Source organism: Manis javanica, chromosome 13, assembly GCF_040802235.1.
Source record: "Manis javanica isolate MJ-LG chromosome 13, MJ_LKY, whole genome shotgun sequence".
Lineage (NCBI taxonomy): Eukaryota > Metazoa > Chordata > Mammalia > Pholidota > Manidae > Manis > Manis javanica.
The window spans coordinates 2,388,703-2,506,256 of NC_133168.1; the positions used below are offsets into that span (position 1 = coordinate 2,388,703).

General features: G+C 51.4%; 1 protein-coding gene across 5 annotated transcripts; it reads left to right on the forward strand.

Moving 5' to 3' along the window:
- The first annotated feature begins 9,480 nt into the window (after positions 1-9,480).
- SCML4 (Scm polycomb group protein like 4) lies at positions 9,481-88,401 on the forward strand. Of its 5 annotated transcripts, XM_037012227.2 has the most exons (10): positions 9,481-9,639; positions 10,388-10,495; positions 12,976-13,100; positions 48,377-48,590; positions 53,535-53,664; positions 55,805-56,005; positions 58,690-58,881; positions 76,295-76,585; positions 84,814-84,959; positions 87,253-88,401. In XM_037012227.2, exons 4-10 carry the CDS (start codon positions 48,435-48,437, stop codon positions 87,376-87,378), a joined length of 1,242 nt encoding a protein of 413 aa, XP_036868122.1. In that variant the 5' UTR covers positions 9,481-9,639; positions 10,388-10,495; positions 12,976-13,100; positions 48,377-48,434; the 3' UTR covers positions 87,379-88,401. The 5 variants fall into 5 exon arrangements, with proteins under 5 accessions (XP_036868122.1, XP_036868123.1, XP_036868120.1 ...); XM_037012228.2 differs by lacking the exons at positions 9,481-9,639; positions 10,388-10,495; positions 12,976-13,100 and adding an exon at positions 23,716-24,238 and having other exon boundaries at positions 84,814-84,963; XM_037012225.2 differs by lacking the exons at positions 9,481-9,639; positions 10,388-10,495; positions 12,976-13,100 and adding an exon at positions 23,741-24,238.
- The last annotated feature ends 29,153 nt before the right edge of the window (positions 88,402-117,554 follow it).

Genomic DNA, 117,554 nt, shown 5'->3' on the forward strand with positions numbered 1-117,554 from the left:
AGGCTGCCGCTTCCATGCAGAACGACCACTGGTATTTTGTTACAGCAATAGTTGGAAATTGAAAAGTTACCAAAAATGTGGATTTTTTTTTAGTTCTAAATTTAGGATGTAATAGTTCCCTTAATATGGTCAAAGCAGTGTTTCCAGTCGGACCCCCATCACTTGCTTTTCTTCATAAAGGTGTTGGTGAGACCTGTCCTTGCAGGCAAGCGTGCTGCCGGGGTTCACTTTACGGGTGGAGGGCAGGTTTCGCCGGGAGGCTGCGTGGTCGCTGAGGCAGCTCGCGGGCGAGGCGCAGGGACGGGGCGGCCTGCGGCTTCAGCGCGAGGGGGGACAGGGAATGTGCAGAGGCTAGGGGCCGGTGGCTGGGGTGTGGGCACGTGGCCTGGGCTTTAGAGAAAGACGTTTCTCAAGACGCATTTCTTTTCTAGCAACAATGTCCTAAAGAGGCTTTTATAAGCTCAAACAACTGGATTGTTTCTGTTTTAACTAGAGAGGGTTTCACAACCAGTAACTCAACCACAGTGCTTAAATAAGCAGCATCGCCTCCACCTAAGAACATCCACCAGTCTGTTTCCCTTTGACTTCGGGTGACTTACACGTACTCCAAAGCAAAGGAGTACACTTCCCCTGTGACTGCCAACCCCCGACTTCCTATTGCAGGACTGAAGGAACTTTCTCCAGCAAGTCTGGGGCTTTGCAGCTGTTCTCCTGATTGAGATTTAACAACAAATTAGTCTTAGTTTGCGCATAATAACCTAGTGGAAACTCTTAGTGGAGTTTCAGTTTTGTTCCCATTAAGACAGAATGACATTTTGTGAGCAGAATAGGAACACATATAGATGAAAGCATTCCGTGTGTGTGCACAAAGTCAGACTGGCTATTTACGGAAGTTACATTTATGTAATATTTTTCTCTTTAAATCGGTGCAGTACATATTAAAGTGACTCTTCCAAGAAGAGACCATGATTGAAAGGCTAGCAATTGTAAGTTTTAATTATGTTATAAAACAATCACATTTGAGGCCCCATGGTGTTTTCCATGTCCATATCTCAGTCTCAGAGTTAGATGTTCATGTCCTTTTTGTAGAAGTGTTCAAATTTTCATGGTTCTTTTTTGTTGTTTTTAATCCAGGGGCACACTGAGTAAGCTCCGTAGAACACTCCTGTGTCCTCCGGCTCGCACCGAGGGTAGAGAAGGAGCCCGGGCCGCCGTAAGTCCCGCTGTGCGGTGGGAGTTCAGGCCCTGGGGGGAGGCAGAGGGTGGGTACCACAGGAGGGATGTGGGAAAGGCAGGGAAGTGCTGAGGGACCCGTGAGGCCCGCTGAGCAGGGTATTCATGGCCAGGTTGATCCAGTTACTGGCTTCAGCCAATCAAAACCTCATACGGAGTATTCTTCAGCAGCCACTTTTATTTCTGTGTAAGTCAGCACTTTACGCAGTTTTTGAGGAGTTGTTCATCACCTGTCATGTGTTTACCGAGTTACTGTGTGCCTGAGTCTGTGACTGGCACACTGGGGCTACAAGGATCAAAGAACTTTGTGTTCTTGAGGACGCACGGCTGTCCGCTTAGATCCGCTCGTACTGGCTACTCGCCATCGTTCAGAATGACTTTTTTTTAAGTCTTCACTGTAGGCAGATGAATAATTTTTTTAGGTGCTAGCTGTTTCTTGATTTTTTTTTTTAAATAAGGAAATCCTCATCCTTTATTTTTGCTTCTTTAAAGCATTTTTTTCTCCTCAATTTTCTTGCTGACCTCCAGGAATTCCTTTCTAAGTCTGCCTTAAAGCAAAACAGCTATTAGCCATGACACGACACTTTACCAGCTGTGTGGTGGTCAGTCCAAGTGTGTCTGAAGAAGTGAGTGTCAGGCATCTTCTCACACTTAAACTTGATGCGAGGGCTGTTTGGCAAGACTTAAAAAGAAACAGTGAAGCTGTGATCTTGCACATTTTTCTGTAGCCCGAGTTAAGAATCCAGATAGACCCTCATTGGCATTAGGGTGTGGCCTCTGGTGGGGCCACACACGTCCCAGGGGTATGCAGATGACCAGTCCGTTGGGAAAATGTTAAAATGATTATTTGTATCTAATCTTAGCCTTTAAAATTTCTATTTTTGTGTGTTTTATAATATACATAATATATTGTACAATTGTACACTTCTATAATTTATAAATAAATAATACACTTACTGGTGCATTATATATATTTTTCCTGATTTAAGTGCGTGATCAAAACATTTGGGTGTGCTGCTTCGAGGGATTGATAGGGTGACATTTAAGCTGAAATGAGTAAGTTTGGACTTGTGTCCCTCACCCTTCGAGTCCTCGAGCTGCTGTCACTCTGCTGGGGTCAGAGGGTTGGCGTTCACTGTCCGGCTCCCCCGTGGCCCCAGGAACAAAGTGGTGTCTCGAGATGGAACCGAGTAGATTCGGTGATGGGCTTACCAGACGAGGGAGGGAACTAAGCAGCTCCTGTGCTGGTATGGAAGCGGGGCGGCCGGAGCCAAGCGGAGGGGCCGCCTGCTGGGACTTCCAGCAAAGGCTGCAGTTTGCCCAGATGGCCAAGGGCTGGATCAGTGACTGCTGCAAATTCCAGGTGCCTGTGGGGCGGGCTGCCCCCACCCTCCAGGCGGTCCAGCATTAACCTGTCAGGCTGCCGCAAAGGGAGCTGTCTTCCTCACCTTCCCGCTCACCTGAAGTTCACACTTTTAAAGTCTGGATAATGGCAGCAGCCGAGGGGACCAGCCACAAAGATGTGAGCAGATTCTACCGACAGCAATGTCACACTGTCTCCTTGCAGTTTCCTGCCTGGGTCTGGTAGAGGGCGGTAGGGCTGTAACTTACTTGAGCAAAAACCAGTGTAGTCTGTGGGACTAAGAGCCAAAATTAAAGACATGCTTAGTAATTTATTTCTATCTCCACCTTCTAGGATTACCTTCTTCCCCATTAGTCTTTTTTACATGTGTCCTTTTAAAACATTAAATTTACTTCTCAGTTTTTGGGCTGGAAACATTAAGTCCCTTTGCAAAAAAAATCCAGAAGACAATACATTATACATTGTGCTAGAATTGTAGGAGCTTCTTTGCTTGAGAGGGGTGGGAAGTCAGGACAAAATCCTTTTATTCTATCAAATGTTAATGTTGGGGGTGGTTGGTATCCAGAACTGTGAAAGGTCTGAGATTTTTACTCCACGTGCAAGCTAACAACCTGCCACAATGTCACGGACGCCGGTAGAGACTCGAGGTTCCCAGATCAGACGCACTGCAGGCTGTGTGGACTACGTGTTCCGCCTCTGGGCGCCCCCAGGTCCACGGCGGTGACGAGCAGCCCGGCTGATGCTGAACGTGAAGAGTGTGTGTTCTTCTCACAGCTGAAGAATTTTGAGCTCGATCTTTCAAAGGTATGTGAGCAAAGCTGTCCAAGAGGGAAATACCCTCTTGCAAGGCTGTTCCCTATACAAACATAAAAGTCTAGAATGAAAGCTGTGTGCCTCTGCTCCAAGGTGTGCAGAAACGTGACATACCCACAGAAAACCGTCTCTCACAAGCTGGAATTCGAAATACATAGAAACTATTTACAAACAGGTACGGAGTACTTTCAAAGGGAAGGGGTTATATTGAGTGAAAATTAGGACCAGTGAGATCATCTTCCTTGAGAATAAAGTGTATTTAAGCCTCTTGCGGGTGTTTGTCAAGATAGTTTTTTGTTCCACCTGAAGGTAGTTCACTTAACCTGTGTAACAAGTAGCAAACACCCAGATTTTTCTAAGTTGAATCCAACCCAGTGGGACAAGGGGTGTCTGAAAAATGAACGCTGCATCTATTGGGCACTATGTAACCATAAAAGATTTTGACTGTTGCCCTCTGCCGCCCTCCCCTTACCTCAACCCAAACCTGTCCCTCTGTCGATAAAACAAGCCCACACTCTTCTCAATGCACTGAATGTTTGCCTGCAAGTGAGCCTCAGTCCCTGTAGAATGTGGCCACTCCCTTAGTGGGGGCCCCTTCCCCGAGATGCTGCCTGAACCCAGGGAGACTTTGGACCTTCTTTGGTTGACATAACTGAGGACCATCTCACTCACTCTCCTGAACAGTCACACTGGCACCTACCTGATTGTCCTTCGAGGTTTTGTTTTTGACCGAAAAGTCATTTAGAGATGATGCAGATGAAGAGGGAGGGAAATCAAATTTGCTGGTAGATATTTTGATAAAAAATTAGGCATGTGAATACAATTCAATGAGAGACATTTTCACAAATGACAAAAAGTCTAGAGATGGAGAGACCTCTGAAATAAATGGGTTTACTGAGGCTTTGCAGATGCAGCCGGAAAAGGACCGAGTCCTGAGACGGGGAGTTTCTGCTTTCCCAGAGGCAAGGCCAGTTGCAACTTGTCTGCCAGACCCAAGGAAAGTAACATTTATGAGGGGTCTCAAGGACCGAAAGTTCTCTAAATTCACATGGGCTTCAGATAAGGAAGGTGGGCTGACTCACAGTGGGGAAAGTCTGGGGTGAGGGGGTTGGTCTGTAGTGAAGGCTCGCGGAGGGGCTATTGATGGCCGGACACCGGTCACGTGCAGGGGGATGCGCTGGTCCTGGGGACCTTCTAGATGATTGGTGAAATGACTAGATCCAGGAACACGGACTTCCCGGTTAGCTACCGCCTGCAGCTACCTTCCCCAGTCCCTCTCCCTCCCTCTGCCGCCCTTAGGTCACTTGATTTGAAACATTTCAGGATTTTTGCCTTATCACAATCACCATCTTTAAGCGGCATCTGAGGATTCCTAAGGAGGCAGCCAGTAATACTACAGGGATAACTGTATTCTCCCTCACTTATATTCATGAATCTGCATCTATATATAAAATTGGTCTACTTGATAAGCATATCCAAAGTCTCTCCAGCTTTTTTATTTCTTGATTCTCTGCCACATTACTGGGACTCCAGTCACCAGCTACTACACACATTACTTCCCAAATTTCCCCAAGAGCCCATAGTTCCCAGTCTTGACATGATGACAGGTGGGGGAGAGGGGAGGGATGGAAAAGGGTCCCCAGGAGAGGCGCCTTTGAGATGAAGGAAGGCAGAGCACCTCCTTGGAGTGCGTGTCTGGGAGCCGCAGCACCTGCTGCTTCAGAACTCTGCTATCACCCCACCTACTGCACCCCAACCCACAAAACGCTGATCTGGGCCTGTTATCATGGCAATTATAAGGATTAGTGCGATTTTCAGTAAAGTTCAATAACGCTTTAGAGAATGGGAGATGAAACTGCAGTGTTATGATTCACAGCCCTGTTTCTTCCTACACTGAAACCCCCCACATGGTTCAGGTCTGCTGACTTGATGACAGGGCACCCCGATAAGTCAGGATTCAGGAACAACACATTTCACATGGGATTGAACACAATTAAGTTCTGGGTAGAATTGTGAATGTTCCAGCGTGTTACAAAAAGTAACTTCTAAAGGGAAGAAAAAAACATCTTGAAAAAAAAAAATTCCTCCATCCCACTCAGTGTGAATTTGCAGTTTCCCTGTGTTAGGAGCGGAGCCTGAGCGCAGGGGTGGTAGCCGTGCTCCCCGGATTTCAGTGTTGTGGTGCCGTGGGGTGGCCCTTGCAGGGAAACTGGCGACAGCCGGGGTGTGTAGGTGCTGGGACGGGGGGTGCCTTCTCCGCGGCTTTGGTTCAAATCACCTGCGCTCTGCTGGCACCCATGGATGTGAGGTGAGGGAGAGACAGAAACGAAGACCCCGAGAGTGACCGGCCACAGCTGGTGACAGGACCGGAGCTGGGCCACCGTGCCTCCCCGACCGGGCGCGGCCACCTTCCACCACCTGTGGCTGTGCTGTGGGGAGGTGCCGGGGACAGGGCCGCTGCAGGCCGGTGCTCACTGTTGTAGGAGACGGGTGCAAGGAGCTCAAACCAAAGAAAAAGCAGGTGAATGCCTGCATTCCGGAAGGGGGAAAGGTGGCGAACAGCAAGCACCCTGGATGAGTAACTCGAATAGTGCATTTGAAGGTGGTGAGCGTGATGGAGAAAAGAGGGAAGGTGAGGAAGGCCGCGGAGGGCAGGTCTCTGCTCCAGACGGGTCAACACCTGGGCCAACCCCCAGGCCGCGCCCCCGTGGAAAGCATGGGGAACCCCGCTGACAGGGCCAGGGGCCCACAGGGAAGCCCTCCCGCCCGCCGCGCCCCCTTCACTGCAGCCCGCAGCCCTGAGGGAGGCCGCCCTGCCACAGCCACCTGCCCAGCAGGGTGAGGCTTCCGCCCCTGCTGCCCTGCAGCCCAGCCAGCAGGAGGCCAGGGTACCCCGGCTCCCGGCTCGCCGGGGGTGAGCAGATGCCCCGGGCAGGGCCTCGCAGGCTCTTGAGCCTTGGGCCGCTGCAGGGTCTCGAGCAGAGGCAGCCTGGGATCCGCGTCCGGCCTAAAGGGTCCCTCTTGCCGTTGAGTTGAAAACACAGAGGACGGCAGGGCTGAAGCAGGGCATCGATTAGAGGGTGGGTGCAGACACCCCCCTGGAGTTTTTCCGCGTGTTGTGAGGTCCTGGGTGCTCCGTGGCCTCGGGGCTCGGATGGGGTGGCAGCCGCGGAGGTGGGGTGCAGCATGGGCATTCGGGCCCTGCTTATTTTGCGGGTAAACAGACCCAACAGGATTTCCTGGTAAACTGGACACGCTGATGTCAGGAGGGGGGTAAGGACGCGCCTAACTAAGGCTTAGCGCCTGGACGTCCAGAGGGTGAAGGGGGGGCTGCCGTCAGCCCGGACGGTGAAGGCGGGTGTGGAACAGACCTGGGGCAAAGGTGGGAAGTTTGGGATTCCGCAATGGAAAAACCAGGGAGGCAGGTGGGGGAGTGTGGAGGCTGAGAACGAGGTCCAGCTGGCAATAGAAATCTGGGGTTAAAATGGCATTTGCATGCTGAATGGGCTCATCAAAGGGATGGGCAAGGAGTGGTCTGAGTCTTGAGGGTAACGAGATCAGCCTGGGGAGAGAGGGAGGAGACGGCCGTGGGCCAAGGGGCACAGCCGCTGGGGGGAAAGCCGGGGGCCTGTGTCCTGGAGGCCCTGGAAGGAGGGGGTGTGGCTGGAGTCACCCGCTGTGGAAGAGGCCAGATGACAGGACGGACGGCGGGGTCCAGCCCGGAGGAGGCGATGCTCACCTTCCCAAGGGCAGCCTCAGCGCGCACAGCTGGAGACCAAGACGCCACCCAAGGGGGCGGAAAGAATGGCAGGTATGGTGGTGTGGTGCCGGGACAGAGGCAGACAGAGAGGCCAGTGAGCAGAATGGGGATCCAGAAGCAGGCCTGCTACGTGTGGACAGATCCACACGCTTGAACCATGTGACAAGTCGGTGCTGCCGAACAGTGGCAGAAAGGCATTTCAAAATATGGGGCTGTGACATAGGCCATCCGTTTAGGAAAGAAAGGACGCGTGGCCCCTGTCTATGCCTTAGGCGACAATCCCAGGTGGTTTGTAAAACTAAATTTGAAAGGCAAAACAATAAAAGCTTTTAGAATACGGGAGAATATATTCATGAGCTTAGGGTAGGATATAAAGAGCAAGTCTTTAAAAAGGCAAAAAAATTTGAGAAATTGAATTACATCCAAATGAAGGACTTCTGTGTTTCAAAGACACAATAAAGAAATGAAAAAGTCGATCCACGGAGCGGCAGAAGATACTTGCCACACGTGCACTGACAAAGGACTTGAATCCATACTACACACAAGGCTCCAACTCAATAGGAAAATGGGTGATAGGCTTACAGAGACTTGGGGTCTCAGGGTTCTTCAGAAGCAGGACCATGAGGAGGAGTTTGTGATGCAAGATGTTTATTAAGAACCAAGATATTTATTGTGAACGAAATGGGGAGGAAGCAGGATCGGGCAGAGAAAGGAGGTGAACTTCAACGCAGGCCTAGTAAAGCCTGGGCCAGCCTGGCGGGGACTCAGGGGTGATGCCCAGGAGGGTGTCCCACGTCAGGCTGAGATGGCTGTGCCTGCGTGGCCCCGCCTGCCTCCGTCCGAGAGCGGGCCCCCCAGAGACCAGGAGGCTGCTGTGGCCCAGGGTGGCCCTGCAGGGGCGGCTGGCCGGAGGCTGTTGGCCACTCTCACTGCCTCTGGGCAGCAGATCCTTTCTTGCAGGAGGAGCTCAGTGCCCCGTCTCCGTGTCCACCACTCGTCCCCACCGGAAGGGCAGAGGGGGACGGGACCAGCAGCACCGGGGTGCCGAGGACCCGCAGCGCAGGCCTCACCGGCATCTGGCAGGAGCGGAAGCTGCGGCTCCCTTGGCGCCCGTTTGCCGGGAGTCGCTGATGCTGAGATCACCTGCGGGCAGCGACCTAGCAAGTGCACGCCTAGGTATTTACCGGATGTAAATGCGCGGTACGCGGCGCAGACCCTTCCTAGAAGCTCTGTTTGGAACAGCCAGCCCCAAACTAGAAACATTCCATATGTGGACGGATAATTGAGTAGAGAAATACGTTTTTCTGTTTATCCAAAGGCTGTGGGAGGCAGCCTCCGAGGTGGCCCCGGTGACCCCCTCTGGTGCTCGCACCCTTGGGCGGCCCCCAGCACAGTGGGCCGGGTGGTCTCTGTGACCCACGCACACAACAGCAGTGACCGCCCTCCGCTTTTGAGATTAGGTTACAGAGGGCACTGCAGCTGCCGTATCAGGAACCCTCACCCACGTGTTTGCTCTTGGACTGCTTGCTACGGGGAGATCTATGCCTGAGCAGACTCTGCAGAGGCCCCCGCGCCGAGGGACAGGGACTGGCCTTTGTTCCGTCTGTGAAGGGGGCGGGAGGTCCAGCTCCAGTTGAGGCTCAGAAACTGCAGTGTTAGGCGACAGAGGGACTGCGGCCCCGTGGGAGACCCCGTGCTGGAACACCCAGCTAAGCCATGCAAGAGTCCTCTCAGAACGTGGGGGACACCATAAATGTTAGTGTTAAGTCATTAAGTTTCGGGATCATTTGTTCCGTGGCAATTGGTAACTAATGCAATAGGATTCTAAAAGTGATGGAAATAAATGAAATGCAGTTACGTATGTCAACATGGGTGAATTTTGCCAACACAATGTTGAGGGCAAGAAGCCAGCCACTGAAGACATTTTTTAATTATCTTATGATTTAAGATAAAACTAAAGTATAGTGTTTAGGAATATGTGCCTGGATAGTAAAAGAATAAAATAAACCGAGAGAGTGATTATCATAAAAGTCAGGGTGGTTGTTACCTTTGAAGGCAGACAGGGGTCGGGGGCCGCCAAGAGGGCGTCAGGGCTGTCAGTAATGTGCAGTTTCTCGGATGGTCAAGGGTATTGGTTTTGGGTAAATCATCAAGCTGTATGCTTCTGTTTACCTCCCCTGCCCCTTTTTTGTATATGTGCTGTATTTCACAATCAAAGGCTCGCAAAGAGAATGGGAGGAGTGGCCTTGGGGCAGAGGGCAGAGGGCAGAGGCTGCTCTCCAGGGGCATGCGGCAGAGAAGGGGCCGACGGCGGAGGAAGAGCTGAAAGAACTGAAATCTATTGTTTTTTAAGATGAGAGAAACAACAGTATGTTGTATTTACATAGAAGGAAACCATCTGCCTGAGAGGAGAAACTAACAGGACAGAAGAGGGCATTTCTGGAGCCCAGATCTGGAGCAGGTGGGAGGGGTGAGTCCACGCTGTGTGGTTACGGGGCCCTGGGGATCCTGAATTAGGCAGGGTTCTCCGACAAACCCAACCAGTGGGACGTGTCTATGGCTGTGCATCCTGTTAGTAAGCCCCTATCTGTATGTCTATTTTTATCTCTCTCTATATATATATATCATGTATGTATGTGTATGTGTATCTATCTTTATCTATCATCTATCATCATCTATCTATCCATCCATCATCTATCATCTATCTATCTATCTAATCTATCTATCATCTATCATCTATCTATCTATCATCATCTATCATCAATCTATCTATCTATCTATCTATCTATCTATCTATCTATCTATATCTATCTATCAATCATCTATCTATCTATCTATATCTGTCTATCATCTATCTATCATCATCTGTCTATCATCTATCTATCTATCATCTATCTATCTAAAAAACAAGACAGAAACCTAGAGAGGCAGACAGACAGACTCACTTTAAGGAACTGGCTCGCATGGTTTGGAGGATGGCAAGTTCAGATTTCCAGGCTGGGCCGGCAGGCTGGAGACCCAGGGAAGAGCCGATACAGTGAATTCAGAGGCAGTCTGGAGGGTCTTCACTTCCTGGGGAAAGTCAGTTTTTGACCTCTGGAGGCCTTCAGCTGACTAGATGAGGCCCACCCATTGTACGGAAAGGGACGCACCTGCTTTACTCAAAGTCCACTGATGTGAACATCTGTCTCATCTAAAAACTACCTTCACAACGTCAGACCAGTGTGAGGACCAGAGAACCTCGGCCCAGGCACGTGGACCTGTGCCGTTAGCCATCGTGAAGACTTGGCTGTCTGTCACCGGAGGTGGAAACCGGAGGGTTCGCGGTGAGTGTGATGTTACGACGCCCTTGCGTTGGTTTCCGCCTGGCCGTCTGCCCTCCATTCCGCCATCAGCCGGGAGAAGTCCCCCCAGCAGGGTGGGAAGGGGCGGAGGATGGAGTCATCGCGCGGATAATGTAAAACAAGACCCAAGCCCTGGATCTGTTTATTTTGAGCGCGCAGCAGAACCCCAGGAGGATTCTGAGTGGGGGTGATGTCTACTTGTATTTTCTTGCAACCTGGCAAATCTTATTTATATTGAGGGGTGGGGTCGCACGAACTCCGGGTGGTGTAACTGGAGCGGCCAGCAAGGCCTGAACCGAACACCTGCAGGAGACACGCGCCGAGACGCTGTCAGGACGCGGGGGACCTTCCCTGGGGTCATTCCGCCGGGGGATCAGTGCTGCCCCCAGAGCAGGGCGGCCCGGCCGATGCCGCGGAGGACTCCAGCTGATTCCCTCGTCCGTGAAGACACTGGAAGAGGCGGCTCGGGCGGAAGCGGGCGCCCTCTTCGTCCCTGCGCCGGCGAGCACCAGCTCCCGGAGGACTGGCCCGCAGCCCGGCTCAGCCCCCGAGTCCCTCCGGATCTCCCCGGGCCGCGCGGCGGACGGCGGCGCCTCCAGCGGTGGCCGCCAGGGGGCGCGCGGCGGGGCGGAGCCGCTCCCGAGTCCGACCGCCCCTTGGCCGTCCGGGCCGCGGGGTGCTCCTCGGCCTCGGCCCCTGGGGAGCCCTGTGGCTGGGCGCGCGGCCCGGGGGGGTCCCCGCCGTCCGGGTCCACAGCGGCCTGCGCCCGAGCCTGGGGACCACGGGGCCGTCGGGGCCTCGCTAGCGGGGGAGATGCAGCCGCGCCGCGGGGTTCATCCTGGGGACACGCACCCCCCACCGGAGCTGTCGGGGCTGTGGCCTCGGGCCGGGGGCAGGGTGACCAGGGTGGCGCACACGCAGAAGGGTGGCCGGGCTAGTGTCTGTGCACACTTACAGCGAAATATGTGCATTGAAAAAATATGAAGTATTAATCTATTAAATAGAGCATGTTTAATATATAATATCAACAATATAATTATAACCTGATATATTAATAGTATTTATTAATAACTACTATATTAACTTTATGTTATATATTTGGGACAATACTTATACCAAATATGTATTTTCCTTATTTATATTTACTATAACATATTTATATGTATTTCATATGTGTATATATATGTGTATATATACACATTTATATATCTTATATAAGCCCAAGTACAACCTTGTCTGTGACTTTTCCCCCCAAGTCTCAGCTTTCTGTCAGATTTTAAAAAGAACTGGGCATTTAATTATGGCATTAAGCTAAAACTGCTGCCCTTTGTGTCTATGGAACCTTTCTTTCGGCGGAGCTTTATTTTTATATCAATTTATTTTTATGGCCAAATCTCCCTTTTGCTATTTTAGCAGAGAGGTTTACCTCTGACTAGAACCCGCGTGAACGGGAGCTGTCCTATGGGGCAGAAATACGGGCCGGGACGTGATAGCACCTGCACAGGGCCTGTGGGAGCCGCCTGGGAGCCACTTCACACCCAGGGTCCTATGGGACACACACACACACACACACACACACGCATGCACACGCACACACACACATGCACACACGCAGTCTGGGTGTCCATTACATTTAGCTTTGGGGTCAGGGGACTCAGTCCCTCAGAAGGGTTAGTCTTAGAATCCTCGTGACACTGCTTGGCCCTGTTCCCCTCACTCCGCCATGGGATCCCCCCCAGATAGGGCTGACCCAGGTGTAGACACACTCCCCCTTGGGCCCTGGGTTACAGGAAGCCAAGGTAGCAGGTTCCAGTGTCGCCTAAACAACAGACGGGTGGTCTGGCAGCTGGAGGCTGGGCGGCCCTCATCAGGTGTCCGCAGGGCTGCCTCCTGGGGGCCGGGAGTGAGGCGCTGCCCCAGGGGCTCTCCCCGGCTGGTAGAGGGCCTCCTTCCCCTTTGTCCCCTCACATTGTCTTCCCTCTGTGCACGGCTGTCGCTATGCCCAAGCGTCTCCATTTGTAAGGACACTGGTCACCCTGAATCAGAGCCACGCTAATGACCTCGCCCTACCCTGGTCACCTCTTAATCTCAAATAAGGTCATGTTTGAGGTACTGAAGGTTAGGATTTCAACCTCTCTTTTTGGGGGAACACAACTCAGCCCGTAAGACCAAGGGAACCCTGAGGAGTGGAGGTGAAACTCGTCGGTGCCTGAGAGGCACCTCTCTGAGGGGTCCCCTCAGCAGCAGGGCCCTGGCTACCGGGCTGGTGGTTCTCGGGAGCTTCCAGGACCCCAGGTGGTGCTGGTTCCGTGGGGAAGCTCCCTGGTCCAGTGGGACACCTGGGCCTGGTTTGGGGGCCGCTGCGCTGCCGCCAGGAGAGGCGCTTCCCTGTCTGCAGGGGGCCTTCCTGCGGGGGACGGGGTGGGGGTGCTCGCCTGACGGAGGCTGCTCCCTCCCTGCAGGTGGTGGCGGGACCTTGAGCACAGCGTTCTCCACAGATTGGCCCGACGCGTGTGGCGTCCAAGTTCAGTGGAGAGCTGGTAATTGGTCCAGGAAAGAACAAGGGCAGGCGATTGGAGGATTTGAGGTAAAAATTTAATTGCATATGTAGTGGCTGCTCATAGTACTTTGGGTCTCCTGCCTTCCCACTGTGTCCTCTGACTTGGGCCACGAAAGCCCAGTGCAACTGTGCGTTTTGTCACACGATCGAAATCCAAGGATTCAAGACAATACTTTGCTTATTTCTTTCTAAGGGAGCAAAGTCACTGACGAGTTTCAAACTCAGACTTTCATCACCTTATTGTCCTCCTAAGAATTTAATGTTCTGATTAGGAACAGGAAATATCACAAGTGAGAAAAATCCCAGTTGCTCCCCTGGCTGATGGAGAAGCCCAATGTCGGCCCATCCCTCCATGACTTCCCCAGGACCACCGCCTTTCTGGCCGCTGCCGAGTCCCGTGTGCAAACAAGCTGATGGCCTGTGCCACTGCCCTCCATGGCCGGGCCCCCTGGGCAGTCCCCAGGCTCCTGCGAGGCTAACTAGGTGTCAGGGCTGCCAAGACCTGTTGTGTTAGGACAGGGTTCTGATCCATGAGCCTAATTCCAGGTGGTCCTTGTTGCCTAAGGGAGATGCTTTGTCGCTATGCTTGGGGATATGGTTTTTCAGTCTCCCCAAATCCACAGTGTGTTAGCAGTGCAAGATTTGGCCTGTGGACCGAGGGGGTGGAGGGCTAAATGCAGGGAGGGAGCACCCCTGCTGTGCCTGCCCGTGCAATTTGGGCTCCAGAGGTAGTTGTTCGGAAAACGAAGTGGATTCTGTCCTTAAAAATAAAGCTCCTTGACCAGGTGAGGAAGCCTGCGTGCAGCGGGGAGCCACAGGAGGAGCTGGGGGCTTAACACCCTTCTGCACACCTTTAAGGACGTTTGAGGCCTGTGGCTGCTAGTCGGTACCCACGGACCATTTAAGCCATCAGCTCCTGGGTACATGTGAGCACATTACTGATTTCTCCTTAGTACATTTAAGGTGAAAGGAAACTGGGGGCAGAGATATTTGGTTTAATCGCCTGGACGCATGCGCGCCACCACTCTGGTCCTGCCTCCCGTCTTTGGGGCCCACCCTCCAGGATGCACATCCCATCATGCTTTTGGGCGCCAAGCCCCCTCCATAAGCCCCACTCGCCCTCCCTCGGCCCCACGTGCTTCCTTTCTGCCAGTCTCTTCCTCCTGTTCTCTCCTCACACACATTCTCATCTGTTTCCCATCATCTAGTTGTTCTGTGTCATGGTTTGCATTTCATTTGTCAGTTTACCTCTGTCTCCCATGTACATCTAGCTTTTCATTAGCAAACACATATTCATTGCATTTTGATACTGTGTCCTTGATAGTTTCCCCTGCTCAAGGAATTTGCTATTTTCTTCTTATTTTTTTTTTTCTCTTGCTCTGGTTTTAGTCTTCTCTCTCAGGGGCAGGGAAACCAGGGTGCAGGTGCCAAGGCTGGTCAACGGGGAAGTGCCAGCAGGCCCTGGGGCCGTACCTGCCAGTCTTGAATTCTGGTGAAAGCAGGGAATGGTGAAGGCTACTTCCCACCCCTCCAGCCTGTGTTGAGAGGTTTGGGTGGGTAACACCGCCAGGGAACATGACCAGTCTCCTTCCTGCCCAGAGCGGAGCATGCCTAGAGTCTGCTGCTCTTCTGCAAAGCCCATTGCCAGGCCTGTGTGGGTAACCGTACAAGAGTCACAAGCAAAGTCTGCAAGCAGAGCAGGCAGGTTGATGATGACGTTGGTGAGAGACGGAAGTGCATTTGTGTTGGGGGAGCCGTTTTCCTGGATTGCCTTGGGTAGAGCGCCGCCTGTGTTCTGGAATATCTATCTGGAGGTCAAAGGGCAAGTCTCTGAAAGTTTCATGGTCACTGCCAACCAGGTCACCACACGCTTGGAGAAGTCAATTATAGATTTGTGTGTTTTTTAGATTTTAGACAGACGGCCTTCTCTAGGGGCCCTGGAATGAGGCTCCTGATGCTGAGAGTCTCCTGCCTTCCCCAGAGAATGTGATCCGCCTTTTTTCTCTGGCCGCCTTCAAGATTTCCTTGTTGCCTTTTCTTTTCAGCAGTTTAGAAATGACATACTTTACGTGTGATGTTTTCATTTGTTTTCTGCCTGGTGTTTCAGAGCTTCTTGGATTTGTGGTTCGGTGTCTGTAATGAATTTTGGAAAATTCTCAGTGATCAGTTCTTCCAGTATTTCTTCTGCGCCATTCTCTTCTCTTCCTCTGGAATCCCAACTGCATATATACTAGACCACTTGGTATGTCTCACGGTCAAAAAAACATAGATATGAATAAAAGGGTGAAGAATAAATACCATGAAAACACTAAAGAAAGCTGGAGTGGCTATGTTCTATTAATATCTGAGAAAGCAGCCTTCAGAATAAGGACTGTTATCAGGGACAAACAGTGACATTTCATAGTGATAAAGGGGTTAATACTCCAGAAGATGTATCAGTCCTAAATGTGTACGTGCCTAGCAAAAACTGCTAGAACTGAAAGGAGAGACAGATCCACTGTCATAGGTGGAGATGTCAATGACTGATAGAAAAAGTAGACAGAAAATCAGTAGACAGAGAAGACGGAATTATGTAATTAGCCAACTAGACCTAACTGATATTTATAGACCATTCTGTTCAACCACAGCAGAAGACACATTCTTTTCAATTGCACACAGAATATTCACCAAGACAGACCCTGTGCTGGCTTCTCTGCCAACATGCAGCGGGCGAGGGGTCCAACAGGGCAGGCCGATCGCCGCTCACCCGCTTTCCACTGTGCATTGCAGATGAGTTGCTGAGGCTCAGCCGGCCCCTCTCCCCTCGCCGCCTTCAGGTAGCCACACACTTCACCTTCAGGGGACTTTCTGGTGCTCTCGTTAATCACAGTTCCCTTCCACAGCGCTGACGCTCTGTATCTTCCTTCTCTGCTTAAATGTTTCTCCTTAGTACTCATCACCATGTAACATGTACATATTTTACTTATTTATTTTGCTTATTGTCTGCCTCCCCTTAGTAGAAGGTAGGCTCCATGAGGGTAGAGATTTTGGTCTGTTTGTTCGTGGAGCCTGAAACAGTGGTTGGCACAGAGAAGGCATTTGCTACATAGTTAGTGAATCAATGAAGGAGTGAAGATTCCCTGCTGTTCACCTACTGTAAGTCAGGAGGACATTTAGGACTCCGTGAGCATCTGATATGTTAGCTCATAAAATGCCTTATTTATTACAAAACTCCTGTCTATGATAGGTGTGTGCTAGGCACATAGTGGGTCACATGATCCCAAGCAGGACCTGATAATTGATCTGGTACAGTCTCTGCTTTCAAGGGACACCCCCACTCATTCAGGGTTCTTGGAAATCTATGACATTAGTTGTTCACCAGTGTTTAATGAATTAGTATTTCTCACTCACTCATCTACCAATTAAGTAGCATTTGTTGAGTGCCTGCTGCATGGTGGCCCTGTTCTTCATTGGACCTCTCCAAGAAAAAGAATTCCACTATCCAACTGCACAGTGACGGCTAGGTGTTTTTATAAAGAATCTGTATTAACATGGTCGTTTTTCACTATGGGTCAAAAAGCAGTGAAACCAAGCTTAAATTTAAAAAACTTTGTTTTGAAGTTTTTATTTTAATTTATGATCGACTTTCATTGCATGTTGGAGAAGTTACAACTCTGAGGTGAGATGAAATCATGCTCATAATTTTTGTGAGCTCCTCCACTCTCAGAGGTAGACGGCCCGTGATGTTCTTTATTTTCTGTTAATGACCATGCTTAACGCTTTTTATTTCGTGCTTTTTGCAATCAAAGTTGTGTACCTATCTATCTATTGAGAAAGAGATTAAAAGGCAAATAATTCTATAAGGTTTATATCAGAAATAGTTGTTCCTGTTCCCGTTCCCCACTCTCCAATGACAATCAAGTTTTTTGCTGTTACTCCTAAATTTCTTATTAACCTGCATATCTTGCCATTTCTTGATTCATTTGTGTTTTAGACATAGTGAGACCCCATCCTGAAGACCCCACCCTACTTTTTCTCCCCCCAATCCTCCCAATAAAATCAGAGCATAATTTTTAGTGAAATCAACACTTACTGATAATATTGTTTACAAATATATCTGTTACTGAGAACTGAGCCTCCCAGTGTACCAAGCGCCTGCTCCCCCTTCCCCCCCTCCCTCCGTCTTCCTCAGAGCCGACCCTCTCCATCTCCGTCTCCTGTGTTTGCTTGGATCACCAAATCACAGACTTCTCCCCAGATTATCCACTGGCGCTCTACCACTTTCTTCATGTCCAAGCATTGCTTTGTCTCCTGTTTTTATTTTTCCCCTCGGAGACATCACTCCAGGATAGCAACTCACTGGTCTCTCGCCAGAGACCCCCCCAAGCTCTCTGGGTCTCGACCTTCATCCAAAGGGGCTGCTCCCCGCCTTCAGCACTGGGGGTTAGTAAAGGGCCCATTTTCAGATGGTACTGCTGTATCCTCCTGCTGCCCAAGCAGGTGGTCCCTGCGGCCCCTGAGCCCTGAGCCGTATGGCACCTGCTCCCAGTAACTCCAGTTCCCACCTGGCCATTTCCCCAAGGCTGGGCTCTTAACTCCCGCGCCACATAACACACGTAGCCTCGAGGCAGACGGCACGGCCAGGTCGAGGCACTCTCAGCGCCCACGATACTGCTGTTGACGTGTAATTTGTTTTGTCTTAAGAATGCATCTGGTGAGTCCTAGTTCCAGGCAAGTCCTCCTCTCCAGAAGATCCCGCCCCTTTATCAGGGGGTGCAGTGCAGCCAGGCGCACCCTTGACGTCTGCGGCTCTGGCCCCTTTGTCAGCTGGCTGCCTTTTTGTGCCTTGAATCCCTGATCTTCACATTCTCCGGGGAGGCCCAGGGTCTATGTGAAAGGCTGCCCAGTCGCCCAGGCCTAACGCTTTCTGCTTCCCTTCTGTCCTGGCCCCTGGCTTCTCATGTGCTATCTTGGTTTCACCTGCGTAGACGCAGGATGCAAAACTCAGCCTCTCGTTCCATGTCTACAAGAAGCTCAACCACATCAGGCGCTTTCAGTTTCTGCGGTCTGTCCTGCAGACGGTGTGTGAGAGTGCCTTAGGGGCGAGGGTCACGCGCACAGCGCCCAGCTCCCCACCACACCCCCTTCCCCTGCCCTTCTCCCCCCGTGTCTCTGCGCCCCACCCTCTCTGAGTTAGTTGTTTTTTGCAGATTTTGGTCCTTTAGCACCCAGTCCTCTTCCTTTTTGCTAAGAGCATTGTGATTGTTGAGATATCTGCCCCTCGCCAGGTAGCTCTGTGGTGGGGGTAAAGCAGAGACCCCCTTTCCCTTCAAAGGCAGGCCCAGCTGGTCAGCAGCTCCGGGTAGCAGTCGCTGGTGCAGGCTGGGCTGGGGCCCGCTTCCAGCCAGTGAGATGGAGGGATGCTGGCAGGAGGCTCCAGGGAAGAAGCCCCCTCGCTCCTCCGTGGAGGGTGCCCGGAAGGCTCTCCTTGGCGCTTGATGTCAGTGGGGAAGTATGTGGCCTGGAAGCAGCTGGCAGCCATGTTGTGACCAGGGGGAAGCCGGGCACAGGGGGACTCAGACCAGACCTGTGGTGGTCAGCCTCCCCTGAAGCTCGCCGTTCTCCCTGCCAATGAGTGTTTAGGTCAGTTTGAGCTGTTTTTTTTTTACTGTTACCTGCAACCTTACTTCCTTCTCGGCCCCAGGACCAGTTTTCTGCGTTCAGCTTTGACCGTAAGTGAGCTTATCAAAGACACTGAAGTCAGCTGCCCTTAAGGGGAATTCATCAGCCAGCTGCTTTTTATTCCCCAACCACTGCCTTTTTATTAAAGAGAGAAAAATTTCAGACTGTGTTATCTGCATTCAGACTCAAGTTGCATTTCACGGACAACGGTTGTATTCTTGTCTTGTAACTAAGGGGCCCGTCTTGGACATCTTCTCCCAAATAAAGGCGGGTGGAGTGTCAGGCAATCAAGACTATAACCTAGAAAATGAATGTGCAGGCAACTCCCCACAGGCTATTTTCTAAACGAGATTTAGAAAAATGTGGAGTCTCTCTTAGCTGGGCCCTCTGTTATATCCTTCCTATGTTACACACACACACACACACACACACTCTTATACACTTTCCTATAGTAACTGGGCCCAGAGCAGTAACTGTTTTCAGAGAAATTGCATGTACTCTTCATCTTATTTAAAGTCTCCTCTCCTGTCTCTCCTGAGTGCATGTGCAGGTCTGGCTGAGGCCCGCTCTCTCCGGTTCTAGGAGTTTCTTGGCACTCAAGATCAGTTTCTCATGTTTGACTTGAGGGAAATATTTTAGGAGGAAAAGGACAACCTAGCAAACAGCCAGAAGTGCTTGGAGATCACTGTCTGAAGTCTTAATAAAAGTTCATTAGTTTCAAACAAACATGGCTCAAAGTTGAAGTCATCCCAAAGAGATAACATTTCGAGAGCATAAAGGAGGAGGGGGATAAGAACTAGAAATCGTCCTATCAATTTTAACAAACCAGGAATGCCACCCAGCCTAAAAGCCTAAGCTAATGTTGGTTAAGATCGGGTCACCTCCTCCACCCCTAGTTTCTATTATCCATTTGGCAGTAGCTCTGTTCATTTCCTCCTATGGGCCGGACACTGCATTACATGCTGGGAGACAGCGGAGGGCAAGAGCCCTTGGGATTTACAGCCGGGTAACTGAGGGAGGCCGCTGCCGGTGAGCCCCTCGGCTCTCCGGGCCGTCAGCTCAGGCCTGACCGCACCAACCCTGCTACTAGGCCCCATCCCCGGAGGGAGCTTCTCTGGACCTGCTACCCCCGGAACCACCAGGCCTGGAAATGAACGTTCCCACTAGGCCGATCCCTGAATATCAGCCAGGGCCACAGGCCCAGGGCCTCAAGGAGAGGCGGCCCCATCCGGAAGGAGCCATGTTCTAGACCCAGGCCCCTTCCCTCAGATGGGAGGCATTTTCATTTCCTTCGATCACCTTCTCGGCTCACCTCCTGCGTCTTCAGCACAGGGCTTTACTAATGCAGGGCTGTGACTGGCTCTAAGAGGACCCCACAGATGGTGGGGAAGGGTAGGGAGCCCGCTGGGCTGTGCTGAGCACCCTGCGTGGGCTCAAAGAGTTCGGGTGATGGGGAAGCCCAGCGGGAAGGACGGCAGGAGGGCCTGTGCCAGCTGGGGGCCGTCTTCAGGCCTCGAGCACCAGGTGAGGCCATGGCAGAGCATAGCCTGCAGCCAGTGCACAAAGGTTTTATTTTTATTTCATGGATGGAAAGGAAATTTGAGACTTAAGATTTATGAGAATTATAAGCAAGTCTGTCTGTAGGTGTGGTAACAAAAAATTCTGTTAGTCAATTCACATAGCTTTTTATTGTCACAGAAAGTAGGTCTTCTTTTGTAGAAAATAAAAAAAATAAAGATTAAGAAGATAAAAATCATTCATAATCCTATCACCAAGGGATCATTACTGTGGACACATCTCCAGCATTTTTCAAATCATTTTTTTTCAAAATAGGTTCTGTTCTGCATATGATTTTGTAACCTGCGATTATTTAGCAGCTATATACTGAGAACATCTTGTCATGTCTCTTGTGGTCTCTGGTGACATCTCTTTGGTAGTTACACTGTATCTTCTCTGCTGTGGACACAGTACAGTCGTTCACCATGATCTCTCTCTGTGGGACTTCGAGGTTGTTTCTTGCTCGTCTTCATTAGAAAAAACTGTCTACTTTTAATCTGCGAAGTCCCTGCTTGTGTACTTCAAACTAAGACCTGGCCCCACGGAGGGCAGAGCTTCTGGATGAAGAAGAGGCCGTTTGCGGGAGCCGGGGGTCTGGCACCCACTCTTTGTTCTGCCTTTCCTGTCTGACTGATCAGCTGAACCATTTCTGCCTCAGTTTCTGCTCTGGGAAAGCGGCGATCATAGCCTCAGACCTTCCATGACCCCTCCTCCGACTTTCAGGAGCCCACAGGGAGAGGGTGGCTGAGCGACGCGGAAGCAAAGTCCCGGGGAGCCTCAGGGTGGAGGGCTGGTCCCCCTCTGCTGCGCAGGCAGCGGCCTTTACAGCTTCCCTGTTCTTTCTCCACGCCCTCTGGCCCTGCTTCCGCCGGAATTGGGAGTCCAAAGCACTGGCTCACCAGGTCTTATTTTATTGAGAGAGGGTGCTTCTTGCCCCTTAGTAACCCTGGCCACAGCCACAACCACAGCTCGGTTTTCCTCCACCCCGAGACCCCGGTTTGTCCCAGCCCAGAAGATAAAGTGACCGACTGCAGTGTCGGATGCCGGAGCCACAAGGACTGTAAAGGTGGTTGGTCCCCTGCCCTTCCCCCTGTGTCATAGAAGGACAGAGATCTGACTAATGTCATTGGGTTCGCCGCAGAGCAGGACAACACCCAGTGCCAGGAGGCCATGTGGTCAGGTGATTCATCACTGTGTTTTTGGGGACAGGCTGCCTGGATGGATGGCCCCGCATTCCACCCTTTGGAGCTGTGTGACCTCGGGCAATTTCCTTAACATCCCTGTTCTAGTTTCCTTATCGAAATGAGGATGGTTCTTATCATGCTCACTTCACGGGGTTGTTGTCAATGAGATAACACATGAAATGGGCCTGTACATTGGGTTTCCCCAGGGACACGAGCGAGTTTAGTGTGATAACAAAGGTGGTTTTTGTTGGGGCATCACCCCGTCCACCTGCTGCTTGTGCTGTAACCCCAGCCCTTCACCAGCAGCTGACACTGGGATTACTCTGCAAATGGACTCGACTCTAAGTAGCTTTGCATCTGGGATGCCCACAAATTAACCTGCTCCCTCCACCGCCTCCTGCTAACCGCCAACCCAACAGCGTTGGTGTGGAGAGAGCGGAACGCGCTGCCTGTGGTCTGAGGTGGAAATGTAGCCACAGCGCCAGTGAAAATGAGCAGGGTGGTACAACCTGAGGGTCCCAGCGGGGCACAAGGTTTAGAGGGACATTAGCACAGACGGGCCCCTTTTCTTCTTAACAGATCCCTCAGCTTATATGCAGCCATCCCACCAAATTTCTTTTCTCGCACATGTTTAACTTAAATTTTTCCCAGAATTAAAAATATTTAGGACTTTTAAAAACATGGATTTAATTTCTTAAGGCCTGTAATCCTGATTGCATAAAGAGAGAAATCCCAGTAAGATTATCCATCTATCATCCATCTATCTATCTATCTATCCATGCATCTATCTTTCATCGTCATCTAACTATATTTTTTAAATCATGCCAGCTCGAGTTAATGTCCATTTTCAGCCTCACTGTGTGGCTGACCCATGATGCCAGACACACGTGACGTCAGGACAGGCTGGCGGCGCAGGCGGGGAGGTGGCACATGCAGCCCACAAGCACCAGCGTCCTGGACTCTCACCGAGTCGGGCAGCAGGGCTGCTTTTCGGGGACCAGTTTTCACTTTTCCTTTTTCAGCCACGCCTTTTACTTATTTTATAAGATTTGGGGGATATTTTTCATGACTCAAGGAGATCTATTTTATTTATCTGAAGGGACATTTTAAAGGGAAGGCTGGTCTGGCATCTCGGACCGCTCAAGGCGCTCAGCCGAGCGGGATGCGGATGCAGGATGGCGCCCGAGGCCCGGGCTGACCATAGCTGTAGCTGAGGCAGTGGCAGAGACGCCCGCCGACCGCGGTCGTCCCCGGGGCCCCGACCCATCCTCCTCCTCCTTTAATGAAACCAGTGTAGATTAAATGGACAAATAAAAAATGACCAAACTCGATCTTTCCTACGCAAAGCAAAACAGCCCATAAATTAGACGATTAAATGAACAAAAGTAGTGAATTTACTTCTTGCTCAGCAGGTACAATGTTTTGACTTCAAAAAATTTTAATTTTTTCCTATGTTTGTAAATCCAAGAGAGAGATTTCTTATGTCTTTTGAATGTGACACTGCCTATATATATTAAGAAAAACCTGAAGCTGTAATTTCAATTTTTTCACTCTTGGTAACTGTCCGAATTGTGGCATAAGCCTCGATCAGCCCTGGGTGGTGTTTAGTCCCGGCAGAGTTTGCTTGCTGCTCATCCCCAGGGGGGAGCCTGTGGGTGGCCACATATTTGTTCAGTGGGTGTTTCATCTTGTTAGAAATACTTGGGAACAATACGCCAGGGTGGGTTGAATGGAACCGCCAATGGCAGTCTTGTTCCACTTCACAAAAACAAGGAGAAGAAAAAGTCCCTTTAACAGAGTAAATTGATTTGCTACAGAGAACACGCTGGGGTGTGGGGGGTGAATAGGGGCGCTTTTCCTGCGTGAGCGCATTCCACCCCATGCAGCCCCGGCCATGTTCACATGTGCGGAAATGTTTCTGCACTTAACACACAGATGTGGAGCCCAAGTCGGGGCCCCGTGTCGGTGAACTGACCACATGTGTGGTATGCAGCATGGCGTGAATGTGCCCGAGCATGGTGTGTCCGCCTGTGTAGGCACACGCCTCTGGCAAACACAGAGTCGCTCCCGAACAGTGATGTCATTGGAATACTTTACTTCTTTCTGTTTTATTTGTCCAAAGTCAGGCATTCACTCCTTCAGATTAGCGGTATCTTAGCAGCTGGGTGCTGGCCCCCGCTGCTGCAGGACTGGGACAAAGAGATGCTGTTCCAGCCTGGTCGCTATGGCAACAGAGGAGGGGTAATGAACACCGAAATGTTGGCAACACGCATCCTGACAATTGCGACATAATTCAGGTTATTACAAGGATGCAACTATCAAAGCAGCAGAAGCGTCATTACCTGCAGCTCATGTCGGCAGAAGGCTACGCTGCACATTTCTCTTGGCTGGGCTGCTGGGAGGAAGGAAACATGAGACACACACACACATGCCTCGCTTTCTGCATGTAAAATGTGTGTGTGGTTTAAAAGCCAGTGGTTGGCTGGTTTTCCGGACATGATGTGGTTGAAGCTGTCACCGTAATGGAAATTCATCGCTGTAGCTATGTAAATCGGGTTTTCTGCCCGTGCTGAATGCATTAGTCCTCCTGAGATGTTTGCAGCCGGAGAGCAGGGCTGCTGCAGACTAACTGTGAGCTGCTAACACACGGGTGGAAGATTAGCTTTTGTAATACTCGGGTTGCATGCACCGAAAGTCATCCATCTTCTGAGTCAACATTCTCGGCCTGGTAAAGCACCTGAGCAGGGCTCCGAACCAGCATAGGTAAGGGAGACGCACAACGGGAAGGGTGTGCGCGTGAGTGACACAGGACCCTTCTCCTTCTCCTGTCAGCACGACAGGCTACCTGGGTCCGGCTTTCTGGCTTGCACGCCCACCTTTGTGGCAATGCGCGGGTGTCCTGTCTGAAAACCGCTGAGGCCGGTGGGTGACTTCAGTGCCTTCTCCTGGAAATGCAGTGTGTGATTTCTTAACCTGATCTCAGAGGGGAAGATGTAGCATAGAATTATATAGTTTATAAATTTGGGGTACATACATGTCCACTACTCTTTAACTCTGCATTGACACATGTAGAAAGTTGTTTCTTTTTCTCAAATGTGAACTCAAGGAATGAGTCAGCTTTTTCCCTTTTGTCTTGCATGATCATTTCTTTGTTTTGTTTTTTAGTTAAAAAAAACAACAACAACATTGTCATATGGTCTTGGGATAAAAATATTTACCTAAAATTTACTTATTAAAACTGATGCCTTATGAACACACAAGAGTAGTTTTTTAAATTGAATTTTATTTTTTATATCCCAGAAGGAATATTTTATGTCTTTGTGCTGGTTTTTCCCAATTTCCCGGGGCAGCTGAGAATACTGTTTTTAGTAGTTGCTGATGCTGGTTTTGGGAAAAAAACCCGGTGACTGTGGAGTGCCAGGAGGCATTTTTCCAAGTTCCATTACAGTCGCTGTCTTCCCATGTGGGGCGTGTGACTTGAACGGGGCAGCGGGAAGCTTCGCCTCCAGGGTGCCTGCTGAGCGGGCCAGGATGGGAGGGGTGAGGGACAGACCACACGTGAGTCATTGGACCGATAGTTGAGGTGCTAAGTCAAAGTTCTTCCTCCACCTGTAAGTAAACGGGAGGTGCCGCGTGGTCTTGTGCCTCAATTCTGCGCCCTGCCCGGAGGGCTAGACAGCAGCTTTCTGAGGAAGTGGCTTTTTGGACGGCCTCAGACTGTGGTGCCTGAGAAAGTGAAGCAGGCGCTGCGGCCGGGGGATGTTTGTTGTGTGTCTTCTGGGCTCTTCTTCCAACCAGAGGAAACATTTCTGGAGAGTGAGAGACATAGTTGCTTTTTTTTCCTGTAACACTTAAAAAATAAAAAGAACATTTGGGCTGAAAGCATAAAAATAACTACAAGGAATTTACAGTGTGACAAAGTAAACTACCTAGGGGTACAGTATTTGTGAGGAGCATTTTTTGTGTGGCTTGGTGGAAACTAGCCTGAAAAAGTGGGGGGTATTTGAGCAGCAGCAGCTGGGTGAAGATTACCTAAAAAGCAGGAGCGATCATCTCCCCTCAAATCAAGTGTTAATGTAGAATCTTCGATTTTAGGGAAGTTGTTTGGTGGCTTCAGAACCTTCCCCTTGAAACATATTTGTAACAAATGTTTAAGGAGATTTGAACGTGATTTCTTTAGCTCTTTCAATTGTGTATGTGGAGAGACTCTGATATTTTGGTATATTTATCAGGCTGCTTGATTTGCAGGATATTAAGAAAAGTGCAAATCCTGTGAAAATCCAGTTATTTTATGTTTAACATGCATTTCTTCCGTGTGCCACCAAAATTACTTTTATTTTTCTGCACAAAACAAAACAAAACAAAATGAATGAATAATAATAGAAATAAAAGAAGACAATAAAAGAAACAGGAGCAAGAGGCTTTCGGTCATTGACTTGCTTCTGGTGCCGGGTTTTCGAGGCAAACAGAACCAGCAGACGCAGTTTCACTTTCTGGCTCTTGGCTTCTGGGCTGGGGTCTCAGGTGTGGCCGCGGGCAAGGCAAGCCGGCCAGCTGCCGGAAACAAGCCAGCCTCAAGGACTGTCCCCCCACATCAGAACTTAAACTGAAAGTTCAAAACAGCAGTGACTTTCAAAATGTTAAGTCATATTTGCATATTGTAGAAATTGAAGCGATGCCCCAAAGTACAAAGATAGACTTTTTTAAGTGTTTACACCTTAAAAGATGTGAAAATCACAAGCAAATAACGGTCTCCTAAGGTGGTGGCTTTATTTATATTTTCATCTCAAATTTGGATCTCAAATAGTTCAACAAATTTAAGGAACCCTCTTGAAGTTCCCTAAAGTCACAAGGAATGCTCGGAGAGAATAACCTTTATGTATATTCGGGGAGCTGGATTTTAGAGTGTTTTGAAGGTCTGTTTACAAACCTAAATAGGTTTGGCATGGCTGGAGATCACATCACCCACATACTCGCCCTCCTGGCACCTTAGAAGGGACACAGGTTCAGGCTTGGCACTTGCTTCTTGCAGGGCGCTGTCTGCCCGAGTCTGTGCCCCTGGGGCCCTCAGTGTAGCACTGCACCAGGTGGCCGGGTCTTGCTCACCGCAATCCACACGTCCTCGGGAAAGCAGGAGGCGACGCTGACCCTGGTCGGGGTGGAGGCCTCAGACCCCGTGCGCCTGCAGTTTCGTCCCATGCCACCTCTCTTGCACCCAGCCTCCCCCTTCGTCTGGGGGTGGTGTGGGACAGAAGAGGAAAGGCCTTCTTCCCCTCCAATTAGCCAAGAACGTGAACTTCGGTGTAACGTTCTGGAGATGACGTCTGCGGAGGCAGTCTTTCCTGGTGTGGGCACACGTGTTCTTAATTTTGGTGGGCAAACTGGACATTTCTGGGAAGGAGGCAGCTCTGTTTGCCTCCTTGGACATCTTACTTCTTAACCCAGAGATCTCCCAAAAGGCTAGTTTGAGATTTATATCATGTTTTTAATGTTTTTATTGCCTTCAAAGGCAGACAGGTGGGGAGAGATGAGGGGGATTAGAAACAGCCCCTGGGAGAAAAATCAAATGGTTTGACACATATATAATGTAACAGAAGCCCCTACTGTGCCTAGTAAATTACTCTAAATTTTAATTAATGAGTCACAAAAGCCACACCATAAGCTTTAAAAATTACCCCTTTACCAATAAGGTGATAATTAACTCTCACAGGAATTAGCAATTCTCTTAGCCCAGGGCAATATGCAACCTCCTAAATTCTCTGGAATGCTGCCAACGTTAAACAATTGGTCTTTTGGCAAACCTACTGGATTTTCACTCGAACATCTATTGTGACATTTTCCAACACAGTTCAAGACCGTCGACATCGCCCGAATCGTGGCAGAATCTCCAGAGGGAAAGAGGCTGAGAGTGTTCGGATCACATTCGAATCTGTCGGCTCCTTTCTTCATTCTCCTTTTCTACCTTTCCCCGCAAACCTCTGCGCTCCCAGAGCGCCAGACCCTGGTCTCTGCTGCAAGTCTGCCGCAGATCGCCGCGGCGCGTCCTGCGTGTGCCCGGGTGCCTATGCCGAGCGCGAGCCTGGCCCTACACCCACGGTGCTCTAAGGGCTTTTCATGCCTGCATTCTGCTCAGTTTCAGTTCTGACCGGGGTTCTTCCTTCATATTTCTGCAAATTCTCACCCAAGGCTTGTCAGATGCAGAGATTTAGATTAAGAACTCAAAGCAGAGGAGTCACTGGCAGAAGGGCCATTTTGGGTGCATTTACAGCTGCTTGAAGTTTGCCTTATTCTGACCTCTGTGCACCGCTCGCTCAGAAGGCAGGCCTCTCTTCCCTCTAGGGCCTTCAGAGGTTGGCACTGGGGGCTCTGCTGCTCCTCGCCCTGAGGCCCAGGATGCTGGGGACGTGGCCCCCTGCTGGGTGACGCTGGCCGTTCTGACACAGTCGGGAACATCCCTGCCTTAGGGGCCCACAGAGGCAAGTGGCCGGCAGGCAGGGCCTGTGCGCTCTGCAGTCACTCGGCTCGTCTCAGGCACTTGGCTGCCACCGAGGGGACCAAACCCCCCCTGCTCGTCGCAGTGATTACTTTGTGGACTCATATTTTAGGACAGAAAGGGATTTATTCCCCAGTGGCAGTCCTCACTTGGTATTAAGCTGAAAAGTGAGCCCGCCGAGTCTGTGTGACTCCCTCGATCAACAGGAATACATCAGATCCACAGCGCAGGCTCTGGGACGGCGTGGTCACCGTCTGACAGCTTCCACGGACGGCCAGCCTGGCGCACGGCCCGTGGGACCTTCCCTTCCCTCTGCCCACCAGCTCCGACGTGTCGCACTGAGTTTCTATTTGCGAGGCGGCCGCGTGCACTTCTTTTTCAGCAGCTGCATTTATCGAGGAGGTGAGCGGAACCTGGTCCCCGTGACCCGTGTGACCGAGTTTTGGGAATGAGGGCACCTGTAGGCAGGGGCTGGGCCAAGGCGCAGTGGCCTTCCCACCAGACAGAAGCAGAGAGTGGAAGTGGCTGTTCTGAGGAAATTAATCACCAGGGAAAAACAGGGTCCACGCCGTGCTTTGAAAGGTGGTGATGTTTCCCCGAGACTGAGGACTCACCTTTTGGGAGCTGAATATCTGGTAACAAAAGACCGTTGCGCTTTCCTCTCTCTTGGCTGAACATTCCAGAGCAGCAACCCTCCTTCTTCCGAAACAGAACCATCTGGCTGGAAAGTAACCCTAGAGAAACACGCAGCCCTCCCTGAGGATGGGCACCGTTGGGAGCGAACGCTGAGCCCGCCGTCCCAGCCTGGCCAGAAGAGGTGGTCCCGAACAAAGAGGTACTGGGCCGAAACCCAGCGGAGAGAGCCTGTTCCGTGCCCCTTCGGAGGAGGGCTTGGCCGTCCCTCTCCCTCCGCATCCCGGTGCCGTTCAGAGAGGAGTGGTGGCATCTGGTCCTCTATGGCCTTCAGAAAAGAGGCTGATCCCTTTCCTTCCCAGCCCTGGAGGAGTCAGCACCCTCACCACTGGGGAACCACAGGGACGTCAGGGCTTCATCAGACAATTAGCTGTGAAGATAAGCTGCTCATCCCAGAGAGAATAACTGGAAAGTGTTGTGTGGGGCACTGGGCTTAGTGATAAGTAAAGAACTCCAGTGAGCGAATATATTCCTGCCATTTTTCAGTCCTGAGGAGCCAGTGGTCCTTGGTTTCTGATGTTGGCATCGCAGCCTGTGCCCGGGGACATGGCTGTGACATTCGGGGGCCAACCCAGCAGTCATCTGTGCCTTTCCTCTTATACTGGGAATTCTCCTTTTCAGGTGCCAAAAGATGCTCAAGCGTATTTGATCCTATCCCTTTTAAGAGCTGGTTTGCAGAAGTGGTTCCAGTGGAAAGTTGCAGGTAGCTTTACGTCCTGGCGCACAAATCACAAACAAGACATGGAAATGGGAAAAAAATCCAACTGGTTCTAACGTCTGAAACCAGCACCTACAGTGTGAAAATGAAACTCTTGTTTGGGGTGTTTGTGACATAACTCATGTTAAGTACTTAACATAAATAATGAGGGTGGACTGTAAGGCAGGGTCAAGTTGCTGCGTGATGTGGAAATGGTTAACTGGTCCCACAGTGAAAGCTGTGCAGCTGTGTGTTGTTTTTATGTGACCAGGAGAATAGAAAGGCAAGTATAAACTCTCAACAGGGGATCGAAGTTGGAAACTCGAGCTGGGGTGTGATGTGTGTGACAAAGCGGGGGGCCAACGACATGTGAAGCTATGGAGGCTGGCCTTTTCTTTCTCCTGCCTGCCCTTGCAGTTAGAAGTCATTTGGCATGAACCCAGAGGGGACAGGGGAGCTGAAATTATCCGACAGCGGAGTAAGGAACAGGGGCATTCAGAAAACTCCGTCTCACTCATGTTTCCCTGGACTCAGCCCAAATCTCATCCCAAATCTCTGCTAAAGTCAAGTGCTGAGAAGCCAAGTCCTCACTAATTGGCTGCAGACCAGAGTAATGTGGAATAAACTATAAGTGTAATTATTTAAAAAATATGTATTTCTGGGCACATATTAGACCACCATTTTTAGGATGTGTTTGACATTTTCATGCCTGAAGAGAAATTTCCATGGGACCAAAGACTTCCCTGGCCCTCTGGATTTTTCCAGCAGTGGCCAGTGTGGGTTACACGGCTCCCTGGACCAAGGTAAGCAAACCCAGGGGGCCCTCTGGCCAAGATTTCCTGTATTCCACGTGTGCACGTGGTAGACTGACCGTCAGTCCCAGGGCACTTGCTGTCTCATTCCTGCGGGCACAGGATAAGACAGCTTTAGAACAGGATAAGAATTTACACTGGACCGTGGAGGCTCTGAAGCCCCAGACCATGTTCCAGCCAGTTCACCCCTCAGCAGAAGCTGAGAGGTTAAAATAAGGCCAAATAATGAACCAGGGGGAAACCACCTGATGTTTGTGTTTTGAATACGTATTCCATTCATTGAGCATCATGGGCTCAGGGATGCTGGGGGAAGCACTAAACGTGCTTTATCTTATTTTTCTGACTTAGTCCATATAGGAGGTCACCATGGGAGGGGCTATTTTTATCTCCATTTCACAGATAGGGAAACTGAGGCTTATATTAAATGACTTGTCAAGGATCCCAGGCTGTATGAAGTATGCTGATTCCATTTCCAAAAAAGAAGTCTTGCCTTCCGGTTTGAAAGGCAAAGGGGCGTCGGTGACTCTTCGCCTGTGAGGGCTGAAGAGAGGAGCTCCTTCATGCGCCAGAGCCAGCTGCCCCTGCGTGGCCTGGCTGGGATGTCCGCAGGTCCAGCAGGTTCCAGAAAGGAAATGATCCCCTGGTGTTTCCACTTGGAAAGGCATTTTAGCCACGGCAAACTTTTAAAGCAATAGGCTCTCAGTCCTGTAAGACGCAGCTCTCACATTTACTGCAAATATCTTCTGATGCCCTGTTTACTTGCAGTGAACTTTCCACGTAGTATAACCCACCCGTACCCATAATTTAAGAAGACTCAGTCGAATGCCATAACTGCAATACAAAGAGGACCAGAGGAGAAGTGATTTCTAGTTACTTCCAGAGAAGACGCTGCTCTGCATGTTAGTGGGGTGGTTGGTGCCTGACATCTGCTCCCTCCAGGGCAGCCTGGAGACAGGCAGGCGGCAGTGGGGACTCGGATAAGACTAGCTGGAGCTCCTGCCAGAGGCACGATTTCCCAAAACTGGGAACAACTGGGAACTCTGAACAGGAGAACAGTCTTCTCTCAACTCCTTCCTGGAAGATAAAGTGTTTGTTACAGCTGAGTAGAAACACATCATGTTTATACAGAAATTAAGTTAGTTCTGGGTTCAGAAAAACTGTGTTTTCCCTTAGGGGACTATATGCTGAGACTGCTCCCCATTATGTGGGGCAGCTCCGTGCGTCCGGCATCCCCGGGCTCTGCCCCCTCAGTGCACACACGCACCTGCCCCCGTGTGTTTATAGGATGAGAACACCAGCGATCCATTTCTCGTACTAAAGAAGAAAAGGTCCACAGGGCCCTCGTCAGCTGGCTCAGCCTGCCGTAAGGAAGCGCTGGAGGGTGGGGGCCACACGGCGGAAGTGTGTTTCCTCACAGTCTGGAGGCTGGAGGTGCGAGGTCAGCACATCAGCTGTCTGGCTGCCCCCGCCCGCCTCTCCTCTGCTCGCCAGCGCCCGTGCCACCATGTCCTCGGGTTGCTCTTCCTCTGCGTGCGCCCTGGCTCTCTCTCCCTCTACTTGTGAGGACACTGATTCTGCTGGACAGGGCCCCACCCTTATAACCTCACTTAACCTGAATTACCTCTGAGAGGCCCCATCTCAAGTACTGTCACACTGGGGATTCAACGTTCAACATATGCATTTTGGGGTTACACTATATTCAGTGCATAATAGTGTTTATTGAAGATTTAATTGAACAGTTTTCATCTATTTCCCTGCAAACTATCAATGGTAAATGTGCCTCATAATGGTCTCTTATGATTAGCAAAAACTACATTTGAATTTCAGATCAGTCACATTTTTGCCATGCCCACCCCAGAGGGCCAAGGGATGCACTTCTTGAATGTTCTGACTCTTTGCCCACGGCAGAGAACGTGGTCTGATGTCTCCAAACTCTTTTTTTTTTAATTTTTTATATAGGTATTATTGATATACACTCTTATGAAGGTTTCACATGAAAAAACAATGTGGTTACTACATTTACCCATATTATTAAGTCCCCACCCACACCCCAGTGCAGTCACTGTCCATCAGTGCCTCCAAACCCTTTTGAAGCGGCGACTGGAATCTCCCTGTGTCACTGTCACGGCTCCCCCGCTGGGCATGTTCCCCAAGCCCAGAGAACTGGTGGGGCTCAGCAGGGAGGGGCGGGCTGATGGGGGTTCGCCTCACTCGCCACCCAGCTCCCACTGTGCGACCTATGTCTCCGGGGGGGGGGCAGGAGATCCCCCAGCCCCTGCTGAGGGCAGGAGAGGCCTAAGCTGCTTTGCCATTAGTGGGGAGGGGGATCTTAATGAAAATAATTGATCTTACTTTCAGCCCTTTACCTAGATTTTCCTGAACTCTCCAATCTGAGATATTCCTCTAATTCTTGAGAGATTAACCTGTTGAAAATGAGTGATAATTATCGCAGCCTGTATTTTAAAACTGATGCTCAGATGCCTTGTGCTGCTGCCCCGGAGGCGCTGAGCAGCTTTGTTGCCGGGACACTGAGGCCCCACCAGTTAAGTGTCTTGCTTCAGGACCAATGACAAGAGCAGGACGAGGACAAAATCTTGCATATTGAATCCTAAGCTGGAGGCATTGCCAACGGGCCAGGGAAGTTCTCCTAGAATCCCTGATGTGAGAATGGGCCACACAGGCTGTCTGGGTGTGAAATCTGAAAACCCATGCTTATCAATGTGACTCAGAGGCTCTCCCGACTCCCATCTGGTGGCGTGAACGGAGTGGGGCCTGCGGAGCTGTGGGTGATGCGGGGGCTCCGGGAGGAAGCCCAGCAGGCGCTTTGCCTCGGGGCCGGGGGCTCTCTGGGGGCCTCTAACGTTGACTTTCCTCACATACATCGGTGCCCCCTCCCCCCTGAAGGTTTCCGGTGGATTCTGGCTCTGACGTGGCAGGCGGCATGGGGAGGGCCGCCTCAGAGGAGGGAATGAGAGCCCTGGGCTTCGGGCTCCTGCCCTGGCAGTGACGGCAGCAGGGCTGTGCCCAGCCTCCGGGACAGAGGCCAGCCCTGGAACGGCCTGAGCCAGGGCTCAGCCTGCCGGCCCGGGAGGGCCTCTGCTTGCAACTGTCCCTGCCCACCGACCACGTGAGGGTGGGGCCTGGCATAGAGAGGGGCTGCACGTGTTTTCTGGCTGGATGGAGGATTTTTGGGCAGGAAGGACATGGATGGTTACACGAGGGGGTCGAGCACCCACAGACTTGCCTGGCTGCCTCCTGAGTTCCACGCTGGCATTGCAGCTGACAGGTGCCCTAGACTCGGCATTTCCCGACCCGGACTCGTCATCTGTCCCCGTCCCTACATCTTCTATCCCATGAAAGCTCCCACTGCCTCCTCAGCTACCCGCAGTAACAGTCTCAGAATCCCGAACTCTCTTCACCCCATGCCTCCGACCCGGACACCAAGTCCTGATTGGCACTACTTCCCAAAGACTTCCCTGTGCCCCCAACCTGCCTGCTTCCCCCTGTCACCCTTGCTCAGATCCTCATCAGCGCCGGGACCCGCTCTGCCCTGCGCCCACCTCACGCGTTCACCAAGGTCTTTGCGGGACACCCATGGGCTCTGGTGACTCGACTGCTTAAAAACTTCGGGCAGATTCCGTTGCCTGCATCATGCAGCCCATTATAAATAATTCCTTGCACGCACATCCGCAATAAATAACATATCCTAGTTTATACACATATTAACGCATTATGCATATTATAAAACATATGCAAAAAATCAAAACGGAAAAGCCCATGTGAGCCTTTTGCCCTCCCCCATGCAGTCCCAAAGCCTCGGGTCTTCTCGCTTTCTGTTCCCGTGTCCTGGAATTCTCTTCCCGCACTTCTCCAGGTGACGAGACTCTCTGTGTCCTTCAGGACATGGCTTACGTGTCACTCCCCCGGCTCCAAATCCCCCACAGACTTCCTCTGTGCCTTCTTTACACAGAGTTTCTAGACCCTGACCTCCTCCTGCCACGGGACTTGAGGAGGTTTTTCTGGTGGGCGAGGTGGGAGAAGGAAGGTGTGGGGATGCGGCCCCTTTGCTGCTGAGGATGAAGTTCCTATGGTAACGTGTGTCTCCTTCCTTGTTAGGCATCCCATGGAAGTGTTATTTTGTCCCCCCAACCCCATTTCAGCTCTCCTAGGGCTGCAGGTAGAATGTGTCCCCTCCAGGCGAGCACAGAGGCAGCAGCAAGCCGGGCCCCCAGTGGATGGGGGTCCCTGAGGCCACTGGACCCCAGCGCCCAGCGTGAGGCAGGTGAGGCAGGAGCCGGTGGGATGTGCGCCCCTCAGGGGAACTGGGTCCTGGAAGTGCCTTCAGCGGTTAGATTTCCCTAGCAGGATAACAGAGCAAGCACTTCTTTGAAACGAGTGGTGGGACCAGCCTGGGTGTTTCATAGTCGCGGGAACGGCAGATCACCTGCTGCAGAGACGGTCCCCAGCCCGGGCGGGAGCAGCCGGTGTGTCCTGGGATGGGGCTGGGCCGGGCTGACCCGGGTGCCGGGGCGCGGCAAGGAGCTCCACCTCTGGCCAAGGAGATGCTCAGCTCACCCAGCCCGTGTCCTGTGGGGACCTGTGCTAATAACTACAACAGTGACGTTGTAACGGGCCCGAAAGGCGGACGCAGCCCTTCCTTACTTCGTGCTCAGCATTAGCCGGGAGCTTTGCGACCCCGGGGCCCTGGAGCAGGGGCACATGATTGACGGGAGGCATTTTAAGTAGAGGCCTTGGGAACGTCTCTGTGCTGTGGCAGCTCAGGGGGACCTGGCCCCTCACGGCTACCCAGCCGCGCCTGCCCCTAGCCCTCAGCAGCCATTAAAAGGTCTTACTGACGGCAGGGGCAGGGGGTGGGGAGGACAAGGTGCCTAAGAAGGGAAGGACTCCTGCAGGCCGGTGTCCAGCGCCGGTTAGCTGCTCGGTGGTCAGCACCCAGAGCCCTTGTTTTAACAAAGTGGTGGCAATGATCGACAGGGATGGCTCAACCCCATGATGGGTCCCGGGGCATTTTTAAAAGGCTCTTTTTAGTCTGGCCACCTTTTCATAATTTGGCTTAAATACAATGCAAGAATAATGGCATAAATAAAAAGCTGTTAGCACATATGGCCCCTGAAATTTATGGGTATTAGGCAGAAAAAGCTTAGGAACATTTCACCAGATAATTCTCCAGTCCCCTAAGGCTCATTTACACACCTCTCCTCTCCCTCCCCCATTGCTGATGTACATTTGCTGGCTGACCCCTGAGTCCCAGGCTGGGGGGGCCACCTCTGCCCTCAGACAGTCAGGCTGATTCTTATGCGGTGGGCATCAAAGCTCTGCCCAGCTGCGGGCTCCCCATGGGCCAAGAGGCAAGAACCAAGAGAAAGGCATGGCACCCGCCTTCAGGTCAGCAATGTGGCCTTGGAACCGGCAGTCTCCCTCCGACTGGGCCTCTGTCCCCACCTCTTTCAGCTTTAGCCCTGGGGCTGGAGGGTGGAGAGCTTTGCTGGGAGATGGTGGGACTAGGTGGCCCTAAGGGGCCAGGATGGGACTTAATACTCAAAGCCAGCTGCTTTGGTTCAGGGCTGGGACGCAGTGCTGAGTCCTGGAAGGCAAGGTTCAGGGCAGTGGCCCCCCCAGAGGTGGGCATTAAGGAGCAGAACCACCCAGTTATGCCCCAGGGGCTGGTGACCGGGTCTTGCTATGTTAGTGGAGAAGCAGAAACCAATTGGTGGTGGTAACATTTGTCAGGTAATTAGTGAATGTGACAAATAGTGACTGAGGCGCTCTGACAGGTGAGGCACATGGAGTACTTACTCTGGCCGTGCAGGTAGACAGTCAGGTGAGTGCCCACAAGGGCCAGAAGGGGGGCTCCTGCCCTTCAAGGATCGCCTCCTCCGGGAAGCCTCCCTGCCTTCCTGCAGCCCTTGAACTTACTCTTCGGAGGGCCTTTGAGGTCTGTGTTGGGGTTTAACTATTCCATATGTGTGTGTGTGCATGTATGTGTGCTGTGTCTTCTCACCTCGGGCAAACTGAAGATGGCTCCCGCCTCGCACAGGAAGCTCTGTGGGGCAGTGTAGATGCCTGGGAATCCCGGGGTTTGAAACCCAGCCCTGCCGCTGCCTGAGTGGTGAGACAGCCTCTTTTCATCTCTCTGAGCCTCAGCTTTCCCAGCCTGAGAACGGAGACCCCAACAACCGCTTGCTATGAGAAGCGAGTGAGCTTAAATGTGCCTAACATTTAGGATGTTGCCTGGCTCACAGGGATAGGCTGTAAACTGAAGCCAATAAGACTCTGTCATGGAGCACACAGGGACTGTCACCCGAGCCTCTGTTTGTCATGTTAGGAAGAAAATGTCCTTGTGACTTTCTGTCCTTGAGTCGGTAAGGGGCCATCGAAATTGACAGCTGCCTCAAGTAGAGAAAAACAGGAGGCGCAGGATTCTCCATGGGGGCACCTGGCCTGTTACAAATCCTTTGTATTCAGTGAGGAAAGAGAAGGAACAAGGCCCACGTCGGACCTGCTGAGGCCGGCGGGCGCATGCAGGTGGGGCTCTCCTGGCCGTGGCTTCTCCACGGGGACCCCGGGCTCGTGCTGTCCGGTCCCCACAGGCCCTGGGTCTCCCCGGAGGTGATGTCTGTCCATGTCAGCGCCATTGTTCTTGTTAGAGCTGCAACCTTACATTTCAGAAGCAGGCTGATTCTCATCAGGCCTCATTGCCAAGATGACAGCCGCCTGTGCCCTCAGATCCGTGGCCTGTAAACAGCTCAGCACGTATGTGAGACTCTGTGTCACTCTTCGCTGGGCTAAGCTGGAACATTACAGTTGAGGAGAACATGGGGTCAAATTGAAAACGGGGCTTTGGCTGGGTCTGGGCACAACTGGGGTTTTCAGGCAGCTTTCTTCTAACAGAAGCATCAGGGTCCATCAAGCAGTCCAGTGCCAGAGTTTCAAGGTGCTGCGTTAAATATTCCTGCAGCGCCTCCGTCCATCACCTTTTTTAAGATGAGGGTATAAAATGGTAGGAAGCGCTCCTTTAAAAAGGCCGCAGCCGCAGCCTTCCTCACGATAGGAACTACGCTGTTGAAAAAGCTGGTGTCTGATGTTTTCTCATTCATTCGTATTATCTCAGTGTCCACTGCCACCCCTGTATTTTAGGTACTGTCCTGGAATAAATGGAAAGTAAGGCGTGGCCCCGGCCTCTGTGGACCTGGTGGTGTACTAGAGGGGTGGGCAAACTTTTTCTGTAAAGGGACAAATAGCAACTATTTTAGGTTTGGGGGCCCCGTGGTTTGGATTGCAGCACTCCCAAGGATTCCACGCCTCCTCCACACCCTCAGCTGTGCGGTCCTTCCTAAGCCTGCCGAGCCCTCTCTGCCGTCCCTGCACCCACTATCCCCTCGCCTCCGAGACAGGCGCTAACTCCAGCGGCACCGGCCAGTCGCGAGGCGAACCGAGTGGACGTGTGCAGAGCCCTTGCTCCGGCTCCAGCTGCCGCTCAAAAATATGAACCCCTCCTTTCCTTCCAGATGGATCTGAGAAAGTGAAACCCCTCCCAGTCTTCCAGGCTTACCCGGGAGCCCCAGCTCCAGCCCAGCGTCTCCCCCAAGTCCTTCATCCTCTGAGCCCTTTCTCTGGACACCCAGCCTCTCTATCTTGTTACACTTTGCTTGCAAACATGCTTAGGTCTCCAGCACCCGGAGGGATTTAAGAGAGGGACTTGAAGAATAAGAATGAGAGGGGGTAGGAGGGGAAGGAGAGCCTCTGTCTGACCTCACGGCTCCCCCAGCGCCACACGTTTTCCCTTTTGTCCAGATGGTCTCCGACTGTCCCACACTCTCTGTTCGTTTCAGTTCCTTCCCTACGTCTTTCCTTCCGAGCACCCTGGGCTGTGGAAAGGAGGGCGTTAGGGCCATGCACACGTCTCCACATTAACACTTGTAGGGTCACAGACCCTGGGCAACTCACACAGCTCCAAGCTCCTCACCCACACAGTGGGAACAGTGAGGTCGCCCTCAGGAGGGGATGGCATGTGGCAGGTACCACTCAATAAATCCCTGTCCTTTTTCTCCTCCACGAGCTCCGTAAGGAAGGGTAGGGGCCTTTCCTTGGGGAGTTTGGAGCAGAGGGTGGGCATGGGCTGGTTATCATCCCAAAAAGTACCCGACACAGCTCTCTGAGTTGGCAAAACGTGCCTAGACCTTTTCTTTTCTTTTTTTCTTCATCTTTGTTAAAACTTGCAAAAAAAACAAGATGGGATTCTAGTCATGTAAAGACAGAAAGGTTGATTTAATTGATCAATTAATTACTCCACTCAACACATACTTTTCCAACATCAGCTGTATGTTCACCCCTGTGAAAGGCTGGCATATGAAGGTGGGTTCCCCTGAGGGACAGTCTCAATCTGATTGGGGCTGAGAGGAGAGACGTGCAGCCATCCTGATGGCGGTGCCCGAGGTGGGGTGTGGGGAGCACCTGCCTGCCAGGGGTGCAGAGGAGGTGGAGAGTCTCCCGGTGGGTGTGCCCCCGAGCCATCCGGAGTGAGGACTGTGAGGGTGCCCGGGCAGAGAGGGAGGCGGGAAGGGGCGCAGGAGGCCGGCTGTCTGTGGATCAGTGAGAGCCTGCCCTGGTCTGGACTAGAGAGACGTAAAGGGGAGAACGCAGGTCAAGGTGTGAGCCTCCTCGTGACCCTCCCCTGGGACATAAAGACTTAACTTCCATATGGAGGGAGCAGAAGACTTCCCCGCGTGACTCCGGAAGGAGGCGGTGGGCCCGGGGAGGGAAGGCTCCGGGGGGCAGTTCAGCTCTAGATCCAGAGGCACTGGCAACCGGTCACGTCCAGCCGCACAGCAGGCTCCCACCCCCGTGTGTGCACGTGGGGGCAGCAAGCATGGGGCTGCTGCTTGTCTGCCAAACATAGAAGGAATTTATAAACGAGATGGGGGAGAGAGGAACGTGACCTCCATCCACGCGCCATCCGCCACCTCCCGCCCGACCTGGGCGGCCTCCACGGGCCCTCACACCTCAGGCTGGGGAGGGGCAGGGCGACCGGGGATGGGTGTCCAGCTCAGCTCTCGCTTGCCTTACGAGCCCTACTTTTGCCACACTTTTTCCTTTCAAGGGGTAAGAAAAAAGGAAAGGGACAGTTGGATAGCGTCCTCGGGCAGCAAGAGAAGCCGGGAGGGTGAGCTGGGCTCACTGAGTGGGTGTGTGGGTGTGCATGCACGGGGACGTGTGGGTGTGCACGCACGGGGACGCATATGCGTAGGTATAGCACATTGTGTTTTGATTCAAATAGTAGGACTACTCGAACTGCTTGCACAACATATTGCAATTCGAATCTGGCCCACATTCTCTCCCTTCTCTTCTCTACTCTCCTTTGGGCATCTTGCATCTGAAAGGCTGGAATTAAAATTTAGAGGTGGCCCCCCATCTTGTCTTCCCAGGGGGCCTGGCCTCAGGCAACTATGCACATTCTGCCAAGACTTAATTTGTAGCAGGCTGTTAAGGTTTATTGATATATATACGCACACACACACACACACACACACACACACACACACACACACATATATATTCCTTATACAGGTTGCACACACATATATTCATGTTTCAAATGAAAATTAATAAATTGAAACAGAATCTCCATAGTTGTGCTCTCCACACAGCAGCTAGAGTGAGCTTTTTAAAATGTGAGTCAGATCACATGTCAGAGAATGAACTGGTGCTCATAAGTGGCCTGCAGGGCGCTGCATGCTCGGGCCTGCATCCTCCGCCTTAGCTCATCTTCCTCCCCCCTCGCCTCCCTTACTCTGTGCCCAAGAGCTGGCCTCCCAGTGAACCCACCACAGGGCTCTTGCATGTGCTTGTTTCTCTTCCAGGACACTCTCCACTTCCATGTCCCTGTGGCTCACTCTCCCAGTTCCTTGAGGTCTTTGCTCAAACATCCCTTAATATGAGGGGGCTTCCCAGACCACCACTGTAAAATACCCCCCCACACCCGTATGCTTTCCCCACTTAGCCCAGTTTAATCTTATGACATTTGTCATCATCTGGCTTATTGCATATTTGTCTCTGTCTGTCTGTCTGTCTCTCCCACTAGACTGTAAGTTCCCTGAGAGAATATAAGCTCCGTGCTTTTTGTTGTTGTTTGTACTGTGTTCTTAGTGCCTGAAACACCAGCACATGGCAGGTACTCAATAAATGTTTATTGGGTAAATGGAGGAATTGATGAAGATACAGTAAAAAGTAAGAATTTCTCTCCACTCTCTTATACGCTCATTCCTATTCCGCATTTCTCAGTTCTTAGCATGGTAACAGTTTATCCTTAGAAATTTTTCTTTGCTTACGCAAGGATACCTAGAGGCTTCTGCTTCTAGTTAGGATGTAGAAAGGTGTGAAACACCTTTGGGCCTGGGATGCAATAAGAATAACCTGGGGAAAAAACCCATAATTTTCCATGGGACTAGCAAAAAGTCACGGATGCAAAAACCCCCTGATGAACTATATTCTAGAGAAATGAGCCCTTCTAGGTACTGCAGAGAACTCTAGTCTCCATCCGTGGGGAGTGGGCAGATAGAGCAGGTGTAGGAGTGGGGAGTTTCCCCAAGGAGATGCTTTGTGGACCATCTGGGAGGGTGACTGAGGGTACCAGGCCAGAGAAGGGGTCGCTGGAGTCGGGAGTGGGGTCAGCATCAGTGAAAGTGTGGCCTGGGTCTGGCAAGGAGTGGAGTGGACCTGCTGCACACAGGGAACTTACAAGAAGCCAGTCAGGCCGCAGAGAGCAGTGCGTGCTGCTGGGAGGGGCTGGAGTCCGGAAGACCCTTGGGTTCTGTCAGGAGACATAAGCCGCGCCAGGAATTTGAATAGGGATGATTTAATATGAAGAATTGCTACTACATAAAAGGTGGTTAACCAGATAAAGAGGTCAGAGAGAATAGGAACATGGTGACTGCAGAGAGCAGTCATGTTCCCTGAAGCTGGAGGGAAGTAAGCAATGGGGGAACTAGAAACCCAGAGGTAAGGTCCCTGCAAGGCTAGACTCTGGGTGTCGGGGGAGGCAGGGTGTTGACGCGTGTTGGAGGGCGCCTGCTGCCCAGCCAGACAACCACCGGCCTCTCTCAGACACACGGCCAGGATCCCTGCAGACTGACTCCCTCGCCACCAAGAAGAAAACCAAAACACTGGGAGAAAAAGTCCCTTCTTTCTCTTCCAGATTTGCAGGGCCTGCCCAGTGCCCTCTGTGGACAGGGCTTAACACCAAGCTGACTGGCAAGTGAGAAATGTAGTCTGAAGAACCCAGCCCCTGTATTACAGAGTGAGGCAAAGAGAGCTGGTTGGTTGCTGAGAAGTGATAAATTAATACGTGGCCCAAAAATACATTGTAAAAAACACACGCAAAAAATAATACACTCATTTCCTCCTTTCTGCATTTTTTTGCTGAGATAGCAGCAGTTGAGGAAGGGCTGGTAGGCAGAGAAAATGATGTCATCTCAAATGTCTCCTAGTTTTGGGATTCTCGGGGCCCTGTAAGAGTTGAACTCAAAAGTAAACAAAGAAATAGGGGAAACTGGTTGGGGGCCTGGCAAATCACAGGTAAACCCGGCCTCAATAAAGCTGCAGCTCAGGTCAATTCTAAGTAAACCTGAGGGCCACCTGACAGAGGAAAGGGCTTGCAAAATAAATAAATAAATAAAATAAATAAATAAATAAATAAATAAATAAATAAATAAATAAATAAATAAATAAATAAAACTAAGCAAAAAATAACTACTATAAGTATGTTAAATAATTTTAAGAGAAAGATATTTCAGGAGAGAAATGGAAACTCTGAAAACAAGTAGAAATTCTGAAACTGAAAAATAAAACACAAGACATAAAAATGAGTGGATGGGCTTGTGTGGGAAGGGCACAGCGTGGGGAGGGGCTGGGACTCGAGGACCCACAGGCTCCCTGACCCCTGTCCCTCCTCCTGAGGGCGTCTGCATCCATTTCCATGTCCCCGGTGGGCTGGGCATAGCAGATCCCCAGAGTCAGGGGGAAAAATGTCTGTTTCTGGCCATTGCTTCCCTCTCAAGGGCCAAGAACGTGCCTTTGGCCCTGGCCTCATCGTACCAGGAAGCCTGTGAGGCCACCAGGCTGTGCAGGTGTGGCCATCAGGGCAGACTGGTCGGACCCGCCGGCCACACATCTCTGGTGGGATGATGCTGGGACCGGATGGCACAGGATGACTGGAAGCCATTGAGATCCTTGGGAATCACAAGCAAATTAGGGCTGCATTTCATTTTATTTCTTAGAATTTAGAGAAAAAATACATGGTGGGGAGTTTTTCTCTACTACTTGGTCCAGCCCTGCTTCCTTCTACCTGCTGTGTTCACAGACCTGGTGAGGGTCTGCGTTCCTGATCTTTGAAGACCCTGGGATTTTTCTCTATGAAGTCAGGGTGAGAGGGAACCGGGGTGCAGCAGCTGCAGGGACAGGTGGCACCGAGCACCCACCTCTCCCTGCAGCCGCACAGCTCACAGAGAGCGGCGGAGCCTCCCTATACCAGGGGCCAGCCGCGGCTTCACCCGGTGAGCTGGACATAATCTAGACGGGACACAGGGCTGCGTGAGGCTCTGCCGGCAGACGGGAGGAGCGAGGCATTCTCTGGATGCGTGCGGGTCTATAAAAATAAACAATTTGTTGTGCATTGTGTTTGGGGGCCCTGCAAACAGGTTGGTTGCAAAATAGAGTCCTTATCCACTCTGTTCTTTGTGGTAGGAATGGAAGAAAAGAAGTATTTTTTTGGAACAGCAGTGATTTATTTCGCACGGGGCTTCCCAGATCTCATGGGCTCTCACGGGCTTCTCACCCGATCCCCCTGGCAGCCTGGTGACACCACGCCGGCAGGTACGCGTGTCTGTCAGGAGGGGACCCTGATGCCTAACAGCCGCACAGAGCTACTCCACAGAGACTCAAGGCCAGTGCCCCTGGCCCCTCAGCCACAGAAATGTGGTCCTTGTCTGCTGTGCAAGCAAAGCTCTCAGCTACCAAACATGGAGAAATAAAACCGGTTCCAAGGTAACCAAGCACTTGCCCCCGCCTCTCACCTTTCAAAGGCGCGAGTGGTGAGCATGTCGGTTCCTGGGGTTTTCATACTTGCTTTCCTCCGGCTGTACCTGCACAGGTGGGTCCAGGGTGTGTGTCTTTCTTAGACAATGAATTATCGATGGGCAAACTTGAATTGCTACATCGCGTTACACGGCACTGATACAGTGTCGCAGAGGCGTCTCTGTTTTACAAAGAGTGTCATGATGAAGACATCCTGGTCATGCGTTTCTACACTTCAGCCTGAACAACAGTGTGCCTGGAGATTTGTGAGAACTGTTTGTGTCTGCCCGGGGGCCGCCTGAGGGAGCCGTGGGGAGGTCACTGCTCCCCCGGGGCTGGTGGGTGCAATGCCGGGTGGTGAGGCATTGCCTCGGAGAGGTGTAACTTGTGCTGTTTGAATCTTGTTTTATTGTTAAGGCTTTCAAAGGTTTTCTTAGCAAAGTAGTTTAAAGGAACCTAGGTCTCCAGTTGATTTCTATTACAAAGAAGTCATCTTCAAAAGAGAGTTTGCTTTGGAGACAGAGACTGAACTAGAAACAAGCAAATCACCCCGCCACCAGTGCTTTCTCAGAACTAAATGTGAAGTATAAATAGGGAACAAAACAGGAAGTAGTGGTTTGCAAAAAAAGAAAGACATAGTTGTAGCTGCCCTAAAAAGTGCCTTCCCTTACACCGTAGAGGTGGCTCAGGGACGGGTGACAGAGTCACTTACCTCCCCTCCCAGCAGGGACAAGCATCTCCCAGCCAGCCTGGCCTTGAGGCTCCCGAAACTGCCCTTTAACAACCTTTTATGAATATTTGGGTCTGTCTGCACATCGCGGGCACTGGCTAAACAAGTGTGCTTTCTCCTTTCAGGGAGCAGGGAGGGCAGGACATTCCCAAAGGAGGCCTTCTTACCAAGTCCCCACCCGGCCCAAGGGGCAGGCAGATGCCCCCCTTCCCCAGTATGTGTGCTGGAGTCTAACTAGGAAACAGCTTTCTTATTTAAGGCACCGGGCATTTGGAAAATGGTAACGTAGGAATGAAAGGGGACTGACACTGAGCCGCGGTCCCTGCAGCTGCCTTCCCTCCTCCTTCCCCCTGAGCTACAGGGAGGAGGTGGTGTGGCTGCGGGCAGGGCCAGGCCCCCGCAGGGCGTGGGACCCTGTGCGCCTGTCCACAGTGACTGCTGCATCTGCGGTGGGTTTGTGTCGCAGCTGAGCGACTCTAAGCCTCGGAAATCTAAGGAAGTCAGGGCGAGCCTCCTCGAGCTAGCTGACAGAGAATGAGAGGGGTAAGCCCAAGGGGAAAGAAAGAGAATCCCAGGCAAAGGGAGCTGTACATGCAAAGGCCCTGTGGCGGGAGGAGGGGCCACAACTATAAATAAAGAGCTGGATAAAAGGCCACCGTGGCGATTCCATGATTTTCGGGCTAATGGTGCTCAAGAGAGTGAGCCTGTTTATTTTCCCACTGTAAATGACCTACGTGTTCTGCTCAAGTGCTTACAGATTTTTCCTTTTGCCTTTGTGTGTATTATTTTCACCAGGAATTGTTGGAGATGTTTATTCTTGAAGAGGTTTTCTGAAGACACAGAGAGCCGCTTCATTTTGGGAGACAGCCTCTTAATAGGCCTTTGAGTATTTCCTTTTTATTAGCTGTGACCTTTGCTTTAAACATTTGATAAATTGTCATCGTCTGTCTTCCATAGTTGTGCTTTCTCTAAAAAATACTCCATTTACCTTGCTGCCACTGCATGCCACATTCGGGAACCTTTCCTATTTGCAGTATTAATCTTTGCTATTTTTACTTTTTTGGTTCACGTCTTAGTTTTGGAAAGGGAGATTTTGGGGACCCTGGAGTTTCATCACCGTCGTTTCTGGGTGTCTGGGTCTGTTATTGAAAGACCACTGAGTAAGCGCCTCCTTCCAGCTCTTTAAAATTATTCTGAGAAGACATTTAGAGAATCCCCCATGGCTAAAATAACCTCTGCAGTTTTTCAAGTCCCTATCTCATTACTTAAAGCTGTATTTATTTGTGTATTAAAATTATATTTATTTGTGGCAGGGAGTCAGGAAGTAGTTCTTTCCTGATGAGCACGTGAGCTGTGCCATCATCCAGGTGTGGGAAGTGACATGGACAGTGGGAGGACTTCCGGTCTCCGCTGTCTCCCCAGCTGCCCTGTTCCCTCCTGTGCCACGAGGAAGGGTTCACTGTTGCTCCGTTAGCATGAAATTCATTGGCCAGATTCAGCCATCTGCGAAGTCCTTCGTACTCCTACGACAGGTGCGCTTCGATAGAAGGACGCAAGCGGAAGTAAAACAGCAGCAAAGCCCAGTTTAAGAAACAGCTTTTTTTCCTAGGAAATTTTTTTCTGACTTATTAAGAAATTTGGGATAGTTAAGAATAATCCAGAGTGATGCAGATTTTTGGAGTAATGTGCTAATTAATTTGTCACCCTTCCCTTACTCTTCAAATCCTATTCAGTAAAGAATTCCATGAGGGTGCATCGCCCTCGCCAGTGCAAGAGCGCAGCTAGATGGCCCTTCAAGTGGACTCGCATTTCCTCCAGAGCAAGAGACGCAGTGCCTTTCCTGGCTGCGGGTTTTCTCTCGTTGACTTTTTAAGATTGAAGTGTAGCTGATATACAATGTTATTTTGGTTTCAAGTGTACAACACAGTGACTCGACCTTTATCAACATTATTAAATGGTCACCCCAATAAATGTAGCTACTGTCTGTCAACATAGAAAGATATGACAGTATTATTGACTATATTCTCTATGCTTTCTTTCATCCCCATGACTAATTTATATTATAATTGAGATTTTATGCCTCTTTATCCCCTTCACCTATTTCACCTGCCCACCCCAGCCCCTCGCTCATGGTGACCACCCATCTCTTCTCTGTGTCGATGAGTCTATTTGTTTTGTTCATTTGTTTTGTTTTAGATTCCACATATAAGTGAAATCATACAGTCTTTGTCTTTCTCTGTCCGGCTTATTTCATTTAGCCTAATACCCTCTAGGTCCATCCATATCGTCACAAATGGCAGGATTTCTTTTTTCTTTTTGTGGCGGAGTGACATTCCGTTGTGTATATGTACCCCGTCTTCCTTATCCATTCACATTGACGGACACTTAAGTTGCTTCCATACCTTGGCTGATGTAAATAACGTGGCATCTCTTGCTGACTTTTGATCTTAACCTTAGCAGATACCCTGCTGACTTCCTCATCAGAGGTTATGTAGAAAGGTGGAGAAGCATGTCTAGACTAGGAAAAACTCCTGCTTCCAAAGTTTGTCAAGATCAGCAAACAGTGAAGAAGCCAGAAACTTGATCGTGGTAGTTCGAAATGGGACTCAGACCAAGAGTCATATGGCAAAAATCTTACTGAATACATTTTGGTGGTTTTCCAATGTTTTTGGAAGCCTCTTTTTTTGAAATGAGCCCTTTGGGTACTTGTGGGCACTGCAGAGTACAGATGTGAAGTCTAGAAATAGAAGGATGTTCTTTGTTTACACGTCATTGGTTCATAGTCACTGACCATAATTCGCTGACTCTCAGGTGTCCTTGATTATATGACATGTCATTAGTTTATGTGCCACTAAGAAAGGAAAAATGCCGTCTGGAATTCTGGCATGCTTACATTGCTGTAGGTGCATCGTGATCTCAGAGATGTTATTGTGTGAAAAAACATGCATCTTAGAATCAGTGAGATTTGGTATTTTTCTTAAACTGGCAAAAAAACAGGGAAAACTGACTTCCTCAACAGCTTGTCTATTTCTTTGAAATATTTAACAATACATTCCATAAATAAATTTGTACTTTAAAGTTCTATGTACTAGGTATGACTTTCCAAGAACAGTCAAAATTACTGATAGAATGCTGTTCGTATTCAGAGAATTAGCAGAGAGACCTTACATTTGTAAAGGATGTCCAAAATCTCCCATGTCGAGTATTTAAGAATTTCCACTATCTGAGATTTTCCTTCATGAGCAAATCACTCTGGTGCCCACAGGGCTGTGCAGAGCATTGTTCAGAGGCTACCTCTATCATCTTGCCCAACTTTTCCTGCAGCGTTTTGAGCAAAAGCCTGACACTGTTGGGTGCCACTTGCCTTCAGAGATGAAGTTCATCACCTAACTTCATCCCTGTGTTACAGTCTAAAGGTCTATCTGACTTGTCACTTTCCTGAACATTCCAGGAAATCTGAGCTCATGATACCACCATGTTCTCTGGGTTGGAATTGATCAACTACCTCTGGCTACAAGATTTAGGCAAAGCTACCTGAGAGGCTGTCAGTATTTTTGATGCTAAGAATATTAGAGGACATGGGTATGTGCTTGGGGGAGAGGATCTGTACGCACACTTAGCAATCACTCGTAGTCCCACCACCCCTGCCACGGAGGCATTGCGGCGTGTTCGCTTTTACTTTCTCACCATACATTTTTGCATAGCTAATTTTTCTGTGTACTTTATGTGATGTTTATTCACTCAGACTTATGTCATTAAAAGAGTATTGTTAAAGGCTTTCAGTGCGTTGATTACCTTATCCTGTAGATATGTTACGTGTACATTTTATTTTTGCAATTCTAAGTCATGGTAAAATGATCACCTGTGCATGTAAATCTCAGTCCACGTTTTGATGAAGGTGCATTACCAACTTTAATGCAATTGATTTGTACTGTTAAACTTCTTTCCCGGGGAAAAAAGGTCCTAACAATTTATAACCCACCCAAAAGGAGAGGAGAGAATATGAGAGAATGGCTGTGTTTATTTGATACTATTATGAGATCAGTTCAAAGTAGGACCGACTGGGGAAACTGAGATGTACATGGACAGTTTTCTCGTTGCTGGTGACAAGATGGGCTGTGTTTGGAGCTGAGCATCTCTTGTCCTCTCCACCTAGCCAGGACGTTCCCCACTCCACTCCAGCCCACAGGAATTCACTCGCCTTGAAATTATCCCAGGAGCCCAACAGCACCGTAAAGGCTCCTTGTGGTGCCCGGCTCCCTCGTGTCTTCCCCTCCAGGAAGGACAGGGACGGCCCAGAGCACCAAACCGGATCCATGTTTGTCTTGCAAACCCAACAAACACTTCTGTTTCTGTTTTGCTTTGTGTCTGGACTGATTCCTAGCACCTCTCCTGCTGTGAGAGATTTGTTTCTTCCTCCTGCAAGACTGGCACCAGCAGAAATGCAGTCTCCGAGGGTCCCGGGGAGGAAGCGAGGCCGGCCCCCTCTGCACTCGACGCCTGTGAGGATGGCAGTTCATAACCTGTATTCTGCTTCAGCTGATTCTTTACCCGCAGTGAAGACCCCAAAGAAAAGGGGGCGGAAACCTGGGCACAAGGTATGGCTCCATCGCCTCCCTTCTCCAAAGCGGCCTTGGGCTGGGGCACGGGGGGCTTGGGCAGAGCTCACAGCAAAGCGTGATGACAGGTCGGGAGTGGGGTAAAGACGGGATGAGACGTCAGGTTCTCCCGGGGAGGCGTGTGCCGGGCGAGGCCTTATTGTTAAAACACGGCACCCGAGACTTGCTGTCATTGTCGCATCCGTTTTTACAAGTGAAGAAAGCTGGTCGCACCAGATGGGGGAAGTTGTAAGGTGAGCAGATTTTAGGGTCATAGCTGAACACACATTATGAAGCGTTGCATGTAAATTAGTGTTTCAGACACTCTGCTTTCCCGAACTGCGAGGAGGGCAGCTCTCGAAGCCACTTCCCAGAACTCGTTCGTCATTTATTTTAGCAGAAGCAGATGAAGCCCCTGAGACATTTAGGTCAACAATGCGAGCAGGCCAGTGTCAGAGGACATGGACGCGTTTCTCCCAAACAGGCCTCAACAAGGGGACTCATCATGAAATTTCGGGGTGTTAATTCATGGTTTCCGGCTTATAAAAGGTGCTGACGTTAAGTTTGACTACATGGAGGCATATCAGGCCAAATTAAAATCCCATGACCCTTTGAAGAACTCATTATTTGGCAAGGCTGGGGGGTAAAGAATAAATTCTCTGATGTAGCTGCAATAAAGCAGCCCAAGCCCAGGAGGGGGGGCTTCTCCTCTCCGATGGTTTGAAGTGGCGACCAGAGAAGAGGGGCTGGTTATTGAGCTTGTTCTCTGTGAGCCTTTTGGGAGTTAGAAAATGAGCTTCAGAAGTTTTCCTTCATTTATTTTCCTTGAAATAAAGAGCTTGTTTCCATCTTGAGATCTGACTACTCCAGCCAAAATGCAAATTGCCAATTAACTCCCATATATTTAGGAAAATGTATGGAAATTATTTCAGGTCAGCAGGAAAACAAAGCTTCCGGAAGAATCGGTAATGAATTCAGTCTTTATCCGTTTGGTTCTCCGCAGCTCTTCCAGATACTGGAGAATAAAAATGGTAGGCAGCGGCGACGGGGGCTCAGAGTTATTTCGGGGCCGTTGGCCTCAGTAAAAGGAGCTTTAGCTCAGCCATCTCGAGACGCAGAGTCTTGGGTCGCTGGCTGTGTTCTAACAAAGAGCCGCCGCCTTTCCCCAGTGGGCTCTGCAGCCTCAGGCCCAGGTCTCTGAGGCTGGCCCAGGGGCATCTCCCGGCTCAGCACCCTGCTCAGTCGCTGGGGTCTGGGAACTGCGTCGGGAAGCCCTTCTGCGGGTGGGGCCCACGGGCAAATCAGGATCCCAAGAAACACACTGAAAACTAAACTCTCCTATCCGGCTTCTCCCACTCCCCTGGGAGCTGTGACCCAAGAATGAAAATTGCTGACAGACACAGCATTTCTGGGGCCAGGAAAAATGAAAATTCAGTCCAGGGAATGCACCTGACTTCGCAATTTTCCTGTCTCTTAAAAAGATCAGTTTTCAGTTCTCCGAACCCTCAGAGACACCCCCGGGCAGGAGGAGGTATGGTCAGCAGGCAGGGCAGTCCCTCCCCAGAGCAGGCAGGTCTCAAGCCCACACTCCACAGAGTTTCTGTTCTGGGCATAAAAGCCGCAGCTCTTCCTAGTGTCTGCCTCCCATGTGTTTGGGGCGAAACGGGTGGGAATCATTTCGGACCAGCCACTCCCAGACAGCTGCCCCAGCCACGGGCTCAGTGTCCGGGAAGAAGACCCCTAGAGCAGGTGCCGGTCCGCGGGGAGTCCTCACCCCCATGAGGACGTGTGGGGAGAACCGTGTGAAAATCTTCACAAAGCTAAAATGATCCCACTTAAAGGAGCATCCTTTATTCTGAACTACCTGCTTCCTACTATCCTGGTGTCACCATCTACCTTATTTTATTAAGTGTCCTATATTATCAGGATTTGGTAATTTAAAAAAATGTCCTCATGTGGCAAAATAAATTTGGCAATGTATTAGGTCTCTCTAGTTTTATTTTGACAATTTCTTAGACCCTGAAGCCCCATTTCACTACTAATGAAAGGGTTTTAATTGTGGAGAAGCCAGCAAGGAAACTGCACAGTTTCATTCCATTTACCAAATGGCCATTACTTTGGCAATTTTAACTACCTGGGACACAGTCAGGGGGCCAGAAGTTGTTTAAAAAAAAGTGAGCAAGTGGAATAAGATATTACTTGGTCTACCCTTAAAGACTTTGTATTTCACTACTAAGAAAATGCTTCCAAGCCCTTCTTCAGAGTCTTAATTGTAGACATACTTCTTACCAGCTTAATTACAACAGTTTAATAGCCTAAGATTTGAAGGGGAAGATGTTTTGGGGTAAAAGACTGTACACCCAGCTGGACATTGAAAAGTGCAATTACTAAATGATACATTAATTATATGGAAATAATAAAATATTCAATAATATTATCCATATTATATAATGATAATAATATAATTTTGTTATGTCAATAATAATATGATGGTGATATATGCATACAAATAATATTACAATAAATGGCAAGTGTTTGAGTCTTGGGTGGGCTCTTCCCCAGGAGACTCTGAGGGCGCCCGGTGTGGGACGGTGTTGCGGGTCTGTGCTGCTGGCATGGGTCGCTGGTCGCATGGTGCAGGGCACTCTCCCAGGCTGCTCTGCCAGCTGCCTCTGTGCCCTGTGCAGGAGGACACTCTCTGGTCCAGCAGTGGGCACCATCCTCTCCCTTTAAGACTCGCACAGCTAGCACAGGCTGTGACATTTAATGCCGTCACTACATCTCAAGAATAACGTGAGTGAATCGCAGGCAGGGAAGGAGGAGTTCAACTGGCAGTCACACGTGGGTGCGCCAGAATCCGTGGGTCACGCCTCCCCCTGGGGCCCCGGCCGGCAGCTGCTTTGCTGGGGCGCACCCGCTGCCGCGAGGGCATTGTTTCATGGCCTTGCTGCCCCCTCCTCCCAAAGAGCCATATGCCAACTGCCGTGATAACTGCCTTCTGCGTTACCGAGTAGAACATTTACATCTCCATTTGAAGTGTCTGCCGTTGGTTTAGATGCTCAGTTCAGAGGTTTCCCCAAGGTTATGCAGGTTTTCCTTACATTTCATGACTAAGAAGATCACTGGTGTCTTTTTAGATAAAGAGAGAGGGTCCGCACCAAGGAGAGACCCTCGCTTCCATTCTGTAGATGCAGCTGACTATGACGTCTCCCAGCTTCCGTGTCTCTGTGATTGGGATTATGATACAAGCAGGAAGGATGTGCGGGGTTTTTACCCCCAGCACCTAAGAATAATAACGAACACTGACGATGATAGTCTGATGGAACCTTCCCTGCGCCCTTCTGTGGTTGAAGCTCTGAGTCAAACACTTTATGTCTGTCTTCTTATTTGGTCCTTGATAGTTTGATAGTAAGGTGGGTGGTCAGAAAATCTGCAGGAGTCAGGCCTGAACTGACCCAGCCCCGCAGCCCGAGGCCCCTGTGGGCAGCAGACCTCTACTCCTCGGCCATCTCTTTGCATTATTATTCCTAATACTAATTATGCTCCCTGATTCAAAAAAAGGTAAATTATATTCTGTCTGCTCTGCTTAATGAGCTAAGAAAAGGGAGACATGTTCTAGAAAGAATGTCATCCCTCAATACTGAAGACAAATAGTTAAAATGTTCTAAAATGATAGGAATTGTATTGGTCAGGATACAAATTCAGCTGTTGTAACAAAGGCCAAATGACAGTGGCTTAAGGAAGATAGAGCTTATTTCTCTCTCATGTTAAAGTCTGGGGAGCCTGTCTGGGGCTGATACGAGGGTTCCATGGTTTTGGGGACCCAGACGCCTTCTATGTCGTGGTGGCTGTACTCTTCTTAACACATGGTCTCCACGTTAAGCTCTAAAACGGCTCCTCCAGTTCCCACTGTCCCACTGTCCAGCCAGCACAATGGGGGCGGACGTAGTAGAGGGACATCTTCCCCTTTAGGGACCCAACCCCACAGCTGCCCACGCCCCTTACACTGGGCATCTCACTGGCCAGAACACACTCACTTGGCCACACTTAGCTCCAGGGGAGGCAGGAAAATATTGTGCTAGGTGACCAGGTTATCAGCCAAAATTCAGGGACTCCATTAATAAAAGAAGAAGGGGAGGGTGGGTATTTGAGATCGTCAAGCAGCTTCTGCTAATTACGTAAAGGACAGTCTGCTGTTAACTGGAAAATTCATTTTAAAAAGAAAGTAATTTTCAATAAACACGGGTAAATGCAACATTTTGTTTTGTTCCCTTGTTCTTATTGTCATCCCTTTTCCCCGAAAAAGTAATCGTTCTTGGCATTAACAAGGAAGTCAAGTTCACAAAAATCTCAATTAAGAGAATAAACTTGAGTAGAAAGGGTTTTGTTTGTTAGTTTCAACATTTATTTAAAACCTCTTTCTCAGCTGTGTTCCTGTTAGGACTGTTAAATTGGCTTCAGTACTTCTTTGTCCGGATCTTGTATTGCCCTAGAGTTTTATCTGTGAACACAAAACATAGCTCAACAGTATGCCAGGGAAGAAGGGGCATCTCGTAACCCTTCCTGTGCTTATTTTCAAGGTCCCCCCCTGCTGGTGGTAGGTAGGGAGCGCCCTGTGGGGAAAATAGCCCCCAGCCACCAGGCCCCGGCCTTCCTTCAGCCGGAATACCTAGGGAGGTGCTAGCCCCCCCTCCCCCCGTGGCTGTCCGGGCTGGAGCAGGGCTCAGGGCTGAGGCTCGGCAGCGGGTCTGGGGCACCTCTGAGTGTGACCCCAAACGTGACTCGATCATGAACTTGCATCCTCAGTTCAGCCCCCAGAGCTGCCCAGTAGAAAGGTGTGGCCGCACGATAGTGTAGCAACGGTCACCTGACATCAGGGGAGATTCCGGGCAGGGGGCACAGCATTGCTAGGTTTTCACTGACCCAATGGGCTTTCTCTTGCAGCTCAAGGCCCGGGTTCTCATGACCCCTGTAGCCCTCTCACCTCCGCGGAGCACCCCGGAGCCCGACCTGAGCTCCTTCCCTCAGGATGCAGCCACCATTCCGCGCTTGGCAGCCCCACAGGCCCTCACAGGTAGGTTGGGCAAGTGTGCCCCGAGGCTGCCATGGCCTGCCCGCCCTCCGTCAGGTCTTTGTGAATGAGCGAGCTGTCTGGAGGTAGTTAGTTCACAGGAAGGGTGTCATGTGCGGGGCGGACAGCAGCTAGGTGACCAAGGACTCTGAGCAGCCGAGTGTAAGTGTCTCACAGCTTGGCTTGCTTGAAACCCGGCATTCTGCATCTCGGGTTCCGCTGTCTGCCCGGGGCAGGACTAGAAAGAGTGGCTGGTGGTCCAGGTTCTTTTCTTCAGAGCCAGGTTTACTTTGCACCAGTAGGGAGCCTACTCACCTTGACTAGTTTCACCCCTGGGTCCACACCTCCAGATCCCCCAAGGGTCCTGATCTCCCTGAGTCCCACCTGGCCCCCTCCCAGGTCAAGTAGAGCTCAACCATCTCCCTCATGGGGTGTCCAGGGACCACCAGCCCCATCGTAAGACAGAGCAACCAGGTACCATCTCTCTCTCTCTCTCTCTCTCTCTCTCTCTCACACACACACACACACACACGTAGTTCTCTCTCATCACAAACCACCCTGTGCTCACATCCCACTCAAATCCCTCCAACCCCCTCCCTGCTCTTTGGTAAACACCAAACTTGTTAGCGGGGCAGCAGGACCCTGCGGCTCACCGCCCTCCTCTCAGAACCCGAGACAACACAGGGTCTCAGCATGTTCTCTTCCCTCCATCTGGAATGGTCTTTACTTGGCTTCCTGTTCCTCCCTTGTACCCCAGCTCAGGCTCTCCTGCCAGGGCCCCCAGGATGGGCTCCCCTGGTGCCCCCCAGTGTCTCTTGCAGACACGGTCCCACGCCACTACCTGGGATGCCCTGAGTAGGTCTGCCTCCCTGATGGGAGCCCCTGAGCTCTGGGAAGCCCGGGCCATGCAGATTGGGTTCACCATTTTCTGTGGGGCCTAGCACTGTGCCAGGCATGAAGGTCCCTTATTAATTAGATGCTCCCAAATCGTCTGGGATGGGTGCAAAAGCAGGCAGTCTGACGGAGTGAAGAGAGCATAGCCTTGACTTCTCAACAACTTGAGTCTACAGCCTGCTGTGTAATGAATCATACACTTTATGAGCGGCTGTCTAGCCACTTTAAGCCTCAGGTTCTTCATTAGTTAAGGAAATACTAACACCTCATTCCCAGGCTTGTCTTGAGAGTCAAACAAGATAAATATAGAAAGTGCCTAGAATATAGTAACTGCTCAGTAAAAACTAATTTTCTTCACCTTTGTTGTTACTGTTTAATCCTCCCCAAATCCTACTGTCCTCTATTAATGTCCCTCTTCAACACCCCTTTGCGCTATAGGCCCCCAAAATAAGATGCTGGTACCCTGGGATGGGGGCAGGGGAGACATAAAACAAGGTATGAATGGGTGGAGGAAAATATGACGCCTACTATTAATATTTGTTGTATCTCATCCTTTAAGAATTTCTACTTTTTTATTATGTTTAAAACATACAAAATACATGAATACAGTCAAGAATGTATATGACCTATAAATAAATAAACACGTTTTGGGGAACATGCTCAAAATCTCTCACCAATGGGGTAATGACCTGAAAGCGTGGGAACCATTGGTGGGGTCCCCTGAGTGGGCAGCTGCGTGCTCACTGTCTCTGAGATGTAAGCAGCATTCTCTTCAGAACTTCACTGAATATGTGGTCTTTGGAGTCATCAGCATCATCTCGATTTTTTATTAAATGAAGGGTAACAAAAAAATCCCAGCAAACATTACGTAGAGCTCAACAGGTCCTTTGGAGACAGAAGGACAGTTTTGCACGTGCATGTGATCAGCATTGAAGCTCATTTTCTTATGCACGTGGCCCCTGTGGGCACCTGTAACAGGTGCCTACAGTACAGGCGTGAGCTCAGCGGAGGGGCTGCAGCGCCCGTCTGCTCCCGGCCAGGAGGCCCTCTTGAGAGCAGGTGCTGGCAGCTGGGCTGATTGACTCTTTGGCCTCTCTTACTTCTTAAATTGGAATTGAAGGGGCTCTGCTTCCGGCTTTTTCTGTTTCCCAAGGCCAGGGCCACGCGGGCATGGCTGAGGCCTCCCCCAGGCCCGGGCCAGGCCCGATAAGCATCCTGTGCTGAGGGTTTCGTGGGTCTGTGTCCACAGTCCGCCTCTACATCAATAAGCAGGCCGACGCGGGGCCGTACCTGGAGAGGAGGAGGGTGCGGCAGCTCCCCGAGCATTTCGGGCCCGAGAGGCCGTCAGCCGTCCTGCAGCAGGCCGTGCAGGCGTGCATCGACTGCGCCCACCAGCAGAAGCTGGTCTTCTCCCTGGTCAAGCAGGGCCACGGTGGGGACATGGTGTCAGGTAAGGCCCTGGGAGGTGTGCGGGGGCCGTGGGTGTCTCTCCCAAGACGGAAGCAGCCAAAATCAGGCTTGGGGGGCAGGGTGGTGGCCAGTTTCTGTCCTCCATCCGCTGGGTTCCAGGGGCCTTAAATGAGCCTGTGCGCTCAGGGCCTCTGTCAGGGCTTGAGGAGAGGATGCTTCCAGACTCGGACAAGAGGACAGACGCCTGAACTCTGACCCTTGGCTCTGTGCTCCCTTCCCCCTCCCTTGTCTAATCCATCCGGAAGTCTTACATTGCCCAGCTGCAGGATATAGCCAGCATCCGGCCACCTTTCACCACCCACAGCAACTACTCTGGTTCCTTAAAAATCCAAGATGATGCCCCTACTCCGCCATAGACCCTCCATGACTCCCGTGTCACTCGGAAGAAGCCCACATCCTGACAAGGGCCCGCCTGCCTGGGTGACCTGCCCTGGCTACTTCTCTGATGTCCTGGCCTCTTCTGAGTCCCACTCTGCTCCTTGCTGATCCTCTTATATTCTCCAAGCACGCTCCTGCCTCAGGGCCTCTGCACCGGAGGTTCTCTCTTTCTGGAAGGCTCTTCCCCAGATGGCCATGCGACTTTCTCCTGGGCTTCCTGCAGTCTGCCACTCAAATGCCACCTCACTGAGGAGCCTGACCACCCTGGTCTGAAATATCAGCCCTGGGCACTACTGTGCTCCATAGCACTTCTTACTCCCCAGGGCAGTGTGGGGGACTTGGGCTCTCACCCTCGTCTCACAGGGTGTGTTTTCTTTTTTCTCCATTTATTTATTTATTTATTTATTTATTTATTTATTTATTTATTTATTTTGATATCGTTAATGTATAATTACTTGATTATGGTTACTAGACTCCTCCCATTATCAAGTCCCCGCCACACACCCCATTACAGTTACTGTCCATCAGCGTAGTAAGATGCTGTAGACTCACTACTTGTCTTCTCTGTGTTGCACAGCCCTCCCCATGCCCCCCACCCCCTACATTATGTGTGCTAACTGTAATGCCCCCTTTTCCCCTTATCCCTCCCTCCCTACCCACCCATCCTCCCCAACCCCTTCCCTTTGGTAACTGTTAGCCCATTCTTGGGTTCTGTGAATCTGCTGCTGTTTTGTTCCTTCAGTTTTCCTTTGTTCTTATACTCCACAGATGAGTGAAATCATTTGGTACTTGTCTTTCTCTGCCTGGCTTATTTCACTAAGCATAATACCCTCCAGCTCCATCCATGTTGTTGCAAATGGTAGGATTTGTTTTTTTCTTACGGCTGAATAATATTCCATTGTGTATATGTACCACATCTTCTTCATCCATTCCTCTGCTGATGGACGCTTAGGTTGCTTCCATTTCTTGGCTATTGTAAATAGTGCTGCGATAAACATAGGGCTGCATATGTCTGTTTGAAACTGGGCTCCTGCATTCTTAGGGTAAATTTCTAGGAGTGAAATTCCCAGTCAAATGGTATTTCTATTTTTAGTTTTTTAAGGAACCTCCATACTGCTTTCCACAATGTTTGATCACCAGCAGTGTAGGAGGGTTCCCTTTCCCCACATCCTCGCCAACATGTGTGGTGAGGGTGTGTTTTCTTAAACAAGAGCCATCAAGGTCGATTCCTTCTCCATCATCACTGGCTCCTCCAGTTTTCAGCCCCAACCTAACAGCTTCCAGAAGGAGCAGAAATCGTCACCACAGGCGAGAGGCAGAATCAGGAGCCATGCTCCCTCCAGACGTCCGCCTGCATGGGCTCTTTCCATCTTAGCTGAGCCTCTTACACAAAGGCTGCCACCTGCCTCAGGTCCTGGAGCACCAGGCCCCTGCAAGGGGTTTGGTCTCCAAGGAGATACCTGGTGCCTTTGGTGGCCCAGCAGCATGGACATGGCCTCCATGCCTCCAGGGAAAGGGGAGAAGATTCCTCAGCAGTGGTGGTGGAGATGGCCCTGCTGGTGGCTAGGAGAGGGCCAGGGCAGGGGAGCCGCTGATGTCGCACACCCCGACTCCGCAGGGCATTTTAGCTCCAGATCCAGAGCTGGGGCGGGGAGGAAATTGGGTCTGACTTGATGGTAACTGATTAAAACAGACCTTGGCAAGGCCCGGAAGCATGTGTCTGAGCCACAGTGACTTCTGAGAGATTTCAGCAGGTGTGAGCAGAGACGGAAGGAGGCAGTACTGTGCCAAGAGGCCAGGAGGGGGTCCTGTTGTCGGGACCCCCAGGAGCCCCTTGGCCATCCCTCTCCTGGCTGCTGTTGGAGAGCCAGGGCCTCCATCCGGGGCTGCTCTCTGAGATCCTGCACCCTGAGCTGTTGCAGTAGGACGGGCGCCTCACCTCTGTGGTCTTCCTCCCAAAAAGCCCACACCCCAGTTAAATCAAGAGAAAAACATTGGCAAACCAAAATAGAGGGCTATTTTATAAAATACCTGCCCGGTGCTCTCCAAAACCGTCAAGTCATGGACACAAGGAAAGAGAGACAGCCCCATGCCAGAGGAGGCTACAGGGATGTAGCTGGTAAACACAGGGTGACAGACACAGGACCTCAGGGAGACGACAGCAGAACCCAAAGGGTGCAGGGCTGGCATAAAGCAAAGCCCCGACAGGAGCCTCCTCCATGGGGCTGAAGGGCCGCGGTCTTCCCAGGCACCCCGCTCTGACTGGCTGCCTCTCTGCCCCTCCAGTTTCGGCCTCCTTCGACGGGAAGCAGCACCTGCGGAGTCTGCCCGTGGTGAACAGCATCGGGTACGTCCTCCGCTTCCTTGCCAAGCTGTGCCGAAGCCTCCTGTGTGATGGCCTCTTCAGCCACCAGCCCTTTGCCAGAGGCTCCAGGGCCTCCGAGGAAGCCCGGGGGAAGCAGGAGGGCACAGAGGCAGGTAGGCTTTGCCCGCCTGCCTTTGGGGGCTGCAGGTGGTCGCCGCGGTCACTGCCCACCTGGCACAGGTGAGGCTGCTCTGACGGGAGTTCCCCTGCTGGAGGCCCATGGGTGGCCTCCCTGGGCCCCCAGGGGGGGCAGTCAGGGCTGGCTGGGACCAAGCCCCCTAGACGGTCCCCAGCCAGGCTGCCGTGGGGACAGATTGCTCTAGCTCCTGAGAGCTGACATCACAGCTTTCAAGCCTGTCATTATAATTTAGACAGTGAGATCATATGGCAGACATGGAGTGATTCAGACACTCACCTTTGACTAATTAAGACTCACGGGTGCTTTTATCACTGTGGAGTAGTCGAAACACTAGGAAACTAGGGGACTGAGGAATACCAAGGGAACAGGGGCTAAAGAATCCATTACACGTGCCCTGCCTGGGGCCCTCAGATGCCTGCCCATATCAATAAGGGTGTAGCATGGCCTATCACTGCAGGACTTTGATGGCCATGAGTCAGGCATGCTCCCCAGGAGGAGTCAGTTTCCCATCTCAGGATGGAAAGTGACCCCTGGGCTGAGCTGCTTTTGTGCCACCAGTCCCAGAGCTGCCCAGCAGAGGAGAGTGGCCAGTGGGAAAGCCACAGGGGCAAAGTTGCCACTGTTCTATCTGCCCGAGGGGCCAGATGCCAATGGGACATGCCCCTCCCCCACTTAGAGTTACAGATTTGCAGAGTTGAACGTGACTTCAGGTCCTGGATTCTGGGTTCCCAAAGACAAGCAGAGATAATTGCCTTTTTCTTTCTCTGGAAGCAGTGTTGTTGATTTATAAAGAACACATAGACAGTGAAACTGGAATCTAGTCATTATATAATTATGCAAACATTGGCTGAACCCTCTTCTGCTCCAAGTACCATGTGAGAGCCTGTCTTGGGATAAGACAAATGCATGAGCTTGGGAAGTTTTTGAGGTTTTGAGTGGCTGTTATGAAATAACAGAAAATAGATACATTTGCTGGTATGTTCTCGTGGACAGGGTTCGGGTCTTCAACAAAAGGAAACTTGTAATCAGAGTAGCTATACCTTAAATCTAGGAGGACCCCAGGGGAGAATAAACTTAAATTCTTAGATTTGCTTAGACACTGTCAAGAACCTTGTCTACGATTTTACTTGAATCTGTCTAAAACCTGGGTAAACAGGAAGAAATTTGGCCTTTACAGGAAAGAGACCTGATTAAACGCGGTCTGTGCGAGCAGAGGCTGAATACAGCTGTGATTGTCTTGATACCACTGTAGGGGTGACCCTGGGAAGGCCTTCTTATCTCTCTGGGTTCTGGTTTCCTAAATGAGGGCTTGGAGTTGCTCATGCTCAACGCATGTTGTGATTCTGACAGTCTGTGAACCTGGCCTCTCCTGTAAGCCTTAACTGCTCAGAAACATACCCTAAGCCGATGGATCCTCTAGTGAATCTTGCAGTGAGAATAGCAGAGTGGTCTGATTTTACTTTGCAAACCCTTGAATCCTTGTTACTCTGGACAGCAATGACCCCTGGGACATATTCATAAAGCCACGTAACTAATGTCTCCCATTCTCCCTTACATGTGTCCTGTGGGACACTTCCCCAGCCATGATGGACTTTAGGACACATCTTGTGACTTTTGTGGCTCCTTTCAGGTAACAAAACATTTTCTAGTCAGTATGTCCTGGTCCGTGTGATAATCAAACTTCAAGTTTCATACAGAGAGTTAACTCCTCAGGTAGGGGAGGAAGGGGTGGCCGGCTTCTCTCCCCCACCACTGCCCAACCTCATGTTTTGGCTGCTCCCTGTCTAGCTGATAATGGTTTCGAATCCGATCAGAGTGGGGAAGGAAGGGAGGCGAGGGGCAGGCGAGTTTTCACCTGACCAGCCCCCCGGGACCCTGCCTCCAGCCAATGTCCACGTTGCTCTTTGTCCAGCGGGGTTCTTTGGTGATCTTACCTTCTCTCACCTGCACTTTCTTAGCACAGATGAGTGTAACTTGTCTCTGGCCGGTCACTGACAACTCTCTCCTTAGCCTCAAGGTATCCAGGGTGAGTCTGTAGCTTCTTTAGCTGAGGCCCCCTTGTGCCTCCAGACAGTTCTCTGGAAAGGATCTAATGATCTGACTTCAGTCTCTCTCCTGCCGGCCTGCGTCTGGTCCCTGAGACGCATCACACATCCTTTGCCCAAACAGGGCATGTGGGCTGGTCCCTGTAGGCACCTCTCCTTTGTTCTGCCGCCAGACCTGGAGATTTCTTGTGGGACTCAAATGATAACCCACTGTGGCTCTCAAGTTCCAGGAACAGACATCAAGCTATGCACACGGCCACCCTGAAGCCCTTGGGGACATAGTGGACAGTTTCTCCATAAATCATCTTCTAGCCAACCTGTGTCTCAACCTCTACAATTTCTTCTGCAGCCTGGAGGTGGGTGGTCTTCTGTAGGTATAAAAGTGACTTTTTACAAGATTTCTTTTTGCTAGATCTGCACACTGGACTCCGGTGTGAGGGTGTGTATTGTTTGTGGCCTTAGCCAAAACTAAGACTAAAACAGCTTCATTTTAACAGTCTGTGCCTGGAGCCCCCCTGCTTCCCTTCAGTGAACACCGAGGCAGCGCCCGCCTCGGCTCCCCACTTCTCCTCGCCCCCTCCCGGCTCGCCGTGCGGTGGGGAGGTCCAGCTTTGCCCGGGGGTCCTGGGCCGCCTCACCTTGTCCCTAGATTGAGGCAGGTGTTTCTACCTGGAAGCTGGTTTTCCTCCTGGTGGCCTGGCTTTGGAAATAATGACTCCAGCTGTCTCCATGATCCCTTGTCTAAATCATGGTTGCTTCGAAAAAATGAACTGCTCCAAACCACCCGACCTCGTGGTGAACGTTTCTCAGGCAGAGCCGAGGGCTGTGGTTCCTGAGTCCGGGAGCCCCCAGGGGGGAGGAGGAAGCAGCTCCGCACCGTGTGCCCTGAGCCGCTGCGTGGCTTCCCGCCAGCCTGCCGGGGAGCCCCCGGGGAGAGCACCAGGGGGTTGGCCTTGAGGCTGACATGTTTTTAGGATTGCCTTGGCAACATTCCCTTACAGGGTGACACATCAGATTATTAGCGTTACTTTAGATGAGGAATTCGTTTATCACCCGCTTTCCCACTGTTGTGGCAAGAAAGTCGTGTGTATTTATAAGAGGGAGGGGCTGGACGTCTTTGTTGATTGTAGGCTCCGTATCCGCCCACAGGACCGCATTGTTCCTAAACTAGATCTTACAGACTTGAGCTCATTGGAACCAGGTCCTGCTGTGCCCTGAGCTTGCTCAGGTGAAGCTGGAGTGTGCCAGGCTGAGAGCCGCACAGTCAGAGGGCTGCTTGGTGCCCACTGGAGCATTTTCAGAAGACAGTTAATCAGATGTTAAGAAAATGCAAAGCCATGGCCTGTAAGGATTATCAAAGAAACCGCAATGCGTTGACAATGGATGATGCAGGTCCAGTCCACGAGAGCAGGTCGCATGGATCTGGTCTCTGTGGACCCAAAGGTGGAGTCTTGGCGCTCAAAATCTGGCTGCGTGCATCGCCGTCGCCTGAGTAAGAAGGCAGGCACTGAGCGGCCTGCATCCTGCGACAGCAGAGCCAGGTGTTTTGAGGTCACGATAAAGTTCGAGAAGCGAGGATTTAAGAAATACTTCCCCAGGTGGAGAACTTGGCTGCTGAATAACCAAGGGGACCCTCAGAAGGAAGCTCCCTCAGGAGTCGGGCCGAGCTGACGTCTGTAAAGACCTGTGAGAAGTCAGCTGCTCAGAGTTGACAACCTGTGTGGGTGGCAGCGAGCGTCCCGTTCTCAGTGACAAATGTGGACGTCTGTTTATTAGGGTCATGGCAGAAACTCTGTGACGCCAGCAAGATGTCCTCCCTGGTCCCTTCCAGGCTGAGAGTCACAGACGAAGGTGGCAGAGGATGGCTGGGGACAGCAGGAGGTCAGGGAGCCCCGGGAAGCCAGCCTGCGGCCCCCGCCCCTGAGGCCACAGTGAGGAGACAAGCAGAGGGGCCGGCAGCACAGTAGAGCCGGCCTCTTGCAAACGGGTTCCTCAGGCCTTTGAAACAGAGACTCTTGCCAAATGACCTTTGCCCTGTGTCCCCGGAAACACTGGGCTTTGGACCTAATCAGCTGCCTGCATTCAGTGAGGAAGGTAGAGAGCTTGGCTTGAGATGGGGACCCTCGGCCATTTTCCTCCCCTTCTGTCATTGGATGGCCGAGCGCGGTCTGTGTGTTAGAAGTAGAGCCACTTTCTGGGTGCTTTAGGAGAACGGAGCAGAAATGTGGATTTGGTATCACTTGTGGTTCTGCCAGAAGTCACGAGAGGATTGTAGGGGAGATCTTACCTCACCTTTGAATGTTGGAAAGAAAGGTCTCAATTGTAAATAAACTTTGGCCTGTGCTTCTCCGACTTCAGTTTGGTTAGGAACCACCCGGGCATCTTGTTAAAAAAGCTCGGTGGGGCTGGGAGCCTGCGTCTCTAACGGGCGCCCGGGTGATGCTGGCACCACCGCTGGCTGGGGAGCGCGCCCAGAGTGATGGAGTGGGTGCTGGCAGAGTCCTGCTCAGAGAGGAGATGTGCTTCAGACTTGCAGTGAAATAAGTCTGTCTGTGCTAGGATGATGCCTCCTCTGAACAAGGGTTGCCCTGAGATGGTCCAGGACCTGAGATGGTGTCTGTGGGCTGGAAGGGAGGACAGCAGCGCGAGGGGGTGGAGGGGCCAGGCGCAGAGGAGCATGTGCAAACCCGGTGAGAAAGAGGAGGTCCGCAGCACGGGGGGGGGGGGAGGGCGCAAGAAAGGAAAGAGTGACAATAGGCAGACTTCTCTGGGGGGCTGGCCACCCCCACGGCAGGGTCACTGGGGCCTTTTAAGCATCTCTGAGTCCCTAGGTGTCCATCTGCTCTCCCAGACCTTGCTTACGCATCCTCTTAATTAAGAGGCTCTTACTGGCTCTTCACTCTGCCGTGCATTGCGAGGATCTGGGTCTAGCTCTCATCTCCTTGCTAGATGGACTCGGAGGCAGGCCGTGCAGTCCCAGCAGAGTCGGAGACGCAACGAGGCCGCAGTAAATATTTACTGATTCGAATTGAATGCAACACAGCAGAACAAACTGTCTCCTCACGAAGACGAGGGGAGGCCTTTGGAAACCGCAGATGTGATAGCTGAACGCTGTAGCAAGATCTGATTGAGGGATCGGTTTCCTGCCTTTTGAAGGTTTAACATCACGAGAACAAATTGTTTACTTTTTGTGGAGCGGCTTCTTTGATTCGCGGTGGGTGGAGGGAGTGACGGGAGGGAGGACATGATTCTCGAGGCTTGATGTTTTCCTCCTCGGCGTGTGGCCTTTGAGCCGGGCTCCAAAAGGCTGTTGGAGCCACACACACAGGGGTCGCGGGGTGGTCGAGCCTATCCACCCAGCACTTTGAGATCAAATCTGCTTCCTCGTTGAACTGCAGATTTGTCTAATATGATAGCTCTACAGAGAATGACTGTACAGAGACTATCTCTTCCCAAAAGGTTGTTTATTTCTGAAAAGAAATAGAATTTCTGAAGTGTCAGGAGTTCCATTACACAGAAGCACCCTTTTAGTCCATCAGCTAAACATTTACTGAGCTGCCCTTTTTGATGCCCCGAGGTGCACAGGGCCTGGTTATGCCCAGAGCCACCCAGAAAGGCAGCAGCGGTGGGGAGCCCAGGCCTTCCCCGTCCTGACCTCTGCTATTCTTCCCAGCCGGCACGTTGGAGGGGCCCCGTCACCCAGCACGTGGGGGTAGGCCGTGCCTCCTGTCTCCCAGCCCAGGAGGCTGACCACACAGACTCCACGTTCACGAGTGGCACTTCTAGCAAAGATGTAGAACCACACAAAGCCCCACCCCACTCAGCAAACTCGAGGTGGCAACCGCATGTCAAGCAGACTGACTCCATTTGTCCTCTCGGCCCCGAGGACTGTTTCGTCCTTGTCCTGTGGCCCAGCCACATCATTGCAGGACGATCTCCAGAGGCCAGGCACAGCCCCTGGCGGAGCTTTTTCATCTCTTCGAAGCCCACACGAAGTGGCCGGGCAGATGTTTGACCTGGTGGTTTAGACAATAGTGGAGAGCAAAGGAATGAATGAAGGTGTGTTACTCCTGACTCCCTGTGGCTGCTGGTCTCCCAGGGCAGGCCAGTGGCTGGGATATCACAGAGCTGTCTTCTCACAGCCACGGGTCACATGAACATCATGAGCTTTGGGGCTCTCAGTCCAGGTTGGTGGAAAGGGGGCGTCTGGAAGGGAATGAAGCATCTGTGTTAAGCTCGGGTCCTAAGGATCTTGCACAAAGTTTTGATGGAAAGGTTAAAAGAAGAGTGTCCACAAGTTCTAAAGTAAATCAGTGGCCAGATATTTTCAGACAGAGAGGCCAGGAGAAGCCCCACCAGAGCTCGTACCACGTAGAAGGAATCCAGGGTACGATTCCTAATTTTAGCCTGTGTGCCAATATGAGTTCATTTAGGAACAGCTCTTTAATGCATTTTCAATTATAGCATTCATTAAATTATAATATTTATGCATATTTTAAAACATTGAGCTAAAAGCGAAAAATATAACCTCTAGAGAAAAGCCTGGGTTTTGTAGAATTTAAAATAGATTTTTACAGCATTCAGTTATTTATTGGGTCCCTTTGCATTGTAAGGATAATGTTCTTTTTCTTGTTCTGCAGATATTGAGGAAGCACAAGATACATACTCAATAGTCACTGGCTAAATGAATGAATGAATGTTCCAATTAAATTGTTGTGGTCCCCAAGGTACTTTAAATATGGGATAGATATGCATAATATTGAATCATGTTGATCAACTTGAGATATTTAAATACAAAGTGTCTATATTAAAGTGAAACGGAAAGAAAGTAAGCCCCTCCCCAGCTGGCCCCACGATGCCGGGGATCCTGCGATGGCTGCAGAAGGCCTTCCCGTGCGTCGCCAGCAGCCTGTCCCAGGGGCTCCTGCCTTTGGGAACAGGGGATGTAGGGGATGGGCCAGGCCCCCCCAGACATCCAAGGAGATGGAGACCACGTTCTCTGATTTGCACATCAGAACGCAGAAGGTGCAAGGACTGATGGAGACCAAGGGCTGAGTGTATGAGAGGCAGCCATTCCAGAACCTCCATGAGCTGCGGCTGGACACTCTGTCCCCGCTTTGGGCTCTTTCCCTGGACCGATACCCTGAGCCCCTGGGCTTGGCTCCAGTTAATGTCTGCAGGTCACCCACACAGTACGTGCTGACCGTGCCTCAGCACTAACGTTAAAATGGCGAGCAATGCCGAGAGGATCGAGACTACCTAGGAAACCGGTAGACACCAAGATGGACTCTGTCCTGTTAGTGGGAGTGTCCGGGTCTCATACATAAGCAGCTGAAGAATGAACCCATAATCTTCCCGGCAGAGAACTGAACAGGTATTCTACAGCAGGTGTATCCTAGCTGCTACTGAATTAATAAGTACAGCTTCCAATCTGGATATGTGGAGTACAGAGGAATGAAATAAATTCCCCTTTTCCATCTGTATTAGCTGCCTATTGCTGTGTGACAAATTGGCCCAAAATTTAGAGACTTCACATATATTATCTCAGAGTTCCTGCGAGTTAGGGGTTGGGCTGTAGCGTAACTGAGTCCTCTGTCTCCGGGCCTCTCACGAGGTGGTACGCATCCCAAGGCTTGCCCAGGGGAGGACCCCCTCCTTGGCTCATTCACGGGGCTGTTGGCAGGATTCGGTTCCCCAGGAGCTGTCAGTTCCTCGCCATACAGGCCTCTCCGCGGAGCATCTCATTACCTGGCAGCTTTCTCGACTAGCGTGAGGAATACTGCAAGGGACTGGGGGCCTTCCTCAAAGCCAGGATGTCCATTTAGAACCAAAACGTACAAGGTATCCTCTATTGCAGGCTCTCCAACATCTTCCAGATTAAGGACCACTTTTAATTTCCCCCAAATTCTATGAAAGACCAAAAAGGGCTGTTGAGGAAACAGCTTCCCCTTGAAAGGTCCCCACCGTTGCCCTCCCCCACCCCAGGGGGTCCCTATAAGTCTGGGGTGGGGGCCTGGCAGAGCTCCAAGCCCCTGCAGAGGGCGACTATGGAACTGGCCTTCCTTTCAAGACTGAAAGAACAAGCTCGTTATTCCAAACAGCTGTCTTTTGGCAGAATCTCCAGGGGAGGAAGTCAGCCCGCAGGCTTAGAACCGTCTTCGGCAAACCAGAAACGTCGGGGAGAGAGGGGTAAAGAATTTCAGGTGTCAGGCATTAAATTATGGTTGGTTTCTGCACATTTCATTAGGGAAGAGAAATACATAAATGTACTTAAGTGGGCCAGAGGGGAGTCATAAGGTTGCTTCTGAGGGCAGAGTGATCTGAACTTCGAGACAGGCTCGAACAGAAAATCTATACTGGCCAGAGACCAAGTTAATGGAAAATTTAATTGAAGCGAATGAAAGACAAACCCTTATAGGTGGTGTGGCCTGGTGCCCTTTGAACCCGGCAGGCTGGGACTGGAGGCCCCAGAGGCCCCAGGGACAGTGGGACAGCTTACGTGAGCAAAGAACAAGGGCGGGACTGAGCCTGAGAAAGGAACCCCGGACCTGTGCCGGCGCCTCGGTGAGAGGGCGGCCGGGGCAAGAGCTGGTCCTGCCGCGGAAGCCCCCTGGGGGCCCCTCTGCCTCCTCTGCCCGCTTGGGGCACCTGCCGGGTACAGCGTAGCCGGGAAGGAGTGTGCGTGAGGCTGCTGGCCGCAGCCCCCCAGGTGAGTGCTGCCCCGGGGCCCTGGCTCAGCACCGGGAGGGGCACCCTCCTGGGCACCCACTCTGGTTTCTGGGAACCGCTCCCTCTGGCCCCCCTTCTTGCAGCGTCCCTCCTCACGGGGCCCTTTCTCTGCCTCCCAGAGCGTGCTGGCTGTGCTCTAGGCAGGGCACCTGCTTCTGCAGGGGGTACAGCCATGCCCCAGCTACTCGGGGCGGTGGCGTGGGGCCCCCGGCTGCATCCTGTCCCCCCTGGGTCTCAGGGCCGGTCTCTGCGGCACTGTGTCTCTTTAAGCAGCCGGGCCAAGTCGTTCACACACAGAACCCTCTGGACCTGGACCCGGTGGTCTGACCTGGCCAGCCTGGGCAGGGTTGTGTGGCCTGCAGGGCTGGGCCGGCCGACTGGCCACCAACCCCGAGAAGGGCCACGGCCCCCAGCCTAGGGGACACAGCCTGAGGTGCAGCAGAGCCCAGTGTGGGAGCCGTGGGGAGTCCTGACTGATGTGGGGACGTGCGGTGGGAAGAGGAGGGTGAGTGTGAGTGTGTGTGCCTGTGTGTGTGCATGCGAGAGGAAGAACTGTTGGGCACTGAGAAGGGGTAGTGCCTAAGTCGTGGGAGTGACAGTCTAAGCCCAGGTAGAGAGCCTGTTTAATTTCTAAATAAGACGAACAGTCCGGGTCCCCTTAGCTGCGAGCAGTTAGGTCTGTGTCCTAACCGACAGGGGCTCAGCGCCGGCCCGAACTCAGCTGGGTCTGGAGGGTCGCACGCACGGCCCCGTCCCCCTCGGCTCCTTCGCCTCTTTGGGACTTTCTCCTTCCCTCCGGCTCCTGGCTTCCTCCTTCCTGTCCCTCTGCCTCTTCCTGCTTCTCCTTGGAGCGTCTCCGCATTCTAGGCACTCACACCTGACCCTCCAGAAACACAGCAGGAATGGCTGCCTCCAGCGCCCGAGGGGCCTCTGCAGGCTGAGGGAAGAGGGGGCGTCCACGCACTCCTGACCCTGGAGTTTGCTCCCCAAGCAGGGAGGCTGACAGTTCAGATGCAGAAGTAAATGGTGTCCACTGAGCTTGGGTGGGTTTGAGCTCTTCTAGCGCATTCTTTGGCCTCACAAGTGGCTGGGGGACACCGTCATCCACAAACTTACTAGCAACGGTGGGCAAGGACTGCCAGGCTGCCCTGAATCCCAGGCCACTGGGCCCTGAACATGTGGCTGGCTTCTTTGCATGCACGTTCGTGGGGTTGCCTGCCTTTAAGCAGGCTTGTGTGATGGCACAAAAGCAGATTTGTTTTTTTTTTTTTACGGAGGCGGGGGGTAAGGGGGGGAATTTAGTGATTGACAAGTGGCGTCCTTTGTCTCATAGATGGCAGCAGGTGGCTGCAGAAGAGAAGGGCATAAGACGCCTCTGGTGCACCCTGCGCTGCTGAGCCGTGGTCCCACGGCCATGCAGTGGCTTTAAATAGAGGCTGGGTCGGACCCTGTAGCTCAGAGAGAGAGCCAGGGTGATAAGGCGGCGCCTTCCAGCTGAGAAGGGGCTGCTGGGCACGCAGGAGCAGAGGACCAGGAACGCCCAGCCCTGCGGTCGGCCACAAGCCGGTGCAGGAGCGGGATCCGCGCAGAGCCCTCGAGCCGGACGTTCCCAGGTCTGCTGGCCCCATCTGGTGTTCACTCACCAGTCAGCCCCAAGAACGCATGCAAAGAGTGGTTCTCTCTCCAAGTACATACTCGGTCCTTTTTACGCACTTAACACTAGAGGTTTGAAGTAACGAAGAGTCCGTGCGTCACACTTCACCAAATTCTTAAGCTGCCAGAAGCTCTGAGTACCTGTAATTCCTCTAGCATTAAGTACGTGCTGGGTGACTTAATGGTTTGAATACTGTAAACGGTATGTGGTCACCAGTCATCTTTCTAACTGAAGCTAAAGGAACTTGTGGTTAGATGTAAGGAAGAACTTCCAAGCAGTGCACTTTGTAGCACAATGACTTAACTGTGAGGGAGATTATAAATCTCTGTGGGGAAGCTTTTAAATAGGAGGCTCGTTTATTTACCTTTTCTTCCTCTAGATAACACCCTGGCTGCAGGGGGTGGGGGGGGGCAGCTCAGCGCATTCCAGTGCTAACACGCCACCTTCACGATTCTTGTGGTCTGAGCAGCAACCGTGAGAGTGTTTACTCAAGATGTTTCTTTAAACGAATTCATTTCTTTTTTTTAATTGAAGTGTAGTTGATCTACAATCTTACATGAGCTTTAAGGATTCATTTCTTTTAACTTTAGCCTTTAGTCATCTTGAGCAATGATAGCATATCAGTGAAATCACAGCTTGATGGGCTAATTATATTTTATTGAGGCACACTAAAATATGTGACTATAAAAAATTACAGCCACCTGCTGTTGTTCCCAAGGGATAGCTGTTCAAGCCCTAACCCCTGGCACCTGTGCGTGGGGCCTCAGCAGGTGCACGCCAGTTAGAGGGAGGTCAGAGTGGGCTTCGGGCTGTAACCCAGTGGCTGGGGTCCTCGTACGAAGAGGGACATCTGGGCGCAGACACATAGGGAGGATGCGTGTGACAGTGGTGGCCGAGATGGGAGCGGTATGTCCACAGCCAAGGACCACTGAGGGTGGGGGGCGGCCAGCAGAAGCTGGACAGAGGCGGAGAAGGGGCTCCCAGAGAGAGCACGGCCCAGCTGACACCTTGAGTCCAGATGTCTGTCCTCTGCAGCTATGAAAGAACACATTTCTGTTGTTCTAAGCCACCAAGCTTGTGGTAATTTCAGCAGCCTTAGGAAACTAATAGACCAAAGTGCCACCTAAAATCACCCCTGAGCCACCGGTGGGACGCATTTAACACTTGGGGACTCTGGGGCTGGGTTTCGGTGGAGGTCCTGTGGTTGACGATGATTATTACATCCATTATATCGACCACTTTCACTTGGGTGTATGAGGTTAAGTGTCAGCGCCCCTGTTTATACAGGCGAGGGAAAGACTTTTAATCAGGTTTGAGCAGATATGGCATCAATTCTGAAAGGCACTCTGGGGTGTGCCCCAGACCACGCTGATCATGCCCAGGTGTCCTGGGACCTACAGGCTCTGCAGGGCCATGGTGCGGGCTTGGTGGCCTGTCACCAGGGTGGCCTGCAGGCTGACTTCAGGATCGCCGGTGCATCCTGTGCTGGGCAGAGCGCTGTAGCTCTGGGCTATTTCAAGTCGGCTTCTCTTCATGGTGGATTCATCTGATGGCAGCCCAGAGGCTGGCTTTTACGGTCTTGATCTCACTCATGGCTGTCAGCAGTTTTCAGACCAATAAAGCCCATGTCCCCTTGTCCCCCATTTTCACAAGTTGTCCCAGGAAAAGAGGCTTCCATCTGCATCTGTATTTTCAAATTATCGGGCAGATTGGCAAGCTATTGGCATTCTCTACCTTGGACTATCAGAATTACAGACATGGTTTAATTTGGATTTCAAATATTTAATAAACTGATTAAATGTCTTAGTTAAATCTTTTTTTCATTATTTATTGACTATCTAACGAATAATTTATATTTAGTCCTTTATAATCTGAATTTTAATGCATATTCTGTGTAATGGCTGCCTCACTGCTAACCCTGGGCCCAGTGTGTACTTGATAAATATTTACTGAGTGCCAGACACTGTGAGAAGCTTCCTTGCATGTATAGCAAAGCACGTGCCACTGGGGACGCTAAGAGGATTGTTTACTATGCAGATGATGAGAACTTTCCAGTAAAGGGAATGTGCTGATGCCTTACTGCTGACCAGCTTGGAATGGTGCTGGCCTGTAGTTAGTTCTCCTTTTCGTTGCTCCATTTAGGAAACAGCCTGCTATATGGCTCATAGCCTGGTCCTTTCTAGAATCTTCCTAATGATACCCTCTGACCTAGAGGGAAGAGGTACAGTAGAGGCTGTCGAGGTGATGGTGAGGAGTCCAGCTTCCTGAAGGTGTCTGGCAGCCCTTCACTAGCCACAAAGCAGGAGGCGCCGTGTGCTGGTGCTTGGGCTGCTCAGCGTGCTGCCCATGTGCTAGTGGCCAAAGCAGCTCTTGTTGGACTTGGCTGTACAGCACTTGCAAGAATGTGTCCACACCGAACTGGGCTTCAGCAGTGACTTTTCAAACAGCTTCATCAGGATGTAATGCATATGTCATACAATGGTTTTTAGCCTATTCACAGATATGTGCAGCCATCACCACAGCTGTAGATGATTCTCCACACCTCAAAAACCCATGTACTGTTAGCCCGCACCCGCTGTCCCCCACCTCCATGCCCTATAACCACGAATCTACTTTTTGTCTCTGTATACCTGCCTATCCAGGACATTTCATACAAATGGAATCACTTAATATGTGTTCCTTTGTGGCTAACTTCTTTCACTTAGTGTAACAGTACAAGGCTCGTTTGCGCTGTAGTAGTTATCAGCTCATTTCTTCCTTATACCTCAATATTCCATTGTATGCAGAGCCCACGTTTTGTTTACCTATTGATCAGTTGATAGCCATGCGGTCGTTTCCACCTTTTGACTATTGTGAGTAATGCTTCTGTTAATACTCATGTACAAATGTTTGTGTGGACTTCTGTTTTAATTTCTCCTGGGTTTATACCTGGGAGCGGAATTGCTGGGTTACACGGTGACTATTCTTAAAGAGCCAGAGTGTTTTCCAAAGAGGCTGCACTGTTTCACGTCCCACCAGCAGTGTGTGAGGGTTTCAGCTCCTCTAAAGCATCAACAACCCTTGTTATTACCTGACTTTCTGATTACAATCATCCTAGTGAGTGTGAAGTGGCACCTCATTGTGGTTTTGAGTTGCATTTCCCAGTGACTAATGCTGTGGAACATGTTTTCATGTGTTTATTGGTCATTTGTGTATCTTCTTTGGAGAGAGGCCTAGTCAGGTTCTTTGCCCATTTTTATATTGGGTTGTCTTTTTATTGTTGAGTTACTCTGGATTCAAATCCCTTATCATATATGATTTGCAAGTATTTTCTCCCACTCTATGGGGTATGCTTGATGGTATCTTTCAAAGTGCAAAGTTTAACATTTTTATAAAGTACGATTTATCTATTTTTTTCCTTTGTTGCTTGTGCTTTTGGTGTCAAATCTAAGACTACCTCCCCAAAGCCAGGGTCATGAAGATGTATGCCTGTGTTTCCTTCTAAGAGTTCTATAAGATTTTGCTCTTATGTTTAGGACTTTGCTCCATTTTGAGTTAGCTTTTTGGATAAGGTGTGAAGTCTGGGTCCATCTTCATTGTTTTTCATGTGGCTATCCTGTTGTTCCAGCTCCAGTTGTTGAAAAGACATATGGGTTTATTTCTGGACTCTTAATTCTATTCCATTGATCTGCATGTCTGTCCTTGTGCCAACACCACACTGTCTTTATTACTACTGCTTTGTAGTCAGCGTTGAAATGAGCAAGTGTGAATACTTTGCTTTGTTCTTCTGTTTTATTACTGTTTTGGCTATTGCTGGTCCCTTGAAAATCCACATGAGTTTCAGAATCAGCTTGTCAATTTCTACAAGGAAGCCAGCTGAGATTCTGACAAGAATTGCATTGACTCAAGATAAATTGAGGCAGTATTGCCATTTTAACAATATTAAGTCTTCTGATGCATGAACTTGGGACTTTTTCCATTTATTTAGATCTTTGAAAAATTTTCAACAATGTTTTGTAGTTTTCAGAACATTAGTTTTACACTGCTCTTGTTGAATTCATTCATACTTTACCCTTTTTAATGGTGTTATAAATGGAATTTTTTCTTAATTTAATTTTCAGATTGTTTGGTCTGAAATACAATTGATTTTTGTGTTTTGATCTTATATCCTGCAACCTTATTAAACTCAATTATTAGTCTAAACAGTGTTTTAGTGGATTCTTCAGGATTTTTTATATAGAAGACATAGTTTTACTTCTTCTTGCCCAATTAAGATACCTTTCCTTCTTTTATTTATCGAATTGCTCAGCTGGATTTTCCAGTAAATTGATGAATAGAGTGGTGAGAATATGTGTCATTGTCTCATTCCTTCTTAGGAGGAAAAGTCTCTAGTTTTCACCATTAACTATGCTGTTAGCTGTAGGTTTTTGTACATGCCCTTTCTCAGGTTGAGGAAGTTCCCTTCTATCCGTAGTGTGTCGAGTGTTTTTATCAGTAAAGGATGTTGGATTTTGTCAAATTCTTTTTCTGCATCTATTGAGATAATCATACCATCTTTGCTTTTTATTATAGCTATATGGTATATCACATTAATTCATTTTTGAATGTTACACCAACCTTGCATTCCTGGGGTAAATCTTACTTGGTTATGTTATATGTTACTGGATTTGATTTGCAACTATTTTGTTGGGATTTTTGCATCCACATTCACAAGAGATATTAATCTGCAGTTTTCTTTTCTTGCAATGTCTTTGGCTGGTTTTGGTATTGGGATAGCAGTGGCCTCATAGAAGGGGTTGGGAACTGTTCCCTCCTTGCATCAGTCTGCTTGGCTGCCATAACAGAAAACCACAGACTAGGTGGCTTAAACAACACAAATTAGTTTCTTCCCAGTTCTTGAGTCTATAAGTGTAAGCTCAAGGTGATGTCAAGGTCGGTTGCTGGTGAGACTCTCTTCCCGGCTTATGGACTGTCACCTTCTCACTGTGTCCCCACATGGCCTCCCCCCTGTGCACCTGTGTGTGGAAAGAGAGAGCATGCATGCTCTCATGGGTGTCTCCTTCTTCACACCAGTGCCGTCTTCCTAACCAGTCCTACTGGGTTAAGGTCCTACCCTTGAGACCTCACTTTATTACCTCCTCAGAGACCTTGTCTTCATGTAGTCACATTTCAGGTTAGGGGCTCCACATATGAATTTGGGGGGCACCATGCAGTCCATAACACTCTCTCCTGTTTCTTATAACAGTTGTGAGTAATTGGTTTTAATTTTTCTTTAAATGCTTGGTAAAATTCCCTCGATCTGGATCTGGAATTTCCTTGTGAGTAGGTTTTTGGTTAATGATTCACTCTTGTTCAAAGTCTACTCAGATTGTCTACTTCTTCTTACGTCAGTTTGGTGATTTGTCCATTTCTTCTAAGTTACCTAACTTTTTGGCATATGATTGTTCATTACATTCCTTCATAATCCATTTTATTCCCATAAGATTGGTAGCATGTCTTCGCTTTCATTTCTGATTCTAGTCATTTGAGTCTCCTCTATTTTTTCTTGGCCAGTCTTGCTAAAAGTTTGTCAATGTTGTTGATCTTTTTAAAGAGCCAGCTTTTGGTTTCACTGCTTTTTTTCTGTTGTCTTTCTAGTCTCTAGTTTCTACTCCAATCTTTATTATTTCCTTCCTTCTGTTTACTTTAAATTTAGTTTACTCTTTTAGCTACAGTTCTTGATATGGAAAATTAGGTTATTAACTTGATGTCTTTATTCTTTTAAAGTAAATATTTCTGACTATAAATTTTGCTTTAAGCACTGCTTTAGCTGTAACCCATGTATAATGACTTCTACTTCCAGGCACCCCCATATGCACCCACATCTGTGAGAAGACCTGCGAGTTCCCCTAATAAAACCAAGTCTTAATCTTCAATATCTACATTATGGGAGGGATTCAAACATGAAGAAGACGTCTGATAGTGGGACGCAAAATATGTTTCCCCATTGCCAACTTGGGGGAATCCATTGCTTTTTGTTACTTTAGTCCATTTTCTTTGCAGATTGTCAAAATCTGTTTTGATCATATCTAGTATACAGATGATTATTGATGGGGCCAGGCAGATATAATCTTGTCTAGGGTGGGAGGGACTGAAGAGAAGAAATTACTAGAATATTTTCCTTCCTCTTTCTATCCCCATGATTTCTCCGGACTTCATTCTTAAAAATAAAACAAAACACCCCACACCATTTGGCTACAGGTGTAGCTCACAGACAGAGGTCAATGGACTGTAAGACTGAGCTACAAAAGTGCAGAGAGTCCTGATTTACTTGGCAGGGGAGCTGATGATCAGGTCGGTAGATGCTGCAGGGCCTCTAGTGCCCCTGCTCCAGACTGGCTCTTCACCTCTCATCTTCAGGGTTGTGGGGGGACCACAGGGCCAACCAGATCAGCATTTGCATCCCCAGTTTGTTAGCTTTAGCAGAAGGTTAATGCCCTTGTATGTATTGGGACTAAAAGTGGGGAGCAAGCGCCATCGTACCCGAGTCACCACCCAGGCCACAGGTGTTTCTCTGGATTCTGGGGCCTTGTGACTGCTGTTGTCTTCAGGGGTCCCAGTCTGGGTGACGGAGGCAGGGGTGGTGGGCAAGAGAGGAAGGAGCAGGGGGACTCAGACCAGCTGGGAGATGCTGCTGGAGGGGCAGACCATGGAGGGAGCAGTTTGTTGGGAGTTCATTTCCTAGTCATCCATAACCAAGAGGATCGCGTTTTCCACTGAACGTAGAGGGGCACATCTCCTGACCCCGGCCATAGAGAGGCAGGTGCTGCAATGGGCCGAGAGGCCAGCTACCTGGGCTCATGATGTGGGTCCGTTCCTTCTCATCGCCCGTCCCCACAGGTAGTGGTGGCTTTGCTGCTGGGGAAACATTTGTCAAGACTGAGCACCGCGTGGCCTCTCGACTGCCCTCTGACGTCTGCTTCTCTGCCCTGCCTTCATAGCAAAAACAGTCACCACTGAGGAATACCTGGTGAGCCCTGTGGGCATGAGCCGCTACAACATGGACCCCTCCGCCTCCGCCTTTAGCCACAGGGGCTCCTTGCCCACCTCGTCCGTGCTGTACTGCAAGAGGCAGAACTCTGGAGATGGACCCCTTGGGGGGTGCCTGGCCACCACTGCTGGTGGTCCCCTCACCAGCTCCCTGTCCTCTGGAGGCCCCTTGGCACCTGGGCTGAGGCCCCCAGGCTCCAGCACCAAGAGAAATGGGACCTCTCTTGAAGGAAACAGATGTGGTAATGTAACGCATGCACTGGCTTCCCCTGACTTAACCTCCTTTTCCCTGTCCCTGGGGCCACCACACACAGCGGGCAGGGGGGTACTGTGGCTGTGTGAGTGTGCGAAATTAGAAGTTTCCACAAGCCCCTTCATGCAATATTGTTCTCGAAGGCAGCTGCCTTCAACGTTTGACCCTAAGCAAAGAAATTGTGTATTAGAGTAGGCTAGGTTGTAGGAGTAGGTGGACTCCCAAATGTACACTGGCTCAACTATAACAGCTTAATTTTTGTTCCAGAGTCCAAAGTGAATATTCCTAGGTGGTGAGTGCATCCTAACTCAGGGACCCAGGCCTGCCCATCTTATGGCCCCGCATCTCCTGCAGCGTCCGTGCCCGTGCAGCTAGCGGGTAGAAAGGGAAGGAGAGTGGAGGAGGCGTGCACCCTTCCCTGGGGCCTGGAAGTGACGGACATTGGTGAGAGCTGGCTGTTCTGCCACACTTAACTCTCAGGGAGTCTGAGAGGCACAGACTAGCTCTGTGCGAGCAAAGGAAAACCAGATGTCGGTAGTTTTATTTGTATTATGGGTGTCACTTGCAGGATATAAATACACAAGTTGAACCAGAGTTAAGCAACCTTCCCACAATGCTGGTTGGAAGGCCACTTCTGTCTCACCAGGGAAAAATGGCTTGTTGGGCTGCAGCGTATGAAAGTGCTGCCATTCTAGGAGCGACTTGCATGTAAATCCATACCATGGATTTATATTTTCAAAAAAGTCATTTTCAAGCTTCAGTATTTTATGAGTGAATAGAAGCTGTAGAGCATAGTGGATGGTCACAGGGACTGTGGACCCAGACAGGCTGGGCTGGAATCCTGCCTGCATCTGCCACCTCCTGACCATGTGACCTTTTGCAAGTCTTAACTTCTCTGTGCCTCGGTTTCCTCACCTGTGAAGTGGAATAATGATAATACTGCCCACCTCACAGGTTTGTTAGGAGGATTAAATAAGTTCTCACGTGTGTTTAGTATGAGGCCCAGGACATAGTAAAAGCTCAATAAGTATTAGTGGTCACAGATCACAGCCTATCAACTCTGCGCCCTAGAATTGCTGAAGAAAAGGTGCTTTAGGCCAGGGGTCAGGGAGGCCTCCCAGTGGGCTGGCTGTCGTCTCTGGCAGGGCGCATTCTGTTCTGCACCTTGGGTCTCTCCACCAACGGCCCTGATAAGCCGCAGGGATGAGCTATTTTGTGTGACCTACACTCTCCCCTCAGAGAGCCTCCTCCGCCCCAGCCAAGCCTCTGGGGCTGCGGATGGAGAGCCAAGCAGGGGCCCGCGGAGGGGAGGCCTCTCTGAGGGGCGGGGCACCCTTCCCCTCGGCCATGGGGCTCTTGCCAAATGTAGAGGCACCTTGCAGACCCCTTCTCAGCGCTGCCACACAGGCGGTTGTCCAGGAAGAAGGCTTTGCGAAGGGGTGAGATACTGTTCTATTTGACACATAAGAAGAGGAGAAGGGAACGGCATCTGGCACAAACCGGCATCTTCCAGGGCATAAGGGGGCAGCGTTTGGTTCCGGGGTTTACCTCCAGGGCCAGCGGGCTCTCTGGCACATAGTAGATATTCAGTAAGCATTCGTTATCTCGGGGTCACCCCCCTGCCCCCCATGGTGTCTGGTACCTTCACGCTGCCTCTGGGTGTCAGTACCTTCCTCCAGGTCCCTCTGCGCTTCACGCATCTCCTTGTCTCAACTCCTTCCCCTCAACCCGGTTCCCCTTTGCTGAGGTTGTGACCACAGAACACAGCGCTGCTTGGGTCGCCTCATAATCCTAAGGGTGCAGCCACATTCTATAAAAAGGAGCCATTTACTCTCTCCCATCCAAGTTGGTGAAATCTCAGGCCCTGGGTCTGAAGGGTAGGATTTCAAGCAGAGAGAAGGAGGCACGGTTTGGATGGAGGGACTGTCTCCTGCTGACGCATTGTCTGCCCCGTCCCGGCCCACTGCTGCCCCTGCATCAGGACACCCAGGACCCTTGAAAGGGCCTCCAGGTGGCCCTCCTCCTCCTCAGCCCTGCTGCCCCCTTCCCCAGGGCCTGGGGATGCCCTCCCACCTCAGCTTGTTCTCACCTCCACCCTGTCCTTGGTTCTGCTGGAATTAGAGCCTGACTGGCTTGTTGGGGGGGGCCCTCTGGGGGGCTATTAAGCTATCCCTCCACCCACAGAACTGCTCGGAATTGCTCTGAAATTGCATTCCAAGTGAAAGCAGTCGTATTAAGAAACCATACCTCCTTAAGAGGGTCAACCCAAGTCATAAACCCAGGAAGGGTCCTAGAGATAGATATCCGCCCCCCATGGCACTCATGAAAATGGTTTAAAACCGCAGGCGCCAGAGCCGTGCAGGAGGCTGCCGGCAGCAGGGGCAGTGCCAGTGGCATGGCAGACTTCTCTGCAGTCTTGAGCAGGAGAATACCCGGCCTCCTGCTGTCTTGATTGCATGTGTCGCCCCTGCCAGCGGACTCACAAGGGACGTGTTCTCAGGACACATTTCCCTGGTGGTCGCTGACACTCCAGTGAGAATCGGAGAGCTCTCCCCATCTCTTTACCAAGATAGAATCATCCAGAGCTATACGCGAGTGCGGATAACAAAAACTTGCTAACTCAAACATTTAAAAGGACATGATACAGAATTCCCAGCCAAGCTGGGTCCAAGCTTCAAAATCAAGGAACAAAATAAACCTGGCATTGTTAGTACATCCAGGTTCCTCCCATGGGTTGGAATTTGCTTCCATGGGGTGTGGCCTTGGGTGACACATAGAGAGGGTTCAGCCAGAAAAGGGAGAGAGGGGATGGCCCGCCACGTGAGCGGGGTGGGGCGAACAAAGGCGTGGCCCGAACTCACTCATTCTGGGGACAGAAGGGAGTTTGTGGGGGGAGCTGAGGGAAGTTACGTGGCAGGTTTGGGGCCATGACAGGCAGACTGGGCCTTGGTCTGTGGAAACCAGACATTCCTGAACAGGGAAGTGAGTTGATGGCCACAGCATTTAAGAAGACGAGTCTGTCAGCCATCATGGAGTGACGTTCATGGAATTACTGTTTGATGCTTCGAATCACCTCATTTAATCCTACCACGCTTGGTGAGATCGGTGAGACTCAGAGGGATTTGGGTCGGTCCCAGCCAGCAGGTGCTTCCTCGGCACAATATGCCAGCAGCTCTTCCCAGGTCTGAGGATGGAGCCATGAGCCAGACACACGTGGGCCTCTCTGTGCAACTCCAGAGAGACAGGTGTTGACAGCACCACAGACTCAACTGTAACTGTTGCCGTTGTGCTGCAAAGGGAAGGGATGGGCACTGTGGGGGACTCAGACCGGCCGGGCAGGGTGGAACCCACTCTGGGATGGAGGCAAGGTTCCCGGGAGAAGTGGCAGTGGAGCCTGCTGGAAGGGGAGGCCGGACGGCGGGGAGGGGTGGTGGGGAGGCTCCCTGGCAGAGGCCGAACTGCCTGCCCAGGGGCTGCAGTGTCTGTGGTGGCAGACAGGGAACCCACCCCCTGTGGCCTCAGCACTAGCCCACGGGCTCTCCTGGTCTCTAGAGGCATCCCCTCTTCTCGTACAGGCAGGCCCGCTGATCTTGAGGAAGTAAAAGAAAAACCCAATTAGAATCTAAGGGTTGGCCAAGCTCTCTTCTCTCATCCATCTCTCCTCATAAGCGTCTCGCAAACGCCTGCAATAGGAACAACGAAAAACAGCACCATTTCAAACTGCGTGATGGTGCCCGGACTGTGGGGCAGCCCGGGCACCCCCTGTGCTCTGTGTGGCCCGCCCTGCTTCTAGGAGAGATGCGTTCTGTGGGGCCGGGGCTCCAGGAGAACTGAAAACAGTTTGCTGCATCCCTCCCTGCGCCTGCCCTGCATCGCCCCCAGCCCAGCTCCAGCTGCCAGAGAGGCTGGGGGGCCGAGGGGACTTGGGCCGTCTAAGGAAGGGCTGGCGGGCTTCCCTTCACGCTGCGTCTGGTCAGGCTCCAGACCAAAGCCACATTATCACTTGACGCTTACAACACTCTGGAGAAACAAGATAAAGAGACTGAGGCCCACGGAGAGTGATCAGGCCCGGCAGGGGCTTGAGGCCTGGCCCTGGCCCTTCCTCAGCGTGCTCTGCCCAGGGACAGATGATGGGGGGATGAGGCTTTCAGGTGCGTGAGAAGGGGCCTCCTTCAGTGGTCGTGGGGCAGCCTGGCTATTGGGTGCTGCAGAGGGAAGGGGCTGGGAGATTCTTCCCGAGTCCCTTGGTTGGCACCTGAGAAGCACGGAGGCGCTCACATGACCGGTGGGTGGTAGGAGTTTCTGACTCGCAGCGCGTAGCTTGTTCCATTCTTCTGCATTATTGTATTGTTAGCTTAGAAGTTTCCTCCGAATTATGAATGAGCAAAAGGAAATTATGTGTATGTGGGTGTGTGAGAGACAGAGAGGGACTCACAGCCTCACCTACCTGTGCTGTGAACGTGTTCGGATTGCTTTAAACACTGACTCATAGCTGTCCTAGTCCTGGGACCTTAGAAACTTCAGCTTTAGGGACAACACCACCCTCTTTAGTTACGCATCCGTTCACAGCTGGGTCTTGCTTCTCACACATCTCCGGCAGCCCCCAGTGAACGGACTTCACCCTGCAAAGTCCTGTGTGCCGGAGAGCCCACCTTCCCACAGAGGTGTTTGGCGAGAGCTTTGCCTGCTCCGTTCCTTTAGGAGAAAGGTTTTTGCACATCCATCATGTCTTACTGCTGTCCAATGCTATCTGCCTGACCTGGTTGTGTCAGACGGACTCATCTGTCTTCCTGACACCTTCAGAGCCGGTGGGTCAGACTAGCATGCTCACTGTGAGCACAGACCTCAGCAGAGGCTTTACAAACCTGCACTGGGAAGTCTCATTTCCCTTCCTTCTAGAGCATGCATGCGTTCTCTGGATCTTGAGCGGCTCCCGAGTGTGACAGGGTCCCTGCTGCCCTGCCTTGTCTGACCCCAAGGCCCTCCGAGGGCATCTCAGCCCACCTGGCCACTGCCCCTCCCTCCTGGAAGTGCAAAGGCCCTCAGCAAGCACCAGGCAGCGAGGCAGCTGCCTCCACCACCGTCACTCAGAGTGCCAGCTCCCTGGAGACAAGCCAGCCCCTCGCTGGGTCCCCGGGGCTGTGGTGGGTGGAGAGAGGCTCCTGGAACCTGCTCTAGGGCCCAGGCCCTGAGAACGGTGCTGTGCCTTGGTCTGGTATTTTTCCTTCCTGTCAAACACAGGAAATTAGATCTGACCTCTCCTGTGATCACTCTAAAATCATTCTTGGCACCAAGGACTTCTACCTTTGTGATCAGAGCATCTATTGTCACCCCGATTAACACCAAAGATCCTCTGGGGAGGGACCCAAAGGCAAATGCGATTTCTATGATTCCTCGTCCCCGTGTTGAGTGCAGATGTCTTTAAATGCGGCGAAACCATTTCTAATAAGCGTGCACCAGCATACAGATGGCTGCGGGGGCAGTAACAGGGACCCGGGAAAATGCCCTGTGCCAGACCACCTCAGCGTGCACTTCCAGGCCCAGTGACAAAAAGGCAGGGAAAATCTCAAAGCAAATCCAATTCTCAGCCAAACCAGACTCAGAAATGTGATTAAGTACTTTTCTCGACAATAATGGAGAACTGTGCACTTCTCAAGCACATTAAAAAGAGAAGGAAGAAGAGACAGGTTACTGGAGGGAAATGGAAGTGAAGGCTTCCTAACTTCTAAAGTTGGAATTATTCTGCAGGCAAGCAGCTTCATTCTTCAGAGGCTCAACTTTTTTTTCTGGCCTGAAAATAGGACTAAGAATCACCTGCACAGGCTTTTGTATAAATTGCATTGTTTCTGCAAAGTATGTTGATTCATTTCACATTTCTTGAATCCATATTTGCAAATATATTTCCTTAGAGCTGTTGGAGGAGTCAGTGACTGTAAACCCTGTAATGAGCAGCTCCCATTTTACCACATCGTGCTGAGGACCTGGTACAGAAGGGATGCTCAGGAGATGTTTACAGAATGAATGGGGGGAAGATGAAAAAGCTGATCTTCAAGAAGTTAAAATCGAACTGGAGGTTACAGACAAGTACATGCATCATTGTGATACAAGGTGTGGAGAAAGTGAGGGTTCCTGTGGCCAGGATTCTCACCCAGCCCTGGTTGGCTTGCTCACAGCACACATGTGGGCAATATGTTGTTATTGATTCTATATACAAAGATTTCCGCCCAGTACTCTGGGCTGCACGGCTGCAGGACAGCAGAGGTTGGAGTGGTGGCAGTGAGGACAGAGACTGAGACGGCTGCGGGGACAGAGAGGCCCAGAGGCAGAGACCAGCTTGCTGCTTGCAGGTTCACTCTGAGTGGATGGAATTCTAGTAACTGGCCTGCCACCATAGGAATAAAGTTGGGTATAAACCCTTTCACCCCAAGAATATTCCACCGTCATTTTTTCAGTCTCATTGAATCCATAGCAAACTTGTCCAGGGCTGATAATTGGCGATAGTCGGCAGGATTCATTGTTGACCAAGGAACAGAACAGGCTACCCTCGTGGGAGCAGCAGGCTACTCCTATGGATGGGGAGACAGTCGAGTGTCCCCCAGTGGATGTGTGGTCTGAGGTGACTGGGAGGGGGTGGAGGCAGCACCTGAGGTGGTGAAGTTGGCCCTCAGCAAACGAGGGAATTGCTGAGAGAAACAGAGTGCCCGTGAGGCTGTGGGAATGGTGGGGAATTTTCTTCTCACAATATCGAGAAAGGCCGTAAGGGAGAAAGACACCCTCCTGCAGGAAGCACGAGAATAGGCGGCACAAGAATGCGGGCTGCAACATGCCGTTGAGGAGGTAAAAAATTTGTTGGTGACTGAAATGGCATCACTACAAGTTGCTATGGAAATGGTAAAGGATGTTGTGGTGGCCAGAGAAGGAGTGGCATGAGAAGCAGCGGCACGCAGGCCGCCAGGTGCCGCGGGGCAGGTAGAGGGTGCAGTGGAGCCGTCAGCCCCAGAAAGGGAGGAGCAGAGGTTCCCCGAACAGGTGGGGGTGGAGGCCCTGCCCGTCCGGAGGCGTCAGCCCCTCCTCATGTGAAACCCCACCCGGTTGAAGGCTGGTGGAAAGCCTGAAACGAAATAAAGACTTGGCAACTGCAGGTTCCTGCAGGAGAGGTGTGGCCCCTCCCAGGTCGTGGGGCCCTCCGTGCGCTGCTCCCCAGGATCTGGCAATGGAAGCACCAAGGGAAAGTAGGGTCTGCTGCTTGGAGAAAGAATTCAAAGGGCCCCGTGAAGGTCACGAGGACTCAGATGTGGGCTGACTCGATAAAGGCAGGAGCAGACAGAGAGAAATTGGGGGCGAAGTCAAATAGAATCTCACTGGAGCTGTGGTTCCGGCCGCTGGGGACGAAGCAGAAGCCAGAGACAAAGCAGGTGCTGGCAGTACCCCTGAGGCTGCAGAGCCAGGGTGGGAAGGAGAAGGTAGCTCTGGGGAAAGAGGGCGTGTCAGTGTGGGACATCCAGAAAGCACCAGCCCGGACATATGGCCAGGCATCCGCTCTGTGCCTCCATTCTTCCTTCACCTGTCACCTTTCATGTGCTGCGTGGGAATGCGTTTAGGTGACACGGCAGCTCGTGCCGCAGTTGGCCAGTTGGGCCACCTGTTGACTAGACACAGGATCAGGCCCTTTGCTGTGGAGGACTTCCCGTTCTCGGGGGCAGATTGGAGTAAGCGCTCTGACAGGCCAGAGGGTCGTGGGGGTGCCCGGTGGGCCCCTGGGCTGTGGGTGAGACTGCAGCTCCTTTCTGTACATGTGCAGCCTGGCATGGACATCTCCCAGCCAGGGCTTCTGAGGGTGTTTGCAGAGGCCCGTTTGGACAGTCATCTTGGCAAGCTGTGGTCACCGGGCACCTGGTTATAAGAGGCCCAGGGCCCACAGGGACAGAACTGAGCAGAAGAGTCTTTAAAACTCTGTCGTGGAAAGAGATGCATTTTCTAATTCCTTGGGAGAGCAGAGGACTTTTGCATAGAAGGTTAAGGTCTGTCTCTAGGAGTGGCCTCCTGTACTCTGGGCTCCTGACAATTGTAACCACTCCCAACCTCTCACGGTGGTGGCAGGACACGGAGGCGGCCACCTTGGACTCAGAGGCCAGGTGGGAGCAGATGGCACCAGGGAGGCACTGAGGCCCCCATCCGGGTGTCTAATGGTCTCCTTTTCTGTGCTCACCCACCCAGCCTTGAGCCCTTCTCCAGACGGGCAGGATGCCAGGCGGCCAAGGAGCAGGAACCCATCCACCTGGACCGTGGAGGATGTGGTCTGGTTCGTGAAAGACGCTGACCCACAGGCGCTGGGGCCGCACGTAGAGCTCTTCAGGAAGCATGTATGTGCGTGGAGGGCCTGACCCGGGGTGGCCCCGGGTGGGTGGGGAGGGGCATGGGCGGAGGGCGAGGTGCAGGGCGCTGTGGACTGCAGGGGTGAGGGGTCCAATCTAAGCCCCGGAGGCACCATTCAGGGAGGCCAGATGGAATCGCAGGCCTCTCAGACCAGCACAGCCACTTAACTTTGTATTTGGGGGATTTGTCCCCTCTGGTCTCCCAGTTTGGCCTTTCTCAGGAGAACCTGTTTTCCTGCCCATCCATCTACCTGGGCATGCAACACTCATAGCACACAACAGCATGCCAGGCGGACTGTTATAGCAGCTGTTCCAAAACTGCTTTGAGGATTATGTGAGAAAATGCACATAAAGGGTTCAGCACAGTGGCTGAGGGCCTTCAATTAGTGGGTATTGTCATCACTCTTTAGGAGATTCTGAAATATAAAGATGATTAATGGGAAGAAAAGGCTACTCAGTGGGTCAGCAGCCTGCCAGGGGTCTCACTGGGACAAGGTGCAGGTGTCAGCAGGGCCCCCATTCTTTCTGGAGGCTCCAGGGGGGGTCTGTTTCCTTGGCGTTTCCAGCATCCAGACCCGCCCTCAGTTTCTGCTCGCATGCCCCCAGCCTACCGGGAACGCCAGTAACACGACACTGAGCCCTTCTCGGGCCGCCAGCTCTGTGGCTCTTCTGACTTCCTCCAGTCTCTGGCCCCACGACTGCGGTGCACGCCGGGGCTTTGCAGGACGCTCCCTGTTATAAATTCCATCCGCCACCCCAACACCCCTGTGCCGCGGGACGACAGTCCCAGGCTTTGGGGATTAGAGGCGGATGCCCCGTGGGAGGGGAGAAGCACGTTCCGCCTGCCCCTGTTCCATTCCTTCCTGCCTCATTTGATTTGATGTTTGTGTCGCAGAATCATACTCTGCCATCTGGAGAGGCTCCTTATCTACCCCGACACTCACATTTTATTAGGGAAGTATTTGACCTTGACCTCGAGAGCGAGGACCACAGAGTGGCTTGTGTGTAGACAGGTCTGCGTGGGAGGAGGCTGGCTTTCTCGCAGAATGGAGGCAGGCATGGAAGTCTGGGGCCTGGGTGGGGGTCAAAGAGAGAACTTTAGGCTCTTAGTGACCTCTGCCATTTGCCAAGGACATCGAGAGTGAGCGACACAGAGTAGGTGCCTCGTGATGCTGGCTGGCAGGATGGAGAGATGAATGAGGGGCCGGGGACCCTGCACAGTCATGAGTCCTGTGACTGCCTCTGCTCTCCCCTGGGTGCCCAAAAGGTCTACCCTTTGTCTCTTGTGACCTGAAAATAGCCCTGTAGGTGGACGAGGAGATCCAGCCTTGCTAGGTTCATGAATTCAGACGACCAGGAGCGGTACCAGGACCTCAGGGGGTCGACATGCCCTTGGGAGTTCCCTGCGGAGAACCCCGGGGAGGAAGCAGGTCGCCGTTCAGTTGTATGCCCCTTGCAGCATTGACAGGGCCACAAACAGTGAAGTCGCTCATAGAATTTAATTAGCAATTTGATAATCAGCTAAAGATAGGTGCAATTACCAAGGAAAGAAATAGAGACAAGGGTGATTGATGGAAGTCAGGACCTTACATCATCAGAAATGGAAAGGTGACCACTGGTTTCCGAGTCCAGTGGGTGAACTTTGCCTTAGTCCAGGCCGCCGAAATGAGGCACCAGTGACTGGCTGGCTTATGAACAACAGCGGTTCACTGCTCAGTTCTGGCGCCTGGCAGACAAGGTCAGGGGCCAGCACGGCTGGGGTCTGGCGAGAGGCCTCTTAGGGCTGCAGGCAGCCACCTTCCCATTGTATAAAGACACTGACCCCACTTGGGCTGCACCCTCATGACCTAATTCACTCCCAAAGTCCCCACCTCCAGATACTATCACTTTGGGGTGAGGGTTCCAACATGTGATGGGGGGACACAGCCAGCCAGTCCACTGGACACTTCCTGCCCACCCCAAGCCCCAGGAGAGGAGCCACACATCATGTGTGGGACGCAGGGACGTGGCCGGGGTGTGTCTGGTGCCTTCAGCCAGGAGAGAGAAGGCGCGTGAAGGGCCCAGGGCAGCGACGGCCCCAGGGAGCCCATGGGGAGAGGGGCACATGCAGGGTTTGTTTGCTCCAGCCTATTTTTTAGGGAGACTTCGCCTTGGAGCTAAGAGCATCTGTAGCTAAGTAAGCCCGTGTCCCTTCCCTCATCCGCTGGCTGCACTTGGGACCACAGCCCCTATCTGATCACTCTGACCATCTTCCGGATGTTCTCTGGTCCTGCCCCACCAGGAGATCGATGGCAATGCCCTCCTGCTGCTGAAGAGCGACGTGGTCATGAAGTACTTGGGCCTGAAGCTGGGACCCGCGCTGAAGCTGTGCCACCACATCGAGAAGCTGAAGCAGGCCAAGTTCTGAGGGTTTCAAAGCTGGAAGCAAACTCCAGGCGGCAGGTCTCACGGGCATCTTCCGCCGTCCCCACACCAGCCGCCGTCGCGAGCAGATTCTCTTCTTAAAACCGGCAGCCCAGCTCCTTGGGCTCTTAGGAAACTCGTGCACCGTCACCTCAAAACTCCCACCCGGCCCTTCAGAAAGGCTCGTCCACATGAACGATTTGCCAAAAACAAATGACCAAAAAAAGCCTCCTCCTTTTCACATTCCTGATAGATTGGTTGCTGGTGGAGTGGCTCCGCTTTTTTAAAACGAGAGAGCGGGACGGACGGCCATCGCCCGAGGGGAACACCGGCCAGGGGCGTGGGGAGGCCGCCGCCCCGCAGGCTGTGCGCAGAGCCCCGCGTGGCGCCGTCTGCCCGGACTCGACCTGGGCCCCGGGCCCCGTGGGCCCCGCTTGCTCGGCTCTGGAAGCCGTCCTCTGAGGGTGAACGCCCCACCCTGCGCTATCTGGAAAAACTTGAATTCTTTTGCTCCCTGAAAGAGAGGAAAACAGTTCTTTTCCCTTCCGAGTTACCCGAAGTGCTGTGTTGTGCCACTAGGGGGCAGACTGCTAATGAAATTTCAGGACCGTCGCTCCCGGAACCGGGGATTCGGGGCTCAGTGGAGGGTTCTGCGCCCAGGATCCAGCCTGCACGGACACTGGGGATGCTCCCACCGTCAGCACCACAGACGGCCGCTGGGGAAGAAACCGCCTTCTGGAGAGTTCTAGTTCTTAGCCAATCCTTGCTGACTGCGGTGTGCAGACCCCAAAGGCAGGAGCTTGGAGGCACGTTCTTCCACATGGGCTCGGGGTCCTTACGAGTGGCTGACGTGCTGGCGGGCCGAAGGGTCTTGGGGACATCTCTTTAAAAAGGGGAAGGAAAATGTCTCAGCTGAGCTTTGAAATGGGAGCATGTTGATTGCTAGTTACATTGCTGGGTTATGTAGCTGTATCTGTGGCTAATTTTTCTGGTCCTCAACAAACAGACATGCTATGATTGGATTTAATTCAATTTGCAAATGGGTTTTCCTTCCTCACTGTGGAGTAATAGGAAAAAAATTGATTTTCTACCCCTTTGCAGCTGTGTCCAGGGACGAACAACAGATCCACAGTTGCAGAGGGCGGCCTGTCCCCATTCTCCTTTTTATCTGTGTCCACTCTTTGCTCTCTGTTTTTCTTCCTCTCTCAGGAGTAGGAAAAGCATCTTTGCCATGGGCACATCCTCTTCCTTAGAAAACATTGTGTGTTGGAGGTGAGGATGTGAACTAGACTTCATGATCCTCGGGTGGGTGAGGTCAGGGAAACTGGCCCAAATGCAAATTGGAAAAGGCACTGCCTTCCTCTGAGCAGGGGTCTCGGCCTGTGTGTGAAGAGGTGGGATTTCAGCATCCTTCCGTCTCAACCAGGTGCGTCCCGCAGGACGTGAGCTCACAACCCTGAGGGCCACCCTGGGGAGATATGCATATTGATCTTCTGTGATCAGTTCGAACACAGATGGAGTTCTAACATTTAAGAAATACTGCCTGCCCTGCTGTCAGACCCACGTGGATGTAAAAGCACCTTAGCAAAATCCTCTTTAGGCCCACAGATGGTGGCTGGACTGACTGCATGGCAGGGAAGGGAAGGAGCAGGGGGTCCTAAACCTGCCCAGGCAACTGAGCCATTACCAGGTGGTGGAACAGGCTGATGTGTGTGTTTGTGGCCCCTTAGGGAGCTGCCCTGAATCAGGCCTTGGCACAGAGACGTCAAGGTTGGAAGTGAGAAACCGTGTCTCTCAGAGTGTGATAATTGCATGTGCTCGCTGCTGGTAGAGAGTTAGGGAATTGCCCTCAAAAAGCCACTGATGGTTTATGTACTCAGAACTGCCAGTGTGAAAACAGTGAAAATCCCGGGTCATCCCCTGTTGCTCCCTCCCCGGTTGGTGCTCAGTCGTCTGGGGCATGTTGTGCCTCTCCCATGAACACATACCTTGTTTAGAGACTTCCGGACTTCCTCCCCACCCTCACGAGTGCCTCCCTCACTACAGCAACATGGACATTGGTGTCCCCAAATTAAAATCATCCCCAAACAATGTCAAAGAGATACTTTGAGTAGTTTTCAGGAGAGAGAGATTCTCCCGTCTCAAGTCTAGGGGAAAACTGGATCAGGTTCACGTGAAACTGGCCCCTCTCTCAGAGGTGCTATGTCGTTTTGCATTAAACTTTGAGCAGGACAGATTGCTAGAGCCATGATATTTAAGGTTTAAATTTTTTAAAATCTCTGGTCTTCAAACGAATGCTGCCATGTCAGAGAATAACCCAGTGAAGAAATTCTTCATTGCTTCTTTTTGCACTTAAATGCAATTAGCCACCCAAATTATTGTAGCAATACTGCAATGATAATTAATTTTCACCCCTTTCAAAAATCTTGTCAAACTAGGCAGCTAAATAGCCTAGCAAATGTAAAGCATGCTAGGCCATTTCCCCTAAACAGACCTTAACGAGTCAGGCATGCGTATCACTCTCCTCCAGATGTGAGCTGATCTGGGGGCTTCACACTTGTACGGATTCGATACTTGTGACTGTGTTGCAGTAGCTTCGCTTCAGGTTGTGGCGGATAATGGTATAGCTTTGCATAATTCCAAATTAAAGCGTGTGTGTGTGTGTGTGTGTGTGTGTGTGTGTGTGTGTTCACGTCCCAAACATTTCCAGTTATACCTGTCTGTTAACCATTTTCTTACAAAATTAGAGACAGCCTATGGCATTTGAAGTATTTTACGAAGCACATTATTCTCTTTGTGAAGACTTTAGGTAAGAGACGTCGGGTGTGTGTGTGTTCCTGACACTGTTCTTGGAAGAGTGGGAGGAAGCGGCTGGAAGCATGTCAGCGACTACATTTGCTTGGTTTGAAATGCCTCCCCGGCATTGCAACAAGGGGGCTGAGACCCCCTAGGCTGTTACTGCCAGGTTTCCCTCTAATGCCAACAGGCTGTGCCTTGGAGGCCACTGGGGACTGGTTCCGGGGTCCGGGCCTGGCCTCCTGGCGCTGACTGGACATGCTGGGCAGGAAGCTGCCCCCCTGAGTGCCCACCAAGTGTACCCTGGGCTTCCATCACCTCCCTTCAGCAGGAAAAAGGAGTGAAGAGCCCTTGAGGGCCAAATACGATGTTCAAATGCCCTGGGAGGGAATAGTGGCCAAGGCTGGCTTGCTTGAGAAGGAGACCAGTGAGGAAGGGAAGACAAAACTACCCATTTCTTAAGAAAACACAAAGCATCTCATCTAACAGGCCTAACCCTTCAAGGAGCAGCGACCTATTTTGTATTTATGTGCTTTGTGGAGTATTTCTTATTTCTTAAAATTAAATATTATTTTTTAAATAAGTTTTTGAGATTGTTTTAGGAAAATTTTGTCATATGTCTGAAGATAATTGGAACGGCCCAGAGGGAACCGAGGACTCGGATCGAGGCGCTGCCAGGTCCTGCAAGCTGGGAACAGTGTCTCTTTCTAGAGGGACAGTGGGGTTTGCACGTGGGCGGCTAGGCGAGCGCGTGTGGCGTCCGCTCACGGGCGCCGGTTTCGGTGTCTCCCCAGTGGGCTCCGACGACCAGCAGGCTTGACTCTCATTTTTTCTTAAGCCCAAGATACGGAGCCCGAACTGGAAGGAAGGAGAAGGTGACTTTTTTAAACTGCCGTGTTTTGTCGTGGAGGAGGTCTGGTTCATTTTTGGTCGTAAACACACTCGAAGAACTGAGTAGGTGCGCGGCTCCCCTTGTCCTGCCACTTGCCGGTTCCCTGGGGCATGAGGACCCTGTGAGGAGGGGGCCCGGCAGGCGGTCAGCCGCCTGGGTGCAATCCCCCCATTCCCGCCTCCCCAGCACCCCCCCGGCCTCAGGCAGCATGGCTCTGCCCCCAGCCTCTGCAAGCTTGGCCTGCAGGTGTCCCGAGCGCCAGCTTTCAGGGGGTCCACCCGCCCGGGTTCATCCTAATCCAGACAATTCCTTCATGGACAATTGGCAGCAGGATTTTTGGAAATCCAGCATTTAGTTGAAAGAGAAGCATTCTTATTTATTGCCACCAGTTCAGTATTATGGAAATGTGTCTGCTAGCGATTTGCTCTGTGTAATTTGTTCTAATGCTAATAAGCAGCAGCTGGGACACTTCCTGCGGTGAATCCCTCTGTGGGCACAGAGGTTTGATCACCCACGGACTTGACCAAAACGCTGTGGCCGAGGAGGGCCTCCCCGGCGGCTCCCCAGGCTGCGGGAAACATCCCCAAACGCAGTTGTGGGTGAGGGCACTTGCCTGAAGGAGGGTTTGCTTGCCTGCACGCTGCGCTTTCCCAGCAGAGCCCCAGACCTGTGCTCTTGAAACCCTACGTGAAGCCTCGAATTTGCCTTCCTCCAGAGGGAAGGACAGCGGGCGGAGCTGAAGGACGGCACCTTCCTGGGGGTCATGCTGCGCCCGGAGTCGCAGTCGGGAGGTGGACGTGAGAGCGCTGCAGACACAGCCCAGGGCCAAGAGCTGGCGCGGCGGTTGATTAAGCACTGACGTCGGGTGGTGTGTGGACAGCAGCCTCTTTCTGTCCCAAGGGTCCAAGTGGTCCACCCAGGCCTGCTCCAGGTCGCCAGCCTGCGTAGCCTGGGTCTCGGAGGTGGCCCTGCGCACTGCTTGCTGGTCGCAGAGGCCGGCCCAGACATCTGCCGCTGGGCCTGCTTTGGAACAGGCCCGAGCCTTGCTTCTCCAAGCAGCTCACTGTGAAACAGACCCTCCTGGGTGTCATTTTACAGTGAGTGTGCAGGCAGAGGCCACCTCCGGCCTCACATCCCAGGGCACCTCTGGCCCCCTATCCAAGGCTGGAAGGCCCCCCCAGCAGCCCCAAGAGTTCGCTCTGCCTACTTCCCATTAGGGGGAGGTCCTCCCACAGGATGTGACCTGTTTCTCAGGACAGCTCTGGTGTGAGAAACTTATTTCTCAGGGAAACACAGACATCGGAGATAAAGCCGCCTTGGCAATGTCTCTCTGCCCAGCCTCGCTGGGCAGTCACACCTATTGGCAGGAGGTCCCAGCCTACACTTTATGTAAGTGCAGAACTCAGAGGTCATGGCTGTTAAGTTCATCAGCCCTTCATGAAAAACTGGTGGAGCTCTTGAGGCCACAGACACAGACACACACAGACACAGACACACACAGACACAGACACACACACACAGACACACACACACACAGACACACACACACACGGTGTCCTGGAGTATCTGGTCATGGTCACATAAGCCTGTGACTTATGTAAGCTTGTGTGAATGCACGCATAAGGCCATGCACCCCATCAACTGTAGAAAAGATGCTATGGGACATTGAGGCTGATGTCTTCACTGCACTTACTGGTGATATAATGAACTGAGAAAGTTTCAGTTTAGAGAAAAACAAGTTACAATTGAGGATAGAAAAGTAAAGATGTTCTGTTGTGAATACATGAAAGCGTTGTGCCGTTAATGACCCCAAGCCCATGTTAGGGTCCGTGCTTGTGTATGCGCCCATGAGTGAATCTGTGAGTTAGTGTGACAAGAAGCGGGAACGGGGGGATGTTTGGCAAGGATGGCACAGGGAGATGTGCTTTCTGGAGCATCCTGTGTTACTCAGAAGTGTCCAGCCATGACTTAGAAATCAGGTACCTGGAAAAACTAGGTACTATGGAGCACCTCGCGCAGCACCTGTCGTGTAAAGGGCACCCCATTATCATTCACTGGCTGAGTGAACAAATGCTTGGCCAGTTTTCATGTTTCCTTCAACAAGCCACTAGTTCCTTTCTGAGCCCCGTTATCTTTACTGAGAGGGACTTGCCACAGGGACAGACCACAGAGGGCCTTTCCTTTCTCGGGCTCACCAAAGGCTCAAACAGTTCAGCCCCAAAGTCACTGACTTGCATTTCACTCCCATCTTTTCTCTGTAAGACCTCACCTTCTGATTGTCCTCGGGCTCTGCTGCAAGCAGGGGACAGGAACAGATTATTTACAGCTCTACTTCTAAAACGGCTTGTCCTTTTCCTTCTCAGCCCACAATGCCTCTCAGAAATGAGTAGGGTTTCCACTGGCAGGCACACAAGGAGGGCCAGCATCTCCTGCAAGAGGCAGGACACTCTTCCCACAAGCCCTACTCTCCCGGGACCTCGCTGGGCCTGGACAGGGCCGGCCGCTGAGCTGGGCCTTCCCACAAGCCACTCTGTCATGTGCTGATGCCCCCGGGGCTGAGAACACGCAGCCTGCAGGAGGTGTGCAGAGGAGAGCCTCCCCATCCTTCTCCATTCTTTACCCATCTCTGCCCTTGAAAGCAGATCCGGAAAAAACAGGGGCTTCTTTCCCCCCAGATGGTTACCCAAGAGTGTTGAAAATAGAACCATGTGACCAGTTGTTTTTCATAACCACACCAAAACTTAGAGCATTTCACTTTCAGAGAAATCACCTCAAACACCTGATTGTTATGGCTCAGGATATTTTTTAGCGCATGTCTTCTGGGGTTACCTTTAGAGGTGGGACACATTCTTCGCCAAGTTTTGTAGCAAGCCCATTGTCGTCCCTAAGTGTTCACGATGATACGGAGCCTGCCCTCATACCTAGAACCCTAAAATCCCAGAGGAATTGGGAGGAAGGTGCCTAGGAGACCCCTGGACAGCTCCCCCCAGGGTAGAGCCTTCCCCACACCGTCTCCCACGTTTCCGCATCACTCGGAAGGGCAGAGTACGGCAGTCCGAAGTCCAGAAGAAGCCAACTCTCTCTGTTAGCTCCCCCAGGCCCCAGTCTGCTCATCTGGAAGAGGGGGAGTACGTCCAGATGCCCTTTAAAAGCAGTTACAACCCCATTTCTTTCTGCAAAGGCCAGCGGGGCTGTTTCCTCACTCTCCCGTGTTATAACTTCTTGTCCCTGCTTCTCCTCCCCTCTGACCTCATCTAGATGTTTTCTTGTCCTTTTGTCCCGTGGGCCATAACTCCTGCTCAATGCCACATAGCATCTCTTTGCCATCCTTTCTCATTATTTTTTACTTTCCACTTCATTCTTTATTCGTGTCTCTATATTTCTTTCTCCCACACCCCTGCCCCCCGCCCCCACCATGTCTTTTCCATTTATCTCCAATCCACTAGCCCAGACGCCTTTTGGGAAGGAGAGGGGGTGGAGGGAGAAACAAAGTGTCAGCCAGTAGTGTCCTCCCCGCTGGCCCAGCTGTGCTGACCTTGCCTGCCGTCCTCTGCCCCGTCACCCGCCCACAGCAGCCTTCCTGCCTCTGGCCAGGCTCCACTGGCTCTTCCCGTTTCTCAAGGTCCAGGCCTCTCGGGGGTCCAGCAGAGTCCTGGCTCTTTGGAATGCTTCATTCTGTAGCTCCTCCTGTGGCACTAATTCACCTCAAGTGCAGGTCCACATGCCCATCCCACCAGGTGTCCCTCCTCGGCCGGCCCTGGAGGTGGAGAGCCAGGCGCCCGAGTGCACCTCATACACCTCTGCAGAAGCTCAGGTTGTCTCCCAGCCACACCACCTCCTGCAGCCTGCCCGGAGTCACTGTCCAGCAACTCTGATCGGCCATTCCCATCACCCCACAGGTCTCAGCAGAGCATGCGGCTCTGTCCGGGCCCACTTAGCACTGACTGCACCCCTCCGTGACCATGGTGTCAGTGAGGAGGGCCAGCCAGGATCAAAGATGTGGCACAATGATGTCGTCAGAAGCATTTCTGGGGTGAGGTTTTGTTTTTCGATATTTATAAGTCAGCTGAAACATGTGCAATATTGAGCAACTTGCGTTTGGGAAGAAGATAAAGATGTCTCTTTCAAAGGAAAGTGTGGTCTAGAGAAGGGAGAAAGGTGGCAGAATTGTGGAAAGAGGATGCTCTTTTCTTGGCCTTTATTCGGCACAGTCACACACCCTCACGGTCTTTCTAAAAGTCAAACTTCTTTCCTGCGCAGGAACTATGAGTGTCTCAACCTACGTGAGAGCGTTTGGAGGACCTTGATTTCCTTTATTGTCCATTGTGTTCTAAGCCACAGTGTTTAATCTGTTGTCACCTGCCAGCTGTATCACTAAAGGACTAAAAAACGTGTTCCTCTCATCTCATCCTCCAGAAATATCCATTGCTTTATGTAGCAAATATTTCCATTTCATAGACATCAGTTGATTACATTGTTTCTCTCCTGTATAAATGTAGAAATAATTTTATAATATAAAGATTTTCTACTTAAAGTACATTTGTAGATAAATTCACTTTTTATTCTACACACAGGAAAACTAAATGGTTGAAATAAAATCATTTCACCATAATTATCTTTTGTCGCTATTTTTTCTTTACACTAACAGTGAAAACTTTTTCTTAAAGTGCCACTGTAAATGATGAAACGTCACAAGGTGCAAAGGTCTGTGTTTTATCGGTCAGGCTAGGCTGCAATTATCAGACAAGGCTCTTGGTACAGAATGAGGGCATCTGAGTGAGTGGAAATCCATGGCCTCTAGGCTTTTGAGGTTGAATGATGATTGAAATTTATGCCTTTTGTTTTGTAAGTTAAGGGGTTTATGTCCAGATTCTTTCTTTCAACTTGGCTTGGTTAGTTGCATGTTTCCAACCCCCGTCCTACTTATCTACCCTGATCCCCAACACAGGAGGCTTTTCGATCTGTCTGGGGGACTGGCAGCTGCACCCTTGCGCTGGGGAAGGTTCTGCCTCTAACCACACACTGCATGAAAGCCAGAAACCAAGGGAACCCCTAGCTCGTCTCCTCCTCTGGCTAAGAGAAACCAGGGCTGACTATATTCCCTCTTCTCTACCTAGATGATCTTTCCTCCCTTCTAACTAAAGATTTTAAAAGGGTGCATGTGCGTGCGTATTCATGTGTGTGCTTATGGCTGGGTTTGGGAATTTGAGGCAAAGGCCACCCAGCGGAAGTTTAAGCATCATTTGCATGTGCCAGGGCTCGTGTGCAGGCAGGACCCTGTGTGTGTGCTGCAGAGGCACTAATTACTTGAAAAGCCATTGTGCTTCCACTTTTTATGGACACTGTGTAGCTATTGGAACATCACGTCAATTCCACGTTTTATTTAGAAGTGCTCGGGGGGTGTAGAGCTTGAAACTTAGGAAACAGTGTACTTGTAGGGCCCAGCTTTTTTTCTGTTTTTTTAAAATACCAATGGATCTAATTTTGCAGACAAGAAATTAGTTAACAGAACTCATTGTGATGAGAAACAGCATTCACATCAGAGAGAAAAAGTAGTAAACTGTCACCTAGGGAAAGAGCCCCTCCTTAATTTTTGCTCTTTGCAAGCATGATACAATCCCCTCCCCTCGAGGTGTCCCTATGTAATTATGTCCCATAACGGTGAGTGGTAATAGGCAATTTGGTTCTGTGATTCAGTTTGCAAAGCATGCAAACATAAGATAACTAGGTTAAACGCAAGGAGGCATTTACACTAAGGCACAGAACAGGGAAGAGAAAAACTGCTGTGTCCATAACTTAGAAAACAACGTGAATTTTATTCCTCATGTGCCTCAAAATGTAGAGTTTATTAAAGTTATTTGTCCTCTAGTTTTATTTCATTGCATACTGTTCACCCAGGCCCATTTTCTGTGTGTGAACATACATGTATTTTCAGTGCATGATTTACTAATTTCCCTTTGGTAATAAGCAGCCTCCACACAAAGCAGTTCTTTAGAATGAGTTGATGTGCTCAGTTCTCACAGTGTACAGTGTTTTAAAAAGTAGCCTATCATATGTAAAACACTATTATCAAAATGCGCTTTTAATTTTCAAAACCTTTTTGCTATTTTTATTTGGGCCAACTCCTCCATGATTTAGAGGTCTGTTTTTAATGTATTCCTTAAACTGTGACCAGTAGGTACTCTATAGTCAGATAGGTACAGTTTCATTAAATAAACACTCCTGGCCTTACTGCTTTTAATATTTTGGGGTGCCTTAAAATTTTTTTTTTGACGTAGTATTTCTTTTTTCTAGTACAGTGTATCATGGACCTGAGACTGATTCAGTAAGATTTCTAAATCTTGAGGTTCCAAGACAATGCAGTATTTTCTCTTTTCATGTTGTAAAAAGTATTTCTGTATTTTTAATAAAGAATGGAATTTATGGGAGCCTGTATGTATATTTTATCTGATCAACTTCTTTATGTCCATTATGATTTCATTAAGACTAGTGCCCATAAGCAGATAGCAAGGAAAGCCTTTCAAAAAGGGTCCAGTGACAGCCATTGCTGCCAAGGCCTGCCTCCCAGCTGCCCAGGGGGCCCCTCCTGAGCCCTGTGCTGGCTCCGGGGTGACTTGGTACCCCAGGGGTCTCTATGGACTAAACTTCCTGTGTCCCTGGGGGCAGCCGGGGCATGGAAGGAACATGAGATTTGATCCGAGCCCCCAGGGGACTGTCCACCCAGGGTCATCTTTGGCCAGTTCGTAGGTTCTCCTTCCTGGCCAAGAACTGGGGACAAGTGGGCTGCCTCCTGTAACAGTTGGGAGGTTTAGAATAAATTAGTGTTTCTTGATATCCTGTTCTGCTGCAATAGCCTGCAGGTCTATGGCTTCGCAGTAGAAGAGGCCATTTATGACTAGATTCTCTTCGTGATCTCGAGAATCCTGAGCTGATAAGACCCACCGGGGTGCTGCAGGCAAGAGAGGAGATGATACAGACAAGACCAGGAGGACAGCCTGCCTCTGGGTCTCTCTCCTAAGAATCTACGGGGAAAATGGCTCTTAAAAACAGAATGGAGTTGATTTTCTCAGGCAAGCTACCAGAAAAGAGAATTTCCTGTGAATCACCGTGGAAGGAATATTGCTCCATTGTAGGAAACCAAAGCACCATCGCACTCACCAAGCATGGACAGAGCCTGCCTTCTGATCTCTAACAACTGCCGTTCATTTTAGTGCTCAATGAACTCGCACATTTTCCCATTACCCCTTTCATAAAAAAAAATCATTTTTTTAAGCAGAATTGCTTTTCTCCTTGAACTCTTTACAAAGGTTGATTCAATATCCATCTATAAGTGGCTTCTAACTTATTGTTAACCTATTAGTGGAAGCAATAAAAAAAATTGAAAGGCAAAGGCTATTTAAGTGAGAAATAGTTCTGGGAAATCTCCTGGGGTTGGGAGGTGGAGGAGAAGAGGGTCTGACAGTGGCTCTGTTGCCTGTTTCAGACTAACAGGTGTGGCACTCATGTTCTGTTAGCAGCAGTTAATCAGCGAATCCCATTACTTAATAAGGTTATCACGCTTAGCACAAGCTGCAAATTACAGTTTCTTTCTCTCCAGGCTGAAGATAACATCCTTAAATTTTTACATCTACAAGTAGGATCTTGTTAGCAGAAACCGAGTAAACAGAAGCACATTGAAAACGCTATTTGTATGCAGTTCAGGCTGAGGTTTTTAATCCAAATATTTCACAGTCAAGTTAGCCTGGCGCTTCCCCTGTGCCCCACTGTTTGGTGCTGGCGTGGACTGTGAATCAGAAAAGGGTAGGAAACTGCTCCTCTGTTCATTACCAGCTGCAGGAAGCACTTTCACGTCCATGAGACTAAATTCATAGGTGTGTCTTCGCTAAGTCACTGCCAACCTCAGGTCCATGGGCTTGTCGGCCTCGAAGGAGGCTTTCCAGTGAATTGGTGATCCAGGAAAGCCACTTTCTGTCAACAAAATCACCTCCATTGACGCCCAGGACACTCACCTCACCTGTCATCACAGCGCCCTCAGAGTGGGCCTGCCCCTCCCTTCTCCTCTCCCACCCCTCCCCCTCCCCCGGGCCCTTGCTGGCGTTTAAATCCCGCAGCTTCATCTGCCAAACTTCCCCCACCTGCATTGCTGCATGTTTACCCATCCCTTCCCCCAGGGGCCTGGGAACCGCAGAGAAGGACCAGGTGGCACTAAACATGTTGGCATCCACCTCGACCGCCTACCAAGATCACGTGCCTCGTGGAAGGGGAGGCGGGCAGTGGTGAACGCGCCATGCAGCGGGTGGGAAGCACCGTGGGGGCCACCGGGAGTGGGGCAAGGGAAGCCGTTCCCTCCCTGCAGGTGCTTGGGGGGCCCAGAGGAGACTTGCTACCGGGCCTCCCCTCCAGAGGGGCAGGGCTGCGTCTGGGCACCGCCCCGACCCTCACAGACCCTCACAGATGCAGGCCCTGCCCAGCTCCGTCGTCTCCACGGGGCTCCACCTTCCAGCTCAGCTGCGTCCGGTTCTTTTCCTTTTGGCTCAAAAGGTTTCAGAGGGGACGCGCTTGACAGTCGTTCTGGTGCGCGTGTTGCGCACATGCACGTCTTTCTACCCCCCTGCAGCTGTGGAGGGCATCCCCCTGCGGCCTCTCTCCCCACCACCCCACCCTCTCGCCCACCTTCCCACGCAGCCTCCGGTCTCCAGCATTTCTCAGTGTTGCACGTCATTTCCCTCAGGAGGGACTTTGTGTTTTCTGGCTGGATTCTTCTTCAGACGCGTCTCCGTTCCGGCTGCACCTCTGCACCTTCCCCCACTTGGCTCTGGAAGCATTTTTCTTCTTGGTGTTTTATTTCCTCCTGTTGCGTGTGTCACCCCCACACCCAGTGAGGACATCTCTGTGCGTGCCTCACAGCCTTACATTTTCCACCAGCAAACACACTTCCAAGCGCCCTGGTGGCTTGTGAAAATTCCTTCCAAACTTGTGTCCTGGAAACAGGATGGCAGATGAAAGATTTCTTCATTAAAATTAGACGCTTTAAAGCGTCATCTAGTAAAAGCTCTGAGACTCCCCAGTGGGCCTCTGCCTGCAGGGAGCTGCTGAGGGGCCAGAAGCAAGCCTGGGGTCCGCGGGAGGCTGGGCGCAAGCACGCGGGGACCCAGCGCCCCTCGCTCTGACGCGGGCTCCCCGTCTGGACACGGAGGTTGGAGCCTTGTGGGGCGCGGCTTCCTGCCTTGCACGCACTGAGCGCTGCTCCACGCGGCTCCGGTGTGAGTCGCCTGCAGGGCCTCGTGAGCCACGCTTCCATGCAGGCAGCTGGGCGGCACCCCTCGGAGGCGGCTTTCCCGACGTGAGCCGGTTCCCAGCAGGTGGGGGCTGAGCGGGACCAGCAGGGTGCGGCCAGAGCCTGGAGGACGCTCCTGGGCAGGGCCTTGGGACACCCCGGGCCTGGGGAAGTAGCTCTCAAACCCTGGCTGAAAGCGGGCAAGGAGGAGGCCCCAAGCTGGCCCCTCTTCTGAGCAAGGTCAGCGCTGCGTGCAGCACGTGCCACAAACACCTCGCTGGTTCCTCAAATGCCCCTGCTCTGCAGGCAACCCGAGGGCAAGGTGGGCACAGGGAGGCCTGGCCAAGCATGTTTCCCAGGCAAGGCGGGAGCTGCTGGCGGGAGCCCCCGTCTCCTTGTGGGGTGCCTTTTCTGCCTTGGAGAGCCAGGCAGGTTTCTGTCTCTTCCATGTAAGGGTCCAGTCTCCCCAACACTGTTTGTTGCAGAGACCGTCTTTTCCCCATTGTATATTCCTGCTTCCTACGTCATGTATTAATTGGCCATGTGTGCATGGGTTTGTTTCTGAGCTCTCTGCTCTGTTCCATTCATCTCTGTGTCTCCTTTTGTGCCAGTGCCATGCTGTTTTGATTAACTGCAGCTTTATAGCATAGTTTGAAATCAGGGAGAATGACACCCCCAGCTTTGTTCTTCTTTCTCAAAATTGCTTTGGGTACTTGGGTTCCAGGCTCACTTTAGGATTATTTGCTGTCAATCTGTGAAAAATGTTGTTGATCCTCTCTTCTCATGGTCATTCACCCTCAAGGAAGTCAGCTTGGGCTTCTTGACATGGCAGCATCGAGTTCCAGAAAGGGGAGGAAAAAGGCCGCCAGGCCTCATGAGGATGAGGCTCGGAAGTCACCCATGGTCACATTCTGTTGGTCAGTAGAGTCACAAGACCAACCCAGGTTCAAGGAAGGGAAAATAGGCCTCCTGCTGGGAAGGCTGGAGGCATAGGGAAACAGCCATGTGCACAGCGATGGAGGGGTCACTGCAGCTGTCTCTATGAACACTCCACGGCCAACACTGTGTTTTATGCCTGCAGGGGGGCCTCTGGCCCATGGCAAGGGTGCAGGGGGTAGCTGCCTCCTGGCTCCAGGACAGATGGGACAGCACAGCTGAAGTGGCAGCCACTCTGGCCCAAATCCAGGGTAAATATATGGACCTGGGTGGCCAGTACCTGAATCCAGTTCAGAGTGTGCAACTCCTTTAATGAGCAGTACCTAATAAAGTTGGTGTACATATAATACAACATCAAAATTCCACTTATAAAATAGATGTTCACAAGGAGGTGAGGACAAATATATTCGTGGTAACATTGTTTAAAACAGCAAAATATTGGAACAACCTGAAAGTCTATCAACAAGGGACTGGATAAATGAACCCTGAGATAGCCATCCAGGTTAAAGTGAGGCAGGTGTGACACCAGAACCATGATGGTGAGTGCAAGAGAGAAAGTTGAAAGAAACATCTGTATTGATATAATTTGTGCAAATTTAAAAAAATCTCAAAAATAATGCCTTATATTGATTATATATGCAAACATACATAGAAAAATGTAAAAACACATATAGGAGAGGTTCTCTCAACTTTAGGTAAGTAGTAACCTCCAGGAGAGAAGAAAGGGATTGTGGGAGGGGATGGGATAAAAAATCTGCAACACTGTGTTTATAGAACAAAAAGTATCTGAAGTAAGTATAGAAGTGCTAACTTTGATTTTATGTGACCCTTGGGTTTATGGGTTTGTGTATCATTATTTTCTATGTGTATAATATATTTGAAATACGTCATAATAAGTAAAAACAGATACTCTTAACAGGCACCATGAGGTTCCCACTCAATGCACATACAAGCTCTTATTCTGCAACCAAGTTTTGTGAACAGCGTGGAGGCATCTCTCCGTGAAGCTCCGTGAAGGGGTATTCGTCTCTCCGTGAATACCCCCCATTCTAAGGGAGTATCTGAGGTGTGGGGAGGACCTCCATAAAAAACGCTAGAAGTTCTTGCAGCTGTCTGGCAAGCTGGGGCTCACCGTGAACTAGCCCAGACTCCGGTTCTTCCCCAGCACCAGCACCCCTCCCTCCGCTTGTTTCTCTGCTCTCTTACTCACCTCCTTTCTTTCTAAAGGCAATAACCTGCATGCTTATAAGCTTCACCAGGGTAACTACAAGGCATTCCTGGCTCCTTAACAGCAAGCGCTTGTATTTTGGGGGCAGAGCGAGTGAAAAAAAAACTGTCAGCTGATCTCATTTACAAAGGTAAACAGAAAAATCCTAAACGAATCATTAGCAAACAGTGTCCAGCAATGTATTGATTGGGTTCCTGCTAGTTAACCATTTTTGACCTATAGGAAAAGCAATTTCATGTATTTCAATATAATTTTTAAAGATTCTATGACTAAGTTGGATTCGATTAAAAAATGTGGAGAGTTTAACATTTCACATTATCATTTTAACATTTTGTATTACCTCAATAGGTGATCGACTTAAAATACATGACCGAAAAATCCATGATTTAGGTTAAAAAAAATTAGGAATAGAAGGAAGCATTCCTAACTCGGTAAAATACAGCTACTACCAGGGACAGGAGCATTAAAGCTGCTTCCTTCTGTAAGTGAATATATGGTGGACGTGGGAGCCAGATTTCCACTGTTCACGAGGGAAGTCACAGATGGGAAAGGGGGAAGCTAGGTGGACCGTGCGCTGCTAGACTGGAATCCAAGACGTGAGCACAAATTCATGTTTAGTTTAATGAAAATGGGTAGGTACAGACATAATTGTACACGTGAGTGTATACATTGGATAGCGTATGTACATACATTTCATGGCTGTGTCTGCTGAGACATCTAGAAGCAGGGACATTCCAGTTGTAATGAGCACACCCGTCACTCAGGGCTTGGTGTCTAAATTCCATTCCCCAATCAAAGGAGCCAGAGGTCCTTAGAGAAACGGCCGACTCTGACACCGAGGCAGGGGAAGTACAAGATGCGTCTGGAGCAACTGACATTATCGGAGAGAGAGCCAGTGCCAAAAAACCAAAAAGGTGAGGTATTGCCAAAGGGACGCAGGCACCTCCCTGAAGGAGCTCCTGATGGCCAAAGCTAAAACAATCTGAGCAACAAAATAAATAACATAGGATATCCCAAAGTATAAAATAAATACACCTGAGCCCATACTGATATGAATAGACGTTCAAATAAACAAACAAATAGAAAAGACAAGTCTTCCTTACAGAAGAATTCCAGATTCTGTATGTAAATATTTTGTCTTCTGGGAGGTAGAACTTAATTCTCCTTGCTGGAGTGTTGGATGGACCTAGCGATTCATTTCCAAAGCATAAAGAATGGAAAAGTTGGGGGGGGGCAGGGGGTAACTTTACTTCCCCAGTGATAAGTCGTGTTCACAGACTACCCCCCATATGATGGTGAGAAGGGCACCGATATTACCCCCAGAAAACATTATCCTATCTAATCATGACAGAAATACCAGCAAACCCCAAATCCAAGGACACAACTGTGAGACACCCAGCCAGTACGCCTCAGAACTGCCAAGGTCATGAAAGAGAAAGAGTGAGAAACTGTCATAGGCCAGAGGAGACTAGGAGATAAAATGATCAAACAATGTGGTTCCCTGGATTGGATCCAGGGACAGGAAAAGGGTATCAGTGAAATCTGAATAAAGTCTGAAATTTGGCTAATACTCACGTGCCAGTGTTGGTTTCCTAGTTTTGACACAGGTACCATGATTATGTGAGATGCTGACAATGGGAGAGACCGGATGAGGGGCATATGGGAACGTCATGTGTCATCTTTGCAACTTTTCTTGTAAATCTCAAGTAATTCCTCAAGGAAATATTTACACAAAACCTATTCCCCTTAGAGTCAGGCTGAGTAGTAGGATGACCAGAGAACGCTAACCAGTGCTGAAAGGAGACACAAAGAAATAAAACATATCAGGGTCCAAGAGGAAAAATGCTGTTCATACAGAAACCCCCAAGCAGTGGACAAACTGGAGAACTAATACGGCTTTAGTCAATTGCTATCCACACACACACACATTTGCCCATGGACCAGCAACAGTTAGAAAATGTAGATATTCTTAAATATACCATCACAAGAGCAATAAAAAAGCATGTAATTTATGAAGGAATGAGTCTAACATAAGATGAGGAAGGTCTTTATAAAGAAACAATTTTTTAAATTAAAAATATACAAGAGAAAGGGAATAAATAGACACACCAATTTCATGGGAGGGATAAGCTCTATCACAAAGATGGCATTTTCAATGAATTAATATGTAAGTTAGTAAAATGACAATCGAAATTCCTTCAATTTTTCAGGGGCTATTTTCAGGGTTGTTCATGAGGGGTGGGTCGCGGGCAAAGCTCTGCGGAGCAGTGACCAGTACTGACAGCCTCACCTCTTCTTTGCCACAATCCTGCAGGGATGGGGGTCCCCATTCACCCCATAAGGCGGCGGGCAGGGCAGCCTTGAGACCTGTTACCAGGATGTATTTCCACATCTGAGCCCTGTGCTTTTGAAAGAGAAGCCATGGAGAAAATTGGGTCCTGCCATTTCTGCTGCTCAGGAACCAAAGCCTGTCCGGCCCTGGGATCTGGCTGCTCGGACATAATAAATAACCCCTCCAGTGGAAAAAATGCCTTCGTTTCATTGCATGAGTTCATAAATCAGTATGTTACTCAGTTGTCCCCTGACTTCATCCAATATTTTTCTCCATCACTCCGCCACTGGGGACTGTCCTGCAGGAAAATCTTACTTTCTGAAATGTCCATTTCATCTTCTTCCAACATGGAAAAGCAGGCTCAGTGAAGAAGGAAGAGAGGCGGCCGCTGCCAGCTTTCCGCTTGGAAACAAGCCACAGGAAGGCATCCGGGAAGATGACTCGGTCAGGCCACATCAGGGCTTTGTGGCGGCAGCTCGTGCAGGGGACACCGGCGACCCGTCCAGAGGGGAGCTGGCCCTTCCCCTGTGTCTTGCCAAAGGGTTTCAGCCCCGGGCAAGTTCGCTATGGATTCAGTGTGACCAAAGAAAATTGACAGCAGAACGCTTTTTGGGGTGAAAGGGTTATAGCCAGCTTTATTTCCAGGTGGCAGGTCAGTCACTAGAATCCTGTTCACTCAGAGCGAGTCTGCACTCAGCAAGCCGGGCTCTGCCTCTGGGCCCCTCTGCCTGCACAGCCGTCCTCTGGGCCCCTCTGTCCTCAGCGCTGCCACCGCTCCAGCCTCGTCTCTGCTCTCCTGAAGCCTTGCAGCCCTGACACCGTGTGGTGCCCAGAGCACTGGGCGGAGCTCTTTATATAGAGTCCACAGCCATGTATTGCCCACAGGTGTGCAGTGAGCTAGTCAACCAGGGCCAGGTGGGAATCCTGGCCGCAGGGACTCTCATTTTATCCACACCCTGCTTTACCATCTGCCCCTCCAGTCAGAAGGGATCTCTGGGCACAGCTCCGGCCAAAAGATCGAGCCCTGGCAACTGCACCCATGTGGCTGTAGTACCGCAGTTTGTCAATCAGTCTGTCTTGTTTGACCACATAGCGACCTTGTGACCATCGCCATTTGAAGGACAGACAAAGCAGTAGCCCCAGGCTTCAAATTCACAGCTTTATGCCAAAACGCAAGTCCAGATTTTAAAAGAGAAGTGCCTGGTGCTGTGCCTCTTTGCCTTCTGCGGCACTAACCCGCGCCCCCCGACCCCCGACCCCCGTCCCACCTGCAGTGACCTCTTCCAGCTGCCGGCCAGGCCTGGTCAGCACGCCCCCAGAGGCCGGTGTACACATCCACAGGGAGGTGGAGGCCGTGGTGAGTCCGCAGGCAAGACTGAGGGCGGGCCTTTCGGTGACTTAAAGCAGCTTCTCCCAACAAGGAATTTCAAAGGGCAGCAGGCAGCACCTTCTCCACCTGCCCAGCGCAGAGCCGGCACCTGGCCAGCCCACTGCTGACCCCTTGTGGCTGAGAAGCAGAGTTCCTGCCCATTTCCTGTAAAATCCCCATGAAAGGAAGCTGAACGCTAGGAACCGGCCAGATCTTCTGTCCTTGCCGCCACAACCTTCTCCTCTGAACCCGCACGGCCAGGGCTGCAGGGCTGGTACAACCCTCAGTGGGTGGCTGCAGGGTCCCGGCTGCCCAGCTGCTGGCACGCTGCAGTGGCAGTCACAGAGCCCTCTAGGTGGCAGCTGCTGTCCCGGCAGTAAAAGCATGCATGGTGCTCACCAAACAACTGACAGATGAACAAGGGTCTGCTCACAATAATAGGCACAAACCAGACACCTGAACACTGTCTGCTCCGGGGCCCTGTGTCTGCCGCCGTAAACTAAGCATCAGGAGGTGGGCAGGGGGCACCTGCTGAAACGCAGCGTGTGGCAAATGGCCTCTTGTGACAGAGCAAATCACACTTTAGAAGCAGAAATCGTGGAGGGACTTGCTGTGCTCTGAGAGAGCACCACGTCCTAGGCGGACATCCTGGCACAGAAAGGGGTGCCCTCCGACACCCACGTGCTCCCCTGGAGCAGAGGCAGCACACTGCGGAGGGTGTTGTTGCTCTCTTGAGGTGTGGTGTGCGATTGCTGCACCTCAAGGCATTTTTACTATTCCTGACAGTAATCATCGTGTGGCCACGGTTCACTTAATTCGCTTCATGACGATGCAAGACAGTTCTTCCTCAAAGCACTGGGATTCCACTAAAGGCCAGGGTCCTGAGGCAGGTCAGTTCATCTCTAACCCTCTGTTTCCCCACCTATAAAATCAAAAGTGTGAACAAATCTGTATTCCTTACAGTGTAGTGTGTGAATAAAGGTGCATCAGAATCACATGGTGTTATTAAAAACTCACATTCCCACAAAAGAAAAAAAAACCCTGCTGATTTGGGGATCTGCGTTCCCACCCGTTCTCCAGCCGTTCTCATGCACGCGTGTTTGCGGATCGCTGAGCGACGTGGCCTGAGCTCTCGGACACGCTGAGACGTGCTCTGCACCCAGCACCGACTGGAGAAGATCTTCTCCCTCAGAGCCACATCCTGCCGGGCACACAGACGGCAAGCAAAAAGGTACAGCAAGTGACGGCGAGGCCGTGGGAGGCAGGGGACAGTGGCCACCGTGGAGGTGTCCCAGAAGGCTCCACAGGGGAGCTGCTGGGCTGCAGTGGGAAGAGCGCAGCTGACAGAGTCTGGTAGTCTCACCTCTCCTTCCAAAGCAGTACGAGGTCAGGTCCTCACAGAGGGAGTGCCCGGCGGCCGGGGGCTGGGCTCCCAATTTCAATTTCCTTGAGTTTCTAATATTTAAAACGGTTTACTTTTTGTGGCTTTTGGAAAGATGTACCCAAAGAGAAAAAACCCCACCTCTGGTTTCCTACTACCTGGACCTGACCCGTGTTCCTCCACCTCCCCTCTGCCCCTCAGCACGAGCTCTGCCCCGGGCCTCTCACCAGGCCCCCTGTCCGGCTGCCTCTGCCATGGCCTCCAGCAGCCCTGAGAACAGGCAGAACAGGGCCCCCCACCGCCTCCTGCCCCCGCTGTGCTGGCGGCCACTCCCGTCAGCTCACCAGAACCGATTCTAAGTTTTCAGGAAATTTGGAGCCAGTTGTGAAATACAGATGTTCTTAAACATTAAATTACACCTGTCACAAATAAATAAAAAGGTTAAAAACGAAGATGCTGCTCAAAACTCATCACAATTATTTTACCAGTTATACTGTTCCCTTGCTCTTGAGGATGTTTACATCTGTCACATCTGAATAGTGGGAATACAAGGTCAGGTGCATGTGTCTTCAGTTGATCACAGTGAAAATAGTCACACCATGGAAATCAGCCTGTGTTAGAAATCCCGGCTTGATTTATTATTTCGTCACTTAAGAAAGTGAGGCCCAAACTTAGAAGCATGTCATACTACAGCTGTTCCATTGTTGGGGAGCACACAATTTGAAGAAATCTTCCGGTGTTTGAAAACTAATATCCGATCTAGAAAAGAACTAGCTCACATCGTCGGGAATGAGCAAGTTGCAACCTCTGTCGCTGTGACTTCCCTTTTGTCTTATTTGTTAACATACAGGAAAATATCCTGGCACACCCCCTCAGCAGCTGCCACCAGGCACAGGTACAAGAATCCAGCAAGATTCACATTAAACTGGGCACACACGTGTGTGTGTCTGTGTGTGTCTGTGTGTGTGTATGCACACATTTCCCCAGAGAGCCCATAGCCAGGCATCTGGCAGTGCGCCGACAATCTTCTCTGAGCTTCACATCTGCGGAGCACGCCTGGCACCCGGCCGCAGAAGCTCCAGGTGGCTGTACTCGCCATGGTGGCCCCTGGAGGGGCAGTAGATGGAGTCCCTGAAGACCCAGGTTCTCCCGTTTCTGTAGAGCTGCCCACTGGGAAGCTGCCACTGGCCAGCGCGCTTGGCCTCTCTCAGGCCTTCCACGTGCCAGAATGGGTGCGAAGTCCGTTCCAGCCCTGATCTGCTGGGATGTCTGACTAGGTGAGGCTCCCAGGTCGCGGTTCCCGAGCAGGACACGCCCGCCCCAGGATTCCCAGCTCTACGCTTCAGTGCCAACGTCATCTGTGAGGTCACAGTGCGTGTTTAAAATGTCCCCAGGTGGTTTGGTGACTATACTTTCAATAGCAATGACATGAAATCCAGGCAGAGGAGGGAGAGAGGCCTTGCCCATAGGAAGTGTCTTTCAAGATCCATCTGTGTGCGAGGAAATAATGTAATTCTGCCCGTGGGATGGGGGGTGAGAAAAATGTGATTTTCAGACCAAAGCCCTGCTGCCCCGCCTTCCTCAGCCCCTGCCCCTCGCCCTCTGGACCCTGCGCCCCGTGGCAGGAGCAGGGCTGGCCCAGAAAGCTCAGCCCAGCGGTGACAGTAACAAAGCAAAGGGGTGACGGTTACAGAAAGCCCCTAATGGCTCACACCGTGGCTGTGGGCCCGTGCCACGCTGCGCAGGAAATGGTTAAGCAGGATGGTCCTGAGCCCGGGCAGCCGCAGGCAGGGGAGGGGCCCCCATTAATGACCCTCCTCGGAAGCGGCCTCCTTCCCCCTGCCCTGTGGGGAAATCCGTTTCCAATCCTAACCTCAATGAGGAAGTTGCACTTCCTGCCCGAGTGGAGCAGAGTCAAGCCCATCCCCACAGTGCGGGACGGGAGACTGAGGCAGACAGACGAGGGAAACAGCCTCTAGGGCGGCCAGAGCAGCCAGACAGCCGCACCCCTCCTGGGCCTGCGGAAAGAGACCACCCTTAACCCTGAGCTGGGGAGCCAGCAGAGCCTAGACGGCGTGCGGCAGGGGCAGCGGGAGACACAGAGAGGCCAGCAGAGGCGGCAAGATGCCGGGCACACCAGACCCTGTGACCTGTAGGTTTCTTAGCGAAGAGCGAATGGAAGGCATACCTGACGGCTGCTGGGTATTTTTTATTATAATATCTATTTTTAAACTAATATGTGATAAAATATACATCGTTCTTAACCCGCTTCTCTGTCTTTTTAAAACCCGCAGTTGAAGAATCCTTCTGGAAATTGTTTCAGATGGACAAGGGCCCGGGGAGCCGCGGACCTGATGGTCAAAGCCGGGACCTGATGTGCGGGGGGAGGAGAAGCGGGGGAGTAGCCCCGCCCCCCACCGCGTGTGGACGAGACCTTCGGGGGGGCTGCCCCGCCTAGGCGTGCGCCACTGTCACGCCCCATCAGCCGGGGTCCAGCCAGGGAGCCAGAAAGCACCTCAGACACGTGCGTGCCCGGGAATTCAGGGAGGGGCCTGGCTGCCCGGGGATGGAAGCCTCACAGGGGACACCGAGGTGGCCCTGAGGCCAAAGGGGCAAAGGGAGGAGCTGTTCAGGCAGCCGCAGCCCTAAGAACCCTCCCGGGGGTGCAGGTGTGGAGCAGAGGAGGCTGCTAGAGGGGGGGAAAGAAAATCCCCCAATTCCCGCCGGTGGGACGTGGAAGGGCCCGGCCCCCGCCACGCAGGGCAGAGCAGGGAAAGCCGGGGAGCGGGTCTAGGGGGGGCAGGCCCAGAGCTCGCACACTGAAGACCCCGAAGTCTGGGCAGGAACCCCAGCACAGGCACCACCACCTCGTATGGCTGATGGAGAAACCAAGCCTCGGAGACGGTAGAAACCAACATGGCCAACGGCACACAGCTGGACACAGGGGCCGAGAGACGAGAGCCGGACACTTCATCTCCCGCCTGTCCACCCTCCGTCGCCCTGTCTGGTCCTGCAGGGCGTGGGGGGCAGGGTGGGCGGCAGGCATGTCCACGAGCTGCCTGGGACTTCCGGGCTGTGGACCGTAGTGGCCCTTAGCCTCTTGCTTGCTCCTGTGCCAGGGGCCGCAGTCTGGCACCACGTGGTGCTCTGGCGCGAGGGGAGGCCACCCGGGCCAGGACGGCCCGCCAGGATGGGGGACCCTTGGAGGGTCTCGCCCAGTCTCCTGACCCTCTAGAAGAGGTCTCTGTGTGCTCTTCAGAGGGCAGAGCCAGGGGCCAGCACCAGGTGGTGCCAGCCGGCCATCCAGCCCTCCTCGGCTCCCTGGAAGCCTGGCTCTGCCGGACCGCGGGCACCCGGGCTCCTCGGGTAGGAGGGCCTGGCTCCGCCCCCGGCGGGGCTGGCATTTGGAATTTTCCCGGAGTCCACTGGGAAGCCCGAGGGCCCCCCTCCGTCGCTCCGCCTCCCACTGCTCCTTCCCTCGCCAGCTGGCTATTATTTTCTAACGCATTTTGATAATTACTTTATCAATCAAGAAAGATAAACAAAGGCCTAAAAATAAATCTGAGTGAATGAGTTCCCAGAGCCAAACTGTCGTCAGTACCATGTTTTTCATCGTTTTTTTTTTTTTACAGACGTGCCTGGGAAACAGTCTAAGGGCTCAGTTCTTCGAGTGGTGGTGCAGGAGACCATCAGCCACCATGTGCCCGTCCGGGGCTCCTATGTAGGGCCAAGCACATTCAGCGAGGTCAGGAAATGCTGTCCAAGGAAAATAAACACTTAAAAAGAGTTGCCTGCAGTCACCCTGATTAGAATGATTTCAGTTGCTTATTAAATCAACAGAGTCCTGCGTCAAGAGTTGAGAACGCCCTTGGCCAGCCACCTTTTAAGAAGGTAGAATTGTAGGGGGTTTGCACTGTTTCGGCTGCTCAGGAAGAAGGCGCTCCAGTGAGAGACTCAGTGACCAGAGCTTGTTCCCTCTAGACTTGCCCCTGGACATAGCGCTGCCCACCAGGCGAGGATCCCCTGCCCCCGCCTGTGGGGCCGCCCAACTGGCCCAGGAAGAAGCCTGTGGGCTGGGCGTGGGGAGGAGGTGACAGCCTCATCTTCCTCCTCATCCTGAATCCACACTTTGGAATGCAGAAGTCACTGGAGCAAAGCGCCCCAATGACTCATGGGAAAGGCTTTCAGGACATGCCCTGGCCCCCCGCCCCTCCCCAGTTTCCACTTCCCAAGGTAACAGGCTCTCCCGCCAGCCCAGGGCCTGGGTTTCTCTCCCATCAAGAATGGCACAGGACTGACATACTCCGGGACTGTTCCCGGCAACCCGTGGCAGACACTACAGGGATATCGGTCCTGAAGGAAACCAACCAATTTATAGCTGCTCATGTAAAAGCCACTGGGGGAGTCGTGAAATGATTCTCCATATGGTGCCCTGATGCTTCCAAAAACTATATGAGAAAGAGGCTTGGAAGGAATTCTCTCCTTCTGGGAGACAAGGCGGGTTGAAGCCAAGCATCTGTGGCAACCTGGAAAAGATGCTCCTCCCCCACCCCACCCAACACTGCATCCCCAGGGGTGGCCAGGGGGACCGGCCGTGACTCAGCCCAGGCACCCGGGGTCACCGACACTGGCTCACTGGGCTTTTCCACTGACCAAGTTTATGTTTTCTAGTATAAATGAACTCTACAGTTACACTGTGTGGAAGCTTAGGGACATGGTTTGCCAAATGGAAAAACATTTGGAGGTTGGGAAAATATCTTGCACATAAATTACTGAAGGCACAGAGAATCTGAAAGAGGGATGAAATCAGAAGCCAAGGAAAAGCAGAGAGGAGGCCAAAGTAAAAATGGAGAGGGAGACAAGAGACCAGGAAAGCGAAGCAATGCCTTCAGACTGAAAGGCAGGTCTCTAAGCCATGTCTGAGCCTCGTACAAGCCATGTGCCTGCGTATTGGGGAATACCCTTCGAGTGGTGAGGTCGAGCCCCATTTTTCATCCTTTCTAAGTGGAGCTCTCCATTCATTGTGTTAAGTGCTGGCCACCGGTAAGAAACACAAAAATTCATTGTCTTTGCAGCAAAGGTCAGTTACACACTTGTTAATGTTCTGATTTATGACGCCACTGGGATGGAGAGCCAAGCTTCTCTCCCTTTCCTCCCCTCCGGCTCTGTCTGTCTGTCTGTCTGTCTGTCTCTCTTCTGGTGGTGGTGGTGGTGGAAACTATTAAAACAGAGGCAGATCAGGAAGTTTGTGATAAAGAGAAGCCAGGCCCTCGCCTGACACACAATCTCTCTCTTGGCTCAAGTAACTTGCTCCTTCAAGGCCTGCCATCAACAGAGTCGGGCTCACGTTTCACCACTAAATCTGAGTCAACAATCTCTAATCTGGACACTGGGTTCGGAATCCAGGCTCGGGTTGCACTTGGAAGCTGACAGCAGGAACGAGAGCAGAGAAAAATACGGCCTTTGTTTCTGGTTTGGTCGTCCCTGCCGAGCCGAGCTGAGGTCATGTGTCGTTTTCTGTCATCAACAAGATAAAAGTTTGCACCTCTCTGGCCCTGAAATGGCTCTTTTGCCATTTATACTAAGGCCAAGGCTCTCTCTGCCCCGGGATTGGAGGGCCAAGTTTGTGGAGAGCTTAGATTTGGAGTCCTTTTCATTTCTCTGACATGTGATACCCTGACATAGGCAGCCGTCGCTGGGTTGCTATGCAGATATACAATTTCTGAAAAGTTACACCCGGAAAATTAAAACCCCAGGCTGGATTAGCATTTCACAAAGAGCAGGGATAAAATGTGTAGCAGTGAGGCTAAAAAGCTAAAAAAAAAAAAAAAAAAAAAAATGAATTAAAGTTTCATGAAAACAAACTCTTTTTTTAAAGGATCAATAAGTAAGAAAGTCTCGTGTTGCGTCCCTGGCCTTTGGTGCTGAGCCCTATCCCAGCTCCTGGATGTGAAGGGGACCCTGCAGCCACAGGCAGAGATGCCACAGGCGGGAAGCTCTGTGCGAAGTCGGGGTTCAAGGGCACCGGGGAGTGTGAACTAGAAAGGGTCTGCAGAGTGCTGTTTTATAAAACTCTTTCTTTCTACCTGTAATTGTTTTTATTTTGTAATAATCTTTCCCTTTTGTCTAAATAAGCCTAGAAAGGAGAAAACAAAATTACCACATTGTCTAAAGGTTCTGGCTGAACATGCTTCAGCTTCCACCAAGGGCATGCCTGCCAGAGCTCTCTCACATGCTAGCCTTTCCTGAAAATATCTGTTTTCAAGTATTTCCAGTATCAGAAATTGTCTGGCATGGAGCGCTAAATGGGACGTGAGGAGAAGTAGGAGAGAGGAAACGACCAAGGGTTTTCCTGGTTATGCCTGATCGGGGAGGCTCCAGCTGGGACCGTGTGCTGCCCTCCAGGCCTGTTCAGTGCCAGCCTTGCCCCCCACTGCTGCTCAGACACCAGGGCTTCCCATGCAGAAGCTCTGGAAGGAAGCCCAGAGCTGAAAATGGGGAAGAGGGTTTCGAAGACACAGAAGGGGATTCAAGAGACTCAGCCAGTCCTGCTTGCACGGTGACGGGAGGCCCAGTGGCAGGATCCACGTGTGAGATGACTCAGTCCCTCAGCGTGGGTGAACGTGCAACAGGAAGGGGCATCAGGCCTGGTCCTTGCTCCCAGGCTGTTAGTGGGAGCAGATGAGTGGATATAGGCACAGTGAAGAGCTACGGAGCAAACCCCATGGGCAGCCCTATTGGTCAGAGGCTGGCAGGGTTTGCAAAAGAATTCTCATTCAGGACAGGAAGTTTTTGGAGGTTAAGGAAAGAAGACACGGGCAGATGGCTTTTCCTGTAACTCAGGAGGTGGGAACCACTTTTGTGGTCCTCTAAGTCACTTCCGGGGTAGATGTGCCAGTCACTCAAGATGAGACACGGATGTGAAAGTGGCTGGTGTAAAATTTGGCCCCTTGTGAGGTGCTCAAGTAAACACTGTATGCATGCATGCAGGCATCCATCCATTCCTAAGAGGGAGGCTGAACCGTGGGTGTGCTGGGGGAGCGAGGGCTCTGGGATCAGACTGCCCAAGTGCAGTTCCAGGCTTTGCCCTGACTTAGCCTCTGGGGGCTCAGTTTTCTCATCTGTAGAACAGGAATAATAAAAGTATCCACCTCACGGGGGCGTTGCAGGGCACAAAGGAAAAAAGGCAACCAAAGGGCACTTAGTGTGAATTTGGTCAAGGTCCATGAAAATCGGCAGCGGTGTTTAGTCCTTCCCAGAGGGGTTCACTGCTGCTCGCCCTGCGCTGCCTGTAGGAATGGGTGGGGACAGCAGACATTGTCCATTCCGTGGGTCTGCAAGCAGGCCTGGTGACGGCAGGCACGCGTCCATTGGCTGATGCGGATTCAAACCAAGTTAGGGCGTGAGTTGCGGCTGGTGTTTCTGTGGCTGCAGAGCCGTGAGCAGATTTGGGGGCTCCTCACCTACTGTGAGAACTGCCCGAGCATCTGGGCAGGTGCTCCTGTTCCCTGACACAGACACGGTCCATGTGACCGCCCGTTTGTTCAGCTGGCTGGGCCACCGGGGGTGCACCACCCAGCCCAATGTGCGCGTGAGGCTTGGTTCAGGCCCCTAGGCGAGGTGACACAGCCGCACCGCTGCTGGCTGGACGTGAGCTGTAGGAGAGAGAGCAGGCTACCCCTCAGAGGGTCAGGACCGCGGGAGATGGAAACCAGCCCCAGCCGTGTGTCCCTTCACCCTGCCCAGGACATTTAACATGGGCGCCAAAGTGCCCTCTCTTCTCTGAGCTGCTGGCACAGGCACCCAGCCCACCGCCCTCAGTTTTTACCTATAGATGCACCGACAGTTGTGTATCTGGTGTTGTTTAAAACCAGGTGTCAGAAGGACAGATTTATTTTTCCCCCTCTCCAAACGCAATATAAAAGTCAAAGTTGTCTTCAGTCTCATAGTTCAGGTGCCAAGTAAATGGCCTGAACTCTGCCCTATGGCCTGAGTCGCGGGGCATTCTGGGCCCCAGTGGGGCGACAGCATCATGCCCAGGCACATGCACACGGGTGACTGTGGCTGGCTCTGCCGCCTACTGGCACTGACACCGGACAGAAAATCCCTTCATCGTCATGTCTCAGTTTCTTCAGCTGTGAAATGGGAATGACAGTAATACCGTGGCCTCCCTTGCAGGACTGTTGGGGGAATTAAGTGAGTGGTTGTGCGTGAAGCTCGTCAGTAGGCCAAGCACAGGTTTGCACCCAAAGGACGGAGCCATTTTCCACGTCTCAGCTCTTTCACTGGAAGAACTGTATACACTCATGTCACGGCAGCTGTTTATTCCATCCTGTCAAGAAGACTGGGCAAGAGGCCCTTTCTGGGCAGCCAACACTAACCTTCTGTCCATCCATGTGTCCAAGGGTCGAGGCCTCACCCGTAAGGCCCCTCAGGTGAGCTGGTGACGGCTCTGTGACCCGGGACGCTGCTTGGCGCAGAGGAGCCTTAGCCCCTGGGTCGCGCGCGGCAAGTGTGCCAGAGCAGCCCAGGACGTGTGGGCCAGCGGGCCGGTGCGGTGGCAGGAGAGCTCCCCGGGTGCGGGAAACCAAGCTGCTCTGCTTTGCAGGGTTGTGCTGCCCCCCGAGCACTGGGCTTGTGAGAGAAAAGTGCCTCAGCCGAGCGACGCTTTCTGTTCCAAGGGTGGAGAATAGCTCTTCGAGCACGCCAAGTTAGGAAGGCCCAGTGGCCGCTTTTGAGAAGCCTGGTGACACGAGAGGAGCAGGGTCAGAAGTGGCCTCAGTCCAGCTGAACAGCATCCTGGGGGCCGAGGGACAAGCAATTGACATACCTCAGGGAGCCCAGGGTTGCTTGGTAGAGGGGCGGCACGTCAGCTGAGCTTTGAAGGGCGTGGCCTGTTCATTGGGCTGAGTAACAAATACAAGGCAGGTATGACACGGTTCCCATCCCCAAGGGCTCTGCCCACTAGTAAAGGACATGGCCAGGTGAGCAGCTGGTCCAGCAGAGTGTGAGGCCTGGGGATGGGGTGGGCCCGGAGGGGTGCCAGCCCCAACAGGGGAGGGGAGGAAGTGCTGCCCACAGGGTCCCAGAGGAATGTCACCCAAGCAGTTAGCCAAGTCTTGATGAGCTGTAGAAATTGTTCCAGAGAGGACGAGGCAGACGATCTGGGTAGAGGTGCCTCCGCATGCAGACATAGGAGCTGGAAAGAGCATGGGCGTCAGGAAACAGCTCCTGATGCAGCACATGTGGGGTGCTGGGGAGACCTGTGGGGGCCAAGCCGCGAGGGCCTGCAGGCTGTAGGGAGTCACTGAAGAGTTGTAAGCAGGGGACGAACTGTCCCAGGGTAGCCCTGTTGAAGCTGGTCAAAGGAGCTAAGATTCTGGCCCCTGGGGTAGAGGAGGAGCCAAAGAGGGGAGGGGTCCACGTGAGGTGGGGGTACCCCTGCCCTGGGCTTCAGCCGTGCCATGTAGGCAGCAGGAGCTGGCACCGAGAGGCCTGCTTGGGGCTCCAGCTGCCCCTCCAGTGTCAGAGGAACACCTGCAGCACAAGGGGAGGGCAGCCTTGCAAACCCGTGAGTCCAGATGTGCAATTATGCAAATCCCGGGAAACATGCAGAAAGATTCTCGGTAAGACCAAGAAGCAGCCCATCTTTTCCACAGCCCAGTCTTCTCTTGACGTGCAAGCCACTGGGGTGGGGCTGTAGGTTTTATGTCTGTTTCCCTCAGAGTCCGACGGGGGGCGCTATTGTGGGGTTTGATGACCAACAGGGAAGACACTGCCTGCCTCATTTCTCAGGAAGAAAGGGGCCTCAAGGGGTGGGGGGCAGCAACCATTCACTTGAACGCTTTGGCTTAGATTGAAACGAGGGCTGCTTTAGAACAACAGGTCACTGCCACAGACATAGGAAGTCAAAATGCCTCTTCACGGAGAGGCCGACAGCTTTCCCTCGGACTGGATGTGTGGCCTAGA

Coding starts and splice junctions, on each gene's coding strand:
- SCML4 (XM_037012227.2), top strand. CDS start 48,435: ATGCAGTCTCCGAGGGTCCCGGGGAGGAAGCGAGGCCGGCCCCCTCTG. Junction 53,665..55,804: donor AGCCCCACAGGCCCTCACAG/GTAGGTTGGGCA, acceptor CTGTGTCCACAG/TCCGCCTCTACATCAATAAG. Junction 84,960..87,252: donor TAGAGCTCTTCAGGAAGCAT/GTATGTGCGTGG, acceptor CTGCCCCACCAG/GAGATCGATGGCAATGCCCT.